Source organism: Sciurus carolinensis, unplaced genomic scaffold (genome assembly GCF_902686445.1).
Source record: "Sciurus carolinensis unplaced genomic scaffold, mSciCar1.2, whole genome shotgun sequence".
NCBI lineage: Eukaryota > Metazoa > Chordata > Mammalia > Rodentia > Sciuridae > Sciurus > Sciurus carolinensis.
Window position 1 is genome coordinate 192,962 of NW_025920117.1, and position 144,179 is coordinate 337,140.

Below are 144,179 nucleotides of genomic sequence, written 5' to 3' on the forward strand. Positions count from 1 at the left end.
TAGGTAGAGGGGAGTAAAGGGAGGGGAAGGGGTATGGGGGAATGAATTTTTGTAGAGTGAAACAGATATTATTACTTCATGTACTTGTATGACTGCGTGATTGATGTGATCCTGCAATATGTATAATCAGAAAAATGAGAAATTGCACCCTATTTATGGATGATTCTTCAAAATGTATAAATGCTTTCTACTGTTATGTACAACTAATTAAAACAAATAAAATTAATTTTTTTAAAGCCAGCCTCAGCAACAGTGAGGTGCTAAGAAACTCAGTGAGACCCTGTGTCTAAATAAAATACAAAATAGGACTGGGAATGTGGCTCAATGGTTGAGGGCCTCTGAGTTCAATCTCTGGTTTACTCCCCCTGCCATTTGCTAGAACAGAGGCAAACTTATTTACAACAGAATATATTTGGTGTAAGTAAATTGTTTCCCTTAAAATCTGACAACCTAGGTATTTATCAACCCTGGTTTTATGAGGGAAAAAGAAAAAGCAACATTAAAGACAAAAGGAGGGAAAACCAATAGTTCTAGAAAGCAGGAATGTTTCAATTAGGAAAAAGTATTTCAGAAAATGACTAGTAGAAAACATGCTCAAGATAAAAGATCTGCTGAGTTTAAGGGTCTTTATTATTATGGGTCAGAGAGTTCCTCAGTAGCAAATCCAACTAGAAGTCAATTGTCTGGACACCCAGATCAATGCTTTTCCCTTTGAGTTGGCAACACTAAATAACAAGGATTTTTGTTTTTGAAGAACATGAAAAATCCTCCCTCCTGAGCTCTCTGATAGAGCTCTAGTCCCCTTGGTAAAAACTGTCCTATTTAAACTCTCTGAAGTTTGTAGACACATGTGAGGCAGATCTAGAAATTAGTGAACAGGCTAGAGAACTCATATGTGCTTTGAATGATCCTGCTTTCATACATATAACTCATCTCTTCAGCAAGACAGCAAGGGCTGTGCCATCCTTTCTCACCCTTCATAAATCTTTCATGGAGTTGTTGCCCACTAAATGATTAATTCAGGCCTTTGAATGACTGCAGACATATGTAGTAGCATTTGAAAACAATTCCTGGGCACTGTAGGTGTTCATTTCCATCTCAGCTATTTGTTGCTGCATAACAATCATCCCCAAACTCTGTGGTTTAATATAACAACAAAAAACCATTTATTACTTCTCATGATTCTGTGACTGTTCAGCTTAAGTGGGAGGGGTGGTTCTGTTCTATGTGTTATACACTGAGATCACACACATATGGCTGCATTCCATCAATACCAGGCTGGAGCTGGAACATCCAAGATGGCCTTTCATCCTCTAGATGACCTCTTCCCTGGCCTCTCAGTGCTTGGGAGTTTAAGAGCCCTTCTTTTCTATTTTCCACCCTACCCATTCTATTCTCAGGAACTGTTTTGTCACTATCTCCTCCAGCACCCTGTTGGCAAAAGATTCAGGTTCAATTCTTTTCCTTAACTGCTAACTCTACAGATTGCAGAATAGTCAGGACATACTGCTTATTTGATATTTTAAAAAGGTATGTAGAGGACCTCTAGGAATCAGTGGAAAGTTGGCATCATGACTCTTAGGCAGAAAAGGGTGAGAAGCAAGATGCCTTTCTGTAGTATCTGCTGATATTCTTACCATATCACGTTGCAGCAATTCCATGGTTTCCTTGTGTTCATCCAGTTTTCTGTATTGCCTCCACACCTAGATGGACACTGTTTAAAGTATTACCAATGTAAGCTACAGTTGGAACAGAAACATGTAGAAATGTCATATTTTTTTCTTTTTAACACTATTTCTATTAAGATATAACTGACATTCAAGAAACCATACATATTCAAAATGGTTTGATTATTTTGACATAAATTCAAGAGTAAAACTTTTACCACAATCAAGTAAATCAACACTTATCCCTCCCAGAAGTGTCTTCATACTTCATAGAATAACTCCCCCTCTAGGTACCCACTGATACACTTTCTGTCACTATATATCAGTTGCACTTTCTAGAATTTTACAAAAGTAGAACCAGTGAGTGAGTATACATTTTAAAGTATGGCTCCTTTCACTCAGGATAGTTGAGGTTCATTCATGGTGTAGCTACTCAGGATGCTGCATTCTACTGTATGGCCATATCACAGTTTCTCTACTTACCTGTTCATGGACATTTACATTGTTCTCAGTATTTTACTATTACAAATAAAGCTGTCAAAAATATTCATGCATAAGCCTTTATGTGAACTTATATCTTCATTCTCTTCATCATATGCTTTCTCAACATCACAATACATAGGAAGTAAATGGCTGATCATATGGCAGATCTATGCTTTGATTTCTGTAAAAAAAAAAAAAACTGCCAAACCATCTTCTAAAATCATCATGCCATTTTATAGTTCCAACAACATTGTATGAGAGTTCCCATTACTCCATATCCTCACTGAAACTGGTACCACAGTTCTTTCAATTTTAGCCATTCTAATGGAAGTACAGTGGCATATTGTGATTTTAATTTACATTAAATCTTAACCAAATGTAGTTAAGTATTTTTAATTATTTCAAGATCTTCAAACTATGAAAACTCTCTAATATGTATAATTTCCTATGTATATAGAAACAACAATTTTCTCAGTTTAAAGAACATTTTCTAGAGGAAAATAAAATCTTTTCTAAATGCCAGACTTTCAAAGCAAATTTTTAAGAAGCCAGAATTCCAGCAGTAGGTTAATCGCAGTATCCATATAAAGAACTTACTTTCTAAAGTCCCTATACAGTGGTAGGCAGGCTAATTAAGTCCCCAGCTGACTTAACATTGGCTTTAAGGTGGTTTACTGCAGAAGTCAACAGAGAAATCTGGAAGGAAAAGGAAAAACAAATAATGAAAACAGAACTTGTAGATATGTTTCCTTCACAAACTACATGGTTGATCTGATGAAGTCAAAGTACCCTTTGAGTTTCAGAAGTAAAGAACTTAACATACCTTGGAGAGAGTTGAGATTCAGGAGGCAGCAATAATACCCCTTCTCCCCTGCCCAATTTAAACTAGGGCCAAAGGGGGAAAGAAAATTTATTATTCTTTATACTAGTCCTGGCAGTTATAAGGTCTAAAATTTTAAATTATCCAAAGGATGCAGTGATTACACACAATCCTTGAACTGAAAGGGACTCAAGTGCTTTGGCCTGGGTCCTAAGGACTCTACAATCTCTTAAGTTGGTCACAATGCTCCCTGGAAACCCTAAGGGACTCAAAAGAACAACTACTTCCAAGGAATGCAATAGACTGAACTTTCCCACAACTGGTCCTCACACGCTGACGGATGTGTTTTCTGAAGAAGACAAAACCGGGCAAAGAGGTGGAGGTGCTGAGGGAGATACGATTCCAGGTACTGCAAGTTGAGCTTTATCAACAGTCCATTCTCTCACCTGAGACAGCCTGTGTCCTCCGGGGTACCAAAGAAAGAAGTGACTGGTGAGTGAACCTACAGCCTGTGCTTAGCCTGTGCTGAAAAACCTGCCACAGGAAGTTTTTCTGCTAGAAAGAAATGATGCAGTCCAGAGTTCAGCAACAGAAGGCCCAGGGAGGGAAGGGTGGCTAACTGGGGCATGTACCAGGGCTGCAGAAGGGCTGTGATGCTGAGACAGCATTTCCCCTGTTACTCCCAGGGGGAACATTGGCGCCTGGGGAACATCACCAGAAAAAAGGAGGGAGATTCAGGGCAAATAGGACATGGTCGTTATAGTCAGATTCCGGTAAGAACAAGGGGTGTGTGAATATTTAAGGTGGAGGGTGGGTTCAATCCGTGCTTGGGGGTATATGAAAAGCAAGCAACATGAATGAAATCTGAGTTTTATCTTAAGAGCAACCCTGCTTACTGGGTAACCCCAAAAGAGAGGACACTCTGAGCTCTGCAGGGAAGTCCTAGTATAAGAATGTATCAACCAGGACACCCTGAATATCCTTCCTGTGACCCAGACATGATAAGGAACATGAGTTTCTAGCTTGTGTCTCTTCATTTTTGGGAAAATCATCTTCAGTGAAACATCACTATGTTCCCCAAAATGTATAACTCTTGGGTTGGAAATGCCTCATAAAGGAAAAATATTTCACCACAAATTAAAGCATTACACAGGAGAGAAACAATTTTCCTCTCTTTAAGCTTGTTGCGTTTTAACATGGAATTGACCTATTTTTTCAGCTACATCTTCCAAACAATTTAATACTTTTATGCCACTAATATTTGTCTTTTATTGATATCTAGAAAACACATTAAGATGTATCATTTTCAGAAGAATAAACCTAAATATTTTCAATTAACATTATTTCTACTACAAAAAAAAGCCTGTAAGTCACAAAACATGTACTATAGAGGAAGGCTGATACAATCCTATTTGGCTTCACATAAATGCCTTAAAATATGGTTCCAACTTCTCTTTTTTTAAAACAGTGCTCATTTTCTTTCAAATTACTTCCAAAAATGAAGGTCTCTCTGATGTTAATCATGTGTACACTTCAGCTTATACTTCAAAGAGTATTCCTCTCCTAGAAAGTGACTTCTGTATACAAATCATGGAAAGCTACTTAGATAAAGAGGTGGGGATGGTTAAAAGGAGCCAGATTCAAATTCATACCTTAAAAAAGCAGAAGCAGATGTCAAGTGACTCATCTGTGTATATTTTAGGAATGAGTTAAAGATATGCATGTGCATTTCATCAGGACATGTAAAGAATCCCCAACTTTTTACTGTGACTATTATCAATGAAAACTTTAGAAACTGAGAAAACAAAACAAAACAAAAAACTTTAACTTACATTCTGGTGTTTTATGCTAGACACCATGACTCATTACAATTGATCATTACAATTGATCATTTAATGAGATGAAGAAAGTATTTCTCCATTTAGAAACAATTCAGAAATTTTAGAAACGAAGGCAGATCATATATATTTCATCACATAAAATCAGCAAAGAAAGATAAAGTAGTATTTTGTTCATTTACTACTTGAGCAGTAAAAACTTCAACTTCTCCAAAATGCCTCCCCCACATTTTTGTTTTGAGACTATCACTGTCTTGAACTCATAGGCTGAGGTGATCCTCCAGTCTTAAAAAAACACTGCAAATTCTCCCTGATCCATCAAAACTTGATTGAAAAGCTCACTCCATGTTAGGAGTCAAGCATCTTTCTATGTCCTAGAAACACAGAATTGATGGGCACAGCACTATCATGGTCCCCCAGAAGCCCCCAATTCACTGAGAAATACATTTAAGGAGTTATGCCTGGGTTAGTTTTAAAATATTGGGGCTGGGTGTGGAAGCATATTAGAGGGGCTGGGGATGGACAGCAATTGTGGGTAAGGATATGTGTTCTGCGGGAGCATGGTGTGCTTTGTGACTGCTGGAGTGCAGAAAGATCCTTACTTCCTAGAGGATATAACATTTTAACGATCCTTCACCTCTGTCCCTGGAAACAGGAAAATCTATTTTGTATGGTGGATACATTCTCATGGGCCAAAAGAAATTGAGAGGAGAAATTTAAGTAGAAATCCCAGGCTTCTCACTTGTTTCATCAGGAAATGATATTATCTTCTAACAAATTACACAGTACACTGTCTAAAGCAGTAGACATATATTGATTTCCCATAAGGTATCCACAAAAAAATTCTAACAACCCATGAAAATACATGTGATTTCTGTAGCAACTACTCTGTGAACCTGGGTCACAATGACAGATTTTTACAACAAATCCTGCTTCCTAGAGTTATTCTGACAATGTCACTCTTTGATTAAATAAACATGTCAAAGCATCTAGTGAAGTATTCAGTTATACCATGGATCAAATCACATCTCTTCTGCACATGATGAAGTTAACAGTTCATAATAACGACCAAAAAACAGCAAGCCTACATAATACTAATGATATATGGGAGCCATATGACAACCTAGTAGAGAGTTAAAGCCTAAAAGTAATCAACGGTCACTGAATTAAAATGTCTGGGGTTTTGTTTATATTAAATCCACCTACAATGGCAGAAATCCCCACCAGGTGGAGTTGCATCAAGTTTCACTTTGAAAATTTCTTAGTTTCTTGTATTCCCCAATTACTTTTATATCTGTCCAGATTCTTATAGGACTTAAGTAATTACCCTCTCAAAATTCTAATGTAACTGTTTATAAAGCAACTAATATAGAAGAAGTCAATCACTTAAAGTTAAAAAAATTAGCTCACTCAAAAAACCCAGAGCAGTTCAACAGAAAGAAAAAAAATGACTCAATTAAGTCAGACAAGGAAGGACAAAAACCTCGAGAAGTAGAAGAGCCACAGTCTGAACTCTCAGAGATCTTCAAACTTCCATCAAATTCCAGATTGCTTTTTTTTTCTTTTTCCAAACCACCACCAATACATTTCTTTGAAGGAAAAAGGGTCAAAATTTATCAACTTTTATACTGGGTAGGAAAAGGCAGACACACTGCTCTAACTTCTGGGCATTCACAACAGCACAGGCAACCAGATCAGGCACACAGATGAGGGAGACAAATTCTAATTAATTACATGATCTCTCACTCAGAGGAAGGGGCTTTTGCCCTATCACAGAAGTAGCACTGAGAAAAAACAAAGGTAGAACACAGCCACAGCCACCTAGCAAAGTCCTCAACAAGTCGGTGCCTGGTTGAAGATGGGTGCCCTGTGTACCAGGCAGGAGAGGGATGCCCTAGCTGAGTCGAGGCATCTGGAGGGTGGGTCTATTATCCAGTGCCCATTCAATGCAGGCCTCCACTGTCCTGGTCCTCTACACAGGCAGACTCAGCAAATTTGGGAAGAAAGGGAATTCTACCTAATTACCCAACCCACTATTCCCTCTCAAGGTAACACAGCTTACCCAACCCACTGGGTGCAGGCCTCCCCACCCATCCACACCCCCACCTCATTTGGCTTATTATTGCCACTCAGCACTTTATTTTAATGTCATTCCCACCCTCAAGGAACAAGTTTTCAGCTTTAAAATTGACTACTGCTCTGGCAGTAAGGTATCTAAGGTGATCCCTGCCCCATAATGAGTTGTGCTCTCATATAATGCCCTCCTTTAAGTGCAAATGGAATCTCTGACTTGTCTCTAACTAATGGATTATGGTGAGGATTGATGGGAAGTCATTCCCTAGATTAGGCTACATTATCTGGGTACTGATCTGGTGATCAGAAAAAGGGTAAGAAAAAAACAAAACAATTAATAAGGACATTCCCCCCAAACCTTTGCACATATCTACATCCATCTTCAACCCTCCCGCCTCAGTTCCCATCTAAGGAAATCACTATTGCCAGCAATGCCTTAAAAATTCTTCTACACCATCAGCAAGCAAATACATGCACAAGGATATATTTTTTCTCCCTTTTAAAATGTTATAAATGCCAGTGATTAGGGAGGTTGAGGCAGGAGGATCATAGTTTGAGGCCAGCCTCAGCAACTTAGAAAGGCCCTCAAAAGTAAAAAATAAAAAGGGCTTGGAATGTGACTCAGTGGTAAACTGTCCCTGGGTTAAATCCTTAGTACCTAAAAGAAGGAAAAAAAAGTAACAAATGAAAGCATATTAAGCATATCCTTCTTCATCCTTTTCCCTTTATCTTAAATAGGATTCTGTCAGTACACACAGAGTTCACTCTCCCTTTTAATGACTGCAGTGAACTCCACCATATGTATGTACCATGATGTTTTTGAATCCGTTTCTGACTAAAGGGAGAAACATTTAGACATTAGACAGTTTTAGGTTTGTATACTTATCACACCCACATTCAAGTAGAGCTAATTCCTACACGTGGAATTTTGATTGGTCAAAGGACATGTATATTGGTAATTCTGCTAGACCAGTTTTACCAATTTATACTCCCATAGGCAAGCAGTGTGGATGCTGCTCTCCTCACCTCTTTGCCAAGCCAGACATTATCAGGCTGACATCAACTTTTTATATTCCAATGTAAGCTTTCTACCCACAGGTCAGTTTCCTCACCATCCTCAAGCTCCTCAGGTGAATCTGAAGTCTCCCCAGAGACAGTGGGATCCTACCTAGATTTTGAAGGACACATAGGCTTTGTACAGAGAACAAGGAGTCCCACAAGGGAGGTGAGGACGGGCAGTATGCTGGGACAGGAAAGTACAGGACATAGTTGGTGGCAGGCTAGTTTGAGGAAAGGAAAATGACGGACATAGTGGGGCCCTCACTTGGAAGGAGTTAGAGGGTCAGTGGACAGAGCTAGATTTAGGGTTAGAATGTCCACTGCTGGTACTTGCCCAGTGGTCTTGAGAAAAACTACTTTATCTGGGCTCCAGTATCCTCACCTGAGAGGTCAGTCCTGCAACCACTTTCTGTAGCTACAGAACTGTGTGTTCAAAGTAAATTTTAGTGTCAAGACTAATGTCAAACAAGCAGAATTGCAAGGGTTGAGGGGGACAGGTAGAATTTCCTCAGCCCCATTTTCTAGACACTCCACTCTGACAAATGAGGGGTGCCAACAAACTGTTGGAATTATGCGAAGTATGATTGGAAAGCAAAGCCTAGGTAGGTGAGGTCTTCTTCAGTTCCCAAAACTATACCAACTCCATGTTAAACGGGCCTTTAGCCTTCATTTCTATTCTGCTTGACTACAACTCATTCACTCAGTCAACACACATTCTCCAAGTACCTACTAAGTCTAGGATACTGTTGCAGGAGTGTGGGAAACAGGTTAATGGTACAAAGACTCTTCCTTCTGAGGTTCAATTTCTCTTTGGAAGAGAAACAGAGAAATGAACCAAGAGATGTATGTGTCACAGTAATAAGGGTAGGAGGGAGAAGTATAATGAGTGGGGAGAGACTACTCCACCCACAAAAACTCACCCAGCCCAGACAGGGCTTCCACTTAGCCCTTTCAGATCCATATTTTCAGAGATCACTTGTCTCTTCTCTGAAATTCTGCAGCACTTTGGATCATATGTAATTGCCTGCTGCCTATTAGCTATTTTAAGGTACTGGTCTTGTCTTGCTTGGACCATAAGCCTCTTGGGGGACCACACCTATATGGGACAGCTATCCCAGGGTTGCATTTCTGCTGGTTGCTGTAACACTGCTATTTTAGAATTGCAAATGCATTCTTAAGCCTTTCTTCATTTTCCCAACAGAATGGACTAGAATTTTTAAGTAAAAAAAATTACATGAAAAGAGCAGAATCAAAGGAACAAACTCAAAAAAACGGGATATGATAAAAAGTAACAACCTCCAGGTAGAGACCAGGCCTTTGTGATAGAAGCTAAAGCTAAAACAACTAGCCAAAGCCAAAACAATGGGGGAAGGACCTAAACAGATAAGTATGGGGGCAATTTTCCATCCCAGGACAGCGAACAGGCAAGGATGTGCAGAAGAAAGGGCAGAGTCCCTGACCCAGGAGCTCTCACTGTTACCTCCTCCATGGATTAAGGGCTGGGCCTTCTGTCCCTCCCCATCACTCACCCCAGCCTTTGCACAATCTCAGGCAGAGCAATGCTCTCCTCTTGTCACTTTCAGGCTTAAAACTGTCACAGGCACCTTCACCATGAAAGGGTCACTCACCCTCTTTATAGCAGAAAAATGTGGATATTTAGGTTTCTCTTTTTAATGTCAGGTTTCACAATTCCTACATACCAGTTGTACTTTAATTATCCACAAGTAAAATTACAGAGACAAAAGTCTGTGACACAAATGTTCACACCAGTACTATTCACAAGAGTCAGGAGTTAGAAATAGCCAAAATGATTGGACAGATGGATAGATAACCAAAACATGTTATATCCACATAGTGAAGTACTACTTATTCACTAAGAAGTAGACACATGCTACAACAAGAATTAACCTTAAAAATATCAGGTAAAGAAAGAAGTCACACACAGTAGGCCACACATCCTATGATTCCATTTATATGGAATATCCAGAACAGGGAAATCCCAAGAGATTTTAGAGATTCATGGTTGCCAAAGGTGGTGGGTGAGCAGCAGTGGGAAGTATCAGTGGTACAGGCTGTCCTTCTAGAGTGATGAAAATACTCCAGAACTAGAAGTGATGACTGCTGCACAACACTGAACACACTGTTACTGAATTAAATGTACATGTTAAGATGGTAAATTTTATGTTGTGTGTATTTTGTCACATTAAAGAACACTACTACAAGTTCAATACAATTTTAAATCGTATTGTAAACTTGCATCTACTCATCTTTAAAATATAACTTGGAAAACATGAGCTATGAACACTGGAAAACAAAATCACACACAAACAGGTGAGTACACGCTTCCACACGAGGCTGGGTAGATGCAGACTCTCAGAACTTCTCCACCACTGAAGTTACTAAGGACAGCAGTGATGAGGACCATGAACTGCACTGTTTTACATACTCACATGTTACCCTGAGAGACAATTAACCTTTACTTTACATGAAGTAATGAAAGTGCAGAGGGTCACATAACTTGTCCAAGATAAAATGGGCAGAGCCTCAGAACTTCAGTTTGAAGGTAATCTCATTTCAGTACATGTCTTGGCTGCATCTCCACTGACCCACAAGGACAGGCCAAACCATTTCGTCCACTGTCTAGCCAGAAGAGCACCATCACTCACACAGAACCACCTGGGGCCTCTGCATGTACAAAGCTTCCACCAGAGCCCCCCTCAAGCACTGTCCCTGGGCGTTCTCAGGCCAGTAGAGCCTTCACTCTGTTCCAGAGGCCCTGGGAGGGAAGGAAGAGAACTAGGGCCTCTGGGGTTCTATATAACCTGCCTCACTCCAGTCACTCTACCCATAGCAATCTTTCCTTAGCACAAGAACAAAGAACTGCTTTCATGCCCCCAGCAAAACCAAAGGTGCCCCTCACTCTGTTGGTGAACAACAGCAACTGCAAACCTACAAGCAGTAAGACCAGATCAGTGGAACCATTCTGATTGGCCACCACAGTGTTTCAAACACCAAAACACCTGAATGCGTTCTCCAGGGTATCCTGTCCCCAAGGTGCCACAGAGTTCTTGTGACCAATGACTTGAGATCTGTAAACTGACTCATTCATTGCTCTCAGGTATTGTTCTTCCTATCATCATCTGTCACATAAAGAAAAACATGGCTAGAAAAGATACTGAGAGAAATAAAAGACATTAACACAGACACCTCATTTGAATGACCCTCACTTCTAAGGTTTAGAAAAAGATTCCACATATAATTTCAAGGGTAGAAATAACCTTAAAATTAAAATAACTTCAAATCACAGAACAACTAAATTTGAAGAAGGTTCCTTCTCAGTATTTGCACTTCTAAATAGGGGAGCAGCTCTAGCAGTGTGGGGACCAGTCAGGCATATGGTCCCTGCTGTCAGCTCTGATTCCTGTGATTTCTCAGCAAAGGTCAGGGACATTTGTTTTAGGTTTACTTTCATATTTTAACACAAAATGAAACATCAGTGTAGAGTCATTTCTGTTCAGCTGACACTACTAATAGGGTCAGAGAATAAACACTAAAAATAGAAAAGGAAGGTGATTCTGACTGAACATATTATGCTTGACCTGACAAAACAAGGGGTGCTATTACTTTCCCAAAGTTTGGCTCTCTGGATTAGCAGAAAGAGATCACTGGTTATCTTCATTGGTAAAAAATCTGTAAAGGTGCCCTGCAAATCCACCTGGTACTTGCCACGCCATAAAATAAGATCTGAGTTAATATTCACAAACCTCAGCAACAAAATATAAAGGTCTTAATTTGGCATGAGGAGTGTTTTTATGGCAAAAATATAAGTCAAAGGCCTGAAGAACAAATATTTACATTTAATAGTAATCAAGGGCTGGGGAGATAGCTCAGTCAGTAGAGCACTTGCCTTGTAAGCACAAGGCCCTGGGTTTGATCCCAAGCACTGCACCAAAAAATAAAAAAAAATAAAAAAATAAAAAAATAGTGATCAAAATAGAAAGATAAACAGTTAACTTAAGGTATAGCACATGAAATATTTTCCACGAATAATAACCATAGCCTTAGCTCAGTTACTGAAAACTTTGTATAAATTAAAATTCTGCCTTCTTAAACACATTTGAAAAGTATAACGGTCTCATTTTAAAGGAACTGAAGAGAGAAGACTCTTGTAAACAATCTTTCTTCAATGAAAACACACACCTATGTAAACCAGGTATACTGGAATTTCTTAAAATGAATCACTTCCACAGAGGCAAGATTCACACAGAAACAAGTTGCCTTCTCTCACTCTGAGTCTGTCTCTTTGCTGAGGCTGAGCTCCAGGCTTATTTTAGTGTGAAAATACAGGTCATATAGGAAAGAAAGAAAATCATTTTTATGTGTAAAAGGGGACACATTAAAATACCATCAACTGGGATTTTACTTGGTGCAGATTCAACTTGACTTTGATCTGCAATGTCTATGTGGACAATTTCAACAGTTTTCCATATGTTTGGATCCAAACTGTGTACTTATAAATGACAGAGAGAAATGAAACAAGAAAATCTAGATTACTTTTATTAGGTAAAACCATTAGACTTACATACATAACCTCTATCTTGAATTTTAGCATACATTATGAAGAAAAAAACTGAAAATTACATATCAAGTTTAGTTGTCTGAAATCTTGAGGGATCTGGAAATCATTATGCCCTTAAGCACTGCCCAAATAAGGGGGGACACTGAAAAATGAACAGAAATCTGTCAATATCACATTTTGTTAGTTGTCGGGGTTTCTAGAGCCCCCAGCCTTAGACATGGTCAAGATGGCACCTGACGCTGAGCCAAAAGCGGCCAGCTATACAGTAAACAACCAGCGAATTCCAATGATTGGCTAGTTAACGATGTGATTAGAGCATGCCCCCCCTCGTGTACCCATCCTGTGCCTGCAGCTGTCCGCATTTATCTCGTGTACTCTCCCCTGATTGGTTGAAGTGTATATAAGCCTGGTGGGTGGGAGAGTAGAAGGAGAAGCTGAGGAAGAGGCAGAAGCGGCAGCGGTGGCGGCGGAGGAGGCTGGAGCTGAGCTGGAAGCTGGGAGTATGCGGGAGCAGTAGCTGAAGCCGGGAGTAGAAGGGAGTGCGAGCGAGGGCGAGAGCCGAGAAGCGGAAGAAGCGGCCGGAGCGGGCGAGAGCCAAGCGGGAGAGGAGTGGAGTGCAGGAGAGGGAAAGAGAGCGAGAGAAAGGGACAGAAAGGAAGGAAGACTGTGCACAATAAACTTCCAAAGCTTCAGACGTTTGCCGTGTCTCTCTCTGCGGGCAGAGGGGACGCGACAGCTGGTGCCGAAACCCGGGAGGATAAAAAGAACAAGGTAAGATATCTTAAAATTTTTTAACAAGCTAAACCGGTTATAAAGAAGTCAAAAAAGGTAAACAGGTAAAGGAGAGGCGCCTCGACGTTCGCGGTATAGCGACTATCCGGATACGCGGAATGCGGTCCAGTTAAAGGGTATCAGGATACGCTATCAGCGGTCCTGGGGGCACGCGGAATGCGGTCCAATTAAAATAAAAATAAGGACACACGGAAGGTGGTCCGGTATCGGGACACGCCATCAGCGGTCCTGACGCGTGGAACGCGGTCTAATTAAAGTGAAAGTAGAAACACGTTTGAAGCGGTCCAATTAGGTAGTACGTGGAAAGCCGCTATAAAAATTTTAATGCGCACTTGATAGTTTTCCTTTCAGTAATCTCGTTGCTCCTGACAGCTAGGCCATTGTTATTGTAATTGCCATAACTAAAGCTATTCAAATTAGTAACAATGGGGTCTGAATGCAGCAACCCCTCAGGGAACTATTAAAAAACAATGGGACGCCATTGAGGAAAAAAAAAAAAAAAAGCTAAGTAAGAAAAGCTGCTCAGTGTGCCACAAGGGGGATCTTCATGAACAGGGTCTAATAGTAACAGAAAAGAACGCTTAAAGAGAATAAAGTGAGGAAAAATTGAGTGGTGGTGACCTAGAAAATAATTGCTCAAAAAATCTAAGAACAAGGGAAAAAAGGGAACTAAGCCTAACACAAAGAACCCCCAAAAGGAATAACCAAGTGGTAGTAAAAACTTAAGAACAAGGGGAAAAGGTAGGAGAAACCTAAGCCTAATAGAAAGAGCTTCAAAATTTGTAGAACCTGCCCGTATTTGAGGAGCAAATGGAGATACCATCAACCATTAGAAAAACTTTAAAGACGCAGTTAAGACTATTGGAGACAGCTATGCAGAGCAGTGTTATCTGGAGGACAATGTCTAATTGGAGAAGCTCAGTGGCAAGAAATAGCTGTTTACAAGTCTCCTAAAGATAAACTTAACTTAGTTCTTTTCATTCTAAATTTCTCAACTCTGGATAGGGACGGCCATTCTGCAGCTGATCGACATCATAATCCCCATAATACTCCTCAAGTATGGGCAAAATGGAAAGATATCCTGACAGGTTGTTGGGAAGGACCGGATCCAGTCCTTCGTTGGATCCGAGGGTCTGTTTGTATTTTCCCACAGGATCAACTGACTCCAGTCTGGATTCCAGAAAGGCTGGTCAGAGTTTTACAACATGCAAGTGATGCTGTTCCTCCTCGCGGTGACGAGCCTGAGCCTTCCTCCAATAACAGAAACTCAGACGGAAAGGCAAACCCGGAACCTATGGGCCATTGTCAGTCTGGCCATATCTTTTATTTCTAATTAACACATTTTTTATCCCTTCTTCTCTTATTCTTCACCAATTTCTCTACAAGCCTGTCATTTTTCAGGTCGTGCTGTTTTGGTGACAAGGATACACCGATCTCTAGCCTTTCTTTGCTTTAACAGGAAGAACCTTTGCACTTTGCCATTGGAATCATGCTGATCAGACCCAGAGTAGGACAACTTGTTCTGCCGACCTTAACTATACCAGAAATATTACCTTTCCTCCCATGCCAGTTTGTGTATTTCTTCTCTTCATGTTTCTGCTAACTAACACTACTAATATCTCTCACAGTGCTGGATTCTGATGCGCATTCCTACCTTCCTACCAGTCCTAGCTTTTGTTGCAGATACAGAAGCGCCAGCGCTATTATCAAGAAACAGAAGAGGCTTTGGCATTGCAGTAGCCGTGATCACTGCCATTGCATTCTCTGCAGTAGCAGCAATGACACAATCATACAATAACAACGATCATTTGGCCGAAAATACAGCTGCAGCCTTACAGATTGTAGAGACTCTGAACCAACATCTAACTGCAAGTTTACTTCTTGCAAATTGGAGAATGGACTTACTACAAGAACAAGTGGATACTTTGCAAGAACTTTTGGGACTGGGATGCGTTTACTCCCTAAGAGCTGTTTGTGTTACCCATATTGTATTTCAGCACCGCGGCTGGGTTACCTAGAAAAATTGTCAGTCTATTTTGTTAATGCTTATAGATCTGTCAAACAGTGGGCAGGCCTAGGAGCTGGGATAGTATTCCTCTGCCTTGGCCTCCTTCTCTCCATTTGTTTTGGCATGCATCCACGAGCTAGCCGATAGAAAGATCAGATTATCTTCCATCAGGCCATGACCGCCCTAAAGGCCGACAGCCCCCCATTAGTATGGCTCTTGATGCTGGATCGGTAGTCAAAGACGGATAATGAAGGAGGTGGCTGTGTACCGACCTAAGACAGGAGCTGCAGCATGCTCTGCAGGCTCTGATGACGGGTAAGGACATATGCTGACCACTCAGCCTAAGACAGACACGGTCCCGAGCCTTAGTTTAATATTAAAGAAGGGGGATCTGTCGGGGTTTCTAGAGCCCCCAGCCTTAGACATGGTCAAGATGGCGCCTGACGCTGAGCCAAAAGCGGCCAGCTATACAGTAAACAACCAGCGAATTCCAATGATTGGCTAGTTAACGATGTGATTAGAGCATGCCCCCCCTCGTGTACCCATCCTGTGCCTGCAGCTGTCCGCATTTATCTCGTGTACTCTCCCCTGATTGGTTGAAGTGTATATAAGCCTGGTGGGTGGGAGAGTAGAAGGAGAAGCTGAGGAAGAGGCAGAAGCGGCAGCGGTGGCGGCGGAGGAGGCTGGAGCTGAGCTGGAAGCTGGGAGTATGCGGGAGCAGTAGCTGAAGCCGGGAGTAGAAGGGAGTGCGAGCGAGGGCGAGAGCCGAGAAGCGGAAGAAGCGGCCGGAGCGGGCGAGAGCCAAGCGGGAGAGGAGTGGAGTGCAGGAGAGGGAAAGAGAGCGAGAGAAAGGGACAGAAAGGAAGGAAGACTGTGCACAATAAACTTCCAAAGCTTCAGACGTTTGCCGTGTCTCTCTCTGCGGGCAGAGGGGACGCGACAGTTAGTCCTTAGATATAATTTATGTAACCAAGTGCATCTGACCTGTGTTAACTCAAATGATATACAACAAAGTCTTGAAAGCTGTTCAGTCATATGCTAGCATGGGAGACTCAGAATCAGGCTTCAAGTAGTACCACATGCTCCAAAGCCTCTCCTGAATTTGTTTAACCCAAAGTAGTTTATTTTCAGTATGAGGTTGATTCCTCTATACTTTATGTTGGTCATACATTTCTGAAATTCTATGAACCAATTAGGAATTGTTTAAAAACTGCTGACAGATACACCCACTTGAGGACTGAAAATGACATATTAACCCACATAAAGATTAAAACATATCAAATCATCTCATTTAGACCCTAAATTTTAGAGAATTACTAAGAAAAAAAAAATGAAATGTCAACTAACTTGAAAGAAAACTGAAGTACTGCAAATTAAAATTCAAAAGTTCTATTAAAAGGCATCAATAACAAAATAGAATACTAAGAATAGAATTTACCACAATCATTTACTTGCAATCCTCTAATAGTATGTCCTATGATTAGAACAGAGTAGTTACCAAACTGGGGTGTGCATCAAAAATCCAACTACTGGAGCCCACTTTAGAGCTCGTGACCCTTATCTACATTCCTAATGCTACTGTTGGTCCAGGGACCACAGGTTCTCAGTGCATCAACCAAGTATGCCAGATGCTCTTCCAAGTTTCCCAACTTAAGGATTACATGTCTGAATCATTGCTGATGTTCTTGAAGCTTGCTTTGGTGATAAATGTGCTTTAACTGATAACAAATCAGGAGCTTGTCAACATTTTTGTAAATTATTCAAAGTACATTCTCCCTCCTGACTTCTGGTCATTTCTCTGACATCAACACATAACCCAGTAAAGTGGAGAGGAGGTGAAAATGAAAGCAATCAACTCTGCTACGTTAGAGAAGCTCTGGCAAATATACAGAGATGAAGGCAATCTACACTAATGGTTAAAACTGAATTGGGGATTATCTGGTGAATTTTGATGATCCACTCTCTCTGTTCCAGATAGAACTGCTGATGAAAACAGCAATCTCACCAAAGTCAACTCAAGTGTCAAGGCAAGGGACTGACAGGGAAAGCCCATTTATTTTTGGCTGCTTGCTTGTCTCACCTAAATCTGACGCAGTGTGAGGTGGCCAGTGGCTGGTCTAATGCAGGTAAACTTCACTTTGTTGATGACAAACTAAACTAAATGCAGTAATTACCTTTTCTAGGGATTTCTGTGTTGCACATGAAAGACTGAAACTTACATTTTCTAATTTTCCCAAGCCTTGTTTGGGTCATGACTCAATTTTAATGAAGAAATTACTTTCATATATTCATTCTGTAAAAACCCAAGAGGAAAATGACAGCAATCTTTCACTAGTTTTTTGGGGCTTGGGCATACAAGAGCCTTTTCCAGCACAAGCACCATGCCATGCTTTGACTCTACCAACAGATCTATCCTCAAGTAATACTAGTCCCTAGAGCCAGCACCGTGAGCAAGGACGCCAGTGTGGGCTGCCATTTGGAAGCAAAACTATGCCCTTCACAAGACCCACGAGAGGAACCCCAAGTAGTCACTCCTGTGCCATCACCTCCACCCTTCTCAAGAACCTGGGCACTGGGAGTTCTCTCACCTCAACCTCAGGGCAGAGGGGTGACATGCTGCTGGGGACAAGGAGTAAGTGTTTCAGGCTCTCATGAAACACCAAGAAGCCTTGGGAGTAATCATTCTCACAAATGTAGGAACTTTGCTGTGAGGAGAGATACATTAGATATATTTTCACCTGAGTCACCAACTTTTCTATAGTTATCATTCAAAGAACTTTGTTATCAAATATTATCACTTTTGTGTTCGAACAGGGTTCAAGACTGTTATCAACAGTTTACTTCAATCCCAGAGTAACTGGGTAGAAAACTAATGTGAAAAATGATTGAGAAGGAAACAGCACCATTCTCCACCACTACAGATTCCCATAAGTAGCAAAGAACAAAGTTCCTCAGGTTTAATTATTCTAGTGACCAAGTCAAAGCACAAAATCAGCTCCAATCTCTTCAAATTTGACTAAACTTCATTCTTCCAATAAAAATAGCTTAAAGAAGTATTTTCCTTACATTATCAAAGTAAAGGCACAAAAATCTATTTCTAAGAACTCATAATTCAAAGTTAAAATTTTATTTGAAAAAATAAGGGTCATTGTAAACTGAAAATACAAAGTGGGGCTATGATGCTATCTTGCAGATTAACTTAAAACACACACACAATCTTACTCAATTTGCAAGGGTTTAGGAAGGCGGAACCAAGCAAATTTCTCAAATGCTCCAAAAATGAGGGTCTAGGAACTACAGACTGCAAAGAGGACTGATACAACACTAGGGTTAGTCTAGTCATGCCACAATCCTTAAGTCCTTTAAAATACACCTTATAATAAAATCATATACATAAATAGTAGGAAAATGTCTCAACCAAAAGGTGAACTTGGTCTTGAACAACAGAGTAACAACATTCATACAGAAAAAACTAAATGACCATGTCCAGAAAAAGTGACCAATGTGTTAATAAGTTGTGGCATGCTACTAGGTTTTTCTCTTCTTCTCAGTTTAAGAATAATTTCAGCAGAGACAGAAGACATGCTTACTAAATCTGCATATAGGAAAACCTGTGAGAATTTTGAGTGACAACATCAAGACTCAGAACAATTTTAACAAACTGATTGAACCAGCTGAAACAAACAAACCCTAACAATGACAAATGTCAAGTGTCATTTTAAGTTCAAACAGTTAATTGTGAAAATAAATAGGGGTTCAGACTTATCTTGACTGTGTTGTAACACAGTAAATTTCAGGTACTAGCAAGACTCATACAGCTGTGTTCAAGTCTACATTGAATAGTGCCAGACAGCTGCACTTTTTTAGTGTCTCCATTCCTGGCCCCCTGTTTTCTGACAGCTGTCACCTTTTAAGTTATCAGGTTTATTTGGTCCCACTTCCAATTTGCTGCTTCTAATCACCTGACAGCTCTAGGAAAACCAGACAAGCAAGCAGGAACTGAGTACAAGTACCAGAAGGATCCAGAAACTTTAATGAGGTTTGCTACATATATCTTAATTTCACAAACAGCTTTTGCTTTTTTCATCTCTGGCTCTACTGCAGGTGGCTACAACTGCAGGACACAGGTACTCTATAGGTGATATATTTCTATGGCACAAGCAAATCAAGGAAGACAATAAGCTCTCATGGTTAGATGTTGCTCAGACTGTGTCTGGAATACTGTTTTCAGTTCAAAGAACAACTATGACATATACAGCAATAAAACTAGTTTGTGAGGAAGTCTAGGGGTCCTGTTTTACTAGGACAAATAAATGTGCTGGGACGTTTAACCTTATTATGTTTGAAAATGAACAAAATGTCTTGGCAGCTAGCAGGGTTGGTAGGAGAGCCACCATCAGACAGTCTGAAAAGCTGCTCCAGGCAGGATGGGCCAGACTCGATATTCACTTCCCAAGTGGGATAAAGTGTGAACAACAGGCAAGCATTAAGAGAGAGCAGATTCTGGCTTAAAGAAGAAAAATGTTTAAAATGTCCAACAGTAAAGGAGTTGCTTTTCTAGGTAGTGAGCTACTTAACCTGAAATCACTTAAGTTAAGGCTAGAGTCTCATTTCTCTGGGATGGTGTAAAAAGAACCCATGCACAGGTTAAACTTTACTCGTTTAGAGGACTGAATGCAGGGTGCTTACCACAGTGCTACATCTTCAACCCCTCTGTAAATATTTTGAGACAGGTCTGGCTTAGTTGCTTAGGGCTTCTACAAAATGTTGAGGCAGGACTTGAACTTGCTGTCCTCCTTCAGATTTCATTCTTCAAACTCTGCCAAAAAAGCACTATAACAGAATTTTTTTTGCAATTGTTTATCTGTAAAACACCACAATTCATTTTGCAACAAGACTGAAATAAAAAAACGAACATAACCGAGATGAGTTTAGATTAATATATCAAAGTAAATTATGACAACAAAAACAATCACCCCCTAAACAGAACATGGCAAAACCATACTGCTAAAATGATAAAAGAATACATATTACATTTGAAAGGTTTTAAAACACAGATCTCTAGATTTAAAGGATCTTTCACTTTAAATCCAATGATTCAAATGATAGGAATCTTAAACCTGAAAATAAAATTATGCCACTTATGCAAGGGAGTCTTTGCAAATCCTACAACCCTAAGAAAGGTTTTTCAAACTGAAGGAAAAAAAGCTATCTCTCCTGAATCCCAATGATCATTTGTACTGAGTGTCCTTGTTGTTCCAGGACCCCAAAGATACAGCTGCAGCAGGTCTTATAAGTAAAAAAAACAAGAAAAAAAAAGGAAAGAAACCCTCATCATTGAAAATCACAGGGTACAGAATGTATTATTTGTAGACTGGTTAGGATGTCTCATCAATTTTTAGATGGTTTTATTCACCACATACATGCTGTGGATTTTCTTTTTATGAGACTTCTCAAAGAATACATATCTTGAATTTCATGAAAAAAATGTTTCCAGAAACTGTTTCTCTACTATCCAATTGCTCAAGTTTAATATGATAAAAGTAAGGGATATCCTTTCAAACTAATATTAAAAAATTTTTATTAAGGAAACTACGTTGAACTTTATAAATAAAATGACTTTTTCCAGGGTAGATACAATAAGGTTGATAGGTATTTGATCCTTTCCAAGAATTTTGTTAATGGACACACTAAAAGGATATGTTTATAGTCCATTCTACATATAATGCTGTATGGAGGAATTATTTTAAAAATATGTTATTGTATATTACTATACATAGAAATACTGCATTTTCTCTAGGTTTTTACAGAGATATCCCTTATTTCCACCCTTAACCATTTCTGCCATAAAATGTGAAAACCAAAGTCATTTCTGTATATTAATTGTCTCATAATACTGAGTTCGAAGACAGCAAATTCCTTTTCCCCCTACTTGTTCCCCTTAGTCTTTTATTTTTAAAAGGAGGGGAAAATACATACACACACCACTTCATAGTCATCTCAATTGTCATTTTACAGAAAATTCCCAATAGTTTTATTCATTCCAATTCTTTTCAGCTGCCGTCTCCTTCCTTTTATCTTAATGTAATTGTCTCGTTTACATTACTGATGATTTGTTTTAAACTACATATTCTGTTGGCTTTCTTTTACACAATGTGAAGAGGGTATTAGTATGCCCCAGAATGTCACATTTTGTTTTCATTTCAGCAGCACCTCTGCCCCCTCTTCATATTCCCCTCAAATATTTACCCTGAATGTTCACATAATTTTAATCTCCAATGTGAATCAAAAACACCTCCTGTTATTCCCTCCCCCTCAACTAAGCATCACTCATCACTCTTTCTTACTTACAATACCAAAAATGATGAGAATCTTAAAGTTACAAGGATCACTAGTTTCAATTCTCAAGAGCAAAGTTGTTCTAAGTCCCTCCACAGTTAAAAATCCCTTGTCATATTAGTTGTTCCCTCCGGGTGCATACTAACTTGCTCCATGTCTCAGTAAACAGGACATACACTGGAGGAGGAAAAGTTAGAAAGACAGAGGTTGGGACATATTTTCAGGGCTTGGAACACTATGTTATGAATTAAATGAATTAATAAGGCAAAAAGGGGTCCTGAGAGGTTATTCCATGAGGTAAATGATGTAACTACAGTTGTCCAGAGGTGGTTAAAAGCACTGAGGGTCAGGAGAATGAGGAAAATAAGTATTTTGAGAGTCTCCTTAAGTGTTATTAATAAAGGCCTGAATCAAGGGGACTGTAGAGAAGAGAAAGAAAGGAAAGAAAAGTATTCCCTAAAGTTTCACAAAACCAAAAGGAATCATAGTTGAGTAATTTCAACAAATACATACTACTATGACGATCCCCATTTTTGTTTAGTAGCACATTCAAAGAAAATTCTTCATAAAATGAAAGTGATTAAGACATTCAGAGAGATGAGTTAAGAAACTTCAAGATTTGCATAGAAAAAAATAAATGGGAAAAGGAAGTGACAGGCTGTGATTTTCCAAAAGCAAAATTCAATTTTCAGAGCAATTTGAACATTTACAAACTTCTCTGAAAATCCTTGTGATTATTTTTTCCATTTCACTAATGGCAACTTCATCTTCTGCTTTAGTAATAAATGGAAGGGAATTAATACAGCCTGAAAGTCATTTATAATCTTTTAGTTTTTACAAAATTAGAGTTTTGTAGGACAAAAAAATATTTGCCCAAGTATTTTAGTTTACCAATATCTTTAATATAGGAATGACCTATTCACTGCTCCTGACCAAAAACAATTTTAGAAAGTTGACTGGAAAAGTAGCACATCATTTTGTCATTCAACATTACTGAGTACTTAAACTTTGCTAGGCCATATTCCGTACGAAAAACAAGGACTTCTTAAATAAGAAACAGCTTTACCTAAAGAAAAGTCTGTTAAAAAAAAACCCTAGGAAAGACAAGAGAAGTAAACATCCAGAATGGCAATGCACACCTTATGAAAAATAATTAGACTTTGGGCACAATTCAACTTTCATTATCTCAGTGCATTTAAATTTTCATAGCAAAAGATTTGCAAAATGTCTAGTGTACAAATTCTCAATGGTAACTACTTCCCAAGAGTTAGTTTGGTATGACTTATACAATTGTTGAAGGATCAACTGAACACTTAATTCACAATTTAGGAAGGACAAGGTAATTCCAATAGAAGAAAAAAAAATGACTAGATATATGACATAAAAGCATTCCTACAACTCTCTATGTGGTTTGTGCCAAGTCAATTTCCTCCTATATTATATCCTCAATTTGTCTTAATATCTGCTATTATCTACATCAGATATTAAAATAACAAATGTACGATACACTGCTAAAAAAAATTGGAGGAAAAGTTTTACATAAACCCAAGGTTCAGTATTATAAATGAGCTTTCATTAGAAAACTTCACTCTACAGCAAAAGGCAAAAATATCTTTTCACAGAATCATTGTCACTGAAAAAAATCAGTAGGTTTTCATCAATTCATTTAATAAGTGGTTTTTGAGCAACATGCTAAGGACTATTTAAAAATCTGGGTCTAAAAGAGTGAGGAAAAATGGGCAAATTTGTGGAGCTTAATTGAATTAAGAATACATTTAGGGTTGGGGTGTGGCTCAGTGGTAGGGTGCTCGCCTAGCAGATGTGAGGCACTGGATTCAATCCTCAGTACCATATAAAAATAAACTATATTTAAAAAGAATACATTTAGGAAAATAGGAATTCACTGAGGAGGTGTTATTTGAGCAAAGAACTAAAAAGGTGAGTAACTGAACTGAGGGAAGCACACTTCAGGCAGAGAGAACAAAAGTAAACAAGTCCTCAAATGAGCTCACATGTAGATCAGCAAAGAAACAGCAATGAATCTTTGGAGGCTGGACTGGGCACGGAAAAATTAGTAAATGGGATTATAGCAGGGAAAAAAAAACAGTGTAAGGCCTAGCAGGCTATTGTAAAGACTGATTTTAATTCTGAAGAGACAGTGTGTCTTTGGATGGATTTAAGGAAGGACTTAAAGGATTTAAGGAGTGACTTTTTAATAGTTGGACAATTAACGATAAAATTAAGGTGTTTGGAAACAGCTACTTTAAGTGAAAAAAATTTTTTTAAGAATTTAAAATGAACACATGAATTTGGAAGGAAAAAAATAAAACATAAACAACAGGTCATACTAAAAATCCCTAGCTTCCCATGAAAGGGATAGAAAGGTAAGAAACCAGGTGTGACAGCTTAACATTTACTGTCAACCAGATTTTCTGTGGCATTAACAGACCCTGATAGTGAGAAAAACTAAAGTTTTCAACAAAATCACTTAGCCACTGATGAACCCGAAAACCCCTGTTTGACAGGGCATGTGTTTAAAGACTCACCTTCACCTCCTGAAGTAGATGGGTCCCGGAGAGCCAAGCCATCTGGGGAGTGAGACTCCTGAGCAGGGAGAAGGCTCTCCAGTGATGCAACTGAGCTTCCCAGAGGAACACGGCTTATCTAGTCTACTGGCTGCCACAGAAACTTCAGGGGGCCAACCTCTGGGAGTCAGGGTTGCCTTCACCTGGCAATCGCATCTTCTGCGGGTGACAAGCAGAATCCACCCTGGGCAATAAATCACCCTCAGGTCACTGGCGTTTCCCTGCCCTCGGAAAGAAGCTAGGATTCCTCCCACCGGCAGGGAAAGCCCCCAAGCAGACCCGGGTGCGCACGGTTCCAGTGGAAATTCCCCGTCGTGCCTTCCAGAGCCACATGCCGGGCCGCAGGCCGCCACCCGCATGCAGGGGGAGAGGAACGCCTTGTTACCACCGCAACACCTGGAGGGTCTGCGGGCTGCGCTGCTGAGGGCCCTGAGGTGGACCGGGAGTGCTCACCGGGGAGACGGGGAGCGGCTGGTCGGGAGCTCAATACATCTTAGGAATATTCCACCATTTCTGAATCAATGACTCTCCCACCGTCACCATCCCAAACCCTTTTCGCGCCCTCCAACGTACTCACAAGTCCTTGATTACGACCATCTTCCGGGATCTCCGTTGCAGCGCCGCGCAGTCCTTCCGCCGCAACCTAACCTTCTAAGACGCTTGCGCGGTCCCGCCTCCCAGCCACCGCCGCGCCTGCGCAGTCCTTCCGCCGCAACCCATTGCGTCCCCACGCCAGCAGGGCGCTAACTCCGCCCAGTTGTACGCCCCACCCCAGGCTGCGGGCCCTTCACTGCAACTTCTGGGAGCGCTGGAGCGCCAGTGCTTTTTATTGTTCCTGCTCCATCTTTTAGCGCGGACGCCCTCGGACTTTCACACTCTTCAGCTGCCGAGGGCGCTCAAGGCTTGTGTGCGACCTAGGCTTTCTGGTGTTTCAGCTGCTTCCCTGAAAGTTGTTTTGTGGCTGTCAGTGCTGTCCTCTCACTGCTCTAAGAGGAGGACCTTCTAAATTAAGATGTAAATCCTGAACAGCAAGATGGCAGAATAAAGGAGGTCACTTCCCTTGCTGCTCTGCAGGATGAAGCAAAGAAAGGCAACTTCTACACAAGGTGAGTGAACAAAAAAAAGGGGTATGGGGAACTTTACTGGAACAGATACAACCATTTTTAATTTTGCTTTAAAATAGTCTCTTTTAAAGAAATGAAATATTGGGGGAAAAAGTGTTTTGTCACCTCCATATATTTTATTCAGTACTTAGTATGTGCTGGGTATTCTAAGTGGTTTGAATGCGTTAGCACATTTAATCCTCTAAGCCAACACATGAGGTATAGGTACTACTATGTATTTTAAAAGTGAATATAGTGAGAGATAGAAATGTGATTTGCTAACTCAAGTTTAGTCAGCTAGCCAGAACATAAACTCAGGCAATCCGGAACCACAGCCTGGTTTTTTAACCAGTCTACTATACTGTCTCCTTAAATTGGCTATGGCCCAGCAGAGAGGGTATTAAAGGAGGCAAACTTGCCTGATCTTGAGTTTAGTTAAGACTGCTTGAGGAGTCTCTTTTTAAGAATGTTTGCTAAAGGTTTTTGGTAGCTTTCCTTTATTAAAGGTGTTCTCTTTCTATTTTGAGTTTTGTTATTATTTAGTGTTGTATTTTGCAAAATGTCTTTTCTTTTTTTGAGATAATAATGTTTATCTTTCGTTAGTTCAATGTGTTGTGTAACTAGATTTTCTAATGTTGAGCTGTCTTGTATTTTCAGAATAAACATTAGCTAACAGTGGTTTGTATTTATTTTATTTCTCATTTGTCAGATGATTTTAGTTTAGGTTTACTTAATAGTTCTGGAAATTCAGATTGTGGAGGTGATAGACCTTTTTAAGTAGTACTGATTTAACCTCAGATGACAAACTAATGGCTAATGGCTTATTAGTATAAAATAAGAATGACTTCTGTATAAGATATTTATTTTTCACTCAACAGGGATTTTTAAAAGTACTTATCTAAAAATAAGTTCAGAAACTGTGCATCTTAGTATATAGACATTATGGCATTTTGGAATTTGTAATCTAATGATAATTTGGGTGTATTTTTGTGTGGGGGTGGTGGTTAAGGGAGGTAATGTGTGACTACAAAACAATGGGAAGTTGTTATCTAATTAATAATTTAGTAAAGATCATAATTTGATGCATGTTTTATTTGGTGTTTTGAATAGAAATTTTTTTAAGTTTTACTTTCTGTTTTTGGTTTTTATTGCTTAAGGCTTTCTTTGGTTATTACATTAGAATGTTCTTCTGAACTTGTCTTTTCCTTGACTATTCTCATTTGTGATTATAGTCATGGATCATTTAAAACAAGGATACATTTTGGTAAATACATAGTAAAGTGATTTGTTCATTGTGTGAACTTCATAGAATGTATATACATAAACTAAGATAAATATGACATTACTAGGCAATATCATTTATGGGACCACCATGGTAAATGTGGTCTGTTAGTAAAGGAAATGATATTACACTAGGCACATGACCTTACTTAGGTTTTAAAATCAAACTTTCTTAAAATATTTTTGAAGATTAATATGTTGAAAACAATTATTTAGTAAAAAGAGATATGATACAAAGAAGTTTGTCTCTCAAGTAACCTAAGAGAAATCAGTGAATTTAAAATAATTATCATTGCATTTAAAATGATAAAAACATTAAAAACTTTAAAGATAAATAACAGAAATTCTAAATTTGAGAAAAATACAGTAAATAATTATCAGATATAATGGATAAAAATTAGAAAACAGCTATTGTGTAAAGTGATTACATCTAATAAAATACTAATAATTTATAGAATTATTTGTAAGGTGTATTAGTTTATATTTTCTCTTCATAAAATATATGTTGACCTACCCATAGCACTTCCAATCACTTCTAAATTTCTTATGATTTGCATAAGGACAAATTGACTTCTATCCTTGCCACATATTCAGAAATGCTTTTGTTCTTAATTATAATGTGATATGTACTTAATGTATAATTTTTAATTGAGCATTTAATTTTTCAACTTTTTATTTTTATATATGGCAGCAAAATGTATTTTGACATATCATACATACATGGAGTATAACTTCCCATTCTTGTAGTTCATTATACATGATGTGGAGTTTACACCAATTGTGTAATCATACATGAACATATAGTAAAGTTATGTCTGATTCATTCTTTCTTTCCCATTTCAAACCCTCCTTCCTTCCCCTTATGCCCTCCTGTCCAATTTGATGAAACTACACACACACACACACACACACACACACACCCGCACGCACACACACACCACCTATTGTGAGTCAGCATCCACATATCATAGAGAACATTCAGCTTTGGTTTTTTGGGATTGACTTGTTTCACTTGGCATGATAGTCTCCAGTTCCATCCATTTGCCAACCAACACTGTAATTTTATTCTTCTTTATGGCTTATGTTTCATCATGTATGTGTACCACATTTTCTTTGTTCATCTGTTGAGGGGCACCTAGGTTGGTTCCATGGCTTGGCTCTTGTGATTTGAGCTGCTATACACAATGATGTGTCCAAGTCATTGTAGTAGGCTGATTTTTTTTTATTCCTGCATTTTTATTGAGATCATTATTTTAGCCTCATAAATATTTTTCAAAATCTATTCCCACCTCTTTTCTTTCTTTATTCCTTTTTCTTTCCTTCTACTTTTTGAGGGGAGGGTAATCTGAAAAATATCAGAGCTGAACACCACTTTTATAATATGCTTCTCAGTTTAACATGTACCTTTAACAATTATCTGTAAAAGCTGCAACCTAATCATCACAGAAAAATACAGCACCGTGTTGAGATGGATGCATTGCATAACTAACTTTCAGGGGTCTCCCAGAACATTTTTTAGTTGGAAACAAGGGTCATTCTCCTATTTTTAAAAAAATTACACATAAAATACATCCCTCTGTTTGTCCAATTTCAGATTTCTAGATAATAGTAATCTTATAGTTGTTTGGCAAATCACTTTATCCTGTATTTCACATTACCATTATTGATTAACAATCCTTCTAATTGACTAAATTGCAATATGCAATATTTAAAAGTCCAGAAAAGTTAAAAATTTTAAGTTAACAATTATAGTTTAATCAAAACTCATAGAATTTAATACAAATCATAACTCTATTCCTGATTGGCTAGGGTGAATGTTCAGGAAGCATTAACTTTTAGCCCTTTTCTTTGGTTACATCTGATATAGGCACTAGGTTACATACTTGATAGCAGAGTTAATATAACAGCTTTACTTTATACTAATTGTTTTTTTTTTAATCTTTTTTTCGTTTTTTTATTGTAAACAAATGGGATACATGTTGTTTCTCTGTTTGTACATAGAGTAAATGCATACCATTTTTGTAATTGTAAATATACATAGGGTAATGTTGTTTGATTCATTGTTATTTTTCCCTTCCCCCCATCCTTCCCACCCTTCTTTTCCCTCTATTCAGTCCTTCCTTCCTCCATTCTTACCCCCTCCCTAACCCTAACTCTAACCCTAACCCTAACACTAACACTAAACCCTCCCACCCCCCATTATGTGTCATCATCCGCTTCTCAGCGAGATCATTCATCCTTTGGTTTTTTGAGATTGGCTTATCTCACTTAGCATGATATTCTCCAATTTCATCCATTTGCCTGCAAATGCCATAATTTTATCATTCTTTATGGCAGAGTAATATTCCATTGTATATATATATATATATACCACAGTTTCTCTTAGGTTACATGAGAGACAAACTTCTTTGTATCAAACACTAGTTTATTAATTTTCAAGTATTTTAAATTTATATTTCTATTAGTGCATTATAGTTTTACATATTAGTGGGGTTCATTTACACATATTCATAAATGCACATAATTGGTTCCATTTTGATCCCCAGTGCTACCCTGTACCCACTCTCCCTTCCAAAATATTTTTTGACTATTTGTAAGCCTCTTCTCTTCTATGAAAATTTAAAAATCAGTGTATCAAGTATGACAGAAATTTATAGATCAATTTGGGAGTTACTAATTTGCTTATTTACTTTTTTTGTGGTGCTGGCGATTGAACCTAGGACTCCAACTGTGCCAGGTAAGTGCTCTACATCCCTAGTCATGTTATTTTAACATTTGAGTATTTCCTTCAATTAATAATGTATTTTAAAATCATATTTTCTTACTGACTCATAAAAATACAATTGCATGTTTTATATTGATTCTGCTCTGTCAATCTTGTAAGTTTAAGTTTCTTATTAATTATAATAAGTTGTACTCATCTTCTGTTGGATTCTCTGTAGTAATAGGTGCACTTTTTAGAAATGTCAATAAGTCTTTGATATGTCTCCCTTCAAGGGGTGGAACCTCATACAGATCTCTTTCTTCACATGGGCTAGACTTAGTTTATTTTAACAAATAAGAAAACAGTGGAAGAGATGGTGAGATTTCTGAGATTTGGTTATAAAGGAGACTGTAGCTTCCATTCTGACTTCTTTCTGTCTTTTTCTATCTCTGACAACTTGCTCTGGGAAAGCCAACTGTCATGTCATGAGGACACTCAGGCACCCTGTGTAAAGGCTCAGATGGTTTTGAACTGAGGCCTCCAGCCAACGGGGAAGGAAGTGAGGCTGTTCTGCCAACAGCCATGGGAGGGAGCCATCTTGGAAATGGATACTCTGATTCCTGTCAAACTTTCAAGATGACCATGGCCTTATCAGACATTTTGACTACAACCTCCTGAGAGACCTTGAGCCTCTAAGCACCTTCTGAATTTCTGACTCTGAGAAACCTTTTGAAGTAATACTGACTTTTTGAAAAGAGAAAAATTTAGCATTTATTTTATTATGACTATATAAAAATATTATTCACAGCAAAGTCACATAGTGCACTAAGAAAAAACTGACTTTCTCATGTAACCCTTTGCTTTTCCTGGAGTTAACAATTGTTTCTTCTCTTTCTTTTATATTTGCTTGTTTTCTTTGAACCTCTTAGAAGTTCTTTCATCTTTAATGTCCCAGTTACTCTCTATCCTCAGGCCAAGATTCAGAGATGGAAAGGCTAAAAGAATTCTTAACTTCCTTTCAACTTTAGGAATCTCACCAGTACCCAGTGAGATACAATTCTTAAAAAAGAGAGTTGACTAATCAAAGAAACTTTATCTTTTCTCATTCTTAAATTTGTTTTGTTTTTCCTCTAACAACCTTAATGATAACTTGACATAGAGAAATTGTATTCATTTAAGGTGTTCAATTTGGTGTTTTGATATACATATACATTGTAAAATGATTAACACATTCTAGATAATTAAAAAATTGATCACCTCTGCATAGTTACCATTTTTTGTATTTGTGTGTGTGTATGTGTTGAGATTTACTTTAAAATTGGTCACCTAGCTGATTTCAAGTGTGCAATGTAGAATTGTTAACTACTGTCATCATGATAGACTTCAGGTCTTTAGAACCTATTCCTCTTATATAACTGAAACTTCATGTCCTTGACTGCCATCACCCTATTCCACACCCCACACATCAGGCACCTGGCATCCACCCTTCTACTGTGAGCTTCTGAGTTCGACTATTAAAATAACACATATAGGGACTGGGGAGATAGCTCAGTTGGTAGAGTGCTTTCCTCACAAGCAAAAGGCCCTGGGTTCAATCCCCAGCACCGCAAAAAAAAAAAAAAAAAAAAAAAGAGGTGGATCCACAGTACTTCTCTTTTGTTTCTAGTTTATTTAGCTTAATATAATGCCTTCTAGCTTCATCTGTGTTGCTGAAAATGGCACCATTTTCTTGTTCTTTTTTTTAAATCAGAATAATATTCCATGGTACATGGGAGCCCCATTTTTACAAAACTGTTCATTTGTCAAAGAACATTTAGGTTATTTCCATGTCATGACTGTTGGGAATAAAGCTGCAAAAATGTGGGAGAACAGATATCTCTTTTGCATACTTATTTAATTTCCTTTGGGAGAGCAAAGGGGCTTCAGGGAAGGGTAATCCTTCTAGGACATACTCCCAGTGACTCACCTCCCCTGATTCCATCAGGAGCGGAGCAGTTTTCTTCCTCTGGGCCCACCCTGCCATGATGTGCTGCCTCACCTGGGGCCCAGAGCAATGGAGACTATGAACTGAAACTCTGAAACCATGAACCCCAAATAAACTTTCCCTCCTCTAAGTTGTTTTTTTTTTGGGGGGTGCGTATTATTTTGGTCACAGCAATGCAAAATCTGACTAACACAAGCCCTTTTTTAAAAAACATACCCATTGGTTGTTTGAATTTCCTTTTTGAGAAGTGCACATTTAGGTCTTTTGCCCATTGTTTACCCAGGTGTTTGTTTAGCTGTTGAGTTGTAGGAATTCCTTATATATTTTTGATACTAAACCTTTATCAAAAATAGGTCTGTAAATTTTTTCTCCCTTTCTATTGGTTTCCTCTGTATTCTGTTGATTGTTTCTTTGGTAGTGCAGAAGCTGTTTAGATTGATGTAATTCCTCTTGTCTATTTTTGCTTTTGTTGCCTGTGTTTTTGTTGTAATATCCAAGAAATTATTGTCAAGACCAAAGTTAAGATGTTTTTGCCCATGTTTCCTTCTAGGAATTTTATGGTTTTGAGTTTTACATTTAAGCATTGAGTCCACTTTGAATTGGTTTTTGTGTACAATGGAAGATAAAGGTCCAATTTCATTATTTTGTATGATAATATCTAGTTTCCCCTGAACCATTTGTTGAAGAGAGTGTCTTTTCATCATTGTGTGTTCTTGACATCCTCATTGAAGTTGAAGTGACCGAAAATGTATGGTTTTATTTCTGGGTTCTGTATTCTTTTTCATTGGTTTATATATTTGTTTTTATGCCACTGCAATACCATTTTGATTACTATACTTTTGCAATATAATTTGAAATCAGGAAGTTGATCTCTTCAGCTTTGTTCTTCTTGCTCAAGATACTTTTTGGATTTGTGGTTTCCTTTGTGGTTCCATATAAATGTTAAAATTACCTTTTCTGTTTTTTTTTTTTTTTTTTTTTTTTTAAAGAATGCCATTGGGATTTTGATGAAAATTACATTGAGGGGCTGGAATTGTAGCTCAGTGGCAGAGCACTTGCCTACCATGTGTGAGGCACTGAGTTTGGTCACCAGCACCACATAAAAATAAATAAACAAAATAAAGCCATTGAGTCCATCTACAACTAAAAATATTTTAAAAATTGTATTGACTCTTTAGATAGCTTTGCCTAGCATGGCCATTTTAACAATATTGAGTCTTCCAATGCATGAACATGGGATATTGTCTATTTGCACAAGTCTTTAAAATTTTTCTTTATTGGTTTGCCTTTTATCTCATAAACTTTCTTCACTATTTTTTGTTCTTTTCCTTTTTTATTCCTTGATTTGATAATTTCAAATAATATGCTTTTCAGTTCACTGATTCTTCTGATTGATTTAGTTTGCTATTGAAACTCTATCACATGGTTTATTTCAGTCATTATTTTCTCAGATCCAGAATTCATTTGTTGCTTTTTGTTTTCTGTCTCTTTGTTGAGTTTCACATTTTCCTTATATTGTTTTCCTGATTTGATTGGATTTATGTATCTGTGTTCTTTTGTAGCTCATTGAGCTTCCTTAGAAAAATTATTTTGAATTCTTTGTCATGTAATTCATGTAGCTCAGTATCTTTGGAGTTGGGTATTGAAAGTTTATTGCAATCTTTAGGTGGTGGTATTTCTTTTGTGTCCCTTAATCTGTGTTTTTTTGTGTGTGTACTTAAAGAATAGATGTTCAGATACACTCTTGCTTATGTTTTAGACTGTGTAGATCCAGTTTTGGTAAGGAAAGGCCTTCACTTGCAGGGGAGAGGGAACATGGGAATTCTGACTGGGAAGACATAGCAGAGTGTGATGTGGCATCAGGTGTGGAGGTGCTTAGGACACCAGTTGTGAATGTGTGCAGCAGCTCTAGGTCCAAGAGGACCTGAAGATTGGAGTTTTAGGCAGCTGGGATCTGTGATATTTGCAACATTTTTTTTAATTCTTGGCAACAAAAGCTGCAGAGGAGTCAACAGTGGATGCAAAGACTATTTGTTCCTATCAGTAACTATGGGTTCAGTGGTGAATATTGCAGGGTCTTGTGTTAGTAGTATGCACATTCCTGACTCTTTATGGAGGTTGTGCTAACAGGCAGTTGAAGGGCATGTGAAGTGCTATGGACTGGCAGTGGTGATTGGGATTGGCTGTGTTTGAGTGTGTGTGTGTGTGTGGTGAGCCATGAACCTGGAGCCAGGATGCCCATGGCAACTCTAGTGGTGGTAGGGCCACACCTGAGGCAGCTGGGATTGGCAATGGCAAAAATTGTGTTGCCCTCAGTGGTTAAAGCTGCAGGGTGCCTGTGGTGGCTGTTGGTTTCCTGAGAAGGTTATGATAGTTCGTTTGCATGGTTAATAGTAACAACTTTGCCCTTATTATTTGTTCTTAGCCTCTGTAGTTATCCTGGCTATGTCAATCTCCTCAGCAATCTTCGTGGGTTAAAACCAAAGAAGGTGCTTTAGAAAATGCCCCAAAGGGCTTGGAGAACTGGTCTCTCATCATGTTCTCTTTTTCTCCTGAGAGGGAAACTCAGGGAGTGCAGGATCTCTCAAGGTGCTGAGCTGTCAGTCAGGGGGATGAGATGATGTAGGAAAATTAAAATTGTTCTCCTGGCCCCTTTTGCTGTGCTCATTCTCATTTTTTACCTTTGCTCCACTGTGCTGCTGCAGCTTCTTAAGTGCACTCCTGAACACTCTCACAGTTATTTCTGCTCAAGGACTGTGATCGCCCACCGCCTGCGGGGACAATCACAACACATACGCTCTTGATCACAGGAACCAAAAAAGCCGCTTTATTCCACAAGTCTCAGACTTATATTGAGAACATCAGCCTATCAGAGTAGACTACCAGGAAAGTCAGCCTATCAAGGAACAGTCTCCAGGCAGATACCAGGATCGCCTCGTGTACAACAGCCAACCAGAGTTACTTCCTAAAACTTGTTTACAAGTGCAGCTATGTCTGGCAAGCTGCCAGGCGCCATCTTAGAGATCAGGCCACGGTGCAGCTCTGGGGCCCTCAGAGCCCGCCCCTGACAAAGGACGACTGTCCAGTTGATCTTTGCAGCGGTAATGAAGGCTGAGATCTTTTACTCCACTATTATGTTGAAGTCCTCCAAAGATTTGTTGTGTTAAGTGGTAAAATTTGGGTGGGCAGTGTAATTTGATTCACAGCAATAGATAACTAATACTAGTGTCATATAGTCTGCTAGTCTGCCAACAGGACAATTTTTTCTGGTCTTTCTTTGTTTCTTTCTTACTTATCTTCAGACGCTCTGCGACAAGGGTTCAAGTCTTAGGCAGCTATGAACAACATACTGATGGTCAATGATGAGTTGTGTATATGACAGTGGTCCCATAAAATGATGCCCCTCTTGCTGGGCAGCACTGGTGCATATCTGTAATCTCAGCTATCTGGGAATTGTACACAGGAGGATTGCAATTTTGAGGCCATCCTCAGCAACTTATGAGACCCTGTCTCAAAATAAAAAATACAAAGAACTGGGGATGTTGCTCAGTGGTAAAGTGCCCCCCGGGTTCCATCTCCAGAGAGATGTGTTTACATCTGCATTTCTCCTTGTTTTTCTCCTGTACTTTTTGCTTTATTTAATACTAGTGCTTGGTTTTTAGGTGCACATAAATTTAGACTTATGTAATTTCTGGTCAGATAAAGAATTTATCATCACCTCTTTATTTTTGATCATTATTTTAAAATTTATACCATCCAATATGAATATTGCAATACCAGCTTTCTTTTGATTGATATTTACTTGAAATGAATGGCTTATATAATTTAAGTTTGATACTTCTGTGTCCTTATATATGATATAAATCTTTGGTAAATGATAGAGAGCTAAATCTGATCTAGCAGACCTTCCTTTTAAACTGGCTGGGGGACCCGCCCTCTTGGCTTTGACAAACCCTGTGGGACACCCTGGTGCAGGGTCCAGGTTGGTCGGGAGCCCTGTGCTGGGCTGTGGCTCTCCTCACACTCCTGCCCCGCCCTCTGCGCTGCCTGGAAGGTGTGCTACTGTCCTCGGCCCACAGAGCCATGGTTTGGGCATGGGTTGGCATCTCCTCTCCTTGACCGTTTCTCTTGCAAGTTTCTCTTTTGCAGACCTTGACCCTGCCCCTGAGTGGCAGCGACTGTTCACGGGGAGCTTGGTGGCCCTGAATCATGCTCAGTTTTGGGGTTGGTTTGTGGGGGGTTGTGCTTTGATGACCTGGGTGCCTGTGGCTGAAGACTAGCACCACAGGAGGGCAGTGTCCTCCTGCTTCCTGTTAGAAAATGGCCCCTGGTTTGCATAGTGGAATTAAGTGTCCTAAGAGTGCCACACGCAGACAACACCTCAGCGCCTCTGTTCCGTGAGGGTGGTCAGGAGGGCCTCCTGGGACCCAAGGTTCCCCTCGTTCCTGTTCCAGGAAAGGAGAAGTTGGGGCTCTGTGGAGTCGGGTGACTCCCTGGGTGACCTACAGAAGGGGGCAGAGCTGGGGTTTGAACTCCGAGTTCTGACTTGATCCAGGTCCCTGCCATGCTGTCATGGATCTTAACTTGGGCTCAGTGCTTCTGCACGGTTGAGTGGGAGTGCCAAGAAGCCGGACCCTCTTTGCAGAGAGAGGAGAGTGTGGCCTGGCCCAACCCTTCCCGCAGATGCTGGTGATGAGAGCTGCAGCCACCACCCGGCAGGAGCCTTCGTGGAGTGCCAGTACCACCATTTGGTCCTCACGACGGCACTGTGCGGTTGGTAACACGATCTCTGCTGCAGAAAGGAGGCCACAGAGGCCCAGGCAAGTTAGGTCATTGCCTACCCGAGTCCAGAGCCTAAGCCCTGGCCAGGAGCACTGTATTCATCAGCTACGGCTGGGTAACATCCTGCCCCCAATTGCAGGGCTCAGTCCAGCTGCCCTGCTCTGATCACTCATCTGTGTTTGGCTGGGGTAGAGTTTGGTCCTGAGCTCCCTCATGCTGTGCTTGGCTTGAGGCTCTGGCCCCAGGGAGAGCCCTGGTCAACGGGCACGTCCTCCTCAGAGCAGTGACAGAAGCATGGAAACGTGCAGGGCCTCCTGCTGCCCCTGCCTTCTCCTAGCTACAGGGCGTCATGAGCTGAACCCAGCTTCCAGGGACAAGGAAATAGACTCCTTCTCAGAAAAATAATCTGCAAATAACCAACGCCATGGAAACAGGGAGGTATAAAGGATTGGGGCCCATGGACTAATTCCCACAAGCACCCACTCACTCACAACCCAGGTGGGGAGGGGACATGCCATGTGGATAGCTTCTGAGCCTCCACAGTTCCACTTGATGAAGGTGTCAACATGAGGCCCCCTCAGGGGCTTCGGAGTGTGATCTTTCCCAGGCCAGTGAAACCCAGTCCAGCATTCCAGCATGGGGCTGTGCAGTGGGGTATGAACGCAGCTCACAGTCAGCCCAGATCCCCAGGGGATGGCGAGGCCCCACTACACTGTGTCACAAAGTCAGTGTGTGCCCAGACTCTGGCCATCTTCAGTGCGCTTTTGGCTTCCAGCCTTTTGCTCCCAGGTTTTGTTGGTGCCCTGTAGTAGCGCCTGGCCGTGGGCCTTGTCACGTGCTCACACAGGCACACAGCCTGACTGACTGGCTGCTGCTGGCTTCGGATAGGCTAATCTTATGGGGCGCTTTCTGGGATGGGACCCCTGTAAGTTGAGGACCCCTGTCAGCAGGTAGGGCCGCATGAGGGGCAGCCACGGGGTGAGCGCTGGGCTCTTGGCTTCTGAGAGGCTCAGAAGCTGGAGGAGGAGGTCTCGTGGTTTTGGAAGATGCCACTTTGAAGTGGCTCCTGTGGGAGGAAGAGGAGGGAGGAAGGAAATTCGTCCCCATCCAGTGGGCAGGGGCCAGACCCAGCTGCAGGGCTCCCAGGGCAGGGCCTGGCCAGGCTTGTGCTGGGTGCGGAGCAAGATGGGTGGGCATGGAGGGAGCAAGAGGAGCACAGGCCAGGGCTTCTCCTGCCTGGAAGGTCTGGGGAATTTAGTGGATTCCCTCCATTTCCCAACAGAGCTGGGAGTCACTTAGTGTGCCTGCGTCTGACCCAGGAAAGGGACCCAGGGACAGGGCAGTGCGCGTGCCTGCCTGTGACTGCCTGGGCTTTCACAGCAGGGCCGGGCACATGTGTGTGCTCAGTGCATGCTGGGACCATGGGCGCAGAGGGGCTTCCCCGCACACCCACCCCAGGGCCCTTGACTGAGGCACCAGGGCTCAGAGGGTCCTGTGATGGAGCAGGGTCCCAGGCTAGGACCTTGGGGCCCAACCGAAGCCCAGGGCTTCCCTCTGCTTGGCCTCCAAGTTGGCCAGGGCAACAGGTGGAGGGAAGAAGCCTCCGTGAGCCACCTAGTGCCTACACTTGGTTTCCAGGAGCTCAGGCCCCGGGTTTCCTGGGCACCTTGGATCCACACAGAGCATTCGCCTGGTTCAGAAGCCTGGGTGCTGCCCCCCATGAATTCAACCCCTGGAGGGCCCAGCAGGGCTAAGGGCTGACCCTGAATCAACCTACCCACTCCCCCGACAACCAGGCTGTCCTCTCTTTAGATGGGGACACCAAGGCCCAGGAGCTGGGGTTAGTTGTCTGAGGCACAGTGAGCACATGGCGGGCCCGGGTGCCTTCTCCTCAGTCCTGCAGCCTGCAGAGGGGACTGACCAGGCTGCTGGCTCAGGCCTCTCTTTTTCCCCTGACCTCAGCCCTATGACCTTTCTGTGTCCTTGACCCTGTGCATTGGGAGGTCACCAGCTCATCTGTATAGCTCACACAGAGAGCCAGCGACTGCTCCCAATACATCACCAAGTGGCAGTCACACCAGAGCCAGGATGTCATTTCCATCCCTCTTTCTCCAACCGCTGCCTGTCACCAGGAAAGGGAGACCGCGTGGGGGGAGCGGGGAAGATGGATGGAGTGGGGAGAGGGAGGGGCTTGAACTGGGAGGCCGGAGGACGAAGGATGAGGAAGGGGGAAAGAGGAGAGGAAGGTAGGAGGAAGAAGGGCCTCAAGAGAGAGAGAAGCTGCCATAGGCAGGGCTGGGAAGAAAACTGGGAGAGGGGAGAGGGCCAGAACAGGAAGAAGAGGCACAGAGTCTGGGGAGACTGGGAAGCAGAAGGGAGAGGAGCCTGGGGGAAAGGCAGGCAGGGAGGGAGGCAGGAAGCAGAGGCTGGCCTCTGTTCATCTGTTCTCTCAATCTCAGCAGCCTGTCTCCACCCAGGCAAAGTACAGATCAAGTAAAGGCAGGAAAGCTCTGGCAGACGGTCCTTCAGGGTGGTCCTGAGCTTTCCCTGGACCCCAGGGGTTTTCTGGACAAAAGGAGTCTGCCTTCCTCTCCATCATCATGCAGGAGGACCCTCTGCTGTCCCTGTCCTTGTGGCCTCAAGATCTCGCACTTGACATGTAACCATGTCTGGGTGGGGGGTTGTGGCTGGGCCTCAGCTGAAATGAGCACAGGGTTCAAACTCAAATGGCCCAGGCAGGTAGCATACGCAGAGGCCAGGTCACCTTGGGGCACTAGGGAATGGCGGGGTCTGTGGCACACGGGAACATGCTCATGTGTACCAACAGGGCCCGAGAGGAAGTGCATGGCTTCTAAGTTAGTGATCCAGGAGGGTCTACATACAGGGGGACGGACTGCCGAACGAGGAGGGATGGGATCCAAAGGGGTAGATCCTCCTCTCTGGGGAGAAGCAGAGGGGTCACCACCACTCAGGCCAAGGAGGTGAGAAGTGAGATCAGGGAGGCAGCCAGGACACCAAATGTCCCACCTCACACCCGACCCTCCCTCCTGTCTCCTGCTGGTGCCTCCCGGTGGCTGAAGCCACCATGCACTCTGGGAAGGGAGCCCTTGGTGGGTCCCTGTGGTTGAACCTCCCAGGATGAGGACAGGGTAGATGCCAGTGGGGAAAGGATCTGGGGGGACAGTGGGGTGCATGCATGCCCACACAACGGGGTTAAATCTCACGGTATTTGAATGCCAACTTACCCAAGCATGATATAAAGCCCAGGCCTGGCCAGCGCCGACTGAGAGCTTCTCTGGACTCTTGCTCTGTTCTGCGTCACCAGCCAGCGCACACACTCTGTGAGTCAGTTGAGACCCCCTACCATGCTGGAGATTCCAGACGGTGAGGATTCAGGGCCCCTGGCTTGTCCTCTATCTCCACATGCCTTACACAATGCGAGGCACACAGCAGGCGCTCAAACCGTGCATCCCTGGATTGAATGACTTTAATGTGAGCAGATTCAACTGAGTGACTTGGAGTCTTCACCTGGCAATTTTACCATCATAGGAATTTACATGCAGTGTGTGTGCGGGTGGGCGTCACTCAGGTCTGGAGGGCACCTAGCCACCAGCCAACATTTGCATTTGTTCCTTCAGATCCTGCTCAGCAGATCAGGGTAAGGGAACAAAGAATGTGTGTGTGTGTGTGTGTGTGTGTGTGTGTGTGTGTGTGTATGTGTATGTGTGTGTGTGTAAAAATCACTCCAAACATAAGGTAGCCTCGAGTCACAGGCGAGGTGAGTGTATCAGTCAGCTTTTGTTGCCTAACAAGATGTCCCAAAATGTTGTTTAAAACCACATCGATTTTGATTAGTGATTGTGTCAGCTGGGATGCTGGGTGGCTGCAGTGGTTTTCTGGCCTGGGCTGGCCAGTGGGGGCTGCATGTGGAGGATGGCCTCACTCACATTCCTGGCTGTCAGATCCAGGGGAACTCAGTGGCTCATCACAGCTCCCTGTGGTCTCTCATCCCCTGGCAGGCTGGCCTGGGCCTCTACACATGGTGGTGTCCAGAAAGCAGCAAGATAGGGCACACTCTCATGCACAAGTGTATTTGAGGTCTCTGCTCACATCACAATGACTAATGTCCCTTGGCCAAAGCAAGTCATGTGGCCAAGTCTCTAGATTCAAGGAAGGGGAGTTGGGGAAACTTCTCTTGGCGGGTAGGGCAGCAGAGATTTTGTGGTAATTTTTGCAAATGAGCCAAAAAGAGAAGGGGTTTAAGTTTGGGTCCTCCTCTCGATTCCTCTAAGCAAACCAAGCTGTTTCCTGCCTCAGGGCCTTTGCTCTGGCTGTTCGTTTGTCTTAGAATGCTCTTTCCCACGATGCCTGAAAAATCTGTGCTCTTCTTCATTTCTCAGCTGAAAGGTCAGCTTCTCCAAGGCTTTTCTGATCACTCTCTCTAAATAGGCTCCTTTCCTATTACCAAAGTGTCACATCCCTCTTCCTTCAGCACCGTGCGGTTCAGAATGATTTATTTTTCACCTGTATCTCTGCCCTTCTAACTAACCAGGGATATCGTGAGGTTGGGGACTTGCCCATTTTTGTCTCCACAGTGCCTTTCATAGTAGGTGATCAACAAATACTTGCTGAAAGAAAGGAGTGATTTGTAGCAAGAAAAATAGCTCCATAAACAATGCCTCCTTATATGTATAGAACCATTAAGGATATGAAGGCAGCATTAAATTTTTTGGTTATTCTTCACTGAATTCATAGGAGAATAAGGCCATGTGTAATCATGGGGGGTTGTAATCCCTCATGGTAGGATATGATTATTTTTTGGTATGGTTTTGGATCTTCCCTCATATTTCTGAGGCATGGAGGATAGACTGTCCCAGTCCTGGTTGTCAGGGAGAGGTTGAAGCTGTGACGGTGTATCAGTTAGCTTGTACTGTATAACAAATTGCCCCAGAATTTAAGGTTTTAAAACAATGATCACCTTGGCCTATACCCAAAGGACTTAAAATCAGCATACTACAGAGATACAGCCACATCAATGTTCATTGCTGCTCAATTCACCATATCCAGATTGTGGAACCAAACTAGATGTCCTTCAATTGATGAATGGATAAAGAAACTGTGGCATATATATATATATATATATATATATATATATATATATATATATATACACAATGGAATATTACTTTGCCATGAAGAAAGATAAAATTATGGCATTTGCAGGCAAATGGATGAAATTGGAGAATATCATGCTAAGTGAGATAAGCCAATCTCAAAAAACCAAAGGACAAATGATCTCGCTGATAAGTGGATGATGACATATAATGGGGGGTGGGAGGTGTTAGCATTAGGGTTAGGGTTAGGTTTAGGTTTAGGGTTAGGGAGGGGGGCAAGAATGGAGGAAGGATGGACTGTATAGAGGGAAAAGAGAGATGGGGGGGAGGGGAAGGGGGAAAAATGGCAGAATGAATCAAACAACATTGCCCTGTGTAAATTTATGATTACATGAATGGTATGCCTTTACTCCATGTACAGAGAATCAAAATGTATCCCATTTGTTTATAAGAAAAAAAAATATTTAAAAAAAATTTAAAAAAAACAATGATCAATTATTGCTGCTCTTGTGTTTTTGTTTTTGTTTGTTTTTTTTTTTTGTTTGTTTGTTTGTTTTTTTTGGTACCAGGGCACTCAACCAGCCCTATATTTTATTTTATTTAGAGAAAGGGTCTCACTGTTGCTTATGGCCTCACTTTTGCTGAGGCTGGATTTGAACTCATGATCCTCCTGCCTCAACCTCCCAAGCCTCTGGGATGACAGCCACCACACCTGGTTTGCTGCTCTCGTTTATGGGGCAGCTGGACACTTTCCTCAGGCCTTGATAGGTTTCCTGCCTCTCTGGACAGTGGTGGTTCAGTTCTGCTGATCTGGCCCTTTTCCCCTAACTGGGGCCTGGATGGAGCCTGGATGGGGCAGCGGGGCAGTGTTGGTCTCTGTTGTCCTCACCATTTCACAGCCCAGCTTTAACTTTGTTCCATGGTGACAACAGGGTCCCCATGGGACAGAGGGAGGGCAGAAGCTCCAAGGACCTGGTCAAGCACCACACCCTCCATTCTGTTGTCCAAGGAGCATCTCAAAGAGCAGAGAGGTCAGATAGACTCCAGTTTTTATCAGAAGAGTGGATCCAGGGAGTGGGCAGACATTGCCATGGTACGGAGGGGGCTGGGTGGCCCCCAGGCAGGGCCGTGCTCCCTGGTCAAAGGAACAGTGCTGACCGAGCCAGTTCTTGGGCAGTACCTGACCATGGGAACTCGGCACCTGTCTTTCCCAGAATGTCTGTCCCATCACGCTGTCACTCTCCATTTGTCTCTCTCACGTGGCTCTGAGTTCTGCCAAACCCAGACAGAGGCTGCTATTTATCGTCAGGACGCCAGTGTCATGATCCCTCAGTGACATGAAATCCACTCTGGATTCAGCCCACCAGCTGCCCACAGCCTGGCATCTGCCCACCTCTCCTCCATTCTGTGCCCACCACTCCTGTACCCACTCCCTCACTGCCTGTCGCTCTGCCATGCCAATCTCTTTCCTGCCCCAGGCCCTTTGCATGTGCTTCTTCCTCTGCTGAGGCCTGTTCCTCTGGCACAGAGTAGTCATCCCTTCAGAGAGGCCCTTCCTGTCCACTCCTGTCCCCCTGGCTATTTTCAATCACCTCTGCATTTGTCATAACTTGACATTTTAGTTATTGATGCATCTGTTCATTTCCTGTCTGCCTCTGCTCCATGGACTGTCCGCTCCAGAAAGCCATGAACTTTGCCTTATTCACCAACAGGAATAAGCAACAGGATGTCACAGGAAGAGTGCCCGGGACATCGTAGGTGCCCAATAAACATGGCTCAAGTGTGTGAATGGACGGGTGACTTCTCCATGTCTCCAGGGTACCACAAGCATGCGGATGGTTGACATTGATGCTTCGGAACACATCAGACGAAGGCTGCAGTCCTGGCATGGTCATGTCCTTGCTGTGTGGCTCAGCAAATATCTTAACCTCTCTGGTTTCCATTTCTCATCTGTCAAGTGAAGCAAATAAGAGCCCCTCACTCATAGGGTCATGGAAGAGGATTTGCTGAGACACTCCACGTGAAGCACTCAGCGTAGGACCCAGTACTCAAACACTGGTGACTCGTTATGTCACTTAGTCCTCACACTCACCACTCTGGGAGGTAGGTCGCTGTCTCTGGGGCACAGATGAGGGAGACCAAGACTCGGGAGGTAAAAGTTCTGGCACTGGAGACTGTGTCTCAGGGGAGAGGGTCTCTAGGCGGTTTCCCAGCCCTCGGAAGCACTTGGTCTCCACGCATCCATCTTAGGGATCCATCCTGCAGACAGAGCTCCAGAGTCAAAAGGGAAGCTTGCTCTCTCTGCTGGGGTCTCAGGAATCCCAGGGGCTTTCAGGGGTGGAAACATTCTAGGGAGTAGTATGTGGTGGGAAGGTGGGGGCTTTTGTGTCCCCTGGAGATTTGGGAGTGATAGGCGGCACTCCATGGACACCTTTGTGCACCTACCTTTTGGCTTCTAAAGAATCATTTCCTTAGAATAAGTCTGCAGTGCTCTGCCGGGTGCTGTGGCCCCTGCACCCTCCGCCTCCCTGCCCTCCTCTGGGCTGCTCCAGGGGGGCGACCCTACAGGCCCTTCTTCCTGGTTCAGGCCATGAGAGGCTCCAGCAAGGGCTGGTGGGGGGCAGGGGAATTTCTCAGGTCCCTCCCGGGTTCTGCAGTGCAGCTTGGAACCAGGGTTCCAGTGGCTTGGAACCAACCAGTGTGGTTGGTTCTCCCCACACCTCTGTAACAGCCCTTTCATTGAGTCTTTTTTCTTTGAACCACATGGGGATCAATTCTGTTTCTAAGATGCTGACAGAGGCATGGGTTTACCACCTTGAGTGTCATAAGGGCTTCCATGATTATTCCAAGTGGATTCCCCTGAGCTCGAACCGACTGACCCACCACTGATGAAGCTCGCATGGTTGACTAACAACCTGGGCAGCACTGGCTTCTAAAAACCTGTAGGTGTTGGAAGCGACATCCCGAAGCTCTACTTTGCTCTCTTTCTGTGATTGCCAAGCTGCACTGCAGGTTCCCTGTGGCAGTGGTGGCCCTAGGACACACCTGAAAATGTCTCTCTGGAGATAGCTCTAGTTTTCTCCCAAATGGGAAGGGTTGGCGCTACTGGTTCCTACGGGGTTGTGGCCAGGGGTTTAGCTACACATTTTGCAAGTCATGGGACAGCCTCTTGGGACAAAAAAAAGTCACCTAGCCCCATGGGGTAGTTAACGTTTCATGTCTGTGACCAAAACACCAGAGGCGAATAACCTGGAAGAAGAAAGATTTATTTTGGCTCCCGATTTCAGAGGTTCCAGTCTGTGGTCGACCGACTCCACTGCTTTGGGCCTGAGGTGAGGCAGAGCATCATGGTGGAAGGGTGTAGGGGAGGAGGAAGGCTGCTGCTCAAGGCAGCCAGGAAGCAGGGAGAGGGGCAGGTGGTGAGGGGCCTTGTCATGCCCCGAGCTTCCTCCCACCCTGCCCCACCACCTCCCAGATGTCCATTCAGATTATTCATCTCCCAAGTAGATTGATCCACCAAGGAAGATGACCTTTCATGACCAGAAAAGTGATCTTTACTAAGAAACCATCCAGGGGATCCAGCCTTCAACACGGGGACTTTGGGGCAGATTCCAGGCCTACAACACAGCACCCTGTGTGCTGAGGTGGGGGGTCCTGGATTACGTGCTTGCTGCTCAGGCCTCAGTGGATGCAGAGCTGGGCATCTTCACCCTGTGTGTTGACCACCTGACTGGCTGGTTGTCCTTCCTTGGCTGAGATCATCGACTTGTGTCCTTTAGCCAGTGACCTGGGATTCGGCAGACCCAGGCTCCCGGCAGTCCATTCAGGTTTTCTCATCCTGATGATTCTCCCATAAACCTTGCAAGGGGCATCTCTCCTTGCCCTGCGTACCCACTGAGTTTCAGTGGACTTCAGATGGGACAGTGGGCAGGGCAAGATGGGAAAGAGATCAGGCACCAGGTCAATCAAACTGAAGGGTGTTCCAGGGCTTCAGGGCAGGGATTCACCGACCAGGGAAAGAGGCCACTGGCTTGTGACATATGGTGGAGGGCAGCCTCAGGTGGCCAGCTCATCCTTGGTCTGGAGTCTACATAGCATACTGGTTAGATTTGGAAGAACCTGTCTTTCTGGGGCTACTTACCACTCACTGGTGATATTTACTTTGGTTGAAAGACCTCAGTTTACTTACCTATAAAAAAAAGTAAGATAATAATTCTTGCTTCAATAATGTATTGCCACATAAGAAGCCACCCCAAACTGAGTGGTTACAAACAACCATGGTCTATTAATGCTCACAATTCTGTTAGCTGAGCACGTGATATCTGCTGAAATCAGTCATGTGGCTTCATTTACATGGTGGCTGGATTATAGGGGGAGGTCCAACAGGGCTTCGCTTACGTGCCTGGTGTCTCCGGGCACCTTCCTGTGACCTCTCAGTCCTCATGGCTGGCTTGGGCTTCCTCGCAACATGGTGGTCTCAGGGGGATCAGACGTCTGACATGGAACCTGGCTTCAGATAGGGAAAGGTAGAAGCTGCCTGTCCTCTTAAGACTCAGGCTTGGGAGTCTCAGAACATTCTTTCCACCACATTCTGTGGCAAGTCCAGGCAAGACTAGACTCAAGGCGTGGGTAACTAGGCTGTACTTCTTGGTGGCAGGAACCTCTGGTGTTTCAGGGAGGGGGCTAATCCATGGCGGCTGTCTCTGGAAATCATCTGCTGCAACTCCATCTCCTAGGACCATTGCTAGGAGTGAGAGATGTGATGTACCCCATGCGTGTGGCTGACGGAAGCTGGCTGTTGCTGAAGGGTGTTATCAAGAGACATGGAGGGGGTGGGGGGTTGGTCTCCTATTCTCGAGGCTGCTGGTTTTGGTGGGCACCTTCCCAGCACATTAATTTCTTCCCTAATGTCACCAGTGCTATCTCTGACTCAGGTCTTCGGAGGTAACAGTACCAGTAATGCCGACTCCGATGGAGGGCTTTCCACGCACCAGCTGCTTCACGTAGATGAGCATATTCACTCCTCACCACAACCCTTGGAGGCAGGTCCTGTCATGACTTCCCCTTCACAGACAAGGAAACTGACTCACCAAGAGGTGTATGAGTGGACCCAGCTAGGAATGGCAGAGCCAGGACCTGGACCCTCGACGAGCTGCTGCTATGATCTGAGCTCAACCACTGGATAATAGGTGGCCACACATTTCAGGGCTGTAAGTGATAAACATTTACCACCTCACCATTTCTCTGGGTCAGAAATCTGGGAGGAGCTTAGCTGGGCCTCTGGCTCAGGGGCCATCCCTGGCTGCAATCTGCGCACCAGCCAGGGTAATATCCACATCATGACTTGGTTTTCCCTGCCATTGTCTATTCATTAGAATTAAGTTACTAGGTCTAGCTCTTCAGGGACAGGAACCACTCCAGGGCCTGGATACCTTCGGTGGGGGACAGTGGAGCCACTTGGTGGTGGCCATCTTGGCGGCACCCTCCTGCCATGCCTCCACTGCCCTCCGTGAGAGCCGGCCCTGCTTACATACCCTGGCTTTCTTATATGTATTCCTCACCACGTCCTCAAAGGCCAGGGAGAAGCCCTGAGTGTCCCACTGAGCTGCTCAGCTCTGGTCCCCGATTTGCAGGAGACAACGAGCTGACACAGAGACTGTTGATCCAGGGTGTGGATGACTCAGTGGCCAGAGAGAATCTCCCAGAGAGGGAGGGGTTGCACCGTAAAATGAGCAGCATTCAGAGAAAGAGCCAAGCAGGTGGAGCACAGAAGGGCTGCCAGAGCCCCTATGTTTGTGGGGACTCACGGGCAACAGGCCCGTGTTCTCCTGTTCAGGGGCCAGTTGGCTTAGGGTCTCAGGAAGGAAGAGGGAGGTTTTTATTAAAGTGACTGGAAGATGGAGAAACGCACTGGGCACTAATCCTTCCCAGGGTGAGTGTGGATCCTGTCACTTCAGGACAAGGGGTTTGCTCACACCAAGGTGGCCATGGCTCAGGGCAGTCATGGCCTCTTCATGAGCCCCTGCAACCCAGAGCTGGGGTCCAGCTGGGAACCACGGAGGGAGGGGCCTGTGTGTGGGGGGTGCTTGGGGACCACAGCAGGGGATATTCCCAGGAGGCCACCCACAGTTGGTGAGGACACCGGTTCCTGCTTCTGCCTTTAACTGTTCAAAGGCTCTCTGATCTAGAACTTTCCCTGCAAGTGGGAGGAGTCTTGCAGTTGTCTGTCTGGCCCACTGACTTGGTCACAGGAGGAACGTGTGGGGAATGAACTCGGTAAGATGTCACTGGCAGCTGATAGTTCTGTCCCCAGGGGAGGAGCAGACACCATGGGAACATGGGCAGTGTGTCCTGCACAGAACAGTAAAAGCAACAATGGCTGGGTGTGTGATCTTCACGACAGGCCTCAGGCAGTGACTGTGCCACAGACTGTTCCTGATGACATGGGAGGAAACTGAGCTAGAGTAGAGAGCCAGCTTGCTCAAGGTCGCAATACTGAGAGGTGTCTGGCAGGGGTTCAGACATCGCTGCCTCAGACTCCAGGGCCACTGACCACTGAGTTAGGACTCTCCCATCTTATTCCCACCTGGGTATGTTTGGGTGGGATTGGCAAATCTGTCCACCAAGCTGGGCCCTTGCCACCTCTGCCCAAAGCTGCCCACACAGTTGCCCACTCTTACCACCTTGGCCCTTAGAAGGTGTCATTGCAGGGCTCAGGGTGACCTCAGCAAGGACAGGCTGGCTGCAGAGGCCACAGGGTGCAGCCAGGACATCAGGAAGTATCTGTGCAAGGAACGTCTGGAGGTTGCCTGCTTCCGTCTTCACAGGGACACTTTGCACTTGAGTGGAGCTTTGCTCAACAGCATGGAGACTCTCAGCCTGTGAGGGTGGGCGTTCCCTGTGGGTCCCAGCTCCCTGCACCCTGGACCTGGTTCCCTACTTCCTTGCCCCATGCTGACCGAGGCCCCCCCTCTCCACCCACCACACAGCTGAGACCTGTCCTGCTGCCCTCTCAGATGAGGGTGCAGATTCTGGGGTGGAAGAGGGGCAAGGAGGAGGATGTGGCCTTCCTGGTGATTCCTCTCATGTCCCTGATTCCTGCAGAGCTGCCTGGGAATCAGTCTGGGACAAGAGAAGACCAAGTTGGTGAGAATATCCAGACACCAGACCCATGGGGGATCCCTCCAGCATTTTTGGCAAGTATTGGAGGGTTTACTGAAAGAGGAGAGGAGAGAGGGAAGGGAAGAGAGAGAGCATGCACAAAGCAGATAATCTACCCTGGATCTCTGACCTCACTATATCTCTGTAAGAAGACCTCAAACAACACAGAAACACACACACACACACACACACACACAGAGAGAGGCACACACACTGATTTCAGCTCTTCTGCCAGGTTATGAAATCCAGGTAGTCCAGATAGACATCTGATTGTGTGACTTGCCTCTTCCAGGAACAGTGAAATGGAGCATTTGGGTCCAAAATGGCCCCAGCGGGTGTGGGAGGTACGGTTGATTTTCAGACAGATCACAAACATATTCTGGAGGAATCTTCCATGGTAGACAATATTTCCTGGTGTCATCCCCACCTGTGACGACACTCTCTCCCTCTCCCTTGCCACCCACCCGGCGGGGACATCACCAAGTGTCTATGGCTCTTCCCTCGGCCATCCATCCCGCGGCCCAGGTCCTACCTGCAGACACGCACAGTGAACAGTGTGCACAGCTCATTCTGCACACACCTAAACACTGGTAAACACAGCGTCCAGATGCACAAAGACAGACCACGCACACACATGCACATTGACCACAAGTAATCTGCACATGACTAATTGCTCTATCCTGTGCATGTGTGTGTGTGTGTATGTGTGTGTGTGTGTGTCCCAGCAAACCCCCAGCAGACACACGTTGGTCAGCCACCACTTGAATTAGCACCAAAGGATTATGGAACCCTGGGCCATTAATCTAGGTGACAAACAGGACTCAGAAGGCATATTTGCACCCGAAATGGAAAAGATTAGGTCATATTTGTCAAATGGTAGGGTTTTATCACCTCCACAGCAGATGCTGTTAAATATTCATGAACTGCATAAGTGGGAGAATCCCAGCTAGACCGGTTGGCTTTCAGCTGCAGAGGGAGAGAGGGGAGATTTATCTGGACTCAGCAAGGGATGAAAGGTACGGGATTGTGTCCCCTGCATGCTGGGCACAGCCTTGGGGGAGAGCCTGGGCAGGGCCTCCTGGGCTTCTTTGTGAAGGAGGAGGGGGCTCGGTTGGTCACCAGGGCAGGGTGCTGTGGGTGAGGATGAGGAGGTGGCTCCTCACGGGCTCTTGCCTTGCTGCATTGTGGGTGATTTCTACTTGTGTGCTGCCCCCCAATAATGGGGAGCTTCCCAAGTAGCGCATTGAACTTATATGGCTCCCCACCTTCCCGTACCCCCAGGGTCCAGCCCCGCAACAGGACAGAGTCAGCAGAATTGAGCGGAGGCTCCAATCCCTCCTCTGGACATGCCCCACTGAAGAAAGAGAAGAGCAAGGGTCTCACCTCCAGATACTGGGGCTGGTGCTAAGACTGTTCCAGAAGCTAATCTGGGCATATGAATGTTGATTCAGAGAAGGAGTGTGGGGTCCAAGAGACCCACACACAAATCCTGGATCCATCACTTCATGGTCATGAGGGCTGGAAATGTCATTTCCTGGACCCTGTGCCTCCAGTTCTTCATCTGGAAAAGGGATTTGATGACAGTTACTCTTGATTCCCTGAGTTGTTGGAGGATTCAATCCAGCTCTTGGTGCCTGGCATTCAGTAAGTGCTCAATAATTGTCAACCATTACTACAGCAAGATTGTGATTTATAGAGGGTCCCTTTGGTGCTAATCACCACACTCAACAGGACAAAAATTAGATGGCAAAGCTCTGCTGTCCAATAGGGTCATGGCCAGCCTTTGAAGCAAATGAGTTAAAATTTAAAAATTCAATTTCTCCATGTCACACGACATCCCAACTGCCCAGGAGCCGGGTGGCCGCCATATCGGACAGCACAGATGGGGGACTTTCCATTGCTGTGGAAAGTTTCTGACCACAGCACCGTGGGTGATTAGCCCAGGAGGGGTCTCCTGCAGGGAACCTGCCTGGCTCAGCTCAGCTGCTTTCAGTTTGAATCTGGGAGGGAATGTTTGTCAGCACAGTGAACCCAGCTTCTTTCCCAGGGGTCTCGTCAAAGCCCTTGATACATCATGGGTGCCATGAACACAGGATGTAGAATTCCCCAGGGGACTTGGCCACGGGGAGTGTCATGGGGGTCGGGCTCCCTGGGATGCAGTTTGGGAAATGCAGCCATAACACACACCCCCACCCCAGAAGGTATTCATGGCTGATCTTGGCCACAAAGAGTCCCTTCCGTGAACACGTACCCAGAATTGCAGAGGATGGTGTCGGTGCCATGCTCACCAGGCCGCTGTGCTGTGTCCAGGGAGGAGGCCGCTCCCTGCCCAAGGGCTCTCTCTGACTGTGGGAGAGATGGTCCTCAATCAAGGGCAGATCAATCCTGGGCCTTCCCCATCCTGTGGGCAGGGACAGCTGAGAGCTGCCCGCTCTGCCAGCAGGGCTCCATCCAGTTCTGCCCAGAGGCAGCTGGCTACTTGCCTCTCCTTTCTTTGTCCTTCCCACCTCTCCTCTGAGCTGAGGCCACCTCCCAAATAAACCACTAGTGTTTGGAATCCCCGCTGCGGGCATGTGCCGTGATACCCCTGCTCTTTCACTTGAGTGTTTCCCTGTCGCTCATCAGACGAGGTCCAATCCCCTTAGCTGTGCTGTGGACATGCTGGCAGAGTCCACCTTCCAAGGTTCATGCTCCTGCCTAGCCAGCCACCCCACACGCATCCCTGCCTACCCAGCTGTTCTGTTGTCAAGGCCAACCTTGAAGTCACTATGGTTCCCACCACATTCTCCCCTGGACAGTAGATACTGATTAACTCCAAACCCTGGAAAGGCCAGGACAGGCCTCCCACTTGTGACTGAGCTCAGTGGCCAGCCTCCCCAGGCCCTTACGCAGCCTTGGGTGAATGTCACACTTCTGCAAAATGGAAGCTCAGACTCTAAGTCAGGTGTGTAGCAGGACATGGTGATCGGTGTGGCTGGGCTGCCTGGGGTCTGCCGGCATTTCCTGGGCTATGATTTTCCCACAGAAGGGCCTGCCATGGTTTTCCCCGGGGGGCCTTTCTGCTGTGGGTGTTGGGAGGGCACCCAGAGTTGGTAAAGATCTGCTGAGAGCCGGGGGAAGGAGACAAAGATCAGGGAGGTCAGGGTGGACCTCAGGGATGTTTCCCCAAAGCACAGCTCTGGCCCGGGAGAAATGCCCTCCAGTTGGTTACCCAGGTTGCTCACTTGTGTGGCTCTGTGGCCTCATCCCTCGAGGTTTTCAGGACCATTCCCAAGGACCTCAGCACTGATGGTGGTTCCTGAGGGTAGACTGGAATGGGCCAGGCCCTTGTGAGTGACCAGAGTGACCACCAGATGAAACAGAGAAGAAAGTGACCTCTACCAGATGCCTGAGGGTGGATTTGCAGAGTGTGGCCAGAGCCCTCGGCCATCAGAAACATCTGGATTGAAGACGGGGGCTTGGATAGGTCCCCAGTGGAGGCAGGCACAGAGCCATAGAGGAAGGAAGAACCGGCGTCAAGATTGGGTTGATGACATGGAGCATCCCTGGGGGAGAACTCTGGAGGGTGGGGGCCAGGGGCTGGAGCCAGGAGTACCCTCGCCCCTGCCTCCTTCCAGCTCTGTCCCCTGGGCAAGGGGCCTCACCACTCTGTGCTCGGCTTCCCCACCTGTAAAATGTGACTCACGGTAGAAGCTACCTCCTGAGGGATCAGACAGCAGCCAAATGGATGAATCCCTGTGGAGACAGAAGGACCCCAGTGCATTCCAAGGAGTGTCACCTGTTATTACCATTTGCTGGATATTGAACAGACATGACCATGAGATTTTCAGTTGATCTTCTAGTTCAACCCTTTGGGGTAAGTGAGATGATTTGATTTCTCTTCCTTCTCAGAGGAGAAACTGAGGTTCCTAGAGTTGTTTTATTGAGTAGCAGGGATTGAACCCAGCCACAGCCCCAGCCCTTTTATATTTTATTTTGAGCATCTCACTAAGTTGTGGAGGGCTTTACTAAGTTACTGGAGGCTACCTTTGATCTCAGGATCCTCCTACCTTGGCCTCCATAGCAGGTGTGTGCCACCACGCCTGGCTCATACAGGTTTTAAATCCTGCCTAAGGTCACACAGTGGGTGATCTGGTCCACTGGCACTTACACTCAATGCAAAATCCCTGTTCTCTCTGCCTCCTGGTTTGAGGCTTGGGGAAGGAGGGAAGATACTGGGGACATCAAAAAGTCCACATCCACTTGTCCACAGGCCATTAGGAAAGCAGATGGCCCGCTGTGAACCTGTCTACACTAGAGCAGCACCAATGTGTGAAAACTCCCACCCCATTTTCTCTCCTCTGTTGGACTGTGAGCTCTAGATTTTCCATACAGACCTGCCTGGATGCTCCTCACAGGGCCCGGAAATGTAGAGCATTTGAAATCAAAATGGCCCCAGAGGAATGGGATATGCCCTTGCTTTCCAGACAGACCACAAACATTCCAGAGGAATGGCCCCTTGTAGACAGTATTTCCTTTGGTCTTCCTTTACCATGACTGTTTCCCCTCCATTACCACCTAGGAAGTGGGGGATCAGATGACATATTTAACTGGTTTCTATCTTCCCCTCCCCCGATGGATGCACAGAGGAGAGAAGGAGTGGGGGAGGGAAAAAGAGGGAGGAGGGATCCACTAAGGACTGTCCCCCACCCCCAAGTCATGGCCCCATTCCTTCTCCTCCATCCAGGGCCCCAGCCCCAGGTCCTCTGAGTCTTGTCCCCAGGTTTGGGGGACAGGCAAGGGAGCAGAACAGAAAGGCATCTCAGAGTGGGAAATGTGTACTCCTCCTGGTGACACAGCAACTCCCTCCCTGGCAAAACATGCCTTGATCTATTTCCCCTGGTAGTGATTTCAACAACAATAACAGATCCATCATTTCCCTAGCGGGCCATGGAGGGGAGGGGGTTGTTTTTCTTCTGGTGTGGACAGAAAGCTCTTTATTCTCTTCCTATTTGGGAAGACTCCTGCTGGAGGAGCCCAGTCTGGCTCCAGGAGGGAGCCGGTGCAAGGGACAGGGGTGACCAGGTGTCAGAGGGAGCATGCTGCCCCCACTGAGGCTATGACCCTGAGCCCAGGATGACTCAGCCTTCTCCTCTCTACAATGGGAGAATCCCCCAGCAAAAAGAGGGGGCTGACAGCAACAGGCGGCCTTGGGAGCCAAAAACAGTGCCCCAGTGTTCTCAGTCGTGAAAATGAAACAGCTGAGCTTTGTGCCAGGCCTCGCTAGCACCTGGGTGAACAGTCTTAGATTTTCTGTTCTGGGCACTTGCCTCTTGTCGAGTGTTTTGACATTTCTGATCGTTAGGATCTTCCACTTAAGCCTCTCCATCCATTTCCCACACAATGAAATGGAGGTTCAGAGAGGTTAGGTGACTTGCCCAAGATCACACAGTGTGTGCCAGGTGCTGTCAGGATCTAAATGCAGGTGGCTCTGAATCCAGACCTTGTCCCTGGTCCAGCATCTCCTGGAAACCTGGTCAAAATGTGAAATCTCAGGTCTTGTCCCGGATGTACTGAATCCTGAACTCAGGTTGGGCCTCTGCTTATTAGCCCCCTGGGCAGTTTCTGGGGACAGCTGCGGCCAAGAACTCAGACGCCACCACTGGCTGGCAGCCTGCAGAGCTCTGACCACACTTGCATCCACTCCACGAGGCCCACGCCTCTCCTCAGTCTCCATTTGCAGAATGGGCACCATGGGGTGTCACCGCCTGGCCTGCCACCTGGAGCGTTTCCCTCGAAGGACCTGGAGGTGACATGTCACCAGCAGCAGGGTATTGATGGTGTGCTGTGTGCCAGGCCATGCTGAGGGGTCTGATGTCATCACATCTTGGCTTCGACCCCGTGAGGTGGGAGCTGTCCTGCAGAGAAGGAAGAGGCTCAGAGACGGGGTCCTTTGCTATCAAGGGGCTTCAGATGGAGCCGGTCCCCATAACCCCTGCACCTGGTGGCTTTTGCTGGACAAGGCGCTAGGCCAAGCCAGCGGAAGGGTTTCCCACAGCTCCTGGGAGCAGATGAGCATCCCGGGGATGTTGCGTGTTCATGCATGTTCGTGCACGGGCGTGTGCTGCCCTGCCCAACTTGCTTCCCCATGAACCTGGTCCCCACTCTCGAGGAAGCCCTGGACCCCAGGGTAAGGCACAGATTCCAAGCAGCTCAGCCCCTGGACTCCCAGCCCAAGGCCACCTGTCCCCTGGGCCCAGGCTGAAGCAGGAGACTTGCTCTGCAGGTGAAGCCTGGACAGGGACCCAGGGCCAGGACCCACGTGTAGACTCGGGCCAGGGAGGCTCAGGTCGGCCGCCATGGCCAAGCTTGCTGATCCTCTGCCAGTCTCTCCACTGCCCTCGGGAGCAGCCTTCTGGCTGACCTTTGCCCTCAGCCATCCCTCAGGTGGGGAATGTGAAGAGGAGGGATTCCCTTTGTCCTCTAAAAGACAATCCCTTGTAATTAAGCAGGAGAAGACCTCTGGGCTGCTGCTCCAGAACCCCAGGGAGCCAGGGTCGTCAGGTCCACCCAAGGGCCACCCCAGGGCATGGCCTATAAGGTGTCCCTGGCGCCTGGCACTGCCCATCCTTACACATCTTGTCCTCACCCCCCAGTTATAGAGCTGGGCATCCTAGCAGAGGGCCTTGGGCTGCCACTCAAAGATGCCGACCAACCAGCCTTGACTGGGGACGTGTGTCAGCCTGGTCTGGACAAAGGATCCACAGGCAGGGACAGGCGTAGTCACAGGTGGGGACCCCGGGAGGTGGGGAAGCAAGACTTTTCCTTCCCGGTGGGTAGGTTTGGGCCCAGTGGCTGCAGCTGTGTCCTGGGGTCCACACAGTCTGGAGCCTCTGATTGTTTAGCAGATAAATACCTGGATTGTTGCCAACTTGCTCTTGCTCTTGATGTGTCTCTCCTGATCGGGGCCTCGGTTTCCACATCTGCATAGTGACGGTGACTTTTTCAAGTCCTGTGTCCATCCAGCCTCTGTGTTTCACCTCCTCTTAGGAGGACGAGGGAGGCTCAGGGCCCAGGGTCCGATACAGGAGTGGAGAGGAGCCAGGGAGCCCGGGGCCCTCAGCCAGGATGGACAGGAGAAAGGATGAGAAGGTACCAATGGGACGGGAGTCAAGAGGGGAGGCTGGAGGCGGGGAGGGGAGAAGACAAAGGGCAGCCTCTGATCAGGTAGGCAGATGGGGAGTGGCCCCCGGTGGGCCCGAGAAGCCCGGCCAGCCACAATCCCGGGTCCAGCAGTGGTGTGTGGTGCCACCAGTGGAACTCTGGGATCTCCTGGAGAATGAGCCGGCCGGCTAATGAGCTTGGAGTGCAAGGGACGCCTAGCGCTGATTCTGCTCCCCCAAAGCAGGTGGGCCACAGCAAGGCCAGCCAGGTGGGGCAACTGGGCTCCCACGCGGGGCTTGGCCAGCTGGTCAGCCGCTGGCAGGGGCTTGGCATCAAGCCCATGACATTCTGTCGGCCTGCTGGCCACCCTGTGCCTTGCTGCCTCCAGCCTGGGGAGGACCTGCCAGAGGGCTTCCCATGGCTGCGTCCCCACAACACCTGTTTTGACAACCCTGTGCTCACCTGGATGGCAAATCAGCCTTGTGGCTTCCCTGCACCTGGATGCAGGTGGTTGATGGCATCTTCACAGTTGTCCATGATGACAATGACAATAATAAACGATAATAACACAGTGACCGACTCGAACAGCGGCGATGGTGTTGGCGACGGCACTCCCCTGTCCTCACCTTCTGGAACCTCATGGGAGGACCTGGCTCCCACCTTGGGGTCACTGACATTTGGGACCAAATCATACTGTGCTCTCCCGTGTGGGTGATGCCTCACCAGATGCCAGCAGCACCCACTTGAGACAATCCAAGCGCCTCCAGAGACGGCCGAAGCCCCTGGTGGAGAGCCATTGGTCCCATCCTGGTGTAGGGACGAGGAATCTGAGGCTCAGAGCGGTGGCCCCTGTGCGCCCCCTAGGGCTGTAGTGGACCTGTCTTCAGTCTCCCCCACACACACCAGCCACCAGGGTGGCTTATGTTCAGATGGAGTCCTGGGTCCTTCTCTGCATATGCTCCCAGAATGAGGGTCACACTCCACACACACCCTTCCAACCTGCTTTTCTGGTTTAGTCACCGGGCGCATATCTGGTGGGGTGGGAAAAGCTGTCCATCGGTCTCTACGGCTTGACAGCTTTTAGGGACACACACGCGCGCACACACGCGCGCGCACACACACACACACACACACACACACACACACACACACATATCAGAATGTGCACAGAGATGCTGCAGAAGGAAACACTCAGTCGCGATGAGCGATTCCCTCTGAGGCGCTGGACTGGGGCGACCGTAGCAGGCAGCTGGGATGCCAAATTTACATGGCGAGCTTTTTTTTTTTTTAATAAAAAAGTCAATCAAGTATTTCTTTTTAATTTTAAAACTGATGAAACAGGAGCCAAGGTGCTGCTCAGTGTCAAGCACTGGCCTAGCGGTGCCAGGCCATGGGTTCGATCCCCAGCACTGTAAAAACAGGAAGGAAGCCAATCAACAGGTAACACAGCACGCACGCCCTCTCTGACAGTCCCTACCGCAGCACCCATTTTACAACTACAAGGTCCTCGGCAGCATGGGTGGACCTGACCCTCACACGTTGGTCAGTGTTCCTCGTGGCTGAGCCAGGAACAGTGCGGCTGGGAGCTCCTTATGCTCATGCTTAAGGCTGGATGCCCCATGGTGTGGCTCCGGGGTTTTTCTGGGGCTCAGCCTCTGCAGAAGCACTTTATGGCATTATCTCATTTAATCTCTGCAACACCCTGAGTGACTGTGACTCTGGTCCCACCGTATGAATTAGGAAAGGGAGATCTCATGGTGTGTGTGTGTATGGGCATGCATGACACAGGCGATCAGCCACCACTGGAGAGGTGTTAAAGAACAATTAGTTCTGAACTCAGGCTTTCTTCCTCAGTGAAGGGAGTGAGAGAAAATGGAAGAGATACAAACCCTCTCCCTACGAGAGCCTCCAGCAGTGGGCCCAGGAGTCACCTGGGAATCTGACTACAAGGCAGACTCTGCAGGGGTTGGGGAGGCCTGGAGGGAGGAATTTGTGCTGAGCAAATTGTGGCAGCAGGAGGACCCCTGGCCACGGATGCTCGGGTATCCGTGAAGATGCTCATGAAAACCCCTACCAGGGATGCTGTGGCCCAGGACGAGCCAAGATCTGGAGGTGCATGCTCCCGCAAGGGATGGCTGCTGGTCCTAGGGGTGGCCATGCATCCCCGGCAGCCGCTGAGCCCTCAAAGTGTGGCCAGTGTGAGCTGATGTGCTTTGAGTGCCAAACACACATGGGGTTCCCAGGACTTAGTATAAAAAAGAGAATTCAACGTGTTTAACTAGCAGCTTTTAATATTTGTTGGAGGTTGAAGTAATATTTTGGAGAGATCAGGTTACACAAAAAAGGTGATTAAATGAATCTTCATTTCATCTGTTACTTTTTGCTTTCTCAAGATGAGGCTACCTGAAATTTACAGTTCTATTTGTGGCTTGCATTTTACTTATTTGGGCTAGAGTGTAGGAGCAAGATGGCATCCAGAGTGACAGAGTGGCAGAGTGATCAGAGTGACAGGAGGGGATTGGTCTGATAGTCAGTCAACAAACAGTTCTTGAAAATACATTCCAGTTCTTGAGGTGAGCCAAGCAGCCAGAGTAGAACAAACTGGGTGAGTGTAGGTGATCCTGAAAGCATGGTGAGGGGGTTTCTAGGAGGAAGAAGAGGGCAACACTGCTCCAGAGGTTGCTGGGGTTGTGAGGCTAACTTCCCAGCCTGGCAGCAGGCTGAGGGGGTCACATGATGAAGCTGGTGATTTCCCCTGGTCCAGGCACTGGGCTCAGTGTCTTCTCATTGAAAAATCACCTGGACAACCCACCAGGTAGGGACCGACAACCAAAGCTTGCAGAAAGCCACTCAGAGAGTTGAGCGACTTGCCCCAGCTTGCACAGCTAGGGAGCAGGCTAACAGGGAGTTGAACCCTGCTCCACCTCACTCAGGGATTGTGTGCTTAATGGAGAGGAGACACCTCTTCTCCTTGCTGTGAGAAGGCAGGGGTGCATTGTGCTGAGCAAATCCAGGAGTGCAGAGACCCCTCTCTGAAGGGTGGAGGGGGCTACTTAATTTCTGTCTCCCCACTGAGGGCAACTTTGGCTCCTAAACCCCCTCCTCCAACCCCAGCTAATGTCATTGGGAATGTGACAGGACTCAGCTTTAAGCAAGTCCAGTCCCACCTTCTCCTGGCCCCTGGGGCTATGGTCGGCTCTCGGGGTGGAGCCTCCAGGACAAGAGCAAAGCTGGAACCTCTGGTCACGTCCCCAATCCCCTTTCCCCCTCCTGCCACCCTCCCTCTCACACAGGGGTCCCGAGCCCCCTCGGCCTCAGTGCAATCTCAGGTCTCACTAAACTGTCCCCGTGTGACAAACAGGTGATTTTGCTAACGAGAACAAAATGAGACACAGAGGGCAGGAGTGACCGGCAGCTGGTGAGAGGCATGAGGTGCGTGTGTCACAGTCACATCTGGCCACATGCTCTGCCTGGGGTCCAATGGAGAGGGTGAGGGGCCCTGCTTCCCGCTAGGCTGCCTTCTGCTCCTCCCCAGCCACCATCTGGTCCCTGTCCCCTTCCAGCTCCCAGACGGTGCCTATCCCTGTCCAAGCTGGACAGGCCACACAGGCCTCAAAGGCAGCTCCTCACTGGATGAGGAAGGAGTGAGTGGAATGAGTGAGTGCGTGTGAGCACCTGGCAAGCCCATGTGCGGGAGCATGATGGGTGGGCAGGAGCTGATCTGCAGAGAGGTGACTGGAGAGAAAGGAGATGGCAAGGGGAGAGGCAGCGGGATTGGAGGAGGGAGGCAGGAGAGAGGAGGACAGGAGATGGAGAAGCCCAGCAGGAGACAGAGGGAGAGGGAGGAGGAGGAATCAGGAAGAGGGGTGAGGCAGGGTCCTGGGGACGATGGCAGGAGGGAGATGCCAGGTGAGCTGTGGCCAGGGAGCGCTTGGTCTCCATCTCTCCAGGTCACCTGCTGTGTGTTGTGGAGTGAGAATCTGCCCTCACTGGGCCTCCCTGTGGCCCACCTGCAGGAGGAGGGTGAAATGAGGAGCCTGATCCCTCTGCCCTCTGCTTGCTGAGAGAGGAAGAGGACAGATGCTGGGATGGGGCAGATATTTCCTGCTCTCTGGCCAGGCCCAAGCTGAAGCATGAACCCTGTCTACCCAGCGGCTGCCTGCCCACAGTGGCTGGGACCTACATGGTGGGTCCACACAGACGGAGTGTGAGTGGGGCAAGGTCTGGGACGAGGGAAACGGAGGGGAGGGGAGACAGAGGGCTGCTGGGGACCTGCCTGGGTCATCTGCTCTCTGAGGTTGTCTGCCATGTCCCATCAGGGGTGGGGGCATCCCAGGAGGCCACCCCGGGGAGGTGGGCCAGAGCTTAGCTTCAAAGGAGGCCCTGGCTCCTGTGCTATGATCTGTCCTGTGCCTGTGACTTCCACCCACCCAACAGGACCCTTGAAATCAGCCTCCTTCTACATAAACCCCTGGATTTGACTGGGCACATTAATCCCAGAGACTTGGGAGGCTGAGGCAGGAGGATGGCGGGTTCAAAGCCAGCCTCAGCAACTTAGTGAGGCCCTGCCTCTAAATAAAATACAAAATAGGGCTGGGAAGGTGGCTCCATGGTCAAGTGCCCCTGAGTTCAAAACCTGGTACCAACAAAACAAAAAGCCCAAAACCCCCGAATACAAACCACGCACCCATGTATTTGGAAGATACTGCATCTGTGGTGGGTGGAAGTCCAGGGTTTTCAGATGGGCCCCTGGATGCTTCTGAACAGGAACTTATCTTCTGGGTGACCCGTGGGCTTTACAACACGCTGACCTGGGCACTGTCTGCCATGGTCCTGGCCCAGGGGAATGAGGGTCTAGGGTCCTGGGCAGGGGCCTGTGTTGGCAGGGTCATGACTCTGAGAGTTCCAGAGGCAGAGGAGAAAGTGGCTCCATTCAGGAGGCAGCAGGGAGACAAGGAAGCCTGGGAATGGCCTGTCCATGTGTCCAGGCCGGCAGACCTGGGGGGCTCCAGGTCACCAGGAGGCAGGGAGGGTCCTGCAGGCTGGGTTGCTGCTTCTGGCCTGTCACTGACTCCTCTCTGCTCCCGCCCTCTCCTGAGCCGTCTTCCCACTGAGGGGCCAACCCGTCTGCTCTCCTCTCTCCCTTCTTTCTGGGTTCCCGCCACGTGACTGGTCCTCCCCACAAGGGAGTCCAGTAGCCGCCCGCCTCTGCAAACCCCTTTCCTTCTCTTTCTCTCCAACATCTCTCCTACCTCTATGGCAGTCCATCTTGATTTCTTTTCCTCTTTCTCTCCCCATTCAGCAGAAGTGCCCACTGCCTCCCTTGTGAGATCCAGCCCCCCACCCAGCACACGGTCTCCCCGACTCATGGTGCACCCAGATTCCCAAGACACACATGGCAGCCATGGCTCGTGGATCCCTGGGGAACCCACCAGCCTCCTGCAGGCAGCAGATGTCCTGGATGGTCTCAAGTGCACCCAACTCCCAGCCAGGGGCACCACACACAGTAGGTCTCCAGGGTTGGCCTGGGTGCATCTTCACTGGCCCGACAACAAGCAGGCTCCTCCGGCAGCCATCCATCAGGGCGCGTGATGGGGAGGGAGGTCAGAGCACCAGCTCGCCCTCAACTGGGTTAATAGCCCAGATGCCTTCTTCTCCTCCCCTTACCAGCCCCTGCAGGTGCACGGAATTTCCACCTGCCATTTCTCAGGGCTTCTCCTCCCAGGTGGGGACCCACATTTGCCGTTAAGAAGGATGTTCAAAGTGACACCATCGCAGGCATTTATCCACATTTGGATCTTTACAAAGCGATTGCTGAAGATCTAGCGCCATCCGATCTAGACCAGAACCACACAGAGCAGAGAGCCTGACCCAGAGAACAGTCTGGAAAGAACTGAGCCACGCCACCTGGACAGCGGTTGCCTCGGAGAGCAGGAGGCTCTAAAAGAAACAGGCAAACAAACAGGGAGCCCTTTCCTGGATCTTCCAAGTGTTTCTTAAGGCACATTTTAGAATTAACTCTTTGTTTTCAAATGGCTGTTTACCCAGACACCTGTGTCCAGATGTGATGTATTGTACACTGATTTAACAGTCCTGTTCTGGAAAGAACTTTGTGTTTATGTTGCATTTGTTTTTGGAGGACATGATACATTCACCTGGTCTATAATTCAAAAAGTACCAAGAAAACAAAAGAAAGGAGACAGTGATATTGCCAGCTGTCACCCAGCCCGGCCACTTGGCTCCTCTTCCTGGAGGGAAACGGTAGTGCCTGGCTCTGGAAACTGAAGAACAAACATATGCCCTTGAAAGCCATCTGCAAGGACTTCTAGAACAGCCCGGCTCTCCTCTGGGCTCCAAGAGGACTCAGTCTCTGTCTGAAGGTGGCGATTTCCCCAGCCTGGGCAGGCAGTCTTTCTGGCCAGTGTCCTGCTCCAGACCCCCTTTGCCAGCTCCCTGCTGAGAGGTCCTGCCAGCCAAGACTTGAAAAACCACTTTTTCTTTTCAAATGTTCTGTTATTCTTGATTACAAAAGCAATGTCTAAATTAAAACCTTGTGGAAACATGGGATCTAGGACAACACTGTGGTCCCAGCCCAGACAGCTTACAAGGGTGCTCGTGATGGGTGTTTCTCCAGCCTGTTTCTGTCAAGGTGCATGCTTTGGAAGAGTAGAGTTGAACAGAGCAGAACATGTGGCATTTCCAAATTCCTTCCTTGCCTTCTCTTCCCTTCATGTATCTCTCATATCAGTCTAGAACACTCCATCTTGTTAAGAAGATCCTGTTTCTGAGATGTGGTTTGGAATGAGACAAGGGAAGTACTTTGTGCTATGGAGGCTGGGACTGGTGAGGTCTAGGGAGGCCAAGCAAAGGGAACAAGTTAGCTGAGGCCTCAGCTGGAAGGACAGGCAAGGCCACACCTTGTATCAGTCAGCTTCTCTTTACCATAGTGAAACACTTGAGGCAGGCTACCTTATAAACTAAGAGGTTTGTGGAGCTCACAGTTTTGAAGGCTGAACCTCCATTCGGCATGTGTGGGCTCTTGTAAGGGCTCTGCCTGGGCTGTATTGCATAATGGAGATTTCAAAGGTAGGAGCAGGTGCCAGAGGAACCATACCTCTCAAACCAGGAAGCAGGGAGGAGTGAGGGTCCAGGCTTGGTCCTCTTAGCCACCCTCCAATGAGAACTGTCAAGGGACAGTTTTGCAGGCATGTCTCCCCACTGACCCAGGGACTTCCCACTAGACCACACCATCTCAATATGACCATCCAAGCTTCCAACACAAGGATCCCTGGTGGTCACTCAAACCCTATCTAAACCATAGCATGCCTCCTGCCGAGTAGGGAACACTGACTTTGCTAGAAAATCTGTTGAGGGGCTGCTTTGGCCCAATCCAGCAACTATGGTCCAGGCTCATGTTGGCTCAGAAGTAGCTGGAGTGGCCCTGGAAAGACCACGTGGCTCCCTTTCTGGAAACTCCCATGGGCTCTCAGGCTGTCAGAGCTGGCTAGGGCCTGGGAAATCTCAAACTAAAATTGACTTTGCAGCCAGGAGACCTGATCTAGTCACAGCTTGGTGCGACCCATGGCACATCCTGCTTCTCCCTGGGTCCCTGTTCCCCAGCTGTAGAATGAGAGAGTGAAGTGAATGTTAGCACTAGATGAGGGCTTAGTAGAAGCCAGTTGCTACAGCAAGTTCTTCTCTGTTGAGCATCTCCTTTTAACTCCAGAGCAACCCCACAAGGCAGTTTGTTACCATCTGTACTCTATAGAGGAGGTGCCAAGTCTAAAGGGATGAGATGATGGGGTGAGATGGGGTCCCAGAAAACATAGGAAATGATGAATGCAGGCACCAGGATTTGAACCATGGCCCTCTGCCTCCAGAACCCAAGATCTTGACTTCTTTCTAGAACCAGTGGCCCTCATGCCTTAAGCTTTCCAAATGTTTCACCTGAGTTTTCTTTCTTGTCTTACTGCATTGGCTAATGCCTGATGTCATCTCAGTCCTGAATTTAAATGAGAATGTTTTAAGTATTTCAATAGTAAGTAAGTCACTTGTTGGATTTTTATTAAGAAGAGACATCGAAGTCAACTCTATGGGACACATTTGTGAGCCTCATCAGATTCTCTCCATCTCCACCTGCTCCCCCAAAACCATAAACTTGCTCAGCTTCAGTCACCAATTGCAGTCAACTGGATCTACATGGGCTCCTGTGATTCTGCTGTCCAGGACCAGTCAGCAACAAGTCCAGAGTCTCCCGTCACTTTTTGACTCCTGACTTCTGTTACTTTTGGGATTCAGAGAAACACTGCACCACAGGGAATGACATTCTGAGCAGCCACCCAAGGGGGTTACATGAGGCCATCCAGAAAGGTAGGGGAGTTGACCCAGAAGATATGGAGGAAATTGGGCTGATAAATGTTCTCTCCCCTCCCCCATCCCCATGTACTGCTCAGAGGCACAGTTACGTGGAAGTGCACTGAAGGGCTGAGCAGCCGCACTGGCCAAACGACCTACTGTGCTTTCCCAAGAGGCAGCGAGCATCAGTCATCCAGCATGGTGTGACCTTGCCTGGTTCCTGTTCTCCTGTCTCTGTTCCTCCCCCACCCCCCGGGGCCTTGTACCTCCTACAGAGTTTCTGTTTGGTGGACCTGGCCTAGGACAGTCTCCCGTGCTTTGCCAACATTTATGGGGACACCCATGCCATTTTCCTTTACCATGATGATGTAATAGTTTGTATTGCTTCTGTGTTCTGGAACACACCTGGATCCTGGAACAAACCCTCCTTGGTGAGTTGGCCCTTAGGCAGGTATGTGTGGGGGTCTGTACTCCACGCTGCATGTTCCCTGTGAGCAGGACCATGTGGGCACCTGGGCACACCTCTCTGGTCTGCAGATGGAGCCAGACAGACTGGCAGCCAGAGATGATGGAGATGGTGGCGGCCACTGGGGAGGATCTGGGAGGGGAGCGAGTGCAGAGAGGGAGTAATTAGGAGGCAGGTGGTCTTGCATCTCTCCCAGCACACTGACACCCGGGGAGAGCAATGACACACTTGGAGTCAGCGCAGACAAGTGTGAAAGCCCTCACTCCATCTCCAGGAAGGGACAGGAGGGTAGAGCAGAGGGCTCAGGGAGCCCCACCCCCAGCCCTCAAGCCAGGAGCGCCATGACACACCATGCATGTGTCCCCCTCTCCCTCCCTGTGATCCGGGTCAGGGAGCTGTGACTCAGAGGTGCAGAGGGGCAGCCAGAACTCTGTGAAGACCAGGAAGGTCCCAGGATGACATGCCCTGGAGAAGCAGTGGTGAGGAAGGGTTTCGCCATGCAGCCAATCAAGGCTGGGCAGATTTTAACAAGCCCTCTGCAGATTCCAGCTAGCCCTCATCAGAGGTGCAAAGCTGGCTTCCCGAGGTTGAAAACCTAGTCCCCAAGGACACTGGGAATTTATATGGGTTGAAAGGCTACTGTGTCCTAGGGATGAGACACGTGTTATTTCTCCACATTCCTGCCATTTGCTGGACAAAGCAGTGGAGGCTCAGAGAGGTCATGCCCTTGGCCCAGGGGCACACAGTTCCATGGTACTTTGGAAAACCCAACTTTCTGTTCACCTGCCATCTCCAGTTTTCCCTGGGAAGGAAGAGGCAGTTCTCCTCTGTGGAGCAGACTCCTGGGGTACAGGGTGGTGTCAGAGGCAGGGAGATGGTCCCTTCCCCCCAAAAGGAAACACACAGGAACACGCTCCCTCATTCCTGGTCCCCTGGGGCTGGCAACTCCACACCTGGGGAAGAGCTAGAGGAGCCACCTGCCTGGCCTGTGGAGGATTCAGGTGTGCGCTTCCTCCTTGTGGTGGACACTGGGGGTCAGTAAGGAGAGGAACACAGGGGAGGTTCAGTCCAGAGAAGGCCCTCTAGTCAGGCCAGGAATTCGCAGGGGACCTGAGTGAGGCCTCCCAGCCTCTCCCCAACCTCTCTTTCCTTGGCTTGAGCTGTTCCTGGAACATTTCTGAATGGCTCTTGACTTGGGGCCTCTGCCTGAAACAATCTTCCTGCAGACCTTCGCTGGACAGTTTTCTCCTCAGAGAGAACTTCCCTGAACCAAGTAACCCTCTCCCTCTGCCTTTTCCCCCTTTCCCTCAGCACTCACTGCTGCCCGTGAACAAGCTAATGGCTAAAGGCACTTGATCATCTACCATTCCTTGCTTTGGGGTGGCAGATTGCATACAAGTCAAGATTTGTACTATCCTGATAGTGTCAAGGCCTGGCACATAGTAAGTGCTCAATAAAATATCTGTTCAATGAGCAAGTTATTGAATTAATAAGCAGAAAAATACAACACCTGAAGTCAGGCAATCTGGGTTCAAACCCCATCTCTGCCACTAACTAGCTGATCTTGGGCAAGTCACTTAACCACACTGTGCCTCAGGTTCCCTATTGATAAAACAATGGTGTTCATGATTCTTGCTTTGTGCAGTTGGGGTGCATTCCAGGGGATGATGCAGCACACACTTGAGACCCTCAGTTCTCACTGGTTAACTACCTTTCCAAGTAAGAACCTGAAGCCCAGAGATCCCGCAAAATGGAGGCAGAGAGTTCCTGATTCCTGGTATTCCTTCTTTGAGAAGCTGGACGACTGTTCAGCTGGTCACAGGTTGCCATTTGGGGACCTGAGCAAGGGCAGGCACGAACCAATTTTAAAAATGAAAGTTGAGTTTTAGGAAGAAAGGACCTGGCAGCTGGATGGTTGTGTCCCCCTGAGAAACTCGCACCTGGTTGCAGGTAGGGGTGTTCCTGGTAGCTCTGCTTGAAAGAAGCAAAGCCAGGAAAACATCTGAATGTCCCCCAAATGGGAGATGAAAACTACCAGTGGTTTTTCTACACAGGGAAGCCCCTGCCATTGAAAGGGGGTATGAACTGGCCCAGAACAAGCTGGATGGACCTCGCTCACCTGGGCTTGCTGGACAAGGGACAGTCACAGAAGGAAGAACAGGGTGAATGTGGTCAGTGACCCCCAATCTAGGGACTCCTCCACCTCTGCCCAGGGACATTGGATAAGGTCTGGAGACACCATCAGTCATCCCAGAGAGATCAGGGATGCCGCTCAACCTCCTGCACCATGAGCAGAGGCCCCCCAACAGTGTCAATCTGTCAACATGCCAAGAGTGTCAATGGTGAGGCATTTTGCAGTGAATCATGCCTTTATATAAAACCCAAGCGTGTTAAATAAATGTGTTGTTTACAGATACACACGTTTAGCCAAAACGCACGGAAATGCTTCCTACCAGACTGTTCCCCGAGGACAGGACTTCTAGGGTTCTCTGGTTTCAGAGACTCCACAATTAAATGAACAAAATAATGACTGATAAACCCCCAATTCAGGGTAATGATTATTTCAGGGTGAACTTGAGCATGCTTTCTGTGTGTGCATCTTAAATATGTCCTAACAACAGACAAATCCCTTGGGTGTGTGGCCTGGGTCTAGGTGAGCATGTGTGTGTGTGTGTGTGTGTGTGTATGGTGATTGTGTATGGGTGGTTCTGTTCATGGAAATAGAACCGCATGGATGACAGATGCCCACAAACACATTTACGCTAAGTCGCTAAGTCCTCACCTGCTCACATGCATCTGGCACATATGGATTTGGTTACCAACATATAGGTGTCCTCATTAAAGACCTCCTCTTCCACCTTGCCCCCTCCTGTCCTGCCCCTCTTCCTCCCATCTCTCCTTTGCCCTGGTGTGCTGACCCAAGAATGGCCACCTCAGGTGAGCCTCCCACACCCCAGGCTTTGTACATTCCCAGCAGGTGGGATGCAGCTTGGAACAGGCTCTTAGCAGGTGAAAATCTGCTCCAGCCCCTGCTGAGCCCCAGCAAGAAAGAAATTGCCTTGAGGCTCAACTAATCCCCAAGGACCCTCCCCCATTACCTCTCTGTGTGGGAGCAAGGCACCCTTCCGTGCTGGTGGACACATTCCTGACAGTTTGACTCAGGATAAGGAGGGGACCATGGGATTTGGGGGGTCAAGTGGGCAACCACTATGGCCTCCATTCCCTCCTCTGAGAAAGAAGGAAACACAGCAGAGGACACAGGATCAGTCTCTTCACCCATCCATTCAAGGACTGGGGACACTGGCAGGCCATGGCTGAGAACCCTGTGCATGCCAGGCTCTCTAGAGGCAGAAAACCCAGAGGCAGTGAGGTGCTCCTCTCTCGGGTGTTCAGGGGTGGAAGGGTGACAGCTCCATCTCCAGGAGCCATCTGCTACCCCTCTGGCCCACCAGGCCACCGCCCATCCCAATACTCAGCTGACCCCCCTCTACTAATCCACCCATTCACTTCCTGGCAGCGTCCCTCCATGGGAGAACCAGGCCCAGTTCTGGAGACAGTGCTTGGTGCTCAGGGCTGTCCTGAGTCACCCCACGCAGAGGTGCAGGAGTGGTGGGCGCAGTACGCGAGATGGAGCAGGGGACAGAAACTAAAATGTGGCCACCACCCCCTGCCCAGGGTCCCAGGATCGCCCACTGGCTATTTCTTCTAGGGATAGAATTTCAGAAACGGAAGGAAAAGGGGACCTAAACCAGGGGGAAAGGGGTGGAGGAGGGAAAATTCGCTCAAACTGAAGAGGAAAGTAAAAGAAATGGGCACAGAGAACTAGTAAGTGGCACAGAAGAGAATCAGGAGCGACAGTTCAGCGGTGTAGGCTGCCTAGCCTGCAGGGGAAAGGGGTTAGAACTCAGCGCCCAGCCTTGTTGCCCTCCAGGGAAGTCCACGCAGGGGAACAGATCCCGCCTGGCGTGGAGGGGTGCAGAGAAAACACCCTGCCTGGGATGGTGTGGTGCTCAGGGTGCTGGGGGTGCATGAACACCTGCAGCTGCATGGGCTCTTCGCGCATTTTGTCAATTAGGCCATCGCAGACCTGGTGAGGAATGGTGTCTGCTGAAATTACCTTTCAATTTCTTGATTACATTTTTCTCACCTTCAGTTCAAGTGGCACGCCTAACTGGAGTCTCCTGGCCACACTCCCCCGCAACCCCACAGAGTCCTGCATCAGGACGCACGCCAGCGCCCTGGCCTCCCTCCTCTCTGCTCAGCTCCACTGCTATTTTTATCTCCCTTAGAACCTTTAAGGGGGGGTTTTGCTAATTTGTTCCCCTCCACACAGTCTAGTCTCCCTGCCCCCAGTTCTACCCAAAACAGATGGAGGTGCTTCCCAGGAGCAAGGTACTTGTAGGTCTTGGACAGTCCTGAGTTCCAACCTCAGCTTCTGCCCCAGCACTAGCAAGTGCCCCTACCTCCTGGAACCCAGTTTCCTCATTTGTAACTCTGGAATAATAATAATAATAATAACAACAACAACAACAATAATAATAATAGCTCCCATTCATCTGAATCCAAAGGCTTAACAGAGGTGAGCATTTTTAAAAATAGCTTGATCCCAAAGTGCTTCCCCTGTCCTCTTGGCTGAGCTACAGGTTGTACTACACTATTATTCTTCTCCTCTGCTCAGAGAGCTCCAGGATTGGTGAGAACATTTGTGGGTGCTGCAGACGGGCACCTAGAGTGGGGTGTTATTGGAAAGGGCAGGTGAGGATTTAAGGTGGAAGATTGCTGGGGGTGGAGTCAGTGGCAACACCTGCCAGGCATCTCAAAGGTCGCATTCCTTCCTGGTTGGCCGGCAGTAGACTGGAATGACTTCCCAAGCCCACCGGCCCCTGGTGGATCCTGGTCATGCACTTTCCCCTGCTTTCTTTTCCCAGAGCTCAGTAATTCTCAAAGCGTGATTCTCAGACCAGCAGCATCTGCATCTTGGAAACCTATTAGAAATGCAAATTCTCAAGCCCTACCTAGAGCCCTATGCAGATCAGACTCTCTGGGTTTGAGAGCAAGGAATTTTCTTTTTCTTTCTTTTTTTTGGTGAACAGGCCCTGGGAGCCTATCTATGCTAGGCAAATGTTCTACCGCAGAGCTAGGAATCTGTGAACAAGCTCTCCAGGGGATTTTTTTTTTTTTATTGCCCAGTGAAGTTCAAGAAATACTGTTTTAACTGAAGCAAGGTCTCCTTTGTGAACTGCCTTTATCTAAAAAAATGGATCACAATCCCCCTTTTATGACGATCAAGTTGTACCTGACCTGACACAATCCTGAACAATCCAAGGCAGACAAGCATCTGGCTCAAGTCCCCAGGATGCTCCAAGGGTGCCTCTGCTCTCTGTCACCCACCCCGACACATGCTGCTGCTGTCTCTGGCCCGAATGGCGAGGCTGATGCCAATGGAGATGGCAGGGTGGACTGAGCACCGTGAGGGGTCTGTCCCCGGGTCTGTTCACTCACACAGACAGGTTTAAGCGTCATGGCAACTCCACAAAGATCTGGCTGCCACTCCGCCACTGAGATGCTGGGACTGAGGCCCCATGGTCAGGGCAACCCAGGTGACCTGCCCCAGGTCCCACCACCTGGAGGGGAGGAGACTGTCCTCCCACTCATGCAGGCTGCCCCCAGAGCTGGCTCCAACGCTCTGCCTGTGCCCTTTCCTCCCGTGTGGCCCTTGTTACCCCTTCTCCACCTAGTGCCAGGCTGAGCTTGTAAAAGTGCAAATGGAGCCCGTCCAGACCACCTCCCCACATATAACCGTCCTGTGGCTGCCCCTGCATGGTGACCTCCAAACTCCCCTTGGCACATGCCGCGTCCCATGGATCCTCCTGGGATCTCTGCTCCACTAGGCTCTGCTGAAGGTCCCTCCTGAGCCCTGGCCTCCCAGGCCTGCCTCCTCCCAGCCTTCATCTCCCCCTCCACAGAACTCCCCCCAACCGCCCTCCCAGTTCCGTGTGCACAGTGCTCTCTGGAGGGTCCTGATGTACTGATCAGGACCGTGTGGCCACTGCCCACAGAACGTTCTCCTCGTATGAGGTGTTGTGAGTCATCAGGAAGATCTGATGTGTCTGCTAAGAGGAGCGGAGGTTATGTGCCAACACTACTGTGGACGCGAGGGACCTGAGCATCTTGGACATGGGCATCCATGGCAGGTCCTGGAAGCAACCCCATGGAGGCCCAGGGATGATTGCAATGTCCACTCTGGCACTTCTACCATGATTACAACTTCTGCTACGAACCAAGCCTGGCATACACCAGGGGCTTAATAAAGAGTAGCTGATATCATCCTTCTTACCAAGAAACCCAGTAAAATGGTCCTGGCACAGAATGCCCTGATGCAGGAGGAAATGACCTAGGATGAAGGGCCATTTGACCTGGGAGGCTCCCTGGGGTGGGGCCCTCTTGGCAGGGCTCTGCAGGGTGGGTAGAAGTTGGATGGCAAGACTGGGCTGGAGTCCTGCTGATGGGTGAGGCTGGGAGAACGGGACAGGCTGAGGCCATGGGAAGGGAGGCAGAGCCTCCTCTAAGCTGGGGAGGGGACATTCTGGCTCAGCCTCCCCCCACCCCACCAGGCAAGTGAAGTCCTGAGAGGGAGGAGGCCTCTGCATTTTGTGGAGGCTGAGAACTTGCACTCTGGAGTCAGAGCCCAGGTGCCTTTGGCTCTCGGAGCCCCAGGGTCCTCTTCTGTGAGGCAGGGTGGCACAGGAGTCTCCCATAGGCTGATGGAAAGAGGAGGCCCAAGGTGGGCGTGCAAGCATGGAGCACAGGGTCGGAGCACCAGCAGGTGACCCAAAGAGGGGCAAGCACCTGGCTTCCATCTTGACCAAAGCCCTTCCTGCCCGGGCCCCAGACACACCCCTGGGCATTTCCGCACCACTTACTCCCACAGCGCCAGCCTCCCCACCCCAGGCCTCAAACAGCCGGAGCCTCTGCAGCCCCCGTCCCTGCTTTGCTCCGACTTACCTGCTGGCCCTGGCTGCCAGCTGGGTCTGAGGTCCATCTTGGGGGCCCTGCATTCTGTGATTTCCCATCAAGCGCATGTCACGGGGTCAAAACTCCCTAGCAGGATGGTGCCAAGCTGGGCTACTGCCCCCAGTGGTTGGATACACCTGCATGACCTGCTGATCCCTGCACCCGCCACGTGCTGCCAGAGCCCCTTCCTGCAGGCCTGTGAGTCCTGGGTCCCATCCAGCCCAGCGTCTATGACCTGCCTTAGATGTCCTCTCTAGGTGTCCTGCTCGGTGCCTCCTGCCTGCCTCCTCCAGGAAGCCTTCCTGGTGCCCAGCAGTCCAGGCTTGAGCTGTGGTCTGCCTGGCTGGCCGGTCCTTTCCACGTAGGTGGTGCTGCTTCTGGAACCCATGGCAGGTCCACCTGGCCGGTCCTGGCTGGCTGACCCTCCACAAGGCTGAAACCTTCCACCTGGTCTAACTCTTGAGCCTCCATGTTCTCATTTGCCTGAGGAGAATGACGGAGCCTCCCTCTCAGGAGCTCTGGGCAGAGTGGTGCTCAGGCATCTTAAAGCTTGGCCAAGAGCAGGGCCCTTCACCAACCGGGGCTGCTGCGAAGCTGTCCTTCCGTAACTGCAGCAGCACCCAGGGCCAAGCCCAGCACACAGTAGGTGCTCAGATAATGCCTAAAGATGCAGTAAGAAAAATACAGGGTGTTCCTAGCTAGGTGGTCTCAGACAGGGCTCTGAGCCCCCTTAGATCCAGCACCTGTGAAATGGGAGTAATACATGGACGTACCTTGCTTGGGCTCCTTGGAGAGGTAGGTGACGGCCCCAGGCAGGACTGCAGGGCATGTTCCGAGTGTCAGGCCCTCCTACCATGCACTGAATCTTCCTAGCCACCCCTTGACGGAGGGCCTCCCATCACCGCCACGAAGAACCTGATGCACAGAGAGATGAAGCCACTTGGACCAAGTCACACAGCAGGAAAGGCAGAGGTCAGAAGTTTGGTGTGGGCCCCAAGGCCCCTGCTCATATCCATGTGCTCTGGCCTACCATGATGGCTGTTCCTTCCCACCCCCAACTTTACCCACCGGCTCCAGGAGGAGAGGCTTCCAACTCGGTGTCTAGAAGATGGTTTGGCAGGTACTGGGCCTCTCCATGTTCTGAACGTGCAAATCACTTTGCTACCCTGAAAGACAGGCTCTGGGAACAGCAGGGCAAGGTGCTTCACATCACAGACTTCGGGGTTGACAGACCTGGGTTCCAGTCCCCACGATCCCCCCACTCTGCTGTGTGCCCTGGGTCAAGTGAGTGCCCCTCTCTGAGCCTGAGTTTCACATCTGAATAACAGGGTAGAAGAAGCTGCCCTCCTGATAGGGCTGGAGTGAGACCTGGTGAGGGAGACCCTCGAGGCCCGCAGGGCACCCGTGACCTCTCCCGGTCCCCCTGTCAGTCTGGTCCTGCACGCGGAGGGGCAGTAGAGATTCTGAGTGGCCAGCAGGCTTCCCAGCTGCTGCCTACCTGGTGTCAAGTGGCATGACTGATCGGCTGGATACACTCCACAATAGCTGCAGACACTCTATTACACTGTGATAGTCTGCCCGTGGCCCAGCTCGGCCGCACTGCCACAGATAATGGCCTGGAACAAAGATGGCAGCTGTGCATGGTTCAGACCTGTGGCAAGTGAGATAATGAGGAAGGAGCAGGCGAGGGGCGGCAGGAGACACAAAAGGAGCAGGGTCGGGGTGCAGGGAGGAGGCTGGGAGGCAGGGAGGCTGGGCGCGAGCTCGACCCCAAGGAGACCCAGGCGACTTCGTCCAACAACCATGACAGCAGTAATAATAATGACTCTGCTCTGCCAGCTGCCAGTCATGCCCTGGTGGCTGGGGCCAAGCTGACGATCATCCTCCCTGCCCTTACCAACCACCCTGGCTGGGGGCTCTGGGAGTGGGTGGTGGTCTGCGTCCCAAGGTCCCCCCAGTAAGGAGGTCCTGTTTCCAGCCTCCAGCTTCTTTCCAGGCTGAGAGAAGGCCAGAGGTTGGGAAGGGGCAAGGGGTCCTTTTTCAGCTGGGCAGCTCCTTGTAAAGAATCTCCCAAGACCCCTGTTCCTGCCCAGAGCCAAATCCAGGATCCTGGATATAGAAGGCAGGGAGGATAGGGCCTCGGTGGGCACTCAGCTGTCCCCTCGGCCTCCATAATGAACCTCTTTTGAGTGTTTTAATGTCCCTTGACCCAGAGTGACCTCTTCCTGGAAGGTGCTTTGCAGCTGGGAGGATGGAGGCTCAGAGAGCTTGAGGTCAGCTGAGGTCACACTGCAGAGGCCGACTGGACCCAGTGCTCAGCTCCAGGTTTCTGCTGGGCTCCCTCCCTTTCCCCCAAAAGCCTGTGAATGAGCCACCTGCATTCATGGGGGCTGCCATGGGCCCAGTGAGGAAGTGGCTCTTTGCTGTAAGGAGAGAAGGTGGGGCAAACTCAGGGAGGTGGCGAAGGTCACGGCTGCAGAGTGATCCAGGAGGGGGGACACAGCACCGGCCATCCCGAGACCCAGGGACGAGCCCTTGTGGGCACAGTAAGTGCTGTACAAACAGCACCTCTCCAAGCCAACCCCACGGCCCACAGCAGGACAAACAGATCCTCACTCCCAGGGTATCATGGGGCTGAGCAAGGCCAGCTGAGGGACATGCTCAGAGCAGAGCCAGACGTGCGACAGGTGCCCCGAGGTCAGAGCGGCTGAAAGTGAGGTTCCCTGGTTAACCTCTGGGCCACGTCAGTGCCGGGCCAGCTGGAATGAACTCCCACCAACCCACTGGACTCTCCATCAGCAACCGAATCCTGTGGCCTCCTAAAGCTCCTACTGTGCTCCTACTGTGCGCATGACCCAGAGTCTAAAGCAGAGGCATCCGTCACAAAGGGGGTGGGAAGGAGTCATGTATGCCATTGCCATACGCCAAGACCCATAAGTGTGGAAAGCAGAGAACCCAAAGGGCCGGCTGAGGTGGTGGCTCAGTGGGGGAGAGAAATATGTCAATGAAATAAAGTCCATTGCCAACTAAAAAAAATTTAAAAACGCAGCATGAGACAGGTGGGGCTGCCTTCAGCCTTACACGCTGCAGGTGCCTCGCCACCTGCCCCCACCGCCTCCGTGGACCATGCATCTAAGTTTTCCCTAAGTTTTGCATTGACAACCGCACAGACCGGCCACGACTCCAGCCCCACAGTGCGCGAGGCCCATGGCCATGGCCTCCGGCCACACGATTCTAGGTCAAAATATTTTTTTCCTCCACTGGCTCAGAAAACAAGTGTTTTTTTTTTTTTTAATTCTATATTTTAAGGAAGCAAGGACTTTAGTCCATCCTGTACCCAGCCTATGTTTATATTTGAAGGTGTTTCTCCAGAACATTCTTCCAACAGGCCCTGGATGGCTGGCAGGTTTTTTCCCCCATCCAGAGAACCTGGCCACAGGGCCACATCCAAGAGACACTGGGGCATCCTTGTCACCCCTGAGCCCTCGCACAGGCCGGCCCCCTCTCTGGAGAAAAAGATACATAACACCAAACGCTGTGAAATTTGCTGTGAGAACAGCTTATTTTTCACATGTAGGTGAACTGGCTGGGTTTGTTAAAGCCCAAGAAAATAAAATAATCATTATAACTCATCTTCACCCCGTCTGTCTCTGGCTCTTTGTACTATTAACAGCCCAGTGGGGAGTAGCTCTGGGTTAGCTCAGACACAGCCTATTTAGAAAATTCTGGTTGGTCTTCTGAGACCAAAATATCCCTCCTGGAAATCTTACAACAAATGAAGCAATCCTCTCTAATCTTTTTATCATTGTAGTCTCTGCTCCAAGCCTGGTTTTCTCATGGGCTTGCAAAAGAGAAGGGGGGGGGGAGAGAGAGATTTATACATGTATATTTATGTTTCATAGAAATTTATATCAGTGTATGTAGATGCAGGAAGTAACAAAGGGGAGATAACAGGCGGGACCTGCGGGCCCTCCCTCCAGGCTGCAGGGCAGGGTAGCCCTGGCCTTGACATGGCCAGGGTGTGTGGCAGCTCCACTCTGCACCAGCAGCAGCGGCTGGCTGCACAGGGTTCGGGGACTGGGTTGGGGGCCAGCGCCCAGGTGGCTATACTGGGACCTGCCTGCACGGGGCACTTTCCCACACTCGCTGTCCCTCCTTCCTCTCTCTGGGGTTTTTTTTGACTCTGGTATTTTTCCTTTTCCTGCTTCACCCCTTCTCCCTCTACTGACCTCTCTCCCTCTCCCTGCCTCCCCACCTGCTGAGTCCTCCTCTCCCCTGCCTCTGACCTGGCCTCCCTCCTCCCTCCCAGCTGCCCCTGCCTCCTCCCCACCAGCCTCAGCCCCTTCCCCTCCTGGCCTCCTCCCTGGCCCCACCGTCCCCCTGTCCCCTGGCCACCTCCCTCCACAGCCTCCTCTTACTGACCCCATCACACCCACCTCCATCCCCCATCAGTCTTATTTCTGATTAATATGTTCTCAGTCAAGGAATGAATAAAAAGTAGAGAGGAGTCGGGGAGAGGAGAGGAGAGGAACCTTCTAAATAAATCATTTCATCAGGTGAGGAGCTAATCTGCAAATGACGAGCTGTCATGGAGTTTTTAGCAATGCATGTTAAGTAGGGATCAGAGGCCAGTTCAGATCCGTGGAGGCAGCGCAGGGGAGGACCAAGCCCAGAGAGTAATTGGTGGAGAGAAAGGTGGGAAGCCCTGGGCCTCACAGGCCTAAGCTGGCACCTCGGAGCCAGGGACCCAGGCCCAGCCCTCCGTGGGCAGGACTGGGGGCTGTGGCCCAGCCTCTGTTTCCTCTCCTGGACCTCGGGAGCCTCAGGCACGAACATGGGAGTAAGATGGTCCCAGTGAAAGGAATCAACCTTCAGAATCAAACCTGAGAGTCGTGTCTGCTGGGCGGTGACAGATGCCCTCTGAGTTATTCTTCACAGAAGGTGGGGTGCCCTGCCGGGTGGGAGTGAGCTGGCAGTGGTTTCACGGGAGCCCGTGATGCAGGCCTGCTGCAGATCCAGCCACCCTGGGAATGAGGTACTCTCCCGGGTTTGGGGGTGTCATGCCAACCACACAGGCTGGGCCAGGCACTGGGCTCTGATGCTGCTCCACCAAGCAGGGCCCACACCTGACCCCAGACGCTCCTCTGGGAGCAGAGAGGACAGAGCTGAAGCTGCCTGCAGGAACTTCCCCCGGGGTTAGCAGCCACCCAGCTCGGGCCCTGAAAGGGATCCCTGCTTTGGGGGTGAAGGTGGGTTGGGTGCTGGATGCCCACTGCCCCAATTTGAATCCTGGCCCTGCTGCGTGCCCAGCTCCTGATGGGAGGTGGGTGCAGTTAGAGCTCACAGCAGAGGAATGGAGGCAGGCAGTCCAGTCGCAGCCCCGCCCTGTGAGAGGCAGTGACCCGTATATCCCAGCCCTGCTTCTGCTTGCCGGCCTCCAGGGTCTAGGGAGGAGCAGTGACTGAGACTGACTCCCTGGCAGGCAGCTGGCCTGGGTCTCCAACCCCAGGATCTGGCTCCCATGTGCTTTCTGATTACATCCTTCCTGGGCCTCAGTTTCCCCACCTATAAAATGGGGATGATCAGGGTGGATGTGGAGGCTGTCCTTGCACAAAGGGAGGGTAGTGGTCATGTTAGCAGCTATGACTATGGTGCAGAAGAGGGGGCTCAGGGTGCAGGCCCTGGGTTCAAATCCCAGTACTATCCTTTACTACATTACTAGCTGTGTGACCTTAGTGAAACCCCTTCACCTCTCTGTGCTTCTGCATCTCATCTGTGAAACGTGCCTGCCTCACTGGGCTGTCCTGGTGTTTCAGTCTGGACAACATAGCTCACGTTTCTGAGCTGGAGGGCAGGACCCCGGTCCTGGGCTTTTCTGCAGCACGAGGCTCAGGGCTAGAAAGCAGAGTGTTGTGGATTGATGCTTTGTAAAGATGCAAGTCGCAGCTACAGCCAGAAGTGGCCAGTGATGCTCGGTCACTGCACATGCCTCCTGTCCCCCTCTGGGCTGTTCAGAGGGTACTTCTCAAATATGTCAATGGCATCCTACCCCTGCCACCTGCTTCTCTGTGCTGTGGCCTTCCAGTGACCACAGGTGTGAGCTTGGTCCCCACACAGGGTAGATCAGAAGTGCCAGGAAGCTCATGGCCCAGGAACAACGTGGAATCCATGGCCCGGGAGGTTGGGGAGGAGCATCTCAGCTTCTTGCCCCCTGAGTGCTGCTCACAGCTGCCAAGGCATCCCCACGGACTGCACCCTGCTCATCAATGCACCTGCATTGGTCTTCTCTTCCCTGTCTTACCCTGGGGAACATCCGCCTTCTGAGGGTGGCTTACATTGCATCCGGCAGAGGCCCTCAAACCCACCCTTTGGCAAAATGATTTTCTCCCATTTTACTCTGTCCATTCTGATGGACACTTTCAAGAGGAACAAGGAGTGCTGAGAACTTCCAAAGGACAAATATGCCCTAGACTCAGAAGAGGTGGCTCCCGCAGGCAGGTGATGTCAAAGAAAAGAAGTCTGAAAGAAGATGAGAGTGTGGTAGTCGACTTTCCATTACTATAACAAAACACCTGACATTATCAACTTAAGGAGAGAAAAGGTTTATTCTGACTCACAGTTTCAGAGGTTCCGGTCCATGATTAGTTGGCTCTGTTGCATTGGGCCTGAGGCAGCCCTGTATGGTGATGGTGGGGAAAGTATGTTGGGGCAAAGCTATTTACTCACAGCAGCCAGGAAGCAGGGGCTGGGGGCAGAGTCCCACTATCCCCTTGAAGGGCAAGCTCCCAGTGACCTACCTTCCTTCCACGAGGCCTCACCTCCTCATAGTCTGGAGACCAAAACTTCAACACATGGGCCTTGGAGAGCACTCAAGATTCAACTACAGCACTGAGTTCATGGAGTGGCGAAATGGGCACAGCTTGGCAGGGGCCCTGTGGTGGGGGCAGAGGGCACCATTTTGGCAGAAAGTCAAAGGTCTAGGAAGTCAGGTCACATCCCTGAGCCTCCGTTTCATCTTCTGTCAAGTGGTCCAAAGCCACCTGCCATCTCTCATTGTCTGCAGAACAGGATGCAGGACCTAGATGTTCTAAACAGGAACACCCGCAGAGTGGGACCCCAGAACAAGGATGTAGCACTTACCACTGAGGAACCAGGCCAGACCCTGTGTTTAGTTTGCTGTGTTTTCCTCTAAAGCCTTTGCCCTCCTGGAGGGACATCAGCACTGTGGGGTGAGAGACCATCAAAGAATCACATGCCAGCGACTGCCATACACCATACACGGTAAGAAATTCAGTGAAGGACAGTAAAGTGAGAGAAGACAGTGCAAGACAAGGGAAATAGTCTAAATAAGGCCTCTGGGAACAGAGACTGGAAACAGGCAGAGGACGTGACCATGTGAACACTAGGGTAAGAGCAAGCCAGGAAGACCCAGCAGTATGTGCAAAGGTCCTGGGGCAGGAGGGACTCCTTGGAGATACTGCAATGAGGCTGGTGTGACTGGGACATGGTCAGCAAGGTGGAAGGGAATGATGGGAGAGGAGGGTGGAGAGACTGTGGGTTCAGGTTCTCCAGGGCTTCGTGGATCCATGGCAAGGGGTTCAGATTTTAACCCACGTGAGCAGGAGTCCAGGAGTCACAGCTGGCCTGGACGCATCCCTGATTCACAATGACAGGTCATCCCACTGACACATGAGAATGGCCCAGTGGAGGGCAAAGGAGGAGGCCCCGCCCCACCCACTGCTACGCATCTGCTCCTGACACATTGCTGCAGTGCCCTGTGCCCAGGCCATGTACCAGCCCCGGGTGATGAGCTGCAAATGAGTGGGCCGGCCAGCGCCTCTCATTTCCACCAGCGCCATGGGCAAAGGCTGTGGCAACGGGCAGTTAAGCTCAGAGCTCTGAAAACGTGGTCATAAGGGGGACATGGCTGAGGAAGCTGCCTGGTGATGTAAATGAGACCCAGCTCGAGCACGGAGTGTGGGGATGGCCTCTCCCCAGATCTACACTGGCAGAGACCAGCCTCATTCACCGAGCTAAACAGCCAGTATCACCAGACCACCAGCACCATCGGGTAGAGGAGACAGGGACCCCAGTGGCTCCTGGGGACGTCTCCATGGGGCCTGGCCAGAGGGGACTAACGATGGCCATCCTCAGTGGCTGGTCCTGGAGCCCCCCTGTGTGCCTGGCCTTCAAAATGTGGGTCATGTGGATTAGAAGGGGTGCCGTGTGGGTCCCCATGAGGAGCCTCTTGGGGAGACCAAGGCACAGGGTGGAGCCAGGACTCGCTCAAGTACAGGCAGCGAGGGACATGGTGCGACTGCCTGGTCATGGGAGGCCCAGAGTGGACACCTCGGCTTGGTCAGCTTCTCCACACCAGCTCTGGTGTGTGTGGCTGTCAGTCTGTCCTGAGGGTCCTGCACCCCACCTACCACCCCTGATCTTCCCCTGGGTGGGCCTTCCATGTCACCAAGGCCACGGAGGCTCAGCGCCTGCAGAAGCAGGAAGGCCATGGGCAGACCCCTGACGGACACCAGCAAAGAAAGGCAGCCGGGACGAGGACACCCAGCTCTGGCCAGCGTGGCCTCCGGAGCCTGGCCCCTCAGTGGCTGGAACTGTGGGTCGGTGACAGGTGTCAGCCGTCAGGAGGTGGCCCTGCCCATTCCTCCTGGTTCTGAGACAACCTCGGTCACAGACGCCCAACCAAGCATCTGTCTCAAGTCACGATGCCATATGGAGGCCCCCACAGAGCCCCACGTGCCCTCTGCAGCTGCATCTGGCCAGGCGAATATGAGGCTCAGGTGGTGCCACACTCCCAAGGTCAGGCCGGACTTGAAAGCTGGGCCTGCCCTGTGTCAAGGCTGCCCAGGTCCCTGCAGCCCTGCCCAGCCCAGCCTCACTCCACCCTTGCATCCCCAGAGGTCCTCCTGACCACCCAGGCTTGTCTCCACACCCTGCCCACAGCACACAGCCTTCATCCACTGGGGACTCCTTCCCAGCATTACCTGGGCTCTGGTTTATCCTTACTGAGAGTTCCCTTAAACTCCCTTTTCTTCAACCACGTGATTTTAAAAGAACACTTGGAACCAGTGCTACACACACAATGTCACTTTGGCATAAATAAAAAAAAAAAAAGAAAAGAAACAGGGGTTGATAAACTGCAGGCTATGGACCAAATCTAGACCACCACTTGTTTTTGTAAATAGTGACCAATGCAGTGGCATCTGAACAGTGTTTTGCAGCTATCACCTCTGTCTAGTTCCAGAATATTTTCATCACCTCCAAAGGAGACCCCAGAGCCATTAATAGTCACTCCCTGTTTTCCTCTCTCCCTAGCCCATGACAGCCATAAATCTACTTCCTGTCTCTGTTGACTTGCCTGTTTTAAATATTTCATCTGAATGCAACCATATAACATGTGACATTCTGCACCTGACTTCTTTCACTTAGCGTGGTGTTTTCCAGGTCCAACCACATTGCAGCAGAGTTTATTCCTCTTTCATGGTTGAATAATATTCCACAGTGTGAATCAACCATGTTTTGTTTATTCCCCCATCCCTTGGTGGACATTTGGGTTGGTTCCACCTTTCTGACTATTGTGATTAGTTCTGCTGTGAACATTTGTGTAAAAGTATTTGAGCACCTGTTTTCAATTCTCCATTCCTAGGAGTGAAATTGCTGGATCAGATGGCCACTCTGTGTTTAACTTTTTGTGGAACTGCCAAACTGTTCCTGACAAGGCAGGAAATTCAGACCCAGCTTCATGACCATGGTCAGGTATTCTGAGCAACAGATATATTTGGTCAAAGGGGGAAGAGAGAGTGTCAATCCTGTATTTAATTCACTTACTCATTCATTAATTTAACAAATACTTATTGGGCCCTGTTCAGGAGATGTTAAGAAATGACTTTGAAGAGTTTCCCTCCATGTTGGGATAGTAGGCAATTCCAGACTCACAGAGGCTGCGGGAATCTGCGACAGAGGGCCAGGCAATGCTGTTTTTGGTTTGGCAGGCAGGGCTCTGTTGGAGAAGGTGACATTCACACAGGGACCAGAGGCTGAGGATGAAGGATGAAGACCTGAGGACTCCTTAGCGGGTTGGAGCTCTAGCACCAACCTGATTCCCCGGGAGCCTTAGTGTCCCCGTGTAGAAAGTGGGCATGACTCCCACCTGCTCCCCACCTCCCTGGGCTGCTGTGAGGAGGGTGAGGGTGGCCAGGGGACATGTTTGTAATGACCTGGGTCCTGACAAGCAGGGGAGGGGGCCTGGCTAAGCGGCCCCCACAGCGGGGATCCCAGGTTGCCATGGAAACAGCCCCTGGGATGGTCTCCATGGGGGGGCACCACGCTCCTCCCTCTGTGGACAGGGCAGGGGCTTCTGTCTTCCTGCTTCTGAGTGGCAGAGAGGGGGGGCCCGAGGCTTGTCCCAGAGGAGCCTGGTTCCCCTGACTCAGAGCCATGGTGTGCACCAGTGCCACCCAGGGTGCAAGCAGCGCTTGGTGCTGCTCTGGGCCTTGACCACAAGCCGTGGCACCAGGTCGATTCCAACACCATTGTTATGAAGCTGGCCTCCCAGAGACCAGGGACTGGGCCCAGGGAGCAGATGTCACTTCCCCAAAGCCACAACCCAGGGGGCGAAAGAGCTGGACTGGGCCCCGGCCTGTCACTGCCACAGACCAGTTCCTAGTCCCAGGCTGAGGGCTGCTCCCCCTCCCAGGACCCTGGCTGGGCTCCCAGATGCGTGACCAGAGGACACCCCCATGGAAACCCATGTGCACACCGACACATGCATGTACACGCACACACACACACAGCGCCCTCCACCCAAACGGTAACCCCGCGGGCTGCCTGATCCCCTTTCTGGGTCCCTTCCCACCCAGGAAAGACAACCCAGCTGAGGAGGAAGGGGTTCTCACAGAAGGGACCTTGTGTCCCTGCTGCAACCAGGGCCACCACTGTGGCTGGGAGGGTTCTGTCATGCTGATGCTCGGAGGCCTTCTCTCAGCAGAGCCTCCGCCACAGGCCTCTCTGGAAAGGGGAAGAAGCGTGTTCCATCATGTCCCGTCTGCTGGGCAGAGGAGCCAGGGGGAGGTCGTGGGTGGGAGGGGGTCCAGGCCCGTCTCCCGCGGGGCACCCATGTGCTGCATGTGACAGAGGTGTGGCCACGTGCAAGTGTGTTGGGGGTTGTGTGTGCATTGTGAGCGAGTGTGCAGGAGCGTGTGTGGGCCTGTGGGGAAGTCCGCCTGTGTGTCATCTGCGCTGAGCTGTGGAGCAGCCTGAGACCCTCGCCAGCCCCTGTGCACACTCTGTGTGGGTGCACCAGGTAAGGGAGCCACTGCCACCCTCTGGAACCCTGGGCCTCAGGGCCTGTCTCCTTCCTGCCCGCCTCTCCCTGCCTGGGTCCCCTTCTCTCTGCAGGACTCCCCAGCTGATCTCATGGTCTGAGTGGACCCCAGAGATAACAAAAGTAAATGCGAGGAACACTGAGGGGTCTCTGAAGGGCCACCTGCCGTCCTCAGCCCCTTAGCCTACAAACATGATGTCCCCCTGCAGTCTGGGGAGGTGGGCCCTGTGATGACCTCCCCTGTGGACAGGGCACTGGGTCCGGTCCAGAGCTGAGTCCCTCAACTTTCACATTCGGGGCTGCAGACTCATTCCCAGTGGGCCAGAGGCTCAGTCTCCAGGCTTCGTGGCCAGTTCTGTCACGGCCACGGGCTCTGCTGCTGTGGAGACAGAGCAGCCGAGATGGAAAGCTGGGTCCTTCTCTCCAACCAGCAGCTGCCCGCTCTCGTCTTACCCACAGAGCGATGGATGGCAGATCTGGGCCCCAGAGAGGGTGTTCTGGTGGGAGAGAGCCATTCGCTGACCATTAATTTTGTATGTATTGCCATGTGCCCAGCTCCATGTGGGCCAGAGAAAACTGTGGACAAGATGGAACCCCTCTTCTTCTCTTCTTTCCTCTTCTTTCTTCCTTTCTTGTACTTAGGATTGAACCCAGGGCACTTTACCACTGAGCTACATCCCCAGCCCTTTTTTATTTTTTATTTTTAGGTAGGTTCTCTCCCACTAAGTTGCTGAGACTGGCCTCCACTTGTGATCCTCCTGCCTCAGCCTTCCAAGTCGCTGGGATTATAGGCATGCACCACTGCACTGACCAGAACCCGCATCTCCATCTGAGGTCTGTTGACAGTCAGCAGCAAGGTGGGCCAGGTGCCTCATCCCAGGGCACAAGCACAGAGGCTTTTATTTCCAACAGAGGGGCAGGGAGCTGGGGGAGGGGACAGAAGGATGTAGGAGAGGGCGACAGTGGGAAGGCCAAGGTTAGGGAAGGCACGGAGGCAGCAGAGACAGCGGAGAGGCTGGCAGCTTGAGGACCTGCCCCTGATGAGGCATGAGTGGGGTGGGGCCTCAAGGTCTCCCTCACGGATTCCTCTGTGGGCAGTGGGGGGCCCTGGAGGCAGGAAGCCCACAGGAGGCCCCTCTCTTGCCTGTCTCCAGGCCTTGGCTGGGGGCCCCTGACATTGACCTCGCCCAGTGTGGTGAGCTTGTCATTTAGCTGCTGGCCCGTGGCGCTCCCTCTCACTGACACGCAATGGCCTGTGCCTCGGTGGCTCTGCTCACTCCCAGGAGGCCACTCTGTCCCCGTGCCTGGCCCTGCACTGGCTGAGGCCTCCTGGATCTTTGGCCTGCCCCTTCCCACTCTTGTCCCAGAGCTGATGACACCTGTTCCTGCAGGGCTGTCCCACTGTTAGCGGCTCTGTGTGAATCAGTCAGGCGCCTGCTCCTGGTCCACAGCTCCACCCAGCCCAGCTCCAGGCCGTCACACTTACTCGTGGCTCCGGCCCACAGAGCTGGCACATGGTAGGTGCTCACTTCACCAACATGGAATGGATGACTTGACCCCTCTCACTGCAAGGAGAGGACACTGCTGCTGGACAATTTGCAGGAAGGAGGGGGGAGAATATAGGCCCTCACCACCTGCAGGTTTCATACAGGGACACAGACCATAGCAAGAGGCAGGGGCATGGATGGAATGGCCCTTGGACTTTCTTCTTGAGTCCAGAGCATCCATGAGTGGGACATGAGGCCCCTTGAGGGAGTCTCATGTGGTCCTGGGGGTGAGGCAGGGCCTCAGGGCAGTCTAGGAAGTGGGTGCTGAAAGGTCACAGGGGACTTCTGATCCTGGTCTAGGGCTGGACCTTCATCCTGGCTCTAAAGTGAGCTCTGAATGTTGTTCCAGAATGAGCCTGTCCCTGTTACAGTCTGAGCCCTGATCCCAGTTATAGACTGACCCCAGATCTCAGTCACAGCTGGACACTCTAACCCTTGATACAGCCTAAGTCCTCAGTAGTCATAGATTAAACCATTAGAACCTGAGCCCTGATCCCATTTAGACTGATCCTTCACCATAATCCCAGACTAATCCCCAACTATTGACAAAGATTGAGTCCTGACTCCAGTCACATTCTGTACACCAACACTTGGTACATCCTAAGCCCTCAGTAATCATAGATTAAACCTTTATGTCCTGAGCCCTGATCCCAGTTACAGACTGATCCTTCACCATAGTCCCAGATTGAGTCCTGACCCCAGTCACATACTGAAGACTGACCCTTGTTGCCAAGCAAGCCCTACCCACGGTACAGGCTGAGCCCAGACCCTAATCCCACACTAAAGACCAACTCTGCTATAGACTGAGCCCTGACCCTGGTCCAGCACTAGACTGAGCCCCGACCCCGCCCCCTGCCCCCAGCTTGGCCTGCCAGCTCTTAAAGTTCCTCTGTGCACACAGCAGCCCTTCTGGTCCCACGAGTCTGTGTGGCAGCCACAGGGTAGGACTCCACTCCCCTGCCTTGTTGCTGTGGCCAGTGAGCTGTGGGACAGGGAAGCCGGGCATGCCAGGTGGAAGTCCTACCTGCAGTGTGACTCTCCACCCCACCCCCTGCCAGAGTAACCAGGGATGTTCCCTAAGGTGGGGCCTCCATCCGCCTGATGCCCTGAGCCAGGAGAGTAGCCCTGAGCAACCACACTGGACACACAGCCTGGCCAGACGGGAGCCTTCGTCCACTTCTCGGGCACTGAGATCAGGGGCTGCTATTCCTGCCGCACAGCCTGACATACGTCCAGAAAACTTCTTGCCTTGAAGGCAGCCACGCTGGGTTCTGCCCCTTCCTGAGCACGATCAGGAGGGCCCAGGACCCGGAGCCGGGGGAGGGTGCCAGCCAACCACGCCCAGGCCAGGCCCACGGGGGGCACTGTGCTAACGCTGGGGCTGGAGCTGGGAACCCTGCCTCTGCCTTGCAGGAAAGTCTCGTTGCCCCCCACACTGAGGGGTCCTGAAGAACACTGAGCTGTCCCCAGGATGGACAGTGAACTTGCCACCGCGGTGCCTGCAGGGCTCCACCTGGGGAATGCGGGAGGGACCCGGCCCGCGAGGGTCTCACTTCCAGGCTTCTTGTGAGATTGGGCTGGTCCCACCCTCTGCGGGCACAGGTCCCACCCACCTCCACTCCTGTGTTTCTCTACTCGGCTGGGTCCCTGTGTGGTCGTCATTGTGCCTGCAAATCTGTGCCGAGCTCTTGCTGCTGGGCACCAGGCCGGGTGCCTTCCCTACCTCCACCCCTGACAAGCCCAAGGTCAGCTCCACCCCTTCTTCCTCCCAGGCTCCTCCACCATCCTCCCCCTCCCATCCCTTCCTCCCTGTCATTCATTGAATCGAAGTCCCCAGGGTGGTCGGGGACAGGTGCTCAGGACAGGGACTGTTGGCTTCAAATCCCAGCCTCATCCTCTACTAACCAGCATGTGTCCTTGGACAGGTTTGTCAACACCTCTGCTCTTTTTTCTGCATCTGTAAAATGGGAATCACAGAGTCCTGCCCGCTGAGGATTGGTGCAGAGAAGCAGAGATGCTTCCAGTCCTGTGTGGTATGGAGTGAGCCATAAGTGATGCTCCCGTGGTGATTCAGAGGGTCAGGAGCTTAACCTTCAAGTCTCGAGCTTCTGGTGAACCAACCTCCAGGTTTCAGAGATGGGAAAAACAGGGTCAGGTAACTAATGACAGTGGACATAGGAATGTCACTATGTGCAAGGTCAAAATTCAGTCCTCTCAAAATCCCCATGAGATGAACACTACTTTTATCATTTTTCAGATGAACAAATTGAGACCCAGAGAGCTTAAGTGACTTACAGCTCATAGTGGGTGATTGAGCACACATGCTAAACAACAGGCACCAAAGGCAGAGAGGTGACCCATAATGCACAGGGCTGTACCTGTGGACAGTATGGGCCAGCTGGTCACTGCCTGGGCCCCTCAACTGGCCTGGCTTCCTTGCCTTTGCTTCATCCAGCAAGATGTATTATTAATGATAACAATCGTTGTAATTGCTTATCGATCTCTCTGGGTTTTCCCCACTCCACCCAGTCCTGAATTTGGGTCACTGACCAGCAAATTCACAAATCTGTTCCCAGCAATGCACTGCACACAGCTGTTTCCCAACAGAGACCCAGTCACATGACCAAGTGCACAGGCTCGGCCCCAGCCGGCCACATCCAGACGCACACACTGGTCCAGCCCGTGCCTGACACACGGTCAGCTGGTCAGCCACACAGCGTCCCTGTGTGACCCAGAGGAACTTATCACTTGCTTCATTTTTTCAGCATTTTCCCCAGATCAAGAAAGCACTCTTGTGGAATGTAAGCAAGATCAAAGGAAGATGTCCTCTCTGCCCCAGGGTCACTGGGGACAGTGCTTCTCAACCCTGAGCACGCAAGTCCCTGGCATCTTGCTAAACTGTGGATTCCAGTTAAGTAGGGCTGGGCCCCAGGCTCTGCACTGTTTTAATTTCTACTTTTGTCTTGGTCCTGGGATTGCACCCAGGGTTTCCCTATCACGGAGCTACATCCTGGCCCCTTTATATGATTTATTTTGAGACAGCATCTCACTAAACAGCTAAGGTTGGTCTTGAACTTGCCATCCTCCTGCCTCAGCCTTCCAAGTAGCTGGGATGACAGGCGTGCACCACCGCACCCAGCAGGCCACATTTTGGAGGAGCTCTGGCAGATGCTGAGGTTGCAGGTCTGCAGCAATGCCCTGAGTGGCAGGATCTAGTTGAGGACTGACAACATTCACCTGCAACATAAGTAAGGGTCATGAGGGGCAGTGGGAGAGAGGTGGGAAGCAGCACAGGTTTTGGAGTTCAGGGGTATTTGGCCTGATATTTTGCTGTGTGATTTTAGGCAAGTGGTGTCATATCTCTGAGCCTCAGTTTCCCTGTCTTTGGAAAACGTGGATAATGTTACCTATTGCAATGATTTCTTGGGGTGGTTTTAGTGAGATAATGGATGTGAAACCTTCCTGCACAACTGGAGGTACTTCCAACTCTCTCCTTCCTTCCTTCCCACCTTCACTCCCTCCCTCCCCCCCTCCCTCCTTCCTTCCCTTCTCTTTTGCTTCTATTTGTCCTTCCCTACAGTTTTGTTCAGCACATGTCACTTAACACCATTACAATGGTTCGAATCTGGTCACCTTTTAAGGGGACCATGACAGTGGGGTGGCCGGAGGAGACTTGGGGTGCTTCTGAAGGGAAAGTCTGCTCAGGGTGGTATCACTGGAGACAGGGAAGAGGCTGAGGAGGCTGCACCCTGCCAAGCTCAGAACTCACCTGCAGCAGGCACAGACCTGGACGACCCTCTGCTGTCAGGTGCCACCACGTCCAGCATCCCTGACACCCCGTTTTACTCCTGGGGCACTTTCTCCAAGGGATGCCACTGTTGGGCTACCTCCAGGGGCCCCTGGCGGCCACCCGAGGACAGGAGGTGGAGAGGGGTTTCCCAACTGCAGTGACCCACAGAGGGGGACTCTAGGGTCCTCAGGATCCCCTGGGATGGAGTCCTGACTTCCCAGGCCAGTAACTGCTCTTTAACACCTTTCCTCCTTCCCCTTCCTCCTGAGGAAACCACCTGCACCCAGCAGCCTGCATCAGGTCTGCTCTGGGGGCACCTGATCAGCTAATCTGGCCACAACTTGTTGTCCTTGGTGCTGATTAATGTGGGGCACCTCTCTCCTTCTCTCTCTCCTCCTTCCCCCTCCCTCCCTCTCCCTATCTCTCCCTCCCTCTCTCTCCCTCCCTCCCTCTCCCTCTCCCTCTCTCTCCTTTTCTCTCTCTGTCTCTCCCTCCCTCTCCTTCCTCCCTCTCCTCCACAGCCCTCTGCACCTCTTGTTTCTAATGCTGTTTCGTGGGGAATGTTCCCACGCTGCCTACCTTCATGCTCAGAAGGGCCCGCATCTGCCTCCCATTCCACAGAGGCGCAAACTGAGGCCTGGAACAGGTCGACTCCTTTAGGGGTTCATTCAACCAGCATATGTTGGGGGATTGGGCCAGGCACTGCATTGGGCAGTGTCATGGACGGGGCTCCATGGCTCCCCCAGCATTTTGTAGACCTCACTGGGCATCAGGACCCCTCTGGGAGCTTGTTCAAGTGCAGATTCCTCCCCTAGAGAAGGGGATTCGGCAGGTGTGGTTCAGGATGCCAGAAGCCCGCATATCAAAAACAAGCCCCAAAGATCTGCAGGTGGTTCTGGGTTAAGGGGTGCTTCCTGGAAACACCTGGAGAAGCACCAGCTGAGAAGGCTGGGTTTGGACCTGGCAGAGGACACACAGGACCAGCTGTTTCTGGGCACTGTTGCCCTGCCCTCTGGGGCTCCTGGCCGCCCTCCACCAGGTGCAAGCCTCTGCATCCCAGCTGCTGGCCAGAGCTCACCCAGCAGCTGCCTTCCCCCAGGAGCTGAGCCAGGTAGTGACATGCTGGCCAGAGTTGACGCTCTTTGCAAAGAGCCCTTTGCAAGACTCCTGCATTGGCAGCGTGGGAGACGAGAATGGCCTTCCTCCAACCTGCTGGGCTAGGCATAAGAGATGACTGGACAGTCCTAGAGATTGAGTGGGGCCCAAGTGCAGCAAGGCCACCCATGGCTCTGATCCTCTGTGTGACTCCATCAAGCCAGTCCTGCCATGTGCAGATGGGCCTTGGGACCTGCACAGAAGTGCCAGGTGAAGGAGACGCAGGGAGGGAGGGGCCTGCTGGGAGGCCACACACCTGGACAGTAGGATGCTTCTCTGTAATTTGCACAAGAATGTTCTGTGGGCTGATGATGGTCCTGGCTCAGGGCCTTGAGAGCCAGGAGACCAGCGACTGGTAGGGCTTCCCCTGGATCCAGCAGAGTCTGCAAAGAGAGGCTCAGGGTCAGTCTTCAAAACCACAGGGGAGACCTGACCTCCCCCCAGGGGAGGAATGCAGACCAGAGGAGGGGCTGGTTGCCAAGTTTTCTATCAAGACAAGTCACTGTTTCCAGGTGAGTGATGGTTTTGTTTGTTGGTTAGATTTTCTTCTTTCATAACTTGACTTGCTTTGTTTCTGTTGTGTTGGGGATGTTTTATTTACATTGGGGACTTTCCTTTGGAGGATCAAGGTATAGTAAAGTGAGTCCTTCCCCACCCTTCTGGCTGCTTAAAATCCTCCATTATTCCATCCATCCATCCTTCTATCTTCATCCATTCATGTATTCATTCATTTATCCCTAAATCCATTATCCATCCATCCATCCCTTTATCCATCTAGCCATTATCCATCCACCATCCATCCATTCATCATCCAACCATCCATCCATCATCCACCCATCTGTCTATCCCTCCATTCATCATCCACCTATCTCTCCATCCATGATCCATCCATCCACCCATCAATTCATCCATCCATGACCCATTCATCTACCCATCCATTCAGCCAATTCATCCACCCACCTATCTATCCATCCATCTGTCCATCTATTCATCCATAACCCATCCATCCATCTGTCCATTCATCCATCCATCCATCCACCACCCATCTGTCCATCCATCCACCACCCACCATCCATCCATCCATCCATTCATCTGTCCATTCATCCATCCACCACCCATCTGTCCATCCCTCCATCCATCATCCATCCATCCACCCATCTGTCCACCCATCCATCACCCATTCATCCCTCCTTCCATTCATCCATCCATCCACCCACCCATCCAACAAAGGCATTCATTCATTTATTGACTTAACAAACACCCACTGAGCACCCCACTGTGTGCCAGACACCCTCTTGGCACCGGGGATCCAGTCTACACTATGCAAGTTGGATCCCTGCCCGTAAGGGGCTGGCATTCCAGCAAGGTCAGAGCACCGATAGGCCAACATCATCCATGCCAGTGACAAGAGCAGGCTGAGAGTGCAGTGCCATGCACAGCTGGGAGGAACATCTGACTCATGGCACCCATGGGGCCAGGGAGGCCTCTCCCAGGGAGGACTCAGACTCATGACCCGCATGGCAAGTGGGACGCTCCCTGGCCTGATGAAGTTTAGCCCACAAGAAAATAAACCAAACTGTTGTAAATTGTACCAAGAGGGGTCAGGCTCACGGCACAGGAAATGCCATTTAGGGGAGGAAGGTAACTGGCCACGACCAAGAGGCCATCATGGGTGTGGCAGAGGCAAGATGTTCAAGGCAAGGCTTGGAACCACAGCCCCATTCCTCCTGGAGGGAGTGATCTGAGAACGTTGTGCCCTGAAATGACCATAAAAGTGGTGAGAAAGCTGGATGTGGCAGCCCACGCTGGTAATCCCAGCTCCTTGGGAGGCTCAGACAGGAGGATGACAAGTTGGAGGCCAGTCTCAGCAACTTTAATTAGTGAGACCTGTCTCAAAATTAAAACATAGGAAAGGGCTGGGATGTAATTCAGTGGTAGAGCATCCCTGGGATCAATCCCCAGTACCTGCCCCAAGAAAGCGGAGGAAATCAACTGCAACCACAATATAGATAATGCATGCATATTTCTGGTGTAAGTAAATCTATGCAAAACTTTGGGACATATGTATAATAAAAAAATTGCATTCATTTGTCTAAAATGTAAACTCAGCTCTGTTGGTCACCTGGCAACCCAACCTGGGCAGCTTTAGAAGATAACCATGGACGAGCCCACCCAGGGAGAGTCAGCTTCTGTTGGCCCTGGCCCTGTTTCCAAAGTCCCAGGGGCGTCTCAGTGGGCAGCTAGGAGTGGAAGTCCCCCGATTTGAAGGAACAGAAGATGCCAGGTCAGTGGAAAGAGCTAATTCCATCTTACAATAGTCACCTGCCGACTTGCGTGTGTCTGGAAGGGCCAGGCATCTCCTGTGTTCCCTTCTTAAGAGGGCTTGGGGTTAAACCTATGCTGAATGTTCACTAGCCCTTTGCTGTTGGTTAATAAGAACTTCTGCTGGGTGCCAGCTGCGTGGAAATGCCACCAACGCCCAGGTCCAATATCAGTGTTATTATTACTGCTAATATTTATTGAGCCCTTCCTCTGTGCCAGGTACTATGTTAAGCACTTATAAAACATATTGCTAGTTTATTAATTACCCTCACAGCACTCTCAAGATAGACACAATTATAATTCCCCTTTCATAAATGAAGAAAGTATCTTACCCAAGGTCACACAGGTCTGATCAACCCTCCTCCGTAGGACAGCCATAAAAGGCTGGGGGCGCCGTGGAAGCCTTAGGGTAGGGAGGCTGGTGGGGGGAACTTCCTGTCCTCTGTCAGCCTCCCCTGGTCAGCTCTGCAGAACTCTAGGCTGTCCTGGGCGGGACCGACAGAAGCAGATGCCACCTGCTCACATGGTTCCAGCTTTGCAGATCAGGAGAACTGCTGCCAGAACATCTTCCCAGAAATTCTGGAAGAGAACTCTGCAAAGAGAAGAGGCATAATTCTTGCAGTGGAACAGTGAGGCATGCACGGCAATCCCACAGACAGGAGCAGGGGCTTTCAATCCCTGTTGGATGGAAGGAGCTTGTGTCAGGACCCCATGGCCTGAGCTATCTTTTCTTTCTCCTAGACCTTCCCACCTGCCCCCTTCTGTCTCTCTTTCACCCCTGGCTCCTCCCTGCCAGTTATCTTCCTTGATATGGCCACACAACAGCTGCCAAGTTTACCTGTACATCATTTACATCATCAGCAATGAAGAATTTAATGTGGTGATACAATAAGGACAAGGGCCTAGCAGCTGTATTAGTTGCCTTTTGCTGCCACCATCTGAGCCCTCTGCCTCTCCTTTGGATCCCCTTTCTTATATGAGGAAGGAAAGCATGTGGTTTGACTTGAGTGGTTTTACAGATCTATCTCCTGCCTCTAGAAGTCTGAGACTCAGAAAGGTTTCTTTCCTTTTCATCCTCTTTCTTCCTTTTTGGTTCAAAGTGGTCGCATTAGTTTGTTTCTGCCAATCTCATGATCTCAAAAACCGTGTGGGTTTCCTATGTATACCATGGGACCCCAGCCCATCGGACAAGAGCCTCCTCCACAGATCATCCCTGGGGCTGGTCCTTGTTCCCGCTGAGATGGGCAAAGGGATCAGCAAGTCCCACCTGCATTCCTTCAAACAGCCTCTGGGTGACTGTCACTGTGACTTCTGGGCCATTCTTGGGCACTCGGAAACTACTTTCCAGCCATATCCCTGGCCTTCTCTCCAGAACCCAGGTCCTCCCAGTGAACTGGCCACAGTCCCAGCACCTTCTGCAATCAGAACAGGCTGAGACTTCCCCAAGCCTTCAAGTCTTGGTTCCCTTTTGCTTAACTGTTCTCTGAATCAATCAATCAATCAATCAATCAACCGATCCTTTGATCTCTCTCTCCTCTCACCTTTTACTATAAGTAGCAAGAAGCACCAGGTCACAGCTCGGACACTAGCTGAAGTAGGAAAGTGCATTGCTGGTAAGTTCTGCTGCATAACTACAGAATACAATTCCCCTGGACTTTGGCCACTGGGGGACAAGAACCCCCTTTCCCGATTTTCCAAACCCATGCTCCCCATTTCTCCTGGGCCTCTTTGGCCACACCTATAGCATTCCCATGGCTACTGTGCCCTGTGTGTGCTGGCTTAGGCATCTCTGTGGTGACCTGTGCTTCCTCAGGTGTGCCTCCCGTTTCCTTGGGAACCATCATGGGCAGGACTTTTCACACCCCATTCCTACCAACGGTCAGTTCCAGGCAATCATGTGCCCCAGAATTCTTCCAAATCCTGCCCACCCCCGACTCCATGGTCCTTCCATGTTTTGAGCTCTTTGCTACAGTGACATCCCACTCCTGGTCCCAAATTGCTATGTTTTCACTTTTGCTGTGAAAAATTCTCACATGGTGGGGAAAACTATACCTCTTTCTCTGTTGGCCCTGGAGGTCAGAAACCTACAGTGAGTGTCACAGGGTTGAATCAGGATGCTCACAGGGTTGGCTGCACCTGGAGGTTCCAGGGGAAGGTCCATGCCCCACCCCTCCAGTCTGCTGGAGGCAGCCTCGGACTCCACAGGCATAAGGCTGCAGCCTCCAGTCTCCTCCACGATCACCTGACCTCCTCCCCTAACTTGGACTCCTGCTTTCCTTTCAGAAGGAGCCTCCTGGTGAAATTGGCATCACTGCTGGGCATGGTGGTGGCACACCTGTAATCCCAGCTACTCAGGAGGCCAAGGCAGGAGGCTCTCAAGTTCGAGGAGAGTCTAAGCAACTTAGGGATGAAAAAAATAAATTTGGGGACAGTGAGATGCTCCAGATGACCTCCCCACGTCAGGCCGTCCTGGCATTCCAGGATCCTGCTCCACTGAAGTCACATTCAAGGTCCCACATGGACCTCTTTTAGGAACCATGATTCAGCTCATCACAGGAGGAAACACACCAGATTTCGAGCTGGTTACCAGGGCTAGGTAGGGGGTGGGCAAGGGTGAAGGACAGAAGAGGGGCAGAGGCCAGGGAGGCCAGGGAGGGCAGCTGGAGGAAAGAAGGAAACGCTGTTCTCCATGGCAAGGAAAACGCTGATGGGGTTAGAAACAGCTCATGCATGATGCGCCCAGTCACTTCAAATGAGATCTATGTAAAATTACACATGTTCGCAGGCATGAGTGAGTTTACAGAGAGGAACGAGAATGAACGGTCCCTGACGTGTGGCTGACACTGGGATGCGGGGTCCAGTCCTTCTATTTTTTTGTATTGCCTTGATTTCCTTTTTCTTACAATCAGCATGTAATAATTTACATAATTTAAAATAATACAAGTATTTTAGGTATAAAATAACGTTTCTAAAAATTGTTTTAATTTAAGAAGATTAGATTCTCCATCCCAAACCTGCACAAGACAGGGTCTGATTGACTTGCCTCGGGTCAGTGATTAACCTGATCCAAGCAGCCTGGGAGGCAGAGTCCCCTGGCCCCAACATGGCCACCAGGCGCCTTCTGCATCAGAGGATGAGAGAATGGGAGGTTACCAGAGAGGGAATGTCAGCTACTCAGAATTGGGGGTTGCATTAGAGAAGACCTGTGTGTGGACAATGATCACAGCATGACTGACATTCCCACGACAAGAGAGGGCCTTGGTCTTTGAGGGCCACTGAGATGGCCAAGATGGTACCCATGAGGGGTGCAGCTGAGCCAGAGGTGGGGAAGGGGTGGGAAACGGGAGACCAGAAGGGAGAGAAGAAAGATGGGAGCTGTTGAGAGGGAAGAGGGAAACCGAGGTTAGAGCCAGAGAGAAGGGGAGGGCTGTCCAGGCCGAGCCCTGAGCAAGTCCCCAGAGAGATGCTTCCAGAACCCTCGTCCTGGCCCTCACTGGGCACCAGCCTCCCTCCTGCAGAGTTTCAGAGGGACAGTGTCCAGTCCTGCTCTATGTTACCAGTGGGTGACCTGGACCAAGTCATTTAGCCCCTGGGTCCCAGCTTCAAAGTGGGGGCAACAGTGCTTGCTTTCCAGGGGGTCCTTGGAGGACTCTGGCGATGACATAAAGCACTTAGGAAAGAGGAAATACCCCACAGGTCACTGTTGCCATTAACAACCATGACATACTCCAAGTCAGAAAACAGAGAGTGGGCATCTGGGGCCTCAGTGCAAATAAGCTCCTGAAGAGTGACGGGGATTTGGAGGTGATGGCTGCCTCCAAGGGACATGTGAGGACTGAATGGATGAAGACAGAGGTAAAGCTCCTAGGATGTGTCCTGACAGCTGTCCTGTATGTCACAGAGAAGGGGGAGGGGCGGGGGGAGGAGAAACAGGACAGAAAGACCCTCCTGAGTGACAGCAGGAGGGAGGGATGGGAAGGAGGGAGAGGAAGGAAGAAGGAAGGGCAGGGGCAGAGGGTCTCACAGAGGAAGAACAGGGGCAAGAGGAGGGTGCAGGTTGCCAGGGAGGCGGAAATAGAGGCCAGGACAGAGGGTGAGAGCCGGCAATGGGCTCTCCCTCCTCCCCGGTTACCTCTGACCACTCTGTTCCCACTGCACCTTTAATGCTCACCCACCCTAAAGCTTCCACCCTCTGCCATGACACCAGGTGTCCGTGCTGCCCAGTGTGTCCCCTACCTGCTGCCTGGACCCTCTGTGGGGTGGCCACTGCCTCTACAGCCATCTGTCTCTGAGCCATCTAGATCCTATCGTCCCCAAGTACCATCAACCATGCCAATCCATCTGCTGGCCCCGCCAGCCTCCACTGGGTCCCCTATTGGCTCATCAGAACTATAAATATCCTGCTGTCACCTGCTATCTGTCCACTGCCCCTCTTGCCTCGGTCCACAGCAGCAGGGACCGCAAAAAGAGACCTGATCCCTAAGTAGGAGCCAGTACTTGCCAGGGAAGAGCTGGGTCGGACTCTGCCACAGTGACCCCGGGTCGCAGTTCTGGGCCGTGGTGGAGAGGGACACACGAGAGGGCCATCAGCACCCCGCTGTCTGTCTGCACCCTGGCTCGATACTCCTTGGAGTGGATCCGTCCATGCTGGGTGACATATAGGTCCATCGAGGTGCCACTGGAGTGGATCCTGGGCCACCTCCTCCTCACCATCCTGGCCCCTCCGGCAGGAGGGAGTGTGTCATTCCAGCCAAACAGCATTCCTAGACTCTGCCCTGCAGTGCCCAGGGCCCGAGACCTCAGGTCAGCTGCAGCGGTCATGGGAGGGAGGTAGCTCCCAGGTCCTTCCCTGGTCATTGGGCCATGCCACATGCAGGAGGGTGTGCAGGTCAGATCAGGGACAGGCGCACCTACGTCTGCCAGGCACTCTGCTGTATGTGGGATCCAGGGATCAATGGGAGATGGATGCAGTAGTTTGGAGAGGAAGACAGGGTGTGTCCCAAAGTCAGTAAGGACGATGGCAGAGCCAGGTGAGGGTCCCCTCGTCGCCATCACCATTTGCATGTGCTTCACATACACAGTAGAAATGGTCACAGTGACTTCTGGACTTACCCACAGAGTGCTGCGGATGATGGACTGGACGCAGGCACGGGCACAGAACCTGGCGCTTGGCGGGCCTCCAGCAGTGAGAACCGCCAGCTGGAGACAGGGGGTCACATGCATATCCCCACCCGACCCTGGGCATGTGCTTCCTGTCATTTGCTTCCATTTCCTCACCTGCAAAATGGGCAGAAACCGGGAAGCCCCCACTGGGTTCCCAGCGGAGGAAGCTAACTGATTAGCACGCAAAGCCACCACACCTGCATCCCGCACAGCCCCTCGCTGCGAAGTGCATGCTCTTTCCCTGGGGGTCGCAGCAGCTCCTTCTCTGATTCTCCCCAGGGCAGTTCTTCCAGAGCTTGAGCTTTCTGCCTGGGAAGTGGCATAGCAGCATCCCCCTCCTGGAGAGGAGTGAAAGAGACGTGCTCTAAGTGCCAGGCTGGGCGTGGTGCTTAGCAGGCTCTCAGTGTCCCCACGGTGACCAGTGCAGGTGTCACTCATTTCTGTAACCCAAAACCAGCATTGGAGTAATCAAGGTGGTGGCTTCCCTGACCTCCAGAGGTTCATCAGGACGCATTTCAGGGAAACTAATGCGTGTCATCATGCTGTAAATAGAAGGCATGTTCTCCCCTCCAGCCCCTCTGTGTCTCCTCTTAGGGTGGAGGGGGCTTCTGCTACTGGCCAGCCTCTCCCCTTATGTCCATTTCCTAGGGCTCCCATAACAAAATACCACAAACTGGGCAGCCTAAAGTTACAGAAATGTATGCTCTCATGGTTGTGGGGGGAACAGGTCCAAGGTCAATGTGTCAGTATACTCGCCCCTTCTGGAGGCTCTCAGGGAAAATTTATTCTGTGCTCTTTCTAATCTCTTTTATTTCCTGCTTTCTTCCTTTCTCTTTATTGAGTCTCCTTAAGACTCAATCCATCTCATGTTGAAAGGGTATTTATAGGCTCAAGTAAGTCCAAGTCCAGAGCATGGTACTGGCTTCAGTTATGGCCTTCAGGTACAGCTGGATCTGGGGGCTCAAATGATCTTTTCAGACATCTGTTCTCTCACCATCTCTCAGCTCTACTCTCCTCGGATTGGCTTCATGCTCAGGCAGGATCTGCTGCCACGGGTGCACAGATGGCTATCTATTATCAGCTCAGTTAACCAGCAGAAAGAAGGCACCCCTTCCAGAATCGCCCCAGGCAGAGCCCTGAGTGTCATTCATGGGTCTGACTTGAGTCAGAGCCCCAGTCAGCACCACCCACTGAGCTGGGCTGTCCATCCTTGGGCTCTGCATTCACACAAGACATGTGGCTGCAGGTGGGGAAAGAGGGGAGACAAAGAGTTTCTTTTCTGGTCCTCACTCCTCCTCGCCCTGCATGATTCAATGGGCACCTGTTCAGCAGCACCCAAGCCCCTGCCTGCAGGAGGTGCTGGTGCCAGAGAGGAGGCGCCATTTTGGATGGTCCTTCAGGGTGGGAAGCCCTTCCCAGGAGGAGGAGGAGGGAATCCTTCCATCCACATCCACACAGGCCCCATTCATCTTTTGTTCTTTCTCTCCTTTTCAATTCTTTCTCCCTCCCACCCTTCCTGGCAGATGACCCAGGAGGAAGCAAGTTCCACACCTGGGCAGAGACTGCAGAAGCTGCTAGAATGTCCAGGACTGAGGCCAGGAGATCTGAGTTGGGGGGTAGGTGGGGACAAGGCCTCACAGTGCTCTGTGCCTGGGGCTGGGGGGCAACTGAATCATGAACCTTGTGGTGTGGCCATTTGGCGGTGCCTCTGTATGAAATCACCAGGTTACGACTCCTGAATACACACGGTCTTGGGTGGCCTGTCACATCTTAATAAACCTGGGAAATAAGAAAATGGTAGAAGAGTTCCCACCACCCTGGGGGGCCACTGGACTGGCATACCTGGCAGGTCATGAAAACCTGAGGGACAGCGGGAGACTGGGAATTGGGGCCGTCCCTTCTCACTTGAGGTCCCAGGCTCAACATCTCCCGCCACCCTATCAGGGCCCACCCTCGCCTCTGCTCTCATGGTCAGCACGGCCCTCAGCCCATCTGAAAGGGTCTACTCACCAGCCTTCTGATGCCTGTCCCTCTTTCCTTGCAGACTGCAGACCCCCGGCCACATGGCCCTCTCCCCTGTCTCCCCTGTCTACCCAGTGCTGACCCCCAGTCCTGAGCATGGAGCCCACTGTAGGTGGTCAGTGACGCTCACCAGGGACCCGCCACCTCGCTGTGCAGACACGGCTCAGCAGGGGCGAGCAGTCTGCCTGAGTCTGCCCAGCCGGTCCCGCTGACTCCACGGTCCCTGCCTTTAGCTTACATTTATTCCCTTGTCTATAAAACGGGGACAGGGATGGCCCCTGGGTACCTCAGAGGAGAAAGTCACGGAACCTGGAGATGCTCCTTCTGGCTGCATGGGGACCGGAATCAGAACACGGGGCCAGGGTCCATTCCCTCTTCACGTAGGACCCTTGGAGGAGCCCGTAAACCCCGACATAGCCTGGTTTACGACACCCACTCAAACACACCCTGGCTCACATCAAGTGTCTCCCAGTCGTAAACCTGGAATGTCAGAACTGGCAACTGGCCACCCTTCTGCCGGGGGCTCTGAGGACTCTGAACAGCATGGAGCTGTGCAAGGGTGTGCAGACGTAGCGTCCCAGAGCCACCCAGCCACCAGTGCCAAGTGGGTTCTGGGAAGCAGAGGCTGAGAGGGGGCGGGGGTGATAGGTCCCTGCACCTGGCAAGAGAAAGAGCAGGGGTACTGATCAGACAGACCTCTGCAAGCCCCTGGGCTGCAGAGCAAAGTCAGGAGCCCTGAGCTGGGCGGCAACGGCCGCAGCCTGCTGCTGGGGCCTTGCACATGGGTCTCTGGGTGGCAATGGCTGTGGCCTGCTGCTGGGGCCTTGCACACAGGTCAGGTGTGGCCGAGGAAGGCTGTGTCCTCACCCCACTGCTTTGCTCCCACATGGTCCTGGGGCCAACCCGGGAAGACCAGGACCTGCAGAGGCAAAGGCAGGTCCTCTGCAGGTCCTGGTCTTTCCGGGTTGACCCCAGTATTGCATGGGGGGAAGAGGAGGCTGTCCCCAAGCCCACAGCCCTACAGGGACCTGGGACTGTCTCTAGCAAGTTATCTGTGCGTACCTGTCAGTCAGCAGGACTCTGGTCCAGGGCCCCTGCCCCTGCCCAGGCAGCTGCACCAGACCACCTGAAGATGCTTCAGGGCATGGTTCTCACCCAGTGGGTGGGGCCAGGGTATAGCTACACCCTCTGCCAGGCACAGGACAGCCCCACCACAAGGAATCACTGGCCCCACATCTGCAGGGCCCAGCTGGGAAATGCCGTGCCCGGACTCCCCAGAATGCCGGAATGGAATTTGGTGGGTGTGTGCAATGGTTTGATGATGGGTTTCCCAACTCAGACTGTTACACAGACTAGGTTGGGACCCTCTTTTCTCCAGCTCTGGCCTGATGGAGCCGTCTGCTGCCCAAAGCTGCTGTTCTCCTCTTCCCTGGCCTCCGCCCTAGCTGTTTCAGGCCTGGATGCTCCCATCCACCCACGCCAGCCTTGCTCTGTGCCCCACCTGGCGCTCGATATTTTCTGGGATTTCCTCAATTAATCTGCACAGACTCCACCCTCTGCAGCAGGCATGGGTATTGTCCCTAATTTAGAGATGAGAGAACAGAAGCACAGAAGGGCCGTGTGACTTTCCCAGGGTCACACAGGGAATGAAAGAGCCAGAAGCTGAGCTCAGGCAGGCCCTGGAGTGCAGGGGAGTAAGAGCTGCACCATCCTGCCTCTTTAGAGTGGACCTGCCTGTCCCTGTGCTGGTCTGTGTCCCCTGCCAGGCTCTGGGTCCTGGGCCTGTGGGACTTTGTGCCTGACCTGGCTCCTGCCTCAGAAATGGCACTCTGGAAATACCATCCAGGAGTTAGGATTGAAGGTCAGGTTCTGGGCCTCATGGGAGCCTGAAGGGAGATGGACCCGTTTGAAGAAGCCTGCTCTCAGCTTGGCGGAAGTCACAGGCACTGTGTGTGTTGCTGTGACTTGATGTCTCATAGTTTCTGAGGCTGCCAGTCCAAAACCAAGGTGTCCTCAGGACCACACGGCCTCCGAAGGCTCTGGGGAGAATGTTCCCTTGTGTCTTCCAGTTCCAGTTCACAGGAGGATGCTCCTCCACCTGTGATCGTGCACCTGAACCCTCTGTCCTGTCTGCACCTGGCCTCTCCCTCATCTGGTGTCTTCTCTGTTTCTACATCACTGAATGTAGGGACCACTTACTCCCAGGATGACCTCATCTTGAAATCCTTAATTATATCTGCAAAGACTCTGTCTCCAGATAAGGTCGCCTTCCAGGTCCCAGGGGTCAGGACATGGCTGTATCTTGGGGGCCTCCATTCAACAGTGACAGTGGTGGAGTCCCACACTGTACCCGGGACACTGGCACTAGACCCCACTCTGTTCCTTCAGTTCCAATCCCTAGAGCTCTGAACTCACTGGAGACTTCTTCCAGACCATCCTCTTTGAGCCTCAGCCTACTCTGGTTCTGTCCTCAGGGGACAGAGGCTCAGAGATTGGAGTCTTCCAACAGCCTCAACTTCCAGACCTCACCCTGCCTCTCACCTTTGGGGGCAGCTCATTGATACAGCTTCTCATGCATTATCCACAAAAGATGTGGACTGACAAAGGTTGGGGGTGAACCTCAGGAATCAGCATATTTTTTTTTTTTTCAAGTTCCCAGAGGCGACCTCTGCATAGTTAGGTCTGGGAACATGAGCTGGTCCCTATTGCTGGGTAAGAAATCTCCCCAACCATTAGTGGTTTAAAATGCCCATTGAACAGTGTTTTGTGGGCCTAGAATCTGGGAAGTGCCCATGTGGGTCATTCTCCCTTGGGGGTCTGGCCTGCGGTGGCAGTCACGGACTGGGGCTTGGTGGGGCTGGACTAAGGCTGGCTCACTGGTGGATGGCAGGTGATCTGCTCTCTGCTCTGCCAATGGGAACATCAACCCATAGCCTCTTCAGCACCGTGGACTCTGGGTCACTGGACTTTCGAGATAGGTGCTCAGGGACCCTCGCATGTGGCCACAGAGCATCACCTACTCAACATTCTTGGATTGACAGATTTGGGGGCCCGCCCCGATTCAAGGAGGAGATAGAGCCCCAGCACCACAGCAGCTTCTATCAAGATGGAAATCCTCCTGGAGAGTGGAGCTCAAATCCTATGCAAAGAGCCCCTCCTGTCCCACTAGACCCTCACCCAAACTGTAATAGAGAAATGTCCTTTAGTCATCAGGGAGGGGGCAAAAAGAAGGGAGCCTTCTCTGCCAGCCCCAGCCCTTTCTTCACCAGCCCCACCCTTGCTGCCTGCGATGTCCTGAATGTTTGTGTTCTGGTGCTGATATCCTAACCTCTAATGGGGCAGCCTCAGGAGGCAGGGGCTTTGGGGTGATGAGGTCGTAGGGTGGGGCTGTCTGGAAGGGGGTTAGTACCCTTATAAAAGGGACCCCAGAGTCTCATTGTCCATCACAAGATGTGAGGACACAGCTGGAAGGGGGCCATCCGTGAACCAGGAAGCAGCTGCACCAGACACCCACTCTGCGGGCAGCTTGACCTTGGGCTTTCCAGTCTTCAGCACGGTGGGCAATGAAATCCTGTGGTTTACAAGTCACCCAGCTTGTGTTGCTCTGTTACGGCAGCCCACACAGACCATCACCACCCCTCGCTGTGGGACAGGAAGAAAGAGGGCAGCTCTGGGGACCCGGATGAACCAGCTCCAGGAGGGACCATGGCATCCAACTCTCAGAATGAAGGCGGGGCTGCTGGCCTGCTCCTTGCCCTCCCAGACAAGCGCTTCTCCCTCCAGCTCGCTCAACCACCTCAACGCTGACCTTTGGCCTCAGCGTCCCCCCATCTAATGTTGCCGCAGCCATAAGTGTTCTTGCAGCTTCTGATGCCCACACGTGACAAAGCCTGAGCTGGCCTTGGAGAAGAGTCCCTGGGCCCCGTCTCCCCCATGGCCCTGCTGTCGGCCACCCAGGCATGCGAGCGAGTCTGGGATTGCCTGGCCACCATCCAGCCGGCCAGCTGCCTGCAGACACACTGGCCAGCCCAGCCAGGCCCAGCCCGCTGTCCCCCTCCAGAGCCTCACTGGTAAACTCACAGGGTCGTGAACATGAATCAGCGGTGGCTATTTTGAGCCCTGCATTTTGAGTGACTTGTAAACTACCCACTGACCCTAACATCACGCAGGTCGGGCACCTTCCTGCCACCCAGGCTGAGCACATGAGCTAGGCTCAATAATACCTCCTGCCAGTGGCCACATCTTGAACCCCAGTACCTGGGAATCTCTCACCCGAGGTGCAGAGACTTTGAAGATGTGATTGACAACCTTGATGTGGGGTGACTGTCTTTGAGTGAATCAAAATCCCAAGGGTCCTTATGAGAGGAAGTCAAACTCAGAAAGGAGACCTGGGACAGCGGCAGAGAGAGAGAGAGATCAGAAGATCTCCAGAATGGAGGCAGGGACCAGGATCCCGGAGATGTGGGCAGCCTCTAGCTGCTGGAAAAGGCACAGAAATGGATTCCCCCAGAACCTCCACGGGGTGCCCAACCCAGCAGTACCTTCACCAGAGGAATTGCAGGAGAATCAACATGTGTGGTGCAAAGCCATGAAACTTGTGGTCATGTGTTATAGCAGCAGAAAGAGACACATATGGCTCACCAGGTCTCTCTGCCCAATGTGTCTCCCACCTGTGATGAAAAGTCAGCTGGGAAGCCTCTCCCCATGACAGAGGTTTGCACCAGTTGACAAGTGCCAGGAGTTTGAGTGAAACTATTAACCCCAATAATGACAATAGTGAATAATCCCTTAACGGGGGCCAAGGGCCACAGGCTAATGGCGTCATACCTGCCATTTCATGTCACCTCCACAAAAGGCAGATGTGAAAGTGCCATTTTCATGCCCATTTCGTAGACAAGAAAACTGAGGCTCAGAAAGTTCATAGAACATGCTGGAGCCCCACAACTAGACTCTGGCAGGGCCATGACTCACATCCAGTCTGTGTGGCCCCCAAGTATCGATGCCACTCAGACCTTCCCTGGTCTCAACTCCTGCAGATGGCACCCCTTCTTCCCACCCCATTTCTGCTTCGCTCCTTTCCCAGGGGTCCCCCGCCCCTCCTCTTTCTCCCAGCCTTCAACAAAAGGCGCTCTCTCTCCTCAGTCATTGCATGTGGCACAGACAGGCTGGTGTGTTTGAAAGGAACTTTATTTCCTTTTGGCTTCCCCTCGGCTCTGCAGCAAAGAAAATAGAAATTGCAAAAATACAGACAAGTTCTCAGACTGCAGATTTCTGATCCCAAGAATTCCCTCCAGCCAGGACGGGCTGGCACTGCCGACTGGCACCACGCCTGGCTTCCCTTCCTCCAGCTCCAGGCCCCCACCTGCTGGGCTGCATCTTGTCTCCCATCCTTGGGAGAGATTTACCTAAAAGTAACAGCACATGATAATCTCCCTGCTGGAAGATGCCTATGGTGTTCCTGTGGCCCCCTTCACATGTGAAAGCACCCCATTTTTCTTTAGGGGACCCACAGTTAACCACCTCTAGACCTCATGTCCTTAATGAGGCTAATCCTGCCCCTGGATCCTGGGACAGTAAGTGGCCCAAAGGAGGCCAGTGAGAGCATGACATCCCCTCTTTCCATAATGATTGGTTCAGGCAAAGGCAAGTGACACAAGATGAACCAATCAGAGCTAAGAAGCAAGAATACCTGGTGCTTTGGCTGGCACTACTGGGTAAAGGCCACTCTCATTTTTTGCTGTGGTTAAAGCCATCTGGGGGCCATCTTTGCCAATGTATGAGGAAAGGCCGCCTGAGGATGATGCCAACACAGAGGAAAGCACAGCTGATATTTAAAAAGAGAAAAATCCTTGATTGACATTGTTTGAGAACCTGGATCCAGCTGTGCCTGAAGACCTTGCTATAACTATGAACTTCTCAATGAGAAAATAAATGGATTTTTGGCTTAAACCCCTTCGTTCCAGGTACCTCTAACACTTAGCTCAACCAACATACTAGCTGACATTGAGTGAGCACTGTGTTAGTTTGGATCCTTTAAAAGCAGAGCCTGAGACAAGGTTGGGTGAAGGTAACTTATTTGACAGGTGATCTCTAAGCAGGAGGCAGGCAAGGAGGAAAGGCAAGTCAGTGGTCACAACACGCAGTGGGGACTCAATGTCCGTGGAACCTACTGAGCATGGAGAATGTCTTCCAGAACTGTCTACTGAATACCAGGAGGCTGCATTGCTATCCACTGGCTCAGGCCTGCACTGCTTCAAGGAGTGACCCCAAGGACCAGGTGGCAGGTGGAACAAGATCTCCTGAAGTGTCCGACTCTTTGTCCTGGAGACTGGAAAACATTAGCCACGGGGCAAAGGGACATCCAGGTTGCAGCTGGAGTTCAGGTTGCTAACAGCTGGACTCTGATTAGGGAGGCCATCCTGGATTCCCGGTGAGTCTGATGGCATCACGAGAGGTCTCTCAAGTGGGAGAGAGAGAGGCAGAAGAGGGGAGTCCAGAGGTGGCAATCGGAGAAGGGCTCAGCCCAACACTGCTGGCTTGTAGACCCAGAAAGGGACCAGGAGTCAAGGAATATGGGCAGTGAGGCTCCCCTCAGGCTCTTGATTTTAGCCTGGAGAGACCTGCACCCGATTCTGACCTCCAGCACTGTGAGATCATTCCTGCAGGTGGTTCCAAGCCACTGGGCCTGTGGGAGATCTGATGGGGAAGCCACAGGAAGCTCACAAAGCCACCTCTCTACACGCCTGAGCCACACTGTGTGCAGTCGAGCAGACCATCAGACGGGGCAGGGGACAAAGAGAGGAAAGACACTCTCTGCACACTAGGGTGCCAGGGACTCTCGGCTTCTGTGTGCAGATGCTCTCTCAGCTGTGGCTTCATTAGAGGTGGGCATGGGGATGTGGCATGGAGACCCAGGGGCAGCTGCCAGACCCTCGGGAAAGTAGCTTCAGGAGAATGTCCCTTACGGGGTTCCAAATTCTCCCCTCCACCCTGTCCACCCCAGAACTGGCCTCGTCCTTGGGTCTTCTTGTTACTAGCAGTGCCTGCAGGCATAGAGATGCTTCCATTTATTGATCTCCTACTATGTGATCAATAAATGGTGCAAGTGCATCATCTCAAATAGCTCCCCGTGCCTACCACCCAATCCTGGTTCTCAGTTCACTCTTCCTAATCACGTTAGCTCTTCTTCCTGAACTCATTAAACATGTATTGAGCACTTCCTGTGTGCCTGAGGGTGATGTACAGTTTGCCCAGACTCTGTGGTTAACTGCAAACTCATTCTTAGGCCCCCAACACTGTGATGACAGAGGGGTGAGATCTCTAAATCATGTTAGTGGACCACTAGAGCCATCAGGATCCTGGAGGTTATTTGCAGAATTTGAAAGTTCAAGTGCCCACAGTGACCAGGCGGAAACCATGCACAGGCAAAAGTGGTGTGAGACAGTAGGGAATGGTGGGGACTGTGGTCAACTTGAGAACTCACCCTCTGCCTCAGGGGGTGATGGATGGGCATTTCCAGCAGGTGGTTGACATGAAACACAGTCCAGCTGTAGAGCTTTTCTACTTTTAAAAAAGAACTCTGAAATTAACTGTCTGTGAAGTGTCCCCATTGTTTAATGTTGGCAGCTAAATTGCCTGAAAAATAAAAATTGAACAGGGAGGACAGCTCATTACCTACAGACGGAGCTGACTCAGACTTCCTGTTCTACAGTGGGGGGAACTGAAGCGGTGCCAGGAGGTTTCCTGGGATGTTGGGTCGAAGCTCAGCTCAGTCCATTTTCCTGGGGATGGGAAGCCGGGGTGCCTGTCCTCCAGGGTCACTAACACCTGCCTTGGAGCTGCAGGCAGAGACTTCCCCGGGGGCAGCCAGAGCAGAGGTGTAGGCAGTGTCAGGTGCATCTTTGGGGACCATATTACTGGGGTGCTTTTCAGAGGCTGGGAAATGATTTGGGGGTATGGATGCAGGGTCCTGATCCCGACTTCCACCTCTGTCACTGCATCTCTTGGGCTCTCCTGCACCAGCGCTCTCTCTCTCTCTCTCTCTCTCACTCTCTCTCTCTCTCTCTCAGGAACACCCTGATTTTGACTCTTTCTTTCTCTGGGTCTGACTTCCTTTGTTTCTCCTCCTGCAGCCTCTTGGCCTGCCCTGTCTCTGCCACTCTCCCTTCCTCCCTTCCCATGCCCTGTCCCCCCAGGCCTCTCCTCTCTTGCCCTCTGAGTCCCACCAGCCACTGCGGAAAGCTTACTGTAAATAAGAATGAAGCCCAGGGCAAAAGTAATCAACCCAGGGCGCCCTGCTTACTGTCCCCAGGCCAATGCAGACCGGGCATGCCACCTCCTCCACCCCCCCCTCCCTCCAGGTCCCCTCACTGACAAAAGGCCTATCTTCTCTCTGCCTAAATGATTTAAATTCTAATTAAAGATCATTTAGAGTCCCTCTCTCTCTCTCTCTCTCTCTCTCCCCCTCGCCATCCCTGGGATTGGGTTCCTCCTGCTTCTCTCCCCTCAATGCCATGACCCTCCATCGGGCCCCCAGCACCCATCCCAGGACCCCAGGGGATCGGCCCTGGGTTCTGTCCCCAGCTCTCTCTGGCCCTCCGCCTTCGCCGTGTCTGGCCCCAGGGCCGTACCGCCCAGAAAAAGGGGTCACCCCCTGCCACCGCATGTCTTCCACAGACACTCCCCCCAGGGTTTCGCTGGAGGGTTCTGGTGTCATTTTATTTTGCTAGACATGAAAATAAGACATAGATTTTTCCCAGTGTTGTGTGCGTGAAGTTCTAATCTGGCTTTTCAGAATTTTTTTAGCCCTTTTTGGGGAGAGGGAGCAGTGGGAGACGTGGACTTGGGGCTGAACATGGACAAAGAGCCCGCAGGGCCCAAGGCACAGTGGGCCCGTGTGTGCTCCTACGAGTCTGTGTGTGCTCACATGTGTGCATGTGAGCACAGGTGTGCCCAGGCCCACTCACGTGTGTGCGTGTGCTGCGGTGGGCGATGCCTCCCCCAGCATGTTTGCTGACCTCTAACCAACAGCCTGACCATCTGGGCACCTCCTTGTCCTCGCAGGTGTCCTTCCTAAACACAAACAGGCACTTCGCTGGGATGGCCACATTCAGGTCCAAGTCTTCACCTTCCTGCTGCCCAGAATCAATAGCCCTGCAAACAGCCCAGAGGAGATCTTCATCCCATCACCTCCCCATTCCACAGATGAGCAAGCCAAGGCCAGAGTGGTAGCACCAGTGGCTCTTGTCTTACAGCAGTCAGACTCATTGTGTGCCAGCCACTGCCCAAGGCACACGAGGATTATGTCACTGAATCCTCAAAGCCACAGGGGCAGAACTATCATTGTCCCCATTTTGCAGATGAGGAAACTGATTCAGAGGGGCAGCTCAAGTCTGCAGGACCAGTAAACAGGAGAGGCAGGATGTGAACAAAAGACCCCATGACCCCAAAGTTCACCTTTTACATTCTCCTGCCCCTGAACACTGCCCCCGAGGCATCCCTGGCAGTGTCACCCCTGCCCCTGAGGCATGGGGGGTCACATCCTTCGGAGATTTCAGTGTTGTCCCTTTTCCTCTTTCTTTGGCGGATCTCCCCACCAAATGAGCCGGGAGGCACGGTTTGCTTGGCAGGACCCCCACGGCCCTCCCTGGCTCCCCTGTGAGAGGCACATACTAGTGAGGGTGGGACAGGGCATTCTGAAGCATGGGGCATGGGGCACAGGGGCTGGGGAATCCCTAATACCTTTTGAACAAGGAACCCCACATTTCCGTTTTTCCTTGGGTCTCAAACTGCTTGTGCTGTACCGGGTCCTGATCCTGACTGAGACGAGCTAGACGTGCAGACAGAGGGCGTGGGCTCTCTGGTCACTCTCTGCTTTCCTGGGACTGGCTCTGTTTCTCTGTGTCCCTCTCTGTCCCCCTGGTTCTCTCTGGTGTCTGATTTCCAGGGCCTGCCTCTCCATCTCTCTCTGGGCATTGGACTGACTCCCAGGGACAGAATATAGAAACGATAGACAGGGAGAAAGTGATGCAGGGTCCCAGGACCAGCCAGCAAGTCAGAGGCACATGCCTTCATCCCTGCCCACTGTTTGTCCAGCACCCCGAGATCCATCCACGCCCGCATTGCCTCTGATAAATTCCGGCCGCGGTAATGAACCTCCCCACACCCGGCGGGCAAAGGACACTCCAGCCCTGGCCCCAGCAGTTAGTATTTAACTGAATAAGGGCCATAAATATGGAAAATGGAACTTTTAATTAAATAAGCAGCTTTTAAAAGGGCCCTTAGGTGGGAGAGGCTTTTGTTTAAATATGATTGATTTGACACGTCCTTTCGCTCTCCTATTCCCTTCCCTCGTTAACTCTTGGCCTTGGCTGGGAGCGAGTGGAGGAGACCAGGCCCTGTCCTGCTGGAGGAGGGCTCCCTGTGTGGATGCGGAGGGGATGAGGGGACGCCCAGGGACTGGAACTGGAACCCCTGCTGGGGGCCTTCCTTAGGGGCACACCTGTGAGGTCGCCCCCAAGCGCAGACTGTATCTTCTCTTTCTGAGTAAATGGTTAGATGCCTCCTGATCTCGGGGTTGGGACCTCTGAAGAACCACACCACCCTACTGTCTGTCCTTTTTTTAGCAGTCCAGTCGCTGACCATTCCTTCTGTGCCTCGGTTTCCTCGTCTGTAACATGAGCATCGTGGCAGAACCTGTTTCATAGGGCTGTTGTTCAGGGCAGATGTGTCTCCTCCCGGGAGGGGGCAACACAGTGTTCTTCCCTTTGCAGTGTTGCCAAGAGGAGGGTTGGAGGCTGCGACCCCAGAGGTCACAGAGGTGGTTCAGAGGGCATATTGCTGACCTCACATCTTGACCCTGCAGAGCATGCAGCAGGTTCTGCACAGACCCATCCACAGGCCACCAAGCTCCTCTGGGGAGTCTGGGGTTAACTCCACCAGCAGGGAAGGAGACAATCACCATCAGGAGGACCCCATGTTAGTGACCTTTAACTTTGAAGACTTTTCAAAAAAGAGAGAGAGAAACCAGATTTTTATGTATTTAATATTCATGAAGCACTTTCTACATTCATGATTCCATGCACACCTGACCTTGGAGCCCCAGCATCCTGCCAGGTTCCTGGGTGAGGAACCTGATGTTCAGAGGGGCCAAGTGATCAGGCTGCTGTTGCCCAGCTAGGGAGCAGCAGAGCTGGGGTTGGAGCCCAGGCCACGTGGGCCCAGCACCTGTGTCTTAAGCCCAACACAGGGCTAGCCTGCCCAGGCCGCCCTGGACCAGTGTCTGGTCTCGTCCTGGCTCCTGTGTAAGGAGGCTGAAATCACCTCCCCAGATATGTCTTCCATCTTCCATCACCTAAAGGGAGGAGAAGCCTCCTGACTCAGCAAGACCCCCAGACTGCATTTCTTCCTACCAGCCACCTCTTCTGGGAATCCTTCCCAGGTATCTTCTGCCCCATCTGGTGCATCCCTCCCCAAACCCCACAGCCCTGGCGGGGCAGAGAGAGCCTGTGTTCCATCATGTCAGTCCCAGCAGGGTCTCCTCTGTCCTTTCCTCACACCACTGATGACCACTTATTGATGACCTAGTCTATTGCCCTGAATTGAAAATCATTTTTTTTTCCTTTTTAACCTCCCAATTACATGTATAGCACCCACTTTTATTTGCTAGAAATACTATGACTAAAGATACAGATGGTGCCGTGTACATCGGTGTCATTTCCAGATTGTGGAAACGAGAGTTTGTGACCAGCCTGTGTGCCTGGAGCTGGAAAGACTGTCGGACTGCTCACCACCTCCTAGGGGCCTCCTGCCTTGCACAGATTATATTTCAAAAGCATCGCTTTTACTAATACCAAAAATATCCAATTCTGACTCATTCACTCTTTTACAATTTGGCTAAACCCTCGATGACTTGTGGCTCTGTGGACAGATCTGCATCCCTCTCTGCCCAGGAATGGGAAATGTTGGTGAGAGGACTGAGTTCTCATGCTCTACCAGGCGCTGTCCTAAGATTAGCATGTTCATCTCATTTAATCCTCCCTCAGTAAACCAAGTGCCAGGGAGAGCAGTCCCAGCAGGAAGATGAGAACGTGAGACCCAGAGATGTTAAGGAGCTGACTCAAAGTCACACAGCCAGTGAGTGTCCAAGCCCATCACCTTCAGGGACTCTGGCTCCTGGCTTTGTTCTTTGGTCCCTTCCTTCAGCCTCCCAGCAAACCCACCTGTAAGGTCACAGAACATAGCATCAGCTCGGGCTTGGTGCAGGGCTCCTGGCCTCACCACCCATCAGCAGAAGCACAAAAAGGAGGCACTCCAAGTCATGCCCCAGAGGGGCTGTGGCCGCAGGAGTCACAGGGAGCACACGGGAAGAGCCAGGAGCTCCAGCAGAGGCGAACTGTGCCTTCAGAGCTGTATCCAGAGCCGTTGCCGGTTCATGCCGCCTCCTCCAGGTCAGCCGGTGACTGGTCAGCACCCGTCAGCACAACGCTCTCCCTCTGCATCTGTTGCCATGGTAACTCCTCCCAGGCATCGCCAGGTTCTGGGTCTGTTTCCTGAGCTTGGTGTCGGGGGCAGGCAGGGCTCAGGCTGGCGCTGGTTTGGGGAGGACACAATGGTTTGAGACCACCAATTCCAGTCATGGGGGAGGGGACAGGATCCCTCGACTCACCCATGAGCCAGGGCCAAAGTCGTGCTGAGTACATCCAGGAAGAGACCCTCCCACCGCCAGCTGGAGGACCCCTCGTCACCCCCAGGCATATCCCCCCACGAGTCCCCTTCCCAGTCTCTCCCTGAGGCTCCACTCCTGCAACTCCTCCCTGGGCTCCCGCTGGTTGCCTGCCCCTGCCCTTCCCTGGCCACTCCAGGCCACCTGCCCTTGGCCCAGGCGGCATCCACACTCAGGTGACATGACACCCATCAGGCCCAGGAAACGCGGAAACCAAGCAGGCAGGGAGCAGAGGTCAGAGTGAGGCCAGCTCCTCTTGGTGTCAAAGGAGATTAGGAGTCTGGCTTCAGAGCCAAGGGCCCGGCCGAAATCAGCCTGTGATCCCAAGTGAGACGAGGTCAGAGGTCGCCAGCTGATGCCTTTGTGTGTCAATGTTAACACAAGAGCCACCTAATTGGGGTGGGTCAGCCAGTGGCCCAACCAGGATATACCATGGAGACGGAGCTGAGCGTCCCTTCTGCACAGGTCCCAGTGCTTGACAGTCTTCAGGGACTTCACATTAACATTCCTGCTGGTGACAGTAATGCAGCAGCCACAGACATCAGTGCCAGCAGATTGTGGCCTGGTTGCTGGCACCAAATTCATCAAGACTCAGGGCTCCCTGGGAGCTGGAATCCAGTCACCTCATCCCGTGGCAACAGCACCAGCCACAAAACGGGCGCGGGGTGGGGGTCAGGGTCATGTTGCTCAAGGAGGGGTGGGGCCTTGGACTCAGTCTGTCTCCTCCCAGTGCTGGAAATGGAGATGGCCATCTGTTTTATTCATGAGGAAAGTAAGACTCAGAGAGGTATCCAGTCTGCCCAGAGTCACACAGCACGTCAGCACAGAGCTGAGTTATAAGTGCTGGCTTATCGACCACAGACCCCACTATAGCATGATGTCTCTGTAAATTCAAGCTTGTCCCTTCCAGGGGTTCTTTGAAGGCCGTATCTCTTCTGTATTACTGGTCCTTTCTTTCTGGACCCAGAGAACACTGACCTTTATGGACACAGACATGCCATCTGCATGACTCAGACTCACCCCTTAGAGACTGGGTTTTGGCTCAAACAAACCAACATGGACCCTCATTGGAATCCTAGCATGACAGTCTAATTCTGAAATGTCCCCCAAAGGCCTATGTTTAAAGATTGGTCCCCAGACCTCGCCACTATTGGCAGATGGTGGAACTTTAGGAGGCAGGGCCTCCTGGGAGGTGTTTGTGCCATTGGGGATGTGGCCACAAAGGGGATGTTGGGATCCCAGCCCCGCCTCTTCCTCTGCCATCCTGGCCATGAGGGGAGCAGTCATTTCTGTCACACCCTCCTGCCATGACGTGCTGCCTCAGCACAGGTCCGAAAGCAATGGTCCATCTGACCACGAACTGGGGTCTCCAAAACCACAAGCCAAAATAAACCTTTTCTCTCCATAAGTTGATTTATCTCAGGAATTTGTTATAGTGTTGGAAAGCAGACAAACACAGCACCCCAGAGACTTCAGACCCTCACGTCTATCCCAGCTGAGTCCATAGAAACACCACTTGCCTCAAGCGTGATTGGAAACCAGTTTCACAACAATGAATGTAGTGGACATTTCTCAAGGGTCCTGCTCTGTGCAGCCACCACATCACAGTGAGTAAAATCCAACACTTCTCTTCCCCCCTGGGATTTATGTTTGAGGGTGAGAGGTGGACAGTGATCAAATAATTGTGCCTGTCCTTTTGTGGAGAGACAGGCCTTGGCCAACAAGATCCGAAGAACTAGAGCCCTTAACTTGGAAAAGATGAGTGCAGGCGAAGTCAGCACAGAACGGGAAAGGGTGTTCCTGGTGAGGGAACAGCAGCTGCAAAGGCCTGGTGTGCATTTTCCCATGGCATCTGCACCGTGAGAGGGAAGTGAAAACCCCGTATTACAGATGAGGAAGCTCAGGCTTTGGAGATTAATCCCTTGCCCAAGGATCTTGGGTAAGTAGGAGTGGCAGGGCCTCGGTCCCAGTCAAGGCAGGTCTGATATCACACCTGAGGCTATTTCTGCTCTTCTACACAGTGCTCGAAATCACATGATGCTACAAAGAAAGCTTCCCCTGGGAAAAACACGAATGAACCTGAGGTTTGTGTCAGACTGAGGTTTTCAGGTTGCCACACACTGAAACTCAGCCCCCACTGAATGAAGCCAAAAGGAAATTCATTTTCTTGAATAATGAAGATGCAGGAGTGGATGGCTTCAGGCTCAGCTGGATCCAGAGGCTGAAGTTTGTGTGTGTGTGTGTGTGTGTCTCCTTCCCTAATCCTGCTTCCTGGGCATGGACTTCATTCTCAGGCTCTGTACAAGAGTCCTCCACTTCCCCTTCCTCACTGTTAGTGGTCACAGAATGGGCAGGGGAAGGACAGGCCTTTTGGAGCCCTGGATCTACCAGACACCGGGAGGCTGCAGACCTGCCCCCGGCAGCGCCCATAAGACCAGCTCTGCCCTCTGGAGACGGTGGGAGCCCAGAGCCTCGGCAGCAGCCCACTGCGGGGTGGCACGGGGGTACAGGAGCTGGGTGGGCACCAGCAGCCCCACATGCCTACTTCCTGTTGTGCACTACTTGCCCATGAGCCTGATATTCTAGAGACAGGCTGCCCCTGACCCTCCTGGTGGGGCCGACTCAACCCACTGAAAGAGGAGGAGGAGGCTCAGGGGAGGCTGGTCCCCCAGCTGTGTGGAGCTCAACCCTTCTCCTGTCCCCGAGTCTGGTCCTCCCGCCTTGCTGTCCTGGAGAAGATCAGCAGCCAGGTGGTCAGCAGCCAGGTGGGGACCTCCAGCCGGCAGAGGAGGGCATTGATGGCCCAGCCTTGCCTGATGTTTGGGTTTCACACTCTGTGGGGAGGGCGCTAATTACTCCTGCTCCCTCAGAGGCCTGACTTCACTACCACTTGGATTTTATGGAGTGCTCTCTGCTGCCATTTCTGGATGACCTCCTGAGACCATGGTGGCTGCTCTGTCTGTGTCTGTCTCACACACAGACAGCTCCGCCCTCCTCCCATCCCCACACAGGCAGCCACAACAGGTCCTTCCCATCTGGCAGATGAGAACACCAAGGTTCCGAGAGGCTCCCTGGCCAGGAGGACGGAGGCCATAGCAGGGGCCACTGCGACACGGGACTCAGGTTTATGGTCAGCTCCCAGCACACAGTCAGCCAACCTCTGGGCACCTCTGTGTCTCCATTTCCTCACCTGTCGGGGGGACGTCAGGGGCTGAGGTCAATGTGGGTGAACAGGAAGTGCTGGTATCTGCTGGGGAAGACCAGGACCCTAGGCTCCACGCCTCCCCAGCAGTCCATGCTCCTCAGAAGCTGTCCCACCTCCTCAGGGCTGGGGACCACCAAGAACTCTCCCTTCTGGGGCAACATCAGGCTGGCACTGGTAAAGGAAAATCTTCCAGGGAAAAGGGGCTTCTCAGTCTCCCCCAAACCCTCACCTTGGAGCCAGGAGGAACCACCCTGCCCCAGTGTCCCTCGCTCATATTATAGCTCAGGAAGCAGAACACACACCTGTCCATGAGGAAGGAAGACCCCTGGGAGCAGCTGAGATCTGGGCCAATGTCATAGTGTGGGAGTCCTCAGAAGCCACCTGGAGTCCCCAGCATGGACCATGCCTAAGACCCAGCCTTGCTTCCAAGGCCTTCAGGGATGGGGGCCAGGGACAGTTATCCCTGTGGTAGGTGTATGAATAACCATAGAAGCGGAGGCTCAGAGGGGTCAAGTCACAAGCCTGAAGTCACACAGCAAACGGCTGATACAGAATCCAACTCCAGTGGAACTGGTCTGGAACCTCTGCCCTTGGCCTGCAGTGGGGGTGGGAGGAGGGAATGGGGTGCCTGGAGACTTTGGCTCTGGAATGTGGTGCCCAGATGGGCAGCATTCAAAGTCCACCTGAGCCTGAAGCTTCTTAGCCAGCCCCCACCGGCACCAGGAGAGTATCGCTGACTGATACAGCTTCCCTGGCCTGCCTGTGAAATCCACCTGCCCCTGGCTCTCTCTTCCCACTCGCCCCCTCCCTGCTTAGGCACATTTTTCCCCCTGCCTTTATTCCCTTAGAAGACCTCAATAGTCACCTGCTTCTGGTGCTTCCCAGCCCTCCAACTGGGCACATGGTAGGTGCTCACTAAACACTTGCTGAATGCATGAATCAGTGGGCAGATGAACACACACAGCCCGAGAGAAGATTACATTTCACATCCCGCCCTGAGAGGATGCCCCCTGTACTTCCCACTCTTCCCTGGACAAATAGGGGGTCTAAATTTTGAAGATCCTAGTAACCACCTCTATCTCCAAAGCTGCTATCTGGATTTTCAAGACCCAACCTGTTATGTCTGAATGCAAAGCTTCCAAAAGAGCCATTAAATCCCAAGTTGGAGCCAGTAGCTGCAAGAGCACCCATGTATGGAGCTCTTAGCAAATTTCTGGCACTGCGACAGGATTTTACAAACACTTTTATTTCAGACCTCAGAACTTATGAGGTCCAAAAGGAAAGTAGCATTGAAGTGGCAATTCTCCCTCTTCTTATTCAGCCTGAATGGCAATTAGCTTTAATCTCCAAAGCAACTCAGTTTGATTTAATGGCTGCCTCCAGCAGGGAAGATTGTCTTGATTGATTAGTAATGTCTGCCTCAGTACCAGAATGGGACTCACAGAACGTGTACTATATATATTTGCCATTTTGCTTTAGGTAGTTCTCAGGTAGTTCTTTGAAAATCTCATCTCAGTGTTTGAGCCAACTCTTGAAGGTCAACTCCAAACTGGCTAGCTGGGACAACACTAAAAGCAGCCCTGCTAGGAATAACATCAAGGAACAGAGTTTTGGGGAGTTCAGAGCCCAGCCAGGAGGTGGGGCCTGCAGATGTGTGCTTGGAAGGACGGGTCATGAAGAACCAGTTCCAGTGGGGACCTGGTCAACTTCTAGATCTTCCCTGTCCCCAGGTCCAATGCTGAAGCACCCAGAGGGGTGACGCTAGCCTCCCGGAGTGTGGATCTGGGTGACTTGCTCATGCTACAGCTCCATTAGACCAGGGGTCCACACACTGTGACTAAGTCGCCTCTACTACTCGTCTTTATAAATTAGTGTTGTGGGTATAGGCGACACCATTGATTTACTTAACTCTGCCACAATGGTGGCTACCTCGAAGACCACCTGGCTGCAAAACCCAAAGTGTTGACATGGAGCCCTGAGTGGAAAGATTGTGGAGCACCTGGAGTCCCCTCCTGGGCAGGTCACCCAAGGAACCTCTAATCCTCCTGGCAGCCTGATGAGGTGACAGCACCTGCTTTGTGCAAATGGGGAAGAGGCCTTAATGGTGCTGTGAGCTGCCCCTGCCCTGCTGGGCGTGGTACAGGGGTCGGGACCCGGGCTTGCTCGGGTTGCCAGTCCACAGGCCTCCTCTGGCTTGGTGACTGCAGAGGCTGCTCCTGCATCTCCTGCTGTCCTGGCCCAGCTCTGCAGCCTGTTCCCCTCTGTTCTGTCCTGGGCCAGGGTGTGGGGGTTGCAGGTGGCCCAGGAGGAGGGAGCTCTGGGTGGGGAATATGAGGCCTCTGAGTGGGGAGTGGAGTCCCCCTTGGCACAGCCCAGACCTCCTCTACCCCTGCAGCCCCCCAGGGAGGCAGGATACATTGGACCTGCTCTCCCCCAACTCCCACCTCATGCCATCTCTCCGCTTCTCCTGCTGATGGATGACAAGTGAGAATGTCACAATCCGGGGAAATTATCTTCCCTTGCTTTTCACCGCATAAATTTCTGCCCTCTCGTCCAGACAAGCCTGGGTGATTTTTAGCTACAAAAAAAAAAAAAAGGTGGGGGGAGAATTATCATTCAGAGACCCCAAGCCACCGACAGACAGGCTGTCTCCCTGGTGAAAATGAGACTCTTCTGTCCTGTGAACTCAGGCAGCAGGGGCAGGGTGTTCACACTCACTGGGTAGCGAGAGGAGGGTCGAGCAGTGGCTCCAGGGTCCTAGGCACCTGCAGGGCATTTTGGGGGGGTGCCCCAAAGGCCCTCACCTGTTAGTGCTTACCTGGAGCATCCTAGGAGAAAGGCAGTTACCTGTCACCCCAGCACCATCTGGCTCTCCAGCCTGCTGTGCCCAGGGAGCGCTTGCCCCCCAATCCCACCTGTGGCTTTCTGGAAGTTTCTTTTCCCTCCCACTTCACACATACATGCCTAGGACCTGTTCCACAGGTTGGCAAGCAAAGATATTTTTTTAAAAATCTATTTTCTTTTTCTGATTTAAAATTTCAAACCTTACAAGAAATGGGTCACCAAGGCCAGATCCACTTGTCTTCTTGACTCGGCAAGTAACCACTGCTAATGGGGTTTGGTATCCATTTTCCCAGACTTTTCCATGCGGATACCATGATTTAAAAAGTGTGCATAGACAGCTATTTGATCCTCACCCAGTACTGCATGTATGGCGTGGCCTTAGGCACGTTCATTATCCTCTCTCTTTCTAAATTTTGAGACAGGGTCTTGCTAAGTTGCTTAGGGCCTCACTAAGTGGCTGAGCCTGGCCTTGAACTCCAGATTCTCCTGCTTCAGCCTCCGGAGTCTCTGGGATTTCATCTTCTGTAACATGGCATAGTCAATGTATTGCAGGCTGTAGGGAAAATTATATGAATTAGTAAACACTGACTCTGCCTCTCTGGGTCCCAGTTTCACTGTCTCTAAAATAGAGATGATGACAGCGTGGTGGACTCCTTCGAGGAGGGTCCTAGATAATGGGTGTGAAGTGGACTGCAGAGTCTCGCTCAGCATAAAGCCTCCCCCCAGTCTGCCCCCAAATCATGGCTGTTGCTCTCCTTATTAATTAGCTCCACTGTGTCTTTGCATCCATGGGATCAGCTCTTCTAGATGCAGTCCTGGATGTCTGGGACAGGTGAGCTTTGCAGGGTTGGTGAGACCTCAGCAGTGATGTCCATGCACACTCCTGTGTCTGAGGATGGCTCTCTTCCCAGGTGGATGCTGGCTTCTCTGCCAACCAGAGCAGTCATTAACCGGGACAGGTGCAGCCCCTGTTCTCTGCTTCTCTTGGAGACACAGATCCCCATGTGGTGTTCTGGGACCCCCAGAATCCTCAGATCCTTTTGGGGATCTCCTCCCCTCTCCTATGATTATTGCATTTCCAGATTTCCCTCAATCAGAGCAACAGACTGCATCCAACGGTGTGCGGAAGTGCATCTGAGAATCGGGTGTTTTCTACTAAGCCAGATATTACTGAGACACACAGAAACGTAAAGTAACACCATCCTTCTCATTGAATTTTGATTTTTTATTTTAGGAAAAATGTTATTAGCTTTCCATAAAATATGTCACTATGTTATGAGTTTTTAATTGTTGCTTTAAGATAAATGTAATATTCTCCAACATCTGTTTTAATTTCTAAAACAGCATGTACTGACAGGTAAGACCCACATATGAGAAAATCCTGTAAGACCCTCAGTATTTGAAGACCCTCAAGGGTCCTGAGAGCCAGCGACTAGCTGGGCTGTGACTCCTTGGTGGGATTGTGGGGGCTCAGAGTGTCCAGCCCCACCCAGAGCGTGGCGGGGTTGCTTCTGGGACGAGGTCAGCACAGCCACTGGGCAGGGAAAAGGGCTGGGTCAGGCTGCTGGGCAGCAGCTGAGGCATGTCCACCCCTCAGGGTCATAAGATCAGCAGGGGACATGGAAAAATATGAAATAAAACGTTGCTTTGTGGAACTCAGGGGAGTCTTGCATGGGGCTGGTCACTAGTTCAGGGACAGGCTGGCCAAGGGTTCTCTCAAGTAACCAAGACGCTGGATACCCCGGGAACTGCCTGCTAAAGCTGTGCACCCCTAACTGCCTGCAAGGCCAGCCCAGGCTGAGGAGGGCATGCAGGTCTGGGCCAGAGCGAATTGCTGCCTCCCGGGGGGCGAGGCTGAGCATGGCTGCCAGGGAGTGCCCTCTCCTGCTGTTCCCCCAGGAAGCTCCCAGCCACTTGGTGACCCCAGCAAATCCTGTGAGTGGACCTTTGGCTTGAGGGGCGCCCATTAGTTGGTCTGATTACAGAGAGAAAATGGAGAGGCCGGTAGGACCAGAAGAGAGGCAGATGATGACTCGTGGGCAGCAAAGGGCTTCGTGGTCATCAGAGTGAGCTGGTGACCTTATCAAGACTAGGGGTTCAGCGTGAGAGCAAAGGTGCTCTATAAGGAAAAGATGCCGAGAACCACACTCAGGGGCCACAGGAAAGGCGCACATCCAGAGTGGGCCCTGGAAGAAATGGGATCAGACAGTTTTCCCCGCCCAGGGGAGCCACAGCCCTCACAGCTGGGCTCCAGGGCTGCAGGGTGGTTGGCTGCCAGAGGGGCCAGCTATGCAGGGCTCTGAGGATGACTCCCAACTCTCCTCACTTCCAGAACATTCCAAATATTCCAGAACATTCTCATGCTGTGGTCCAGGCACCATCACTGAAGCTCCACCAGGAAGAAACAGTAGTTGATGGTTCAATAAGGAAATGAGAGTGCCGGTCAGGAGACCCCAGGGAGCAGAGTCAAGCACTGGGCCTCTCTCTGCCTGGAAGAGGCTGGGAGGCAGGAGTTCTGGCACCTGGAGCTCAGGGCTTCTCTGCGGGATCCATGCCACCACTGCAAGGGGCGAAGGCTGCCTCCTGGGACAGGAGGCCCATGTCGCTCTTGTTGTGTGTGAAACCAAACATAATAACGACACAACAGGTCCCCTGGGTCTCTGTGGCACTATATTCGTGAAGGAAACGTATTAGGAAAAGAAATCTAAAAAGCCTCCTTGCCGGATAGTCAAAAAAAAGTTTGAGATGCATCGTCACCATGCAAATGGGTGGTCAGGAGCCCTGGCCTCAGGTGAGGGAATCTGTGGACCCAGGGTGCACTGCTGTGGGTCATGGGGCAGAGGACACACCCAGCTGCTTCCTCTCCAGACACCAGGTTGTCTACCAGTCAGTGCCTCCTACTGGTCACATGGAAGCCGGAGAGGAAGGAAGGAGGTGCAGAGGCAGAGAGCGGAGACCCGGGGCCTCTATCCACCCCAGAAACTGGGCTGACATTTTGTGGTCTAGTGATGTCAATCATGATAATGGAGGAGCTTAAGGTTGTACAGGAAGTCAGACATGCAGAGGGGCAACCTGTCAGCAGAGTGACGTAAAGAGGTTGTGTGAGGTGGGGAGGAGGCAGTGAATGGTCCAGGAGGGGGACCCAGCTGAGCTGGGCCGGGCCCTGAGAGATTGCTAGCACCCTTCACACCCCTGAGCCCTCTTGCCTCTGAGCCTCCATTCATGCCCTTCCACACCAGATTGTTTATCCTTCTCCTCTCCACTTGCTTAAGCTTGAGGTCCGGCTTCTCCAGAAAGCCTTTTCTTCCCTGAACAAGGTCTACACCAACTTTTTATTGACATTTCTTAGAGCTAGAGACAATCCCAACACTGAACCATTTCTGGATCCTTGTCTCCCTGAACAAAGAAGAGTGAAGGCCTGGTGTTGGGGGAGGTCAAGGCCCAGGCCTCGGTTGTGGCCCACAGAGAGCCATGGCTTGCTCACTGGAACAGCAGTCCCAGCCCTGGTGGCCCTCAGAAGGTTCACATCCCAGGCTGGTCTTCTGGAACCTCTTGGAGGTGGGGTCTGGCCGGGGCTGTCGTAAGCATGACCCTGGGGAACTGAGGAGCGACCAGGCTCAGGAGGAACGATGACAGGTTTCAAAAAGCGGATTCGCCCCCAGGCCTGCGTCGCGTCCTTCGGGTTTTAGGTGGAGGTAGACTTGGCTAAGGTGCACTTTGGGATGAAGTCCTACCTAGTAGCACCCTGGAGCTGGTCACTCAGACCACTGGGGAGCGCTCCACCCCGAGCCGGCCACCTTTCCCCTCAGCCTCCCCTGGGAGGGGAGTCACTCAGTGATTTTGGCCCTGGCTCTTTCTCTCCGTGGGTGCCCGCAGGTGTGTCTGTCCCTGCCTCGCAGTTGGCAGGGGCTTCCCTCCGTGGCAGAGCAGTGTCAGGAGCTCAGCAATTGCTTTGTCTATTTCTCTAGTATCCGTGGACGGTGGGGATTTTCCCAAGTTCCTACTCAGGAGACACTTCTCTTGCTTCTCTCTTTCCCTTACACCCTGAATCCAGTTTTCAGGGGTGAACATGTGGACGACAGCCCTCCCTTTGCTGTGGGCAGTGGCAGGGGGTTGGGAAAGCAAATGGAAGGTAACCCAGCTGGGGGTTGGAAACAACCAGCTATCTCACCCTCTCCACCCCCGCTCCCACATGATGCTGTGGCCTGGTTTCATTTCCTGTCTGAAGGGACGGCGAGCCCTTCCGCGTTGCCTCTGTGCAACTAATGCTTCTGCAGGTCACTCATGATGGTGAGCTGGGGGTTCTGGGAACCCCGGCCAACTCGAGGGCCACAGACCCTGATCTGGACCTTGGAATGCCTTGTCACTGCTCCGTCCACCACAGCTGTGGGTGGGACCTTCCTAGTCCTCAAGTCTTGGCCTCCTGTCACCCCCCCAAGGGGGGACCACCTGCTCAAGCTAGGTCCTCCTGCTGGCCCTGCTCCCTGCCTACTGCTTGGAGTACATTCCCCATGAGACCCCATGGCGTCAGGGGCCCTGTCTTGGTCATGGGTGCCAGGTTCTCGGTCCACATCGGAATGAGTGACCTCGAGTGAGGAAGGGTGTGCCCTGGCCCCAGGGCACTGGCAGATACTGTTCCGCAGGGTGGTGCTGCTGCCAGCTTGTGTGTACTCGAACCACTACACAGAGGGACCCGACCATGCAGGCTTGGCCTGGGCAGAGGGTGGACTCTCACCTGGGTCATTTCCCTGAAGCCTTCCATGCTTGCAGCCTGTGCCCAGCTCACCATGGTGCTCACCAAACGTTGCTGTGTTCCTGCCTACACCTCGCCTCCTCTGCTCTTCCGGAAGCTTCTGCACCTCTCATGAGGAGATCCCTGGATGAACTGTGGTCTTACCAACCCTGCACCCTACGTGAAGCTCTTCCAAGTGTGGCTCTGGGGCTCCTGCACCCTGGCCCAGGCCCGTGGGGTGGACTCCTGGCTGATGCCTGCTGGGGGCCCAGTGGAGGGGCTGCTGCTCTGGGAGGGGGCGATGGAGGGGCTGGAGGACCACCCTCTGCCCGGCCCCTGCCCACCTGCCTCTGCTCCATTTTTGCCTCTGGCATATTCTGGACTCGGATCGCTTCAGTGATGTAGGAAGCAGAAGCGGAAGGGAGGAAGCAGGGAGTTGTGCATGATTTCCCAGGTCCTCTGGACACAGCCCGCACACTTCTGTCCACCCCACACAGCAGAGTCCGTCTCCTGTCCACTCACAAGGCCCAGCCTTCTCCTCCCACTGCTGCAAGAGCCTGGAAGTCAGGCTCGCTCCTTGTTTTGGGTACCAGGATTGACCCAGGATCCTTAAGCCCCAGCCCGCTTTATATTTTATTTAGAGACAGGGACTCGCTGAGTTGCACAGGGCCTCACTGTGAGTGAATGAGGCTGGTTTTAAACATTTTATCCTACTGTCTCAGCCTCTCAAACCAGCCTCTGTGATCACACGCATGGGCCACCGCGCCTGGCTCAGGCTTGCTCCTCGGAAGCCATCCCTCATCCAGGTTCTGTCCAGCCTCACCTCTGAATATCCAGGACAGAGGACGCGCCCATTCCCAGCCCTGGGGAGTCTCTGGATGCAGACAGAGCCTGCTCTGCAGAAGGGCTGGACGGGCCTCTGTGCATGTCTGGTGGCCCAGGGGGTGTTGCCAGGGAGCATGGGCCAGGACCCGGATAGGACTCCCCATCAAGGTCTCTGGAGACCCCCAGACCTTGACCAGATCCCAGGGAATCCTGAGCCCTTGCTCTGTGGCCATGCCAGCATCAAAACCAGAGATGGAATGGGAATAAAGGGAGCAAGGAGACAGCACCACCCCCACCTTCACTCCATGGTGGTCACTGTCATATAAACCCGTTTCCCGAAAGACAGGGGGTCCCAGGGGAAGAAGGGCCTAGCGGAATATTTCATCAACCGAGGACATGTTTAAGCCCAGACAGGCTGAAAGACTGACCCAGTTCCCTGCATGGAGGGCAGGCAGGGCAACAGGGCCTTCCCTCTCCCAGGTCATTGGTGGGAAAACAGGGGGTCCCTCCAATCCAGGAGGAAAGGCCCTCTGGAGGGTGGTTCCGGGCACACAGTTTAAAATGCCGTATGTATATATATATATATATATTTATATATTTTGTATTTAGAAATAAGAATTCAGTTACACACAATGGATAAAGAACAAAGACTGGCAAACTGTCTCACATCACGTGGCCTTGGGCTGGGAGGAGAGGGAGACCCACGTTTCTGGCTCCTGGGCCCCTTCCCACTTGGAGCTTGGCAATCATTCTGCGCCTGTAGGGAATTGCAGACCCCATGACATCTGCCTCGCTCTGGGTTGAAGGCCAAGGTGATTCTGCAGCCAGGTCCATGCAGCACGTGTCCAGGGAAAGGCAGCATCATCCTTGGGGTCAGAGGGGGCAGGTCACGGGGTCATTTCAGGGCTCAGGCTGCGGCACCCTCTTCCGAGGGCCTGGGGTGCCAAGGAGTCAGGCATTCTGCTCCCAAGAGGCTGCTGGTGTCTCTGGCCTTGCAGATAGTCACCAGCCCATCTACCCAGGGACAGTGACCCCCCCCACCAGGTGTGTCCTGCAGGAGGTGGCTGCCTTGCTTTTGATGCTGGTTGGGGACATCGTGCAGGGTGGGATAGGGGCACGAAGAACACAGCCCAGCAAGGGTCAGATGGACGGCAGTGACTTGGCCACAGCTCTGCCTGGCTCTGTTACAGTTCACCCTGAAGTTTGTGAGATTACAAAAAAGAGAGAGAGAGAGAAAAGTGCAAAGGGATGGAGAGAGGAAGAGAGGCAGAGAGGGAGAGAAGGAGAGAGGTGAGGAACGCAGGAACCATCTGGGCCATGCATCACATTGAAATTGCCCCAGATTAAAAATTCACCAACCAGTGAATTTTGGGGGGATTTGTAGTAATTAGATGACAAAATGCTGGCAAATCTCAGGCTTGCCCATGATGTTACTCAGGGGTCAAAGACTCGATACTTTCAGCTGGGTAATTTGTAAGTGTCAATCACACAGCCATCAGAGAGAAGGCAGGCACTCTCAGATGCATTCTAACAAAGCCTGCCACTCGCTGTGACCTGGCCAGTGGCCCAGCCAAGTGCCCGGCTTCTGCCTGGACTTTTTCCTTCTCATCCTGCCAAGCTCCAGCCATCCCTCCTTCCTGGAGGACAGTCCTGTCATGCTGGAGGCCCTGGGGGCACTGTCACGGACACATGGGGCACGGGGCCTGTGAGCCTCCTCTCTCCTCTGTGAAATGGGATGAGAAGGCTACCCTCATGGGGCTCTGTCCACTCTGAGTCTGCACCTTGGCCAGCACACCTGCCCCCACAGAGCCTTTCATCTGGGGAGGGAGGAATGCTCAACAAACAAAGAAGCACAAATCACGTCAGAGGTCCCTGGTGCATGCTAGGAAGATGAGGGCCAGGGATCCGGGACAGTGGGGATATTGCTGTGTCCAGGGTGCAGGGGCAGCGCCTGCTGACCCTGTCTCCAGTGAGGCTGGGAGAAGCCAAGGGGCAGAGATCCTCAGTAGAGGGACCAGGGAGGCCACTCCTGAGGCTGCAACCAGTTCAGTGTGGGAGGGACAGCCAGGTGGCCCCAGTGGCTGGAGCAGAGTGGACAGCAAGATTATCCTGAGAATCAGGTGGGGGTGTGGCTCAGTGGTAGGGCATGTGCGAGGCCCTGGGTTCAATCCCAGCACCAAAACGTACAGAAGTGACTATAGTGCTAATGGTTCTGAGGATTGTCACCAGCGGGGACAGAGGGAGAAAGGCGGGTTCTGCAGAGTCTCAGCTCCTTTGACATCTCCAGGCTCTGAGAGGCTGGGCTTGGAGAGGCTGGAAGACCCCTGTCAGGCCCAGGGGCCCTGGGAGAGGAGTGCAGCACCCAGGGGGTCCTGCAGGCTGGGCCAGGCTGGCCTGGCAGGACCCCTCCTGGACCCTGGTGCTGAGTGACAGAAAGCAAGGGGACTGGAGAGCTCAGAGGTCAGCCTCTACTGTCACAGCTGCCCATCAGAGAACCTTCCAGAAAGGGCATCAGCTTTGTGATCTGACAGGATGGCAGCCGGGAACCCAAATGTGACCTCTTTGAGCCTCAGTTTCAATACCTAGAAAATGGTCACAAGAGCCCCACCACATTACAGGCAGGCTTTGTCCAGGAGGATAAGGCAAGGGAGACTCTGGGTCTCCCACAGCCCCGAGTGGAAGGTGACCAGACTCCCACAGGGACCTGGAAGTATCCCAGAGGGACAAAGGAGCCCCAGGGCAGGACAAGGTGCCCACGTTTTCAGGAACCAAGCCAGGGACACTTTTCTACTTTAGAAGACACAGAGCCAAGCAGGGTGTCCGTGCAGTTCACTACTCGGTTTCCAAAATGAATGTCCTCCATGGACTGCAGGCTGCATGTTCCTGTTTGGTGATGGGTCCCCCTGCTTCCAGGCCAGGGCCAGGCCAGCATGCTATAGCCATCCCCCGCCCCAGCTTTTCCTGGGTGTTTACTGCTTTTCCTGGTGGGGGCAGGGTGGGGTGGGATCTCCGTCCCCTCTCCTGCCTCCTTGGCACCTGGCCTCCATCCTCAGCACCTCTGTGGCTGGTTGAACTGAGCCATGAAACATGAAACCACTCAAGGGGAAAATGAGAAACTGCCCCAGGGTTTCCTGGGTGGCTGGCTGGGCCCCGCTGCTGGCACCTGACGAGGGACTCGGAGGGGAACAGACTGCTGGAGCCGGGTCCAGGGACGCAGCACCTGGGAGGGCTGGCTGTGCATCCCCAGGCACATAGGTCACCAGCCCCCCTTGAGAAGCAAGCAGAAATGAGCAGGGGTGAGCGGCAGGGGCCTGGAGGGCTCCCAGGGGCCTCAGAACCATCACCTTCGCCATCAAGACTGGTACTGCCCAGGTGACCCGGTGCCTGCTCCAGCATCACTGGGCTGGAGAACAATGAACAGTGACAACAGCCCCACCACAGAGGCTGCATTTATAGAGTACCTACTGTGTGCAGGCACCATGCAGACGACTCCCTCTTTGTCCTCACAGAACACAATGACATGGGTGGCCCTACTGTCACCAGATCAGCGAGGCCATCCTGGGTCTTGCTCCAGCTTCCAGCACCTCTCAGCCCAACATGACATAGACCTTACTTGCTGGATGTCCTTCTCTTGCACTGGGAGGGGACAGGGATCTGCTACACCCCAAGCCTGTGGGCTTTCAATGTTCACTGACCAAGTCAACTATGGCCACCCTTTAGAAGATGGGCATTGGGAAGGGGCACTCAGAGGCAGGGGCCAGGGCGGGCCCAGGCCAAGGCAGGAGGGCCTGGGCTTCCCTGTGGCACTTGGTGGGAGGACACCCTGAAGACTGGGGCTCCTGGGCATGTCCGTCCGAGTTCACATTTGGTCAGGAAAGAGGACACTGACCCAAGTCCTTCCTCACTAATCCAACCTGGCCCTCTGGCCAGTTCACACTTTCCAGAACCTGGAGCCTGGCTTCAGCCTTCAGGAGCTGACTAGGTGCTTCAGAGAGTGATGTGCTCTCTCACTGGGTACTGAGCTTCAGGGCGCCTAGATCTGAGTCACACCCTCAGCCCTTCTGTTTTTTATTTTGAGAAAGGGTCTTGCTAAGTTGCTGAGGCTGGCCTTAAAATTTCCATCCTCCTGCCTCGGCCTCCTGAATCGATGAGATTACAGGCTTGTGCCACAGTGTCTGACTGAATCCCATTTCTTGATGGGCTCTGATGTCCATAAGCAAAGGGACAGGCAGGGGCTCCTGCCGGGGTCCCTGGGAGCACTCGCAGGTCATGTGATGCCACTCCAGTGTCACTATGCTGGGGTCCAGGGTGAGGGCTCTGGAGCAACTTCTCAGGATCTGATCCCCACCCTGGGGCTGTGGAGCTGTGTGATCTTGGACACATTGCAGCACCTCTCTGTGCCCCACTCCCTGTCTGGGACAAGGGAGAACACCACTATCTGCCTCCCATGATGGTGGTGATGGTGGACTGGGTCCATCTTGTGCCTCCCTGTGAAGGGAGCACAGGGTGCCCAGTGTCCTCCCAGGGTGAGGGAGATTCCACCCCACAGCAGGGTGGGAAACAGGCTGGGCCACTCGAGTGACCCCCTAGCCTGACCTGGGCCCCAGACACTGGACTTACCTGAGTCCAAATATGGCTGTGGCATTTCTCAGAGGCCACTCCTGACCGTCTGTCGACGGTGGCCTGGGGACTTGTCCCCAGAAGTCTCTCTGCACAGTGAGTCACTCCAAAGATTCCACGGTGTCCTTACTGAGGAAGTTAATGGACGAGCTTGTCCAGGATGAAGGTGGACGCCCCGTCACCTCCCTGGGTGACCAGGGTGCGGGCGTCTACACTACCTCTATGCTGGAGCTGCTGGGGAGGAGCCCCGGGCTGAGTCCCCCGACGGTAGCTCAGGGTGACCACAGTACATATGGACCAGGCCTCCCGGCCCCTCCCACACACGTGGTCACACACTCATGCCCCTGCCGCAGGCTCAGCATTCCCTGCCCTCTGTGGTCACCTGAATGATAGGCTGCCCCTGTGGGCTCCCAGGCAGGGGCTGGTGTGGCCCCGGGCATGTCTAGCCTGCTGGATGGGTGGTGCCCAGGCTCCTGCCAAGCCCTGGTCCATGGGATGCACTGGGGTTGAGGGCTGAGGTCGGGGGATGCTGGGCCCACCTCCCAGGCCGTGTGACCCTGGGGATGCCCTGTTTCCTCAGAAGTAAAAAGGGGGGAAAGTGGCACCCCTGGAGCTGTCGATCAGCAGCCAGTCAGCAGAGCCACCCATGCCTTGCCAGCCCTGAGGTCCGGTCTGTCCCTGTCCCAGGTCCCCACTCCAGGGTGACCACCATCCCATACATGCTGGCCTGGCTTTCAGAGACAGAGCCACCATCTCCCCTGGTGGCCAGGCTGTGTGGCCACCCCCACACACTGTCAGGCAGGACACATGCTACTTCTGGGGCTGTGTCCCCAAGACAGCTTGGCACCAGGCAAGTCAACGATCCAGGTTGATCTTTTTCTCTGCAAATCCCTTGTAAGCGCATGTGAAAAACCCAAGCACTGCTTCCCCCAGGAAAGGGGAGGGCTCCTGGCCACCGGTTATCCATGGCTGGGGATGCAGGGTCTCCCCGGTGCTTTTGCAAGGAGGCAGAGGCCGATACTGTGGGCGGAGGGCTACGGAGTGAGGGTGGACAGAGCTGTCCCCAGCCTGGCTCTGTCCTTGGCAGGACAAGCTGTGTGGCCTTGGTCAAGTATCTCAAGCACTCTCGGTTTCTGCTGCCTCACTGGAAGTGAGTATGGGAACAGAGGAGCCTGGCTGGAAGGGTGTGGAGCGTGACCATGGTTAACCTGAAGTGGGTAATGATGTCACCTGCTTGGCAGAGATGGGGAGGTGAGATTGGGGTGGGGGAGGTGAGGGCAGTGAGCTCGCCCTGGGCCCAGTGTGTCAGGGGCTTCATACACCTCATTCTGGCCTCCTGAGTCTGCCCTGCCCATGGGAACCCAGCTCAGAGAGGCACAGCCTCTGGCCTGGACTACACAGTCCCCTACTGACTCCCCGGAGATGGCTATGTCCCCCTCCCCATTTTAGGTAAGAGGAAACTGAGGCAGGGGATGGCCAGACTCTTCTGAGTCACAGGGCTGGTCAGCAGTAGTGCTGGGGTCAGGCTGCCAGAGGACAGTGCTCAGGCCTCCAGTGTCCTTGTGTGGGGAGGACAAGGGTGCCCAGGGTCCTGGCCCTCCTGGGGCAGCAGCCCACCTATCCTGGGCAGCATGACTGTGGTCAGGAGGAGTTTGGAGATAGGTGAACTCTGTTCTCAGCTGGGATGGGAGGCCCTGCAGGGCTCCCCCATGGTCCATGCCAGCAGGACACCAAGCATCCTAAAAGGCCACACCCTCTGTGTCTGGCCAAACCACGGCCACCTCTTTCCACCCCCAGGAAGCCCTGCGCCCTCTGTCCCCCTCAGAGGCAGGAACTGAATTTGAAGTCTTCCCTTTGGCCATGGTGCTGTGGCCAGGGCTCCAACCTGCTGCCGGTGGGGACCGTGCATCCGAGGCCAGCACGGCACAGACCCCCTGGGGCCTGTAGCTCTTGGGTCTTCCTCTTCTGGCCACGTTGTGCCCACACCTGGCTGCTGTCTGCTGCTGCCACTCTCCTTTCCCAGACCCAGTTTGGGGTGAAAGCTTTGCTTATTAGCCAACCCGGGTCCCCTCGCTGATTTACATGTAGGAGTGGATTCATCTGAAACCCCAGGCAGCTGCATGCCAGCATCCCTGCCTTGGGAGGCTGGTCTGAGGGCACTGGGACTGTGTGCCCTGGCACACGGCATGGGACCTCAGAGGGGGACATCACAGTGCCCTGGGTGTGGCCCCTACCTTGCAGCTCTCCTCCTCTGCAGGCCCAGCAGGGGTAGGCGACAGAGAAGGGGTGGGGTGGCCATAACTACCGTTGGCACAGGCTCCCACTGGCTCCTGGCAGTGCCCACTGCAGGGACTGTGTCTCCCCTTCAGCCAGAATGTTCTCTTGCAGCTTCCTTACCCCTCCTTCCTGGCACATGGCCCTGTCCCTGCCCGGACCACAGTGTCATGGCTGCTCTGCGGAGGAGTCCACGGGGCTGGACCTTTAGCCCGGACTCACCAGCCTGGTGTTGGACAGCAATCAGCAAGTCCGAGGGATGAAGGGTTCAAATGCCTCCCACAGACCTCAGCTCATGTCCCCGGGGTCTGGTAGTGGCCCTGGAAGGGTTGGTCTTGTCCCCATGAGGAGGCAGGTGCAGATTCACGGGAAAACAGAGAGCAGAATCCAGGCAGGGTGGCCTCTGGCCTGTGCTTCTGGTGCAAGGGCAGAGCTTGATCTCTCACCCCTGGGGACTTGGGGTGCTTAGGGTTGACCTTGTCTTGAGGGGCTGCTGGCTTTGGCTCTAGAAGCCAACATTCTCAGAGGAGATGTGACCAAAATACCTAGGGTCAAGTCAGAAATTACAAACGCTGGCTGTGCCCCATCTCTGGACCCCCTGCACTAAGAACACAGCTGTGATTCAGAGGTGTGGGCAGCGGGAGGGGTGGGCCCAGGCCCCGGGCAGCCTGCCCAATGCAAGAGGAGAGACCATGGAATTGGGGCTGCTTTCCAGACACCTGGAGATTCAGCCAGGCTTCTGGGAGCTGGAATGAGGAGGAGCTGGTGTTCCCACCTCCCCCCAGAAATAAGGCACCCAGGCGGCCAACGCTGCGGGGCTGGGCGAGGCAGTGGGGCCCTCCCTGATTTAGCACTCCAGAGTGGGCCCAGGGGATTGGAGAGGAACCAGAATGCAGAGATATGAGGCTAGATCCAAAGATTAGATTTCTCAGATCAAAGGCTTCCCTGGGGAAAATGGGTTTTGGAATGAGGGAAGCCAGGGGATTGGAATGAACCAGATCCAGCCATCATGGATCCCAGGGGCACCCCTCAAGCTGAGGATGGGCACCGTGTCCAACCTGCAGCCAACCTGAGCAGGCTAGGGCCTGGGAGGTGAGTGGGCAGGAGCATACACGGCTACCCGCAGTCGCCACCTGGCCTGGGCAGGCTGAGCTGGCTACCCTTCCTCTTGGATGGGCAGGGCACTTCCTGCCTGCCAGAGGGACTCAGACCTGCAGGGAGTTCCAGGGCCACCAGCTGCAGTAACCAAGCAGAGTGGACCAGACAGTCTTCTGCCAGAGGGAATTAATTCCAGGGTCCACTCACACCCCAGGGACTTGGAAAGCGTCCCCTGGGTCACCTCTCAGTGTGCATGCTCTCAGTCAGAGGCCAAGCTGTGAGGGAGGCCTTGCTCACTCTCAACCAGAATCTCCCTGGTTTTGGTGATGAAGAGCATCTGAATGTCAATCTCAAGGGGTCAGGGGAGGGACTACCCAGAGGCCAGCCTAGATAAGATACAGTAGCTGCCCTCCAAGAGCTGACAGTGGGTAAGAGTCCACAGAGGCCACAGTGCAGCAAGGAGGAGCCTGGTGGTGCCAGATCCAGCAGAGTCCCAAGGGAGAGCACTGGGTCATGGAGTTCAGTGGAGACTGTTCTGAGTGGGCTTGAGACCTGAAGGGCCAACAAGCAGTAACTAGGGGAAGGGGTCAGGGGAACAGGAGAGGGAGCCGCTCCTCCAGGTGACAGGTGGGGACTGGGTAAGACAGTCAGCCTAACAGAGGCCGGGTCTCCCACAGAGGCAGCCCTGAGATGGGAAGGGCCCAGGGGCCATGAAAAGCTGCTGGAAGCTGAAGGCAGAAGTGTGAATGACCAAGCTGAGACCCTCCACCCACCCCCACAGTCCTGACTAAATATTCATTGTCTTAAACTACCGAGTCATGATTTTTAAGCAAATTACTGTGGCAATAAAAAAGAAAGAGAAGATGGAACTGGAAGTCTTAATGTTAATGCAGTAAATATTTAAGGGGATATGAATTTTCCTCTAGGCATAGCTTTAGCTACTATCAGAGGCATGGGTGTTTTCTGACTTTTCCTTTTAGATATTTGGCCATTACAGTGCTTATTTATTTTCTGAGATGTGTCCTCATTTATGTCACCCAAACTGACCTTGAACTCATAACCTGCCTGCCTCAGCCTTCTGGATAGCTGGGATTACAGATGTGCATCTCTGTACCTGACTTCAATGTTTACTTATTGCATGTTACCACTTTTCTATTTTTAATTTTCCCATGATTTTAAATTGGTGCATTATAATTATACATCAGTGAAAAAGTGTTGTTATGGTTTGACTTTTTGACTCAAAAATATTGAGGAGAGTATTTTAGGGTATTAGAACTTTTCTTTATCCTGTTTTGATACAAATTTGTACTTTAATTCCATGTGGTCATGGAATGGTATCTGTATTTCCCCTTTTGGGAATGTATTGAGGTTTTCTTTTGTGGTTTTATATAGGGTACTGTTCTAGAAAAGTGTCTATAATGACTATTTCAAAGTAAGTACATTCAAGGTTTACAGCAAAGAATTTGATAATCTAAGGCAGAACATACACATATCTGCTTCATGAAAATGTATCCAAAACGAGTTACAGACACATGGCAAGTCTGGGACAAGGGATGGGATGCTTGGTTCCATGCAGAATTTTATGTCTCAACTCCATCAAAACTAATCCAGTTGGTACATGTATATATATATATATATATATATTTTTTTTTGTATTGGGTATTGAACCCAGGGTACTTAACCACTGAGTCACATCCCCAGGCCTTTTTTGTATTTTTTTTAGAGACAGGGTCTTGCTAAGTTGCTTAGGACCTCGCTAAGTTGCTGAGGCTGGCTTTGAACTCACGATCATCCTGCCTCAGCCTCCCAAGCAGTGGGTTCATAGGCATGCACCAGGCCTGGTCTCCAATTTTAACAACACACTCCCCACCTCCAAATTCCCATGAGGACAGTCACTATTGGCTGTTTGAATAACATTGCTCTTTACCTTTGACTGTTGCTCTATTGTGGGACATTGAAGTCCCTTGTCCCCTTCCACTGATAGCTCTGTGACCTTGGGCAAGGTCATCACCTCGAGACCATCTGTGTGAAACTCTTAAAATACCACCTGGCATCTAGGAAACCTTCCCTACTTATTTAGAAAAGGAGAAAATCTAGTCAGGGCTTCAGAGTCTGCCTGATAGAGATAACTGTTCTGAATTTCACATTCGGAATCCTCTCTGTCTCTTTTGGTGACGTTTATTGAGAATGAAGTTTTCTGAAAGTGAGAACATAGTGGGTGGGCTGCTCTGGGCTTCTTCAGTAGCATCTCCTCCATTTTTCTACTGCTCTCAGCTGTGGAAATAAGTTGAGTAAGCATTTAAAAGTTTAAACCTAGCAGGGATTTCAGCATCAGAAAAAGTTGCAAGTTAAAGCAGAGCACAATTATCCCCTGGGCAGAGATGCTAATCTGTATGAGGAATTCTGTTTCAAGTCCGTGATGCTCTCTGGGCAGGCAGAAGTTGCAGTCCTAGGTGCAGCAGGGGTAGAGTCCTCTGCGTAGAAGGGATCCTCACCAAAGGAAGCCAGATCATTATCAAAACAAGAGAACAATTCCACTTCATGTTCCCATCCCTGCTTACGAGAAAAACAATTTGGAGAGCAAGGTTGAAAACAATCATGATAAATATGACGTCTTTCAACAAACTGCCAGTCTAACCTTATAAAATTCATTGCTACAATAAAGATGTTGCATGCAGGTCAGCTTAGAGAACTAATTACAAAACAGAGCACAGGAAATTATAGAATCCTGAAACTGACAGGGATTGAGATGAAGGTTACCCTAGAGTGTGTTGCATTTGACATGGGTCAGCTACCACTTTCAGAGTGAAAACAGGGATGCCCCAAACTTCTGAAGCCTCAAAATTGAGAAGTCTCACAGTGACACAGCCCCCTCCATGTTTATACCAGCATGATTCACAATAGCTAAGCTATGGAACCAACTTACATGCCCAACAGATGAATGGATAAAGAAAGTGTGCTTTATATGCACAATGGCATATTACTGAGCCTTAAAGAATGATGCTATGACATTGTCCCATAAATGGATGGATCTGGAGACTAAGTGAAATAAGCCAATCCCCAGAAACCAAATGTGGAATGTTGTCTCTGACATGTGGCTTACTAACCCACAACAAGCGGGGAAGGGTAAGAAGAGAAGTTCAGTGGATTAGACAAAGTGGAATGAAGGCAAGGGAGAGTGGACAGGAATAGGAAAGATAGTGTAATGAATCTGACATAACTTTCCTATGTACATATATGAATACACCATAGTGAATCTCGACATTGTGTACAATTTCAAGACTGGGATCCTAATTAGAATAAGATATATTCCACATTTGTATAAGTATATCAAAATAGATTCTACTATCATATATAACTAAAAGGAACAAAAATTTAAAAGTAATCGAGAAGCCTCAAAATGACTTCTTGCCCTCACATTTCCCATGGCAGACTGTGTGACCTGGACAAGCCTCTTCCCTTTAGGGACTTTAGTGTCTTCAGATTTGTCTCCATGTACATTTGCTGGCAGAAGAAATGTGAGCAATAATACATCTTATTTGCCCTCTAATTTTTATTTTTCATTTTGCTCAAATGACACCAGGCACATTGCCTTGTGAACTTTGATCTGCTACATGATTTTTAGACAATGGACCCTTCTTCAAACACCCAAGTTCATAGCCATCTCCCTCATCTCTGAACTCCAGTGTGTTTGTCAGATAATCTTTATTTGACAACTAATAATGTTCCAGTGTTGTTAGTTAGCTCCTTAAAATACAAACATTGTATGTGATTTAATTTTGCATCCTGAATGCTCAGCACAATATTTGCATGTAATTGGTACCCAGCACCATGCTAGAGCCTGAATGTTTGTGTCCTCCCCAAAGTCATCTGTCGAAACTCTAACCCTCAGTGTGATGATGGTAGTGGGTGGGGGCCTTTGGTAGGTGGTTGGGTCATGAAGACAGAGCCCTTGTGACTGGGACCTTATGAAAGAGACTCCAGAGAGCTTCCTTGCCCTTCTGCCATGGGAAGATGCAGTGAGAAGAAGACTGACTTAGGAAGGAAGCCTTTGACAGACATCAAATATCCTGGGGCCTTGACCTTGAACTTCCAGCTTCCAGAACTGTGAGAAGTACATTTCAGTTGTTGATAAGCTACCCAGTCTATGGTATTCTGCTACAGAAGCCTGAATGTGCTAAGACACACCATTACTACAAATATTGACAACAATCAATAGTAAAAATAGTATACGTGGTGATAGAGATCATTGATTTGGGGCTTACTACATGGTAGGAATTGAGCAAGGTGCTTTATGTACATCATCTTATTTAAATCACATGAGAAACAGAGGTTAAGTGCCTTGACCAAGATCGCAACTCCAGAAAGTGATAGGGCCAGGATTTAACATGTACTCCAGGTCTGCACAACTCCAAAGCCGTGATCTCACCACAACGTGCTTCCTTCCTCCAAAATTTCTTAAATAACAAATTGGAAATAATAATTCTACTTCCTGTTGGAAACTTAAAGGCTATAGGGCATCAAGTTTATCAGGGTACTACAAAGGTACCACATGGTACTACAAAGGTATGTTAAGTTGGAGATGGTAGGACTAAAATGTATTCTAAAGGGATGTATTTAATGTGTAGTTTTCTAAAATTTATTTTGTGAGTGAAAAAAATAAAACCACACTAAGGAGAAGAAACGATTGGCTCATTTTAGAGATAATTCAAGCAAGACTGGATCCAGGTTTTAGTCATACTATTTCTTGTTTCATCTTTTCATCTCTTGTTTCTGCTTTTCCTGACTCCCTCCCCCCAAACAGGCTCTCTCCTTCTGGTACAAAAACATTCCTCCAAGAATTTTAGACTAAATGAGTTTATATGGTTCAGAATTTTAGAAGAGAAATACTTTACCTGATAATCTAGTAAAACTCCTTGGGGCAGAATTACCTGCCTTAACTTGAGGCATATGCCCCTCCCTGAGGCAATCCATGTGTTCGGAAAGAATAAAACATTCTGATTGGCTAAGGCCATGTGGTATGACCTCACTGTGACACAGGAGGCTACAGAGAGTCTGAATGAACCTACCAAAGTTCTAGAGCTTCTTTCCAAGGAAAGAGGAGGGTTGATACTGCAAATGGAGGTATAATGCTGTGACTTCCTCTTAATAGCAACAGAAGTGGGTTGCTATCTTTTAATACACATTGTTGATTTCATACTTAACATAGATACTAGCTACACTTTTAAAAGGAAATATGAAATTACCAATCTGTATTAAAAGTCAGCAACCCACTTCTGTGTACCCTACTCAATTCTGACATCTGTGGAGAACTCTATTGAGAATATTCTATATACTGTGATGGCTTGGTCTGTGAAAGTGTTCCAGGAGATGTGTTCTGTGTTTTCTGAACATTAATACCATTTGGGAGACAGAGGTCATGTCCAGTGCTGTATCCCCCGAGCCTCATTTCCACTGTCCTTGATCTACAGTAGGTGCTTAGGAAAAATATTTTTTCAAAGATTAATGTAGCAAAAAGTACACTATATAATTTCTTAAAGCTCATATATTGTAGAACCTTCCTTGAGTGTAATTGCATATAAACAAAACATATATTTTGGATGAAATTAAAACAAATAGTAATTAAAAGCAGTGGGGTTTGAATCCAGACCGTCCAAATTCATGGTTTGAGAACTTGAGAGACTCCACCATGTTGATTTTCAAGGGACCTCAAATTCAAAGTATGTTACCTTCTGAATCTCATAATTTATATTTCCTTTCTAATGTCTCAGACTAATTCTGCTATTGAGAAGAAAATTAAAATCCACTACATCCTTACAGTGTTTTATATCTAGTTTTAGGGTGCTTTTCTATGTAGAACATGTTTTTTGAGCTCTTGTTAGCATAATTTTGTTGGCCCATTTTTCTGGGTTGAAATATTTTTGGGCCCTAAACGTAGAGTTTGAGTCCAAGGATATTTAAGATTTTTTTCTTTATGCCCCAGATGTCCTAAAAATATCATGGTTAAATTGCTTCTTAAAATATGGTTTTCTTCATGTCATATTCTTAATCAAGAACAAAGTCTTCAATTTGCTTTTAGGTCCTACGGAATTGGTCCTATCAAATTTCATCTCCCACTGGTTGGTCCAAGAGGCTGTGGTCCAGTGAGACAGTCATTTCAACTTCATCTCCCTGTTCACTGTTCATCTCTTTTGTGCTCTTAAGGTCTTACCTTGAATCTAGCCACCAGCCCATGGCTTTTCCATGATTCCTTGCTTTGACTGAAATCTATTTTACTCATGGAGATTTCCCATATCATAATCTAGATAAATTTCCCTTATTTGAATTTTTATATCACCTATGGTTTGGGACCTGCATTTCTTAATTTGCTTTGAAGGACAGAAATGTGGATAAAAGCATTTAGTGTTCAAAGTGGTAAAGGAAATTGTACTTCTTGCTATAATTTTTATTTTTTGAGGGCAGAGAGCAAGTGTAATAAATGTTTTGGGCCTGAATTTCATCATTGAGCTTGTCCAATAGTAGGGATTCTACAAATATAAAATAACTTGATTGCTGAAAAGTTTAGCCTTTCTTTATGTAGTAGGCTTTACTTTCTTATGAGTTTGACATGTAACATTCCATTTTATTAGAGAACATTGGAAACATTCTTAAAAATAGTACCCATGTATGATTTTTCAAAATGCATAAATGCATTCTACTGTTATGAAAGCTAATTAGAACCAATTCAAATTTTTAAAAAGCATCCATATATATCTTGCATGGGATTTGTATTTTTCATAGTCATTTAGTGCAGGGGTTGTCACTTAAATAAGAAACTCATGTTGCTCTAACTTGAACACTTAGACTTCAGCGTGTGTAAGCATAGAGCAATCAATATTATTTTGACAGTTATAATATGGCACAACATCTTTGATGAATATTCCATCTCCAAAATTCACTCTGAAGCAGCTATTCTGATATTATATTTGGCTAAATATTTGGTGGTTCACTCTGACTTATTGGAGCAAGTGAATTCATTCTGTTTCTCCTTTTTCAAACTTGTTGAACTTGGGCATCATGGTTAAGGTAAGAAACTGAATAGGTTCCTCAACCTAGCTTTGTATAAACTACTGTCTGTACTCATAGCTCTAAACACATTTTATAGGAAGGATTTATAAGTCAAAATTGAAGTTCCTATGACAGAAATTCAATAACTTGAAGTAATACCCAGGTGTTTGACCACTTCCTGCAGATATACCAATGAGGCTAGAACTTTCAGAAGAGAGATTTTCTAACAGCCCCTGACCACAGCAGCCATTCCTCAAGCCTGTACCCTCTTAAACTGGAAGCAGAGTGCTTTTTGAAAAAGCTCATATATTGGAAGCTAGTTTTGTGAGAATCATGTTCCTCTGGATGTAGGCTATAGATCTAGTATATGGTGCCATATATTTCAGTTTGAATTTTCTGGTCCCTGATTCATAATTTGTGGGTTTTATTTACAGCTACCTGTCAGACTGGGTTTTAATACATTAGTTTCAAGAAATTCTGATTATGATAATCTGACATCATTTAATAATTGTAAGACAAATGAATTAGCTTTAATAAATTCATGAATGTTGTGAATTTAGATTATTATATGGCCTTAGGACTTCAGAAAGATACGTGTTTTTAAGTGTGAACAAGTGTGAACACTGAGGCATAGAGAACTTACCCATGGAGGGATTGTTTTCAGAACATGGAGACTATCTCTCTTCCAAGACTAGTTGGACAACTTCTACAGCTCTTTCTCTCTTCAGAGAAAGAATATGAAGGTGCGATTGGATATACTGGGCTGGTCATCTTAGAAAAATCTCCCTTTTGAAGCTGCTTAAATTCATACTTTCTATCCTTCTACTTGGGAAAACTCAACAGCTTTCTTCTGAGAAATTTCTCTTAGGAACAGGTTCAAATGCGGAGATTTCAATTTTCATCCTAAAGGTCAATTAAAAAATGGTGCACATAAGTCTTCATCTCTGGCATGCTTCAAGGATTCTGTTCTTCTGCTATGGGATCCTTTCCAGTTTCAATTTCTGGCCCCTCTTCAAATTCCCCATTTTACTTTTTAACTAAATATCTAAGCATTTTTAAACATATTAGTGACAATATAAACCATTAGTTGGCTGATTTCTAAGGCTTTGAGGCTTCATTCCCATCCAACAGCAAGGTTTGATGGTGATTTATGAAAATTTCTAGGAGTGTGTTTATATTTTTTTAAATAAATGCTTTTTCTTTTCATCTAGTAGTTTCAGAGGTACTATTTTCCGGTGACTTTTTGAGGAATTTGACCCTTGATTACCACACAGAGGAATGTCTGAGGAAAGCAATATGGTCTCTGTTTAGCATTGTCTCTGTTTAGCATTGAGCACCTCTTCTTTCCCTTTTGCAAAACATTTACACACTCTGGGCAAGCCTGCTTCACTACAAGGGGAAGTATACCTGTTGAATGTAGACTAACCTGTCTAGGAATTTTCTCAAGAATGGCCACACTTTTGGTTCCCAACAACTAAAAAAAAAAAAAAAAAAAGTAAAATCAGAGACCTGGACAGCAGCTGCACTCACATTGTGGTGCACATTTTTCATTGAGTTTCTTATAGAAGGTGAGAAGGCATGGAACTGCACACTTAAAATTGTCAGCGATCATAGGGCAGGTCGTCCATGTGTTGCAGGGAACTACCCTGTGCATGGTAACAGCAGCATTTAAATAGCACTTTATAATCACACAGCATTGTCACTTACACTACCAGCTCTGTATGCAGGATGCTTCTGGGGAATGCCCACACTTCTTCTGGCTTAGGAGGCCATCTTTTCTGGTGTAGCTCTTCCCTGCCTCTCCTGTACTTCTTTCATCTCTCTTTTCTTAGGACTCTGCCTTCCAGTCACTCCTCTTGTTTACTAAGTCATAAAGTAATTCCAGCCTTTGAGTCTTTGAGTAACTGTTCTCCTTGCCAAAACCCCTGTGTGGCCAGCTCCTTTCAGGAAGCCTGACCTCATTCCTGCCAAATGAGGCATCCCCCTGCAAGTGTCCCTTAGCGTCCTGTAAGTCACCTAGCCTGGTACTTTCATCCTGGATTGCAGTCATCTGCTTGTCCCTCTTCCTCACTGGATTGAAATGCCTTGGGGACAGGAATTCTGTCCTACCCATTTCCATAGCCTAGAACATGGCACACACCTATCATATATAACTATTTCTTGAATAAATTTGTTGGGTCAAGTGTGGCACCTTTTATTTTTGCTGTCTTAACAGACAAATGAATGAAAGCTTGAAAAGCGTTGGAAAGTGCTGCCAAGGGAGACATAACTGGAAAGCAAGTGGTTGATTAAGAACATAAATGACAAAATGACAATACTATAACTACTAACAATGATGATTTTTAAAATTTCCTTAAACCAAGAACTAGATACATTAATTCATTAAGCCCTCAGTTTACCTGTTTAATGTATGTTTTATTATCCATTTTATCAATGAGGAATTAAATTTCAGAGTTTTTAATTAACTTAGCCATTATCACACAACTTGATAAAAGAATCTGATCCCAGTACTTGTTCTACAACCACTTTCCTTGCTGTGGCTTAGGGTTTTTGATTAAATGTACAGGTTATCTTCCACTGTGCTACAGCACACAGTATCCTATTTCTAAAAGAAGACCATAGCAAAGTCATGGGTTGTTTTCCTTTCAAGTTGTTGAATTTTGTTATGAATAAGTAGATTTTAATGAATCCAAATTAATTTTATCCAGAATATGGACTATAAATTACTTCTATGCCCTCTGATTATATCCTTTCTCACCCTGTATTCTAGACTCCAAATAACTTAGCTAAATATATAGGCATAGCATACAAGTCCCTAGAATGTGTAGGAGGAAGTTCCAAACTTTCATGCTAGCAGTAAGGAGGGTAATTGTATGCTTCTCCTTCATGCCTCTTGGTACATGTTACTATTAAATACAGAATGTTGATCTGGGTGGTCTGGAAATTGTTCTTGTGATGGATTTGAATTCTGAGGAGTCATGTACAGAGTTGATTGGAAGTGACAGGCCTGCCCCCTTTCCCCTTTATGCACCCAAAAATCAGAGAATCCTGATCAGTGCTTTTGTAGGTTGAGAGAGTACAGCCTTTTCTCTTTCCTCACCAGATTAGGAGCTCCTTGCAGATCTGGAGAGAATCTAATTGATCCTCTCATCCAAAGCTTGGGGCCACAACAGGAGCTTAATATGTGGGTGCTGAACAAATGGGATAAAGTGGTATCAGCAGGACAGTCAGTCTGAGTGTGTGTGCTCCTACAGTATTTCCCCATTCCTCTTCAGTTACCTGGGGGTAGTCACTGTTCCCAGGTGCTCTTCCTCCAGCTTAAAGCCCTGTGCCTCTTTCAAATGCTAGCACTTCATTTCATGGCATCATAGAGGGCTTTCCAAGAAGAAAAGTACTGAAGAAACACGAGTATCTTACCTTTAAATTATAGAGAGGCATCATTCCTTGACAGTGTCCCAACTGCCTTATAAAATCATCAGATTAGCATGACAGCTGCTTATTGTTGGCATTACCAGGTGCCCTGCCTCATATGCAGGCTCTTTTCAAAAAAGAGCTTTAGTGATGTATAATTGACATGCAAACTGTACATATTTCAAGTATACTTTGATAAGTTTAGACATATGTTTAAAACCATGAAATGATCACTGCAATCAAGGTAGGGAGAAAACTGGTCATTCCCAACAGTTTCTTTACTCCCCTTTAACATGTCTCCCTCTCAGCCCTCCCCAACCTCTCCCCTATCACCAGGCAATTGCTTCTTTGCAGTATCCCTATAAAGGATTTTCTTTCTTTTCTTTTTCTTTTTTCATTCTTGTGTTTTGCAATGCTGTTGATCAAACTCAGGACCTCATGCATGCTAGCAAGCATGCTACCACTGAGCTGTAGCCTCAAACTAATTTAGCACTTTCTTGAATTTTATATAAACGGAGTCAGAAATGATGTATACCACTTTATCTGGCTTCTATTGCTTGGTATAACTTATTCTGATATTCACCTATATCATATAGATGATCATATCAGAAGTTAATTCATTTTAATTTCCAAGTACTATTGTATAGATAGAACACAATATGTTTATTCATGCACTTATGGATAGATATTTAATTTGTTTTTAATTTTTGGCTATTATGAATAAAACAGTGGTGAACATATGAATATGTTTTTATTTCTTTTGGGTAAGTACTTAGGAATGGAAAGACTGGATTATATATAGGTGTTATGGGGTGAATTTTATCCCCCCTCAAATATATTAGAGTTCAAACCCACAGCCCCTCAGAATCTGATCCTTCTTTGAAAAGGGGTCTTTGCAGAGATAATAAAATTAAGATGAGGTCATCAGAATGGACTCTAATCCATTATGACTAGAATTCTTATAGGAAGGGGGAAATTTGGACACAGACATGCTCAGAGAAAGAATAGTACAAAATAAAGGCAGAGATCTGGGCGATGCTTCCCCCTAGTCAAGGAATGCCAAAGAAACCAGGGGAGTGGTGTGGGTCAAACTCTTTCTCATAGCCCTCAGAGAGAACCAGCTGTCTTCCAGAGCTGAGACTACAGATTCTTGTTTAAGTTGCCCAGTCTCCGGAGCATTGTTGGAGTCGCCCAGCAAACCAGCACTGTAAGTGTATACTTCCCGTTTTAAGAACACACCTGACTGTTTCCCAAAGAGTGGTCCATTTTGAATACCCAGTAGAACCTAAGAGTTTTAGTTTTTGCATAAGTTTTTTGATGCTGGTACCAGGGATTGAACCCTGGGGCACTTAATCCCTGAACCACACCCCCAGCCCTTTTTATTTTTTATTTTGAGACATAGCCTTGTTAAGTTGCTTTGGGCCTCCCAGTTGTTGAAGCTGGCCTTGAACTTGCAATTCTCCTGCTTCAGCCTCCCAAATTGCTGGGATTACAGGCTTGCTCCTCTGTGCCCATTCCAAGGATTTTAGTTTTACCCGACGATCATCAGCACTTGGTGTGGTTAGTCTTTTTTAAGTTTAGCCATTCTTGTGAGTGTGTAGTAGTATTTCATGATGGCTTTAATTTCCACTGCTCTGATAATTAGTGATGCTGAGCATCTTTTCATGGGTTTATTTGCCATCTACATATCTCCTTTGATAAAGTAGACCTTCAAATCCTTTGCCCATGTTTTCATTGGGTCATTTTCTTTCTTTGTATTGCTCTTGATATTCATATTTTCAGATAAGTGATCTGAAAATTTTTTCCCAGTTTCTTACTTTTTCACTTTCACACCAGTGTATTTTGAAGAGCAGAGTTTTCAAATTTTGTTTACATTCAACTTTTCAATTTTTCCTTTTGCTTTTAGTGTCATAATTAAACAATCTTTGGCTAGTCCAATGTCAGAAACATTTTCACTTGTACATTTTCTTCTGGATGTTTTCTAGAATCTCGAAATTTTATATTTAGGTATAGAATTCATTTTGAAGTAGTTTTTATATATGGTGTGAGGTTTTAATTGAATTGGGATTCTTTTCTTTGCCTACTGAGGTTAATTGTTAAAATGCCACATATTGAAGTAACCATTTTCTAATTGAACTATTTTAGGATTGTTATAAAAACAAATCAAGTGATTGTATATGTTTGGGTCAATTTGTGAGACTTACTGTTTGTATTCCATTGATTTATTGATCTATTTCCATGCCAGTACCTCTTGATAATTTTAGCTCTGTGGCTGTCAAATGGGGGAGTTATTTTGATCCCCAGGGACATTTGGCAATGTCTAGAAACACTTTTGGATGTGACAGTTGGGAAAGAGAAACTACTGGTGTCCAATAGGTAGAGGTCAGGAAAGCTGTTAAATACTCAGTAATAAGCAAAGAATTACTTATTCCAAAAGGTCAATAGTGCTGAGGTTGAAGACCATCCATAGCTTTGTAATGCACTTGAAATCTGATAGCATAAGCCTTCCACCACTGTTCATGTTTTTCAAAGTTTTTCTGGATATTCAAAGTCCTTTGCATTTCCTTACAAATTTTAGAATCACTTTGTCAGAGATCCCCACCTCCCCCATCTCTTTATCAATTTAAGAAGAATTGGTATCTTATTGATATTGAGTACTCCCATCTATGAACACTGTTATTTTTCAATTCATTTAGGTATTTAAGTCTT